The following is a 144179-nucleotide window of genomic DNA, read 5'->3' as shown; positions in this document are numbered from 1 at the left end:
TGAATAAGGATCAATTCAGTGTGATGTGAATAAGGGTAACCACTGTGATTAGTAATGTATGTAAGTTAAAGTGGTACTACTGTGTGATGTAAAGTGAATAAGGGACACTATTGCATGATATAATGTAAATAAAGTTGCACTACTGTGCAGCGTAATTTGAATTAGTGGTACTATTGTGTGGCCATGCCCCTTCCCAAAAGAAATTGTCACTTTTTGGTCTGCGTGCCGAATGTGCACACTGTTCCTACAGTGGGTAGAAGAACCAAAATGAGGACTGCTATGACTGAGGGGTGGTGGTGATGGGAAAGGGGTTCAGGGTCAGAGGCGGAACTAGCTGCGGTACTAGGGAGCACCAGCCATAATCTTGCCTAGGGCATCATATTAATTAGGGCCGGCTCTGATTATATGTAACCTCAATTACCACTACACCTTAAAGATATTTTGAGCATACTATAATGATTTGTGTGTTTTGTATGTCCTTTTTAATGTTGTAAGTTGTTAGGATTTAGAAAATAAATGTTATGTTTTAAATAAATTGTACTTTGATAATTTACACAAAAGAGTGCTCCACAAAGGGATTTTCTTCTACTTAGGAACCTTCACTGTATTTGAATATCTAATTTTTATTAAAGAAATCTATCATAAATATAAAGTCATATGACATTTCAATGATTCTTTGGCTGTAAGCAATATGAAAAGATTTTTGTCTCTCATGCTCATTAATATAATTTTGGTGTTATTTTGATTGTTTGGTTAGTCTTTTTTAAAACAGTATTTGTTGTTTGTGTTTTTGTCCAGTCTCTACCATATATTCCGTCAGTCAGGCACCGACACTTATGTATGAGGACCCGGATTTTCCCAGTATGAATACATCAGCAAATGCACCTGGCAAGAATGTGATCCTTCCACCCCCTGCATACACTGTGTCTCCTGCTACACAGGTGTGGAACGGACCTCCTGCTGGACCCCACGCTATACCTGTTACTGTGGAGCCTGAAAATATAAATTCATCACCCGCTTTTTACAGAACATTTCTGAAATCCAACCCAAGTTGCCTGGGGGTAAGTGTCTGCAATGCTTTATTTTTCATTACAGATTCATCCAGTTTTTTTATGTCAATGTAAAAATGGATCACTAACATCTGCTAACACAGCATTATCATAATGTGCATTATAGGACAGATTATGAGTTGGGAGCCTAGCAAAAAAAAAATATATATTTTCACCCCTTGCCTAGAACATACTGTATTTTCTAACTTTTATAATTCTGAGATCAGTACCTGTGACGCATGTGCGAAAGGCAGCGTGGCCTCGTGTGTGACAGGCTGTATCCCCTACATTCTGTTATTTGGGAGCATGACTGTGTGTCACACCCCCTTTTGTTGCCATGGTGGTCTATCTTTTAGGGTATATATCGAACATGGGCGCCATCTTGGAATCGGCCATCTTGAAACTAAGTCAGTTTTTTCAAATGGAAAGGGGGTCATGTAACATGTCAACCAACATCAGAATTTGCTGAAAAATGTATTGCTGCAAACAGATTTGAATAGCAGTTATGGTTCAAAAGTTTACAACACTTTTTTTGTTGCAGATAACTGAAAATGGCTTTGACAAAAGAGGAAATAACTTTTCAGCAAATTACGATGTTGTTTGACATGTTACACGACCCCCTTTCCATTTGAAAAAATTGACTTAGATTCAAGATGGCCGATTTCAAGATGGCGCTTAAGTTCGGTACATACCCTAAATGATAGCCCACCTCACCCATACCTCACTGGAGTATCCAGTTTTCCCATTTCCCCGCACAGTTTTTGAAACAAAAGGGTGTACTGCAACTTTTGAATCACCCTGTACATACCTCCCAACATTTCTGAATGGGTGAGTGGGACAACTGTCTATGGCCTATGTAAAAAGAGGCGTGGCTTCGCGGTAGTGCCACGATCGCAAGCCATGCCCCCCATTTTTCGTCACTAAGGGGGCATGCCCAGTCCTCTGTGAGGGGCTGGCACGCCCTCTCTTCCTCTTTCTCCCGCGAATTGACACTGTGCGCATGAACAGAGCAGTGAGTGACAGGAGCCTCCCAATTGTGTCAGCCTGACCTAAACATCCTATATAATAAAAGGCTAACGCTGCTCCTCACCTCTATGGGACATTCAAGTTTTGTGCACCGGTTGCCACTAGATGGCGCTCGACAGAGCAATTCAAGTGTTGCTTCACTCAGGTGCACACAGCCGCCACTGCTGACATTACTGTTACGTTGTTCCATCATTTTGACAGGCTGGTAACTAGTACAAACATAATGGGTCTGATTCCAAGTCATACACAAAGTGATTGGCAGCTTTAGCTACAGTACATTCCTAACTCCAGACACATCTTGCGTGCTGCCGCACAGTTTCAGACAGTTTTACACAAGGCAAGATCTGGCAGAAATCTATCTGACTCTGAATTGTTGGTATGCGAAATCACATAGCCTTGCTTCTGTGCATGTATTCTGTGACATACTTTGCTATTCCCCCAATACAGACTCTCACCACTACATTTTAAAGCAGCTGCGATACTGATCTTCCTCGCTAAACATTCATTGCCTGCTGATCCACTCTGCCAGTCCCTCCATTGGTTACCGGTATTCTACCAAATTCAATATAAAATACTTTTACTTACACATAAGGCTATTAACCAAACTGCACCAACATACATTTCTTTCTTATCTCAAAGTGTCTCCCGTCCTGACCTCTTTGCTGTGCACAAGTTCTGCATCTCTCATCCACACGCAATACTAGCTCCCATTCATGGCTACTGGTGAAATATGTGTGTATTTTTTTGTGACGGTATGATAGAGAAATAGTACACACAAGCGGATCCCTCAAAGTCACAAAACAGCCCAGTACTTGACACAAACTCTCAGCACAGAGCAGAGCATATAGACCACTGGCTGGTGGCTGTATGAAGGCAGCGGTGCAGGATACAAGTGGTGATTGAGGTGTGTAATGCAGTATAATGCAAGGTCTAACTGAGCTGAGTGCAACATGTCTGTGTCCCACTGTAGTGCACTTACACAGTGACAAGATGGCACTGTGCATGCACAGAACACCAAAAGGTGGCCATCTTGGTAAAGGATTGATGCTTCTCAGAAGGAGCATCATCGGGTCTGGCTCCAACTCTACTAGCACCCTGAGCGACAAACTGGAAAAGTGGGACATTAGCAGCCTTACACACAATGCCCACAGTAGTGCTCTTTACATATAATGTCCCTAGTATAGTGTCAGATACACATAACAGTCCAGTGTAGTGTCAGTTATACATAATGTCCCAGTATAGTGTCAGATACACATAACGTCCCAGTATATTGTCAGATACACATATGCCCCCAGCATAGTGCCAGTTACTCAAAACGTCCCCAGTATAGTGCCAGTTACACATAATGTCCCCATTATAGTGCCAGATACACATAATATCTCCCAGTATAGTAACAGATAAACATAATGCCCCAGTATAGTGCCAGTTACACATAATGTCCTCAGTGTAGTGCCAGATACATATATACCAACTGTATAGGGCCAGAAAAACATAATGACCCCAGTATTGTGCCATATACACATATGCCCCCAGTATAGTGCCAGATACACATATGCCCCCAGAATAGTGCCAGATACACATATGCCCCAAGAATAGTGCCAGATACACATAATGTCCCAGTATAGTGCCAGATACACACAGTGGTTCCAGAAGATGCCAGTTACACATAATGTTCCAGTATAATGCCAGATACACATAATACCCCCAGTATAGTGGCAGATACACATATGCCCCAGAGTGCCAGATACACATATGCCCCCACAATGCCAGATACACATATGCCCCCACAGTGCCAGATACACATATTCTCCCTGTGCCAGATACACATATGCCCCCACAGTGCCAGATACACATATGCCCCCATAGGGCCAGATATACATATACCCCCACAGTGCCAGATACACAAATGCACCCAGTGCCAGATACACATATCCCCCAATAGTGCCAGATACACATATGCCCCCAACAGAGCCAGATACACATATGCCCCCAGAGTGCCAGAAACACAGATATGCCCCCACTGCCAGATACACAATTGCCCTCACTGCCAGATACACATATGCCCCCAACAGTGCCAGATACACATATGCCCTCACAGTGCCAGATACACATATGCCCCCACAGTGCCAGAAACACATATGCCCCCACAGTGCCAGATATACATATGCCCCCACAGTGCCAGATACACATATGCCCCCACAGTGCCAGATATACATATGCCCCCACAGTGCCAGATATACATATTGCCCCCACAGTCCCAGATACACATATGCCCCCACAGTGGCAGATACACATATGCCCTCACTGCCAGATACACATATGCCCTCACTGCCAGATACACATATGCAACCAGTGCCAGATACCCATACGTGCCCACTGCCAGATACACATATGCCCCCAGTGCCAGATACACATATGCCCCCAGTAGCGCTGATCACTGCCACCAGGCTCCTCCGCTGCTGTCACCACCGCTGGGATCTGCTGGCTGCTGCTGGGCTCCTCTTTTTCTGTCACTGCTGCTAGGTTCTTCTGCTGCTGGCTACCGCCAGGCTCCTCTACCGCTGGCTGCCGCTGGGCTCCTCTACTGCTGCCGATGTGGCTGAGAGGAGGAGACTGCAGCGTGCGCGTCTCCTACCCCTCAGTCTAGTCTCCAGCATCGACCATATCAAATATAGTGCCAGCTCATGAGCCAATAAAAGTTTGCAGTCCAGGCAGCCAATCAGAAGCCGCAGTTGCCGGTCTGCGAGCTCTGATTGGCTGACGAACCGGCGCCTGATTTGAGTTGTCTGATGGGCTGGCTGATGGCAACCCTTAGGAGTCTAGCGCCCCATGTGGCCGCTCTTAATGAACATGACTCGAGCATCATGCACGGCTTGAGGTAGCACTCTCCAATTTCAACAGTTACAGGACTGTTTTCCACTGCACACACCCGCACAATAAGACTTTCCTCTAGTCTTCAAACCTTCACACATTCCCTGAAAACTCACTTCATTAGGCAGCTTATCAAATTCCAGAGATACACACGTACCCTCCATAAGATATCCTACCAGATTACATTCCCTCTATACAGTCCACACATAGCTTTACATATTTTGTCTGTCTTCACTCACAGATCCCGCTGGCCCCAGGAAACATTGCTGTGTGACTGGTTCATACAGCCCACCAAGATCCTCTGCAATCTGGCTGGACCAATATATAACATACAGATGGAGCCTGCGTCATTTCACCTGGCCAAGGCACAGGCGTGCACTCCTTGCGTAACTAGGCGATTCATCTGGCTAGTCACGCCGGGAGTGCACAGAGGCGCTCCCACTCAGAGCGTCTATGTCCGGGCGCGCAGACAGCGACGCTCTCCATTCAAGTGAATGGGGCGCATCTCCGTCTGGGCGCGTGCGCCCGTCCAGACGGAGATGCTCACAGTGACTAGGTGCGCCCTCACACACGGAGCAAGAATAACGGAGGCTCCATCTGTAAAGCACTATCCTTGCGTATCATGCCTGCGTCCATATAGATTGTACGCTTGCAGGCAGGGCCCTCCTACCTCTTTGCCTGACTGTTATTAAACAGTTTTGTTTTATTATTGGTTGTCCCCAATTGTAAAGCGCTATATACTGTAAGTAACTGTTAATAAATAATAATAAATATTTGGATCCGTAAGAGAAGATAAGTCCGACTCATAATCAGGACCAATGCAGTATGTGGTATTTATGATTAGTTAGGTTGCAGTTTTTTGTGTGTAGTTTAAAAAAAAAAAAAATCTAACTTTTGTTTAATTTTCCCACAGCTTATAATGATGATGGTGGCTGGCGTGCAGATTTCTTTCGGTGCTTTGCTGATTTCTACCTATCTTACTGCTTCTCTAGTCAGTGGTATGCCTTTTTGGGGGGCACTTTGTGTAAGTAGTGTCCTGAAGCCATTGCTGTGTCTGCATGTGTAACATCTCTGAATCAATATATTTCCTTTGTATTTTGCTTACCATAGCTGGGAGTTGTGTTTTTTAATTGCAGATATTAATTTGTTTCAATACTGGAAAAATATTTGTCTCCTGCAGCGTCATATCAATCTTCTGAAATATCTAGAACTTGACTCAGAGGTGAATATATCATATGCCCAACCTCAACTGTATAAACATAAGGTCACAGGGCTTTTCCACGGCCAATCTCAAAAGGGGGCATGGCGTATGGAAAGGGGGCATGGCTTCATGGGAGTGCCACGATCAGCGAAAAAATGGGACTGTCCTGCAAAAATCGGGACAGCTGGAAGGTATGCCTAAATGTGGGGAGTTATACAGTATGTTCTCCTCGTACTTGTGTGGTTTCCTACCACACTCCCAAAACATACCGGTGGGTTAATTGGCTCTTGACAAAAATTAACATCTATGTGCACATGTGGTAGGTAATAGGGACTCTAGGTAATTAGATAACAAGGAATATAGATTGTAAGCTCCACTGGGCAAGAGACTACTGTGAATGATCAAATATTCACTGTAAAGAGCTGTGGAATATGTATGTGCAGGCAGATAATGCTGATGTAATGCTGATATAGATGTAGGATGTCTGAATCTGTATAAGAAAGAAAGACAAAGGTATGCAAAGACTAATGAGGTGTATCACTCTCAAAGTAATTAGTAAAAAACATGATCTGACGGACTTTGAATGTAGAATGATTGTTGGCTCTCACAGCAGTGGTGCCAGTATTAGCAAAATGTTGGCCCTGGTGAATTGTTTGTGAGAGTCAGTTATTACAGTGCATACAGAGTGGACCAGCAAACATGAAATTGTGTCTGAGCACAAGGCCTGTGGCCTTAAACATCTATTGGATGCTCGAGCGGAGTGGAGAGTGGGCAGACTTGTACAGTCCGATTGGGCAACTGTGCATCAAATTATATATAATCGGAATCATGGATCAATTCAGATGGCCTCACAATGAACAGTACGCCACACTTTACATCACATGGACTGCAGAAGCAGAAGCCTGCCCGTACACCATTGCTATCTGCTGCAAACATAGTGAAATGCCTCCAATTTGCTCAGGAATTGGACCATAAATGATTGGAAAAGGGTCATGTGGTCTGACGAATCACATTTCATGTTTTTAATTTCACCATGCCGAGTGAGTGAGGATATAGAGACAACAGCACGAAAGCATGGATATTGCATAGTCAAGACTCAGTCTGGCAGAGGCAAAGTTATGGTATAGGGCATCCATGCCTAGAAGAATTAAAGCCATATTAAGGGCAAAAGGTGGCCCCACAAAGAACTAACCCTGTGGTCCTAATCTGGTGCATAGTAAGGGTGGAGTTTATTATCCAAATGCTTGCCATGGCAAGGGTGAAGTCTGCCTCTTCTTACTGCTGTGCCAGCCAGCAGCTGCCGGACACAGCAGCTCTCCACAGAGGTGAGACCTCCGATATAAATAGTGAATAAAGACAAACAACACTGTCTGCTTAGGGGGGATCAAATACTTCAGAGGTTCCCCATTGCAGAGATAGCACCATATTTAAAGTAGAGATGTGTGCCGACCCCTGTGTTTTGGTTTTCGATCCGTATTACTGTAACTTTGTGTTTTGGTTTTGTCAAAAGCACTGTCAAGGGTTTTGGTTTTGGATCTGTATTTTTTTTTAAATGATACAAACTGCTAAAAATCACATAATTTGGACCTTTTTTTTTGTTCTTGCAGAACAATAAGAGCTCCATTGGTTTATTCCTAAAACACCATTAAAGCCTTATAACCTGAATCTATCATTAACCTACTAAACCGGATATATACTTATACAGAACCTCTCGTCATTAAACCCCCTTTAAAATCAGGTACTTCAGATAAAACTTAACACTATAAATAATGACACTGACACAATAACTGAGACAGACACATAAACGGCTTGGCTTAAAGGTCACAGCTATTAATTCCAATTGTGATTAACCTGATGAGGTAAAGGTGACCAGGAGATGCTGCAATCTCAGTACCTGCCTTAATTAGTGTATTATGCCCTAGGGGATGACTAAGACATCCCGCCCTTGTAAATACGCACTAGCGTCATGAGGACTCACCATGCCTCCTGGGCCAAGACTGAGCGCTCCCGCATGAAGAACGCCCAAGTCCCCAGCACAAAGCAGGACAAACTCGCCAAGTAATCAGAGGGTAGGTGCCCCACAATGACATTTTGAGCCACAGAAGGCCACGAGACTGCAGCATTCTCCCGCCACAGCCAAGCGCCAAAGGCCTTGGCCCTCCACCAAACTGAACACTCAATCCAAAAATGATTTCAAGTCCTTAACAAACAAACTAATTCCCAAAGCATTAAGTTGCACACCATCTGGCCGGAAAAAAATGAACAGGATCAGGCCCAAAAAAACTATGCCGAACCACTAACCCTCCTATGGATACAACAAACTGAGAAACCGCAACATTAACCTTGTGATGTGCCCTCTCCAAAGCCTTAGGCTTACGGGCGCCCCTTCATACTAACCTCGGAACAATCTCTGACCACACAATCCGCAAAGCCAGCCAACTAACCCTGACGTCTGACAAGAGCTCACGCAAACGGACAATCAACTCCAAACCTTTCAATTGTCCCAAATCATTGCGGCCAATATGCAAAACTAACCACTCCAGAACACCCCACTGCTCAACCGAGGACAGCAACAAAGCCAGCAGGGCCTCACAACGAAGAATGGTCAACCAGCCAAACCTGCCCAAGGGAATCCTCTTCAGCTGAAAAAAAAACAAACAAACCTGACAGATGAGTCACTGCACCACCCAAATGAACAATGCACAACAAAACTGAAACAACATGCAATATAACAAACATAGCCAGGGAAAGGGAAAACAGGTAACCCAAGTGAAGGGACAAAACAAAATGACCTCCCATGAACCAATGGGGTCAAATCATGATCCCTGGGAGGAAAAACAAAAAGCGCCCCTCACACCCCCATTTTCCGAATGCTAACCATTCCGCAAATGGGTGGTAAACAAAGTTTTCGGGTTGTCGTAGGAATGACACGACAGGCAAAATTCAGGGAACCCAACAAAGACTGGACCTCATGCAGGCATACCTTCCGCACCTCCAAGCAACCCTCAATCTGGCCCAACAGCTTTAGGACCTTATCAGCAGGCAAGTGACAACAGCCGGCCAACGTATTGACCTCAATACCCAAATACAATAAGCAGTTGTGACCTTCCGTCTTGTCACTCGCCACCAGCACACCTAAGACCCTGAACAAAGCCCGAGCCGAAAAAAGGACATCCGCACAGACATCCCTCCCACCCGGCCCTACAAAAAGAAAATCATCCAAATAGTGTGCAATGCCAACATGACCAGTACCCACGGCAACACACCAATGCAAAAACAAACTAAACTTTTCAAAGTAGGCACAAGACACGGCACAGCCCATGTGCAAACACTTATCCACATAGAACCCACCGCCGATCTGGAAACCCACATAATGAAAGGAATCAGGATGCGATGGCAACAAACGAAATGCAGACTCAATGTCCAACTTAGACAGCAGGGCACAGCTCCCAAAACTATGAATAAGGACAAGTGCCTCATCAAACGGCTGGTATGCAATACGACAAGCAAAGCCGGAATGGCATCATTGACGGAGGCGCCCTGGGGAAATGATAAATGCTGAATAAGCCGGTATTTCCCCGGGGCCTTCTTAGGGATGACCCCAAGAGGGTGAAACGCACAAATCAGGCAAAGGTTCAACAGAAAAAGGGCCAGCCATCCTGCCCAACCAGACCTGAGCATCCACCTTAGCCGCAGCCACCTCCGGCAACTCCAAAGCAGACCTCAAATTATGGTGAGCCTGAACCGAAATTGGCCCCTCGATTGGCTAACAAAAACCCACCTGAGAAACCACAACGCAAGAACTCAGCATCCGCAACCAGCGGATAATGATCCAACCACCACACCAACTGCGCAACACAAACAGAGGAGGGGGCCTTAACTAGGGTCGGCACGAGTGTCCCCCTTATCTGCAGTGGCGGCTCCCTGCGCATGGCGGCAGTCCATAGCAGAATCTTCTCCTCCACAAATGCGGCAGGAGTGGCGAAAATGACATGCAGACCCCCTGGTACAACGGGAATCATTGTAAGCAAAGCACATTTCCCCTTCGCCACCCCTGACACAACCGCGTGAGAAACAGAGGGAGTCTTATGGGACTGGGAAACCTCCACCGGGGGCTTACGCTGCTGGGAAACCTCCAGCCAAATCTCCACATCCTTGGCACCAAAAGGCATAACCACCGAACCATCATGTTTCATCCGAAACTGTACATCATACTCTTAAGCCGCAAAAACAGATTCTGAACCAAAAAAAACATATTTCAGCACATTCAAATTTTCCACCGGACGCATCTCAGTGTAACAAGCATCAAAAACCAACATGCTCTTCAACCACAACTAGAAGCTACAATACACCTCCTCACCAACACCACCCTTCTTATCCTTGTCAACACCCTTCTTCATCTCCTGAGTAAGGGTGAAGAAATCCACAAACTCACTCCTACAAATCTTATCACGCATGCTCTTATGCAGACCGCGCAGCATTGTGCGGTGTTAGCGCAATGCACTGCATCTGTACCCCCCTCAGAACTAGCAGGCACAGCCAGCCCCGCCAGAGCCGGCAAGACCGGAACAGCCGCAGCAGCAGCCATCTTAACAAGCCTGCACTCAATCAACCTAGCCAGCTTACGCAGACGTGGGCACCACCCAGATGAATGAGAACCCAAGCTAGAAGAAGAACTAGATACAGAACCAACCCCCAATGCACCAAACAAATCAAACTCACCGATCCCAGATGCCAACAGAACTCCGGACACCGAAACAGTGGGAGGGCCCGCACCCCCATCCGGAGGAGCCACCTCACCGGGCACAGTCAATGCGGCCGAAGATGTCCCAGGAACCACAGGAGCACCCGCCAAGGAAACAGGAGCTGTAACTGAAGAAGGAGCATCAGCGGGCAATGAAAGAGCAGAAGCAGGACCAGGAGCTGGGGTGGGGGGGGGGGGGGGGGGGGCAGGGGGCAGCATGGCAAGAAGGGGGGAGAAGGTGGGGCAACAGGATTGGGTGGGACAGGGGTGGGGGGGACACCCACCAGACCTGGGGACAGGACCGACGTGCCAACACATGGGGGGTGGGTGACCACGCAAGGGCCCCAGCATAAGGTGGGGTCCAATAAGGGACTGCAGAAGGAGCAGTATAGGGCAGGGCAAGGAACAAGGAGGGCACCACCGAAGCAGTACCCAGAGCTCCAGGCCAACTAGGGCAAGGCCATCGCAGGCACGGCAGGAGCAAAACTAATGGATGGCCCGTTGACCACCCCCTTCCCCCCACTCCTCCCCATAAAAGCCAGAGCCGGCGGTGTGGAAAAAGGAGTGGGGACCCCAGCTGAGGCACCTGACACACGAGGGGGTAAAATTGGGACCCTACAGTGAAGGTGGGGCCCGCAGCAGGAAACCAAGGGGCAGCACCTTGCCCCAGACTCCAAGGAGCCGCAACAACTAGAGATGAGCGGGTTCGGTTCCTCGGAATCCGAACCCCCCCGAACTTCAGCCTTTTTACACGGGTCCGAGGCAGACTCGGATCTTCCCGCCTTGCTCGGTTAACCCGAGTGCGCCCGAACGTCATCATCCCGCTGTCGGATTCACGCGAGGCTCGTATTCTATCGCGAGACTCGGATTCTATATAAGGAGCCGCGCATCGCCGCCATTTTCACACGTGCATTGAGATTGATAGGGAGAGGACGTGGCTGGCATCCTCTCCGTTTAGATAGAGAGTGAGACACTTGATTTACTAGTAATTTAATTTTAGTAATTTTGGGGAGCATTAGGACTGGAGTACTCAGAGAGTGCAGAGTTTTGCTGATAGTTATACTAGTGACCACCAGTTTTATTTATTATTTAAAATCCGTTCTCTGCCTGAAAAAAAACGATACACAGCATGGTTACCTACTTTGCTGCCTCCTCCTCCGGGAGGAGGCAGCGTTGTAGGTGTATGGGGGGCGTGGCCGGCACAGGATAGGCGTTCCGGGGGCGTGGCCGGCAGCAGGATGGGCGGTCGGGGGGCGTAACATCAGGGTCGCGTCTTCGTGACTCCACCCCCCACTGTGCTGTGCCGAGAAACGAGCCGCTGCATAGCGGGGGGCGGAGCTACGATGACGCGATTCAGCGCGAATCGCGTCATCGGACCCCCTCGGGCCGCCCGCTTGTTCTCTGCTGCGGGCGGCTGAGGGGGAAAGCGGGAGGCTTGCTCACCTTTCCGGGGGGCCGGGAGGGTCACCCGATTTTCGGGAGCCTCCCGGCCATTCCGGGAGGGTAGGCAAGTATGATACACAGTCACATACCATATCTGTGCTCAGCCTCAGTGTGCTGCATGATAATATCATCTATGTATATCTGACTGTGCTGAGTGCTCACTGCTCACACAGCTTAATTGTGCGGGAGACTGGGGAGCAGTTATAGCAGGAGTACATAACAGTGCACACTTTTGCTGCCAGTATGACTGACCAGTGACCACCAGTATATTGTCTGCCTGAAAAAGTTAAACACTCGTGTGGTGTTTTTTTTTTTTATTCTATAAACGCATTCTGCTGACAGACAGTGTCCAGCAGGTCCGTCATTCATTATATTATAATATATACCTGCAGTAGTGATATATATATATTTTTTATATCATTATCATCCAGTCTATACTAGCAGACGCAGTACGGTAGTCCACGGCTGTAGCTACCTCTGTGTCGGCAGTCGCTCGTCCATAATTGTATACCTACCTGTGGTGGTTTTTATTTTTCTATCTTCTTCATACTAGTAGTTTAGGAGTCTGCTGACAGTGTCCAGCTGGTCCGTCATTATATAATATATACCTGTCCTGCAGTAGTGATATATATATATTTTTTATATCATTATCATCCAGTCTATACTAGCAGACGCAGTACGGTAGTCCACGGCTGTAGCTACCTCTGTGTCGGCAGTGCTCGTCCATAATTGTATACCTACCTGTGGTGGGTTTTTTTTTTCTATCTTCTTCATACTAGTAGTTTAGGAGTCTGCTGACAGTGTCCAGCAGGTCCGTCATTATATAATATATACCTGTCCTGCAGTAGTGATATATATATATTTTTTATATCATTATCATCCAGTCTATACTAGCAGACGCAGTACGGTAGTCCACGGCTGTAGCTACCTCTGTGTCGGCAGTCACTCGTCATCCATAAGTATACTAGTATCCATCCATCTCCATTGTTTACCTGAGGTGCCTTTTAGTTGTGCCTATTAAAATATGGAGAACAAAAATGTTGAGGTTCCAAAAATAGGGAAAGATCAAGATCGACTTCCACCTCGTGCTGAAGCTGCTGCCACTAGTCATGGCCGAGACGATGAAATGCCATCAACGTCGTCTGCCAAGGCCGATGCCCAATGTCATAGTACAGAGCATGTAAAATCCAAAACACCAAATATCAGTAAAAAAAAGGACTCAAAAATCTAAAATAAAATCGTCGGAGGAGAAGCATAAACTTGCCAATATGCCATTTACCACACGGAGTGGCAAGGAACGGCTGAGGCCCTGGCCTATGTTCATGGCTAGTGGTTCAGCTTCACATGAGGATGGAAGCACTCAGCCTCTCGCTAGAAAAATGAAAAGACTTAAGCTGGCAAAAGCACAGCAAAGAACTGTGCGTTCTTCGAAATCACAAATCCACAAGGAGAGTCCAATTGTGTCGGTTGCGATGCCTGACCTTCCCAACACTGGACGTGAAGAGCATGCGCCTTCCACCATTTGCACGCCCCCTGCAAGTGCTGGAAGGAGCACCCGCAGTCCAGTTCCTGATAGTCAGATTGAAGATGTCAGTGTTGAAGTACACCAGGATGAGGAGGATATGGGTGTTGCTGGCGCTGGGGAGGAAATTGACCAGGAGGATTCTGATGGTGAGGTGGTTTGTTTAAGTCAGGCACCCGGGGAGACACCTGTTAGAATATGGCCATTGACATGCCTGGTGAAAATACCAAAAAAATCAGCTCTTCGGTGTGGAAGTATTTCAACAGAAATGCGGACAACATTTGTCAAGCCGTGTGTTGCCTTTGTCAAGCTGTAATAAGTAGGGGGTAAGGACGTTAACCACCTCGGAACATCCTCCCTTATACGTCACCTGCAGCGCATTCATCATAAGTCAGTGACAAGTTCAAAAACTTTGGGCGACAGCGGAAGCAGTCCACTGACCAGTAAATCCCTTCCTCTTGTAACCAAGCTCACGCAAACCACCCCACCAACTCCCTCAGTGTCAATTTCCTCCTTCCCCAGGAATGCCAATAGTCCTGCAGGCCATGTCACTGGCAAATTCTGACGAGTCCTCTCCTGCCTGGGATTCCTCCGATGCATCCTTGCGTGTAACGCCTACTGCTGCTGGCACTGCTGTTGTTGCTGCTGGGAGTCGATGGTCATCCCAGAGGGGAAGTCGTAAGACCACTTTTACTACTTCCACCAAGCAATTGACTGTCCAACAGTCCTTTGCGATGAAGATGAAATATCACAGCAGTCATCCTGCTGCAAAGCGGATAACTGAGGCCTTGGCATCCTGGGCGGTGAGAAACGTGGTTCCGGTATCCATCATTACTGCAGAGCCAACTATAGACTTGTTTGAGGTACTGTGTCCCCGGTACCAAATACCATCTAGGTTCCATTTCTCTAGGCAGGCGATACCGAAAATGTACACAGACCTCAGAAAAAGACTCACCAGTGTCCTAAAAAATGCAGTTGTACCCAATGTCCACTTAACCACGGACATGTGGACAAGTGGAGCAGGGCAGACTCAGGACTATATGACTGTGACAGCCCACTGGGTAGATGTATTGCCTCCCGCAGCAAGAACAGTAGCGGCGGCACCAGTAGCAGCATCTCGCAAACGCCAACTCTTTCCTAGGCAGGCTACGCTTTGTATCACCGCTTTCCAGAATACGCACACAGCTGAAAACCTCTTACGGCAACTGAGGAAGATCATCGCAGAATGGCTTACCCCAGTTGGACTCTCCTGTGGATTTGTGGCATCGGACAACGCCAGCAATATTGTGTGTGCATTAAATATGGGCAAATTCCAGCACGTCCCATGTTTTGCACATACCTTGAATTTGGTGGTGCAGAATTATTTAAAAAACGAGAGGGGCGTGCAAGAGATGCTGTCGGTGGCCAGAAGAATTGCGGCACACTTTCGGCGTACAGGCACCACGTACAGAAGACTGGAGCACCACCAAAAACGCCTGAACCTGCACTGCCATCATCTGAAGCAAGAAGTGGTAACGAGGTGGAATTCAACCCTCTATATGCTTCAGAGGTTGGAGGAGCAGCAAAAGGCCATTCAAGCCTATACAACTGAGCACGATATAGGAGGTGGAATGCACCTGTCTCAAGCGCAGTGGAGAATGATTTCAACGTTGTGCAAGGTTCTGCAACCTTTTGAACTTGCCACACGTGAAGTCAGTTCAGACACTGCCAGCCTGAGTCAGGTCATTCCCCTCATCAGGCTTTTGCAGAAGAAGCTGGAGACATTGAAGGAGGAGCTAACACAGAGCGATTCCGCTAGGCATGTGGGACTTGTGGATGGAGCCCTTAATTCGCTTAACAAGGATTCACGGGTGGTCAATCTGTTGAAATCAGAGCACTACATTTTGGCCACCGTGCTCGATCCTAGATTTAAAACCTACCTTGGATCTCTCTTTCCGGCAGACACAAGTCTGCAGGGGTTCAAAGAACTGCTGGTGAGAAAATTGTCAAGTCAAGCGGAACGCGACCTGTCAACATCTCCTCCTTCACATTCTCCCGCAACTGGGGGTGCGAGGAAAAGGCTCAGAATTCCGAGCCCACCCGCTGGCGGTGATGCAGGGCAGTCTGGAGCGACTGCTGATGCTGACATCTGGTCCGGACTGAAGGACCTGCCAACGATTACGGACATGTCGTCTACTGTCACTGCATATGATTCTCTCCCCATTGAAAGAATGGTGGAGGATTATATGAGTGACCGCATCCAAGTAGGCACATCACACAGTCCGTACTTATACTGGCAGGAAAAAGAGGCAATTTGGAGGCCCTTGCACAAACTGGCTTTATTCAACCTAAGTTGCCCTCCCACAAGTGTGTACTCCGAAAGAGTGTTTAATGCCGCCGCTCACCTTGTCAGCAATCGGCGTACGAGGTTACATCCAGAAAATGTGGAGAAGATGATGTTCATTAAAATGAATTATAATCAATTCCTCCGTGGAGACATTCACCAGCAGCAATTGCCTCCACAAAGTACACAGGGAGCTGAGATGGTGGATTCCAGTGGGGACGAATTGATAATCTGTGAGGAGGGGGATGTACACGGTGATATATCGGAGGATGATGATGAGGTGGACATCTTGCCTCTGTAGAGCCAGTTTGTGCAAGGAGAGATTAATTGCTTCTTTTTTGGTGGGGGTCCAAACCAACCCGTCATTTCAGTCACAGTCGTGTGGCAGACCCTGTCACTGAAATGATGGGTTGGTTAAAGTGTGCATGTCCTGTTTATACAACATAAGGGTGGGTGGGAGGGCCCAAGGACAATTCCATCTTGCACCTCTTTTTTCTTTCATTTTTCTTTGCGTCATGTGCTGTTTGGGGAGTGTTTTTTGGAAGGGCCAGCCTGCGTGACACTGCAGTGCCACTCCTAGATGGGCCAGGTGTTTGTGTCGGCCACTAGGGTCGCTTAGCTTCCTCACACAGCTACCTCATTGCGCCTCTTTTTTTCTTTGCGTCATGTGCTGTTTGGGGAGTATTTTTTGGAAGGGCCATCCTGCCTGACACTGCAGTGCCACTCCTAGATGGGCCAGGTGTTTGTGTCGGCCACTTGGGTCGCTGAGCTTAGTCACACAGCTACCTCATTGCGCCTCTTTTTTTCTTTGTGTCATGTGCTGTTTGGGGAGTGTTTTTTTGAAGGGCCATCCTGCGTGACACTGCAGTGCCACTCCTAGATGGGCCAGGTGTTTGTGTCGGCCACTTGGGTCGCTGAGCTTAGTCACACAGCTACCTCATTGCGCCTCTTTTTTTTCTTCTTTGCGTCATGTGCTGTTTGGGGAGTATTTTTTGGAAGGGCCATCCTGCCTGACACTGCAGTGCCACTCCTAGATGGGCCAGGTGTTTGTGTCGGCCACTTGGGTCGCTGAGCTTAGTCACACAGCTACCTCATTGCGCCTCTTTTTTTCTTTGCGTCATGTGCTGTTTGGGGAGTGTTTTTTGGAAGGGCCATCCTGCGTGACACTGCAGTGCCACTCCTAGATGGGCCAGGTGTTTGTGTCGGCCACTTGGGTCGCTGAGCTTAGTCATCCAGCGACCTCGGTGCAAATTTTAGGACTAAAAATAATATTGTGAGGTGTGAGGTGTTCAGAATAGACTGAAAATGAGTGGAAATTATGGTTATTGAGGTTAATAATACTTTGGGATCAAAATGACCCCCAAATTCTATAATTTAAGCTGTTTTTTAGGGTTTTTTGAAAAAAACACCCGAATCCAAAACACACCCGAATCCGACAAAAAAAATTCCGTGAGGTTTTGCCAAAACGCGTTCGAACCCAAAACACGGCCGCGGAACCGAACCCAAAACCAAAACACAAAACCCAAAAAATTTCCGGTGCACATCTCTAGCAACAACCTGTGTCTAAAATGGCCCCGCGCCCGCTGCACTAACGGGAATGAGATACATATTAAAATACTCCCCAAGAGACCCCAGACCAGACCCCTGCTGCTGGGGAGAGCCACCCACCAACCGCACTACAGGCAGCGCGGCGGGTGGCTAGGGAGCAATGGCCACGGGAGCCACAGCCACATGGCTCCCCACCGGAGAGTGCAGCCGGGGAGAAGCCGGGCGGCGCAGAAGCAACGGCTGAGCTCCCACCACTCGGGACTGCCGCAGGAGGAGGTGGGCTAGTCATGTGGGTGGCCATCGGACCCTGAGCAGGACAGTAAGGTGGCCCTGGATGCCAGGCTGCTGCGGGGGGGCTGCCAGCGCTGGTGTGGAGAAATCAGTAAAGCAACAGGGGAGGGAAGTGGAGTGGCAGGGAGCTGCAGGGAGGGGAGGGGGAATCTGGGGACACACAGGGAAATGGGCAAACAAGAGTGGGGAAAGAAAAGAAGGACAGGAAAAAATAAAAAATAAAGTTGAAAGCTAGACTAAAGGTGAAGTGACAGAAAGGGAAAGTGAAAGAGAAAGAGAACAATGGAAAAAAAAAACACTTATCAGCCAGGCAGGTGCAGTGTACTCCGAATGCAGGAAAAAAGAGTCTGTCCTAAGGAGGCACTCCCTTTAAATAACCCTACATAGATACACCTCCCTTTAAAACCTAATAGGCTGTCAACTTTTGATTAACAGTCAACACCAGACTCTAATTCTGCCCAGCAACAAGGCTGTCACACTCAACCAATATTAAAAAACCTAGGATTCTTAGACAGCCTCATTCCTATGCAGAATTTGTCTGCTTTTAACCTCAATAGCAATATTTTCAGTAATTTCCACTAAATTTTAAACACCTTACAGCTTACAATATTGTTTTCACCCAGTATAGGCCAAAAAGTTCCACCTAGCTAGCTGCTTGACTTAGCTATGCGTCAGCAGAGGGTGGCACAAACATCATACTTGCCTACCCTCCCGGAATGGGCGGCAGGCTCACGAAATTCGGGTGACCCTCCCAGCCCCCCGGAAGAGCAGGCAAGTCTCCTGATTTCAGGGGTCACCCCCTGCTCTGCCGCCCGCCCACTTAGCGAGTAAAGTGGGCGGTCCAGGCAGGCGATGACGAGATTCTTGTTGAATCGCGTCATCATAGCCACGCTCCCTGCTGTATAATGCCGGTAATAGCGGCATTACACAGTGGGGGTCGTGGCTTACATGACGCGTCCAGCAGCCACGCCCCCGTTCCTCCTCTGGCCTGCCCCCGTTCCGCCTCTGGCCTGCCCTCCTCAGCACGTCACCACACTGCCCGCCTGCCCTGCTGAGCAGACCGGTTGCTCTCTCCCAGAGAGAGCAGCCCAAAAGTCGGTAAGTATGACAAACGTGATACAGTAGTTCAGCTTCAAACATAGCATATCAAGGAAACAGAATGGCACTGCAATGGCAGATAGGATGGCAGTTTAATAAACTGACATGGGAAGGGAGGGAAGGAAGGAAAGGGAGGAAGGAAAGGAAGGCAGAAAGGGAAGGAAGGGAAGGGTTAAACCAGGAGGGCACTGGGGAGGGTAAAGATCTTCTCTCATGGCCTTTTCTCTTCTGCGTTGCTGTAAACGATACTAAGAAGGATTAGCTTAGAATTTGATGACAGATGAGAATCACTTGGCCTACCTAATGCACATACACACTTTTCTGTTATATTTGTGAACAACCAAGATACCAGTATGTTTTTGGATTGTGGGATGAAATGAAACTGGAAAACCCAGAAGAAACCTATGCAAGCGCTAGGAAAATCCACATAGCTAGGGCCAGGGTGGGAATTGAACCCATGACCTCAGAGCAGTGAGGCCACAATGCTAACCACAGTACACCATCCATACTGCTCTAGTTGCTGTAAAAGAAAGAAAGAAAGAAATGAAGAAAGAAGGTTTGATTACTTAGCATACCAGTGTCAATCTGTAAGAAAAACTCAGGGAAGTCATCGCAAGATGGTTTATCCCGCTAAGACTCTCCTCAGGATTTATCATTTCCAATAATACTCTCTGCTTTATGCAAGCTACTGAAAAGAAAAAAAAAAACATTTGAAATAGCAACTAAGAAAATGTGGAAAAACTCATGTTCATAAAAGTGAACTACAAATTATATGAGGAAGACCTTTGCCTCCCAATGCAACCAAGTATAAAGACTTCTGAAATGGTGGATTTCAGTGTTTATTAGAGGTGGTGTATTTTCCCCCAATGCAAAATAGACCACCCCAAGGCACGCCAAAAAATACATCCCATTATAAAAAGGAAAGTGGTGCAAGATGGATTTGTACTTGGGCCATTCCATCCACTTTTATGTTGGATATTAAAAACTGGGACATGTACAGTTTAAATAAATAAGCACTTCAGCGACAGGGTCTGCCACTTTTGTGGATGAAGTACTTGGTTTGTTTGGGCCCCTAGAATTTTTTTGGGAAGCACTACTTCTGATTATTAACAAGGAGGTTGATAATGAGGGATTTAATTACATTATAATCTTGTAAAATAAATTTCATGAAATCACCACAAATGACTTAACATGAAGGAGGTGCCTAGATGGTTAACATCCCTACGTCTACTAACTTTGGCCTCACAAATGGAGCTGATGCTTTCACAAACATTGTCAAGATCTGGGTAAAAATAATCCCACACCAAAGAGGTGGTTTTTTTGGTCTTATGCCCAGGCATCACAATCATTTTCTTTTTATTACAGGCAAGAACTGCTGCCACTGGTGGCTGACTTACACAAAAACATCATCAGCATTCTCGTCCACAGTGTCAGATAGTAGTAGTACACATATACCCCTATTATCCTGTGTCACTTCCCCACAAGCATCCTCAATTTTTATTATGTCCTCATCACCATCTTTAAATGTACTGCTCATCACATGTGCAGATGGTGCAGAAATGGTGGAAGGAGGTGAAAAAGGACAATGTGGACACCCCTAGACTCTCCTCAGGGATTTCTGACTCTCAACACACAGTTTGAGCATTAATGTTCTTTTTTTTGGGCACTGATGTCGCTTTTTAAGGTGACACCTCTACCCTTTTTTTTTAGCATTGTGAAAGATTTTGATTTCATCTGCCCTTTCCTAAAATTTCTGCCCCATGGACCACCATTTTCAAATGTTATACTATCATAGCTGGCAGCAGCTGCAGCGCTAGTACTGGATTATCCTCCTGCTCTTCTCTCAACTGATCATCGTGATCCATATCGATAACACACACACACAAGCTGTAAAAATCAAATATAGTTTAATAGTATTATTTGTAGAGATGAGGAGGTTAGTTTCTCAGAGATCCGAACCCTTCCCACCAGACTTGGATCCCAGAACGAGGCAAAATGTCATCATCCCACTGTCGGATTGTCGTGGGTTTTGGATTCCATATAAAGAGCCGCACGTCATTGCCATTTTCACTTCAGACTTGGAGAGTGAGGGAGACAGACCTATGTCTCTCTCTGTGGGTGGTGGCATCAGTGTGTGCTCTCTAGGGGTGCTGTTCTGTCACTGTGGTGTCCCTGTGATGTTAGGGATGCTGTCCTGGCTGTCACTGGTGCTTCATTTGCTGTTAGGGGTGCTGCAGCTGTACATGGGTGTTGCTGTCCTAACTGTTACTGTGCTGTACAGGAGCACTGTCCTCCTGTATGCTGTGAAAATACAGGGGTGCTGGCCCTGTCTTGTATGCTGTAAAAATTCAGGGGTGCAGTGAAAATAAATGTAAACTGGCCCTGTCTTGTATGCTTTCAAAATTCAGGGGTGCTGTGAAAATAAATGTCCACTGGTCCTGTCTTGTGTGCTGTAAAAATTCAGGGGTGCAGTTAAAATAAATGTACACTGGCCCTGTCTTGTATACTGTAAAAATTCAGGGGTGCAGTGAAAATAAATGTACACTGGCCCTGTCTTGTATGCTGTAAAAATTCAGGGATGCAGTGAAAATTAATGTACACTGGTCTTGTCATGTACAGTATGCTGTAAAAATTCAGGGGTGCAGTGAAAATAAATGTACACTGGCCCTGTCTTGTATGCTGTCAAAATTCAGGGGTGCTGTGAAAATAAATGTACACTGGCCCTGTCCTGTATGCTGTAAAAATACAGGGGTGCTGTTGTTAAAATAAAATTACACTGACCCTGTCTTGTACACTTTAAAATTACAGGGGTGGTGTACACATACAGGGGTGCTGGACCTGTCCTGTATGCTGTAAAAATACAGGGGTGCTATTGTTAAAATAAAAGTACACTTGCCCTATCCTGTATGCTGTAAACATACAGGGGTGCTGTTGTTAAAATAAAAGTACATTGGTCCTGTCTTGTAAAGGGGTGCTGTCCTGTGAAATGGAGGACAAAAATTTGGAGGAAAAAAATAGTGAAAGATCAGGAACCACTTCCAGTTCCTAGTACTAGTGCTGAAGCTGCTGCTGCCACCAGTCATGACATTGACGATGCAATTTCATCAATGTCGTCTGCTAAGGCCGATGCCCAATGTCATAGAGGCCATGTAAAATCAAAGAAGCAAAAATTAATAACCAGAATAATAAAAAAATTATCTGATGAGAAACGTAAAATTATCAACATTCAGTACACGAAGTGGCAAGGAAAGGCTAAGGACTTGGCCTATGTTTATGATTGGTGGTTCAGCTTCTCATGTGGATGGAAGCCCTACTCCCTCTTGAAAAATGAAAAAACTTAAGCTTGTTAAAGCACAGGAAAAAAAAGCTGTGTGTTCAGAGATATCACAAATCCCCAAGGAGAGTTTAAGTGTGTCCGCGGTTGCGATATCTAGGACTGACCTTCCTAAGACTGTATGGAAAGAGGAGGCTCCTACTACTATTTGCAGGCCCCCTGCAAGTGCTGGGAGGAGCACCTCCAGCCAAGTTGCTGATATTTAGATTGAGGATGTCACTGTACAAGTACACCAGGATGTGGAGGATATTGGTGTAGCTGTCGCTGAGGAGGAAGTTGACGATGAGGATTCTGATGGTGATGTGGTTTGTTTGAATAAGGCACCAGTGGAGACAGTTGTTGGCCATAGGATGAAAAATCCCATTGTTATGCCTGGGCAAAATACCAAAAAAGCCACCTCTTCGGTGTGGAATTATTTCTCCACAAATCCGGACAACAGATGTCAAGCCATGTGTTGCCTTTATCAATCCATAATACAGATGGGTCCATGTTTATCGTGCCCTTTAATAGGATTAACTGAGACTGGGCAGTTGGACTTAATCCCCTGCTGTATTGTTCTCTGTATTGTATTGCAGCTGAGAACAACAGATGAAGGGTTTATATTAATAAACCATGTTGTGCCTAGGCGCAGCAAACTAGCCAAGATAACCGTGGACCCATCTGTAAGTAGGGGTAAGGATGTTAACCACCTAGGAACATCCTCCCTTATACAACACCGCATTCATCATAAATCATTGTCAAGTTCAGAAACTTTGGGTAATAGTGTAAGCAGTCCACTGACACCTAAATCCCTTCTTCCTCTTGTACCCAAACTCCTGCAATCCATACCACCAACTCCCTCAACGTCAATTTCCTCCTCAGTCAGGAACGTAAGTGGTCCTGCAGGCCATGTCACTGGCATGACTGACGAGTCCTCTCCTACCCGTGGTTCCTCCGGAGGATCCTTGAGTGGTACGCCTACTGCTGCTGCCGCTGCTATTGTTGTTGCTGCTGAGAGTCGATCATCATCCCAGAGAGGAAGTCGGAAGACCACTTGTACTTCTTCAACTAAACAATTGACTGTCCAACAGTCCATTGCGAGGAAGATGAAATATAACAGCAGTCACCCTGTTGGAAAGCGGATTACTGAGGCCATAACAACTATGCTGGTGTTAAACGTGTGTCCGGTATCTGCCTTTAGTGCAGGGGGATTTAGACAGTTGATGGATGTACCTTGTCCCTGGTACCAAATCCCATCTAGATTCCACTTCACAAGGCAAGCAATTCCCGGACTGTACAGGTTCATTAAGAAAAGTGTCCTCAGTGTCCTAAAAAATACAGTTGTACCCACTCTCCACTTAACCACGGACATGTGGATAAGTAGAGCATGGCAAACTAAGGACTACATGACTGTGACAGCCCACTGGGTAGACATATTGCCTTCCGCTACAACAACAGCAGCAGCAGCATTTTACAAACTCCAACTCGTTTCTAGGCAGGCTATGCTGTGTATCACCGGTTTATGTAAGAGGCACACCACTGACAACCTCTTACGGAAACTGAGGGACATCATTGCACAATGGCTTACCCCACTTAGACTCTCCTAGGGATTTGTGATATCTGACAAAGCCACTAATATTGTGGGTGCATTACATCTGGGCAAATTCTAGCATGTCCCATGTTTTGAAAAATGACAGGGGCGTGCAGGAGATGCTGTCAGTTGCCTAAATAATTGCGGGCCACTTTCGACATTTAGCGACTGCGTGATGAATACTGGAGCACCAGCAAACACTCCTGAACCAGCCCTGCCATCACCTGATGCAAGAGGTAGTAACAATGTGGAATTCAACCCTCTATATGCTTCAGAGGATGGAGGAGCAGCAAAAGGCCATTCAAGCCTATACATCCACCTATGATATAGGCAAAGGAGGGGTAAAACACCTGATTCAAGTGCAGTGAAGAATGATTTCCATGTTGTGAAATGTTCTCCAACCCTTCAAAATTGCCACACGTGAAATCAGTTCAGACACTGCCAGGTTGAGTCACGTCATTCCCCTTATCAGGCTTTTGCAGAAGCAGCTGGAGAAATTGAAGGAGGAGCTAATACGGAGTGATTCCGCTAAGTATGTGGGACTTGTGGATGGAGCCCTTCATTTGCTTTGCCAAGATTCAAGGGAGGTCAATCTGTTGAAATCAGAGCACTAGATTTTGGCCACTGTGCTCAATCCTAGGTTTAAAGCCTACGTTGTAAAATTGTCTGGGGTATCATGAAGGGCAGCTGTAGTGCGTTCTAGTTTATATGTGAACCATATAGCATTGATAGTGGTGGGTAAGGTAGGAGGACTAACAGATTTCCAATGTGCTGCAATTTGGCATTTAGCAGTATTCAAGATGTGTTTAATTAGTTTAAGTTGTTGGTGCGAAGTGTCGGGAATATGACGGGAGAGTAAGGAATATAGGGGTGAATTGGGGACAACTACATCAGTAATATCCAAAATAAGTTTATGAATCTGGCGCCAGTATTGGCGGATGGGTGTGCAAGACCACCAAACATGCAGCAGGGTTCCCCGTTGCCCACAAAGTCTCCAGCATCTATCAGATCTAGTAAGGTAAATAGTTTGCAGTCTGGATGGCACTAAATAGCAACGGTAATATACTTTATAAGAGTTTTCTTTGATACGAACTGACATAGAACTCAACAATTTCCTGTCTAATGTCAGACCATTCTTCGATCACAGTACTTAAATGTTATGTGAACACAGTGGGGTATGCCCTGTAGAGTAACAGTACTTACAGATGTAGCCATGCTCATTGTGGCTTCGCCACGGCAATATGCGCATGCCATGGACACCTAGTCGCACCCGTGCCCAGCCACACCTAGCTGCAGCAATTGGCACTCAATACATTCTCAATTGAGCTGGCATGACTAAGAAGCATGTTCACGCTGGGCATGCATGCGGTCGTGGCAAATGAGGCGCATTCGCACCTAGATGTAGCCACGATGAGCGTGGTTACATCTGTATATATTATGTGAATGCTGTGGGGTACAGTACCTACACCACACTCCAGTTGTAGCAAAAAAAAAAAAATTATATTATTAATTTAAAAAAAATTTGCAAATGCCAACCCACACTGCAGACTGAAGCTGGTTCTATTTATGTGAACACAGTGTTGTACAAAAAAAATATTTAAAACTTTTTATAACTTTTTTAAACTTTTTTGGATGGATACTGAACAGATATGTCAGCAGCACTGGAGTGTATGGACACTGGACAGATACGTCCACAGCACTGGAGTGTATGGACACTGGATAGATAGATTTAAAAAGTAGGCCCCAAACAGCACATGATGCAAAGAAGAAAAAGAGGTGCAATGAGGTAGCTGGATGGCTTAGCTAAGCGACAAAAGAGAGAGGCACAAACACCTGGTCCATCTAGGAGTGACACTGCAATGGCAGACAGGATGGTACTTAAAAAAACTAGGCCCCAAACAGCACATCATGAAAAGAAGAAAAAGAGGTGCAATGAGGTAGCTGTATGACTAAGCTAAGTGACACAAGTGTGCGGCAAAAACACCAGGCCCATCTAGGATTGACACTGCAGTTGCAGACAGGATGGCACTTCAAAAAACTAGGCCCCAAACAGCACATGATGCAAAGAAGAAAAAGAGGTGCAATGAGGTAGCTGCGTGACTAAGCTAAGCGACCCAAGTGGCCGACACAAACACCTGACCCATCTAGGAGTGGCACTGCAGTGTCAGACAGGATGGCACTTCAAAAAATAGTCCCCAAACAGCACATGATGCAAAGAAGAAAAAGAGGTGCAATGAGGTAGCTGGATGACTAAGCTAAGCGACACAAGTGTGCGGCACAAACAACATGGGACGTGCTGTAATTTGCCCAAATGTAATACACGCATGATATTGGTGGCACAGGAGAGTGTACCCCTAAAGCACACACTCATACGGCAAAGACTGTAAATTAATTTGGATAATAATAACACTTTTATTTGGAACTATTATAATAATGGGGGTCATTCCAAGTTGATCAAATTTTGCAGGGCTACGATCATGTCCATAGACGTGCGGGGGGGACGCCCAGCACAAGGCTATCGCGCCCCACATGTCAGTGCCCCCCCCCCGCAGAAGTGCAAAAGCATCGCACAGCGGCGATGCTTTTGCACTTTAGGAGTAGCTCCTGGCCAGCGCAGCTTTAGCGTGCTGACTGGGAGCTACTCGTCGCTCCCCGGCCCGCAGCAGCTGCGTGTGACATCACGCAGCTGCTGCGGCCCACCCCCTGCATGGTCCGGCCACATCTGCGTTGGCCACACCGCGCCCATGAAACGTCGGCCAAATGCCGCCATTCCGCCCCCCCCCCCCCGCTCAGTGACTGCCTTTGCCGTCGCCCATGCGCCGGCACACTGTGGCCCTGGTGCATGCGCAGATCTGACCCAATCGCGCCACTGCTGTAAACTGCAGCATGCGATCGGGTCAGAATGACCCCCAATATGCAGTACAGGTGAGCGTACCCATGCACCACACAGGGCAAACCCTGTAAAAATTATTTGGATAATAATATAAGTACTGTATATAACCTTTTTATTTGGAGTAAATAATATACAGCACAGGACACCACCATGGGACTTATCACAGCACAAGACACCACCACTGGACTGATGCAGCACAAGACAGCACCACTGGACTGGACTTATACGGCAGTAGCCATGGACTTAGACGGCAGTAGCCCTGGAGTTGTACGGCAGTGTCAGACAGGATGGCACTTTAAAAAACTAGTCCCCAAACAGCACATGATGCAAAGAAGAAAAAGAGTTGCAAGATGGAATTGTCCTTGGGCCCTCCCACCCACCCGTATGTTGTATAAACAGGATGTCAGGAATCGGCGCTCTGCTACATCTCACTTACCAGCGCGCTGGTGTGCGGGCCTCCGGAGGTCTTGTCCCCAGTTGCGGCTGCATGGGTGTAGTAACCGCGAGCGTTCTATTTCACATTGCTGAGTACTCCTGAGTCTGGTCCTGTGTGGGTTTTGCGGCGTGCCGATGTCCAGCCTGTGTGGACGTTACCATGACACCTGCACGCAGCTGATTCTGATGTTCAATCCAGCTTGTATCTCCGCCTGCAGTTTGTGTCCAATCACTGCTGGGCAGGAGGTATAACTTCCAGCTTGTGGCTCTCTCACATTGCCTCGGACAACAAGTCACACACCGTGTGCGTTAGTTCTTCTGGTTCCTGTTTCCAGCGATCCCCGTGGTTACTTCCGTTTGTTCCAGTCTTCATTCTCACAGCTCTCCTGTTAAACTCCGGACTCCAATTCCATCCAGCCACAATCACCAGCAGCAGAGACTCTCCTCAGGTGTTCGTATTACCATCTCACTTGTACACTGGCTATCTGTATTCCATCTGTGCATTTCAGCAGTATTACTATTGATGGCTTAGAGACTGTTTCCTGCTTGAGCCTAGTAAAGCTATCTGAACTTGTGTGCTTTATAGAGACTGAGTGTTTCTTATACATACCGGAGTTCTGCCTTTCAAGTTACTTTATCTTACGTTATACTGAGACTGTGTGCTATCAAGTACTATTGGACTTTAGTTATATCATCTGCCTTCAGTTTTGTTGTTTCACATTTCATTTGCAAGAGACCTCAGCTATTTAAATCCAGTTATCAACCATTGTCATTCCATTACCGGTTTTCTGTTTATACTGTGTTATCCGATCTGCTCAGTAACAATAAAACATCAGCGCCTATGCGCAGGACTATTATATTGCCTCCACGTTTTATCCATCAGACCAACACTGACCCACTAGCGCCCCCACCGGGGACAGACAAACCTAGAGACCTGACACAGGACATGCACACTTTAACAAACCCATCATTTCAGCGACAGGGTCTGCCACACAACTGTGACTGAAATGACGGGTTGGTTTGGACCCCCACCAAAAAAGAAGCAATCAATCTCTCCTTGCACAAACTGGCTCTACAGAGGCAAGATGTCTACCTCCTCCTCATCGTCCGATTCCTCACCCCTTTCACTGTGTACATCCCCCTCCTCACAGATTATTAATTCGTCCCCACTGGAATCCACCATCTCAGGTCCCTGTGTACTTTCTGGAGGCAATTGCTGGTGAATGTCTCCACGGAGGAATTGATTATAATTCATTTTGATGAACATCATCTTCTCCACATTTTCTGGAAGTAACCTTGTACGCCGATTGCTGACAAGGTGAGCGGCTGCACTAAACACTCTTTCGGAGTACACACTGGAGGGTGGGCAACTTAGGTAAAATAAAGCCAGTTTCTGCAAGGGCCTCCAAATTGCCTCTTTTTCCTGCCAGTATACGTACGGACTGCTTGACGTGCCTACTTGGATGCGGTCACTCATATAATCCTCCACCATTCTTTCAATGGTGAGAGAATCATATGCAGTGACAGTAGACGACATGCCAGTAATCGTTGGCAGGTCATTCAGTCCGGACCAGATGTCAGCACTCGCTCCAGACTGCCCTGCATCACCGCCAGCGGGTGGGCTCGGAATTCTGAGCCTTTTCCTCGCACCCCCAGTTGCGGGAGAATGTGAAGGAGGAGCTGTTGATGGGTCACGTTCCGCTTGACTTGACAATTTTCTCACCAGCAGGTCTTTGAACCTTTGCAGACTTGTGTCTGCCGAAAAGAGAGATCCAACGTAGGTTTTAAATCTAGGATCGAGCACGGTGGCCAAAATGTAGTGCTCTGATTTCAACAGATTGACCACCCGTGAATCCTGGTTAAGCGAATTAAGGGCTCCATCCACAAGTCCCACATGCCTAGCGGAATCGCTCTGTTTTAGCTCCTCCTTCAATGTCTCCAGCTTCTTCTGCAAAAGCCTGAAGAGGGGAATGACCTGACTCAGGCTGGCAGTGTCTGAACTGACTTCACGTGTGGCAAGTTCAAAGGGTTGCAGAACCTTGCACAACGTTGAAATCATTTTCCACTGCGCTTGAGTCAGGTGCATTCCCCCTCCTTTGCCTATATCGTAGGCAGATGTATAGGCTTGAATGGCCTATTGCTGCTCCTCCATCCTCTGAAGCATATGGAGGGTTGAATTCCACCTCGTTACCACCTCTTGCTTCAGATGATGGCAGGGCAGGTTCAGGACTGTTTGCTGGTGCTCCAGTCTTCGGCACGCGGTGGCTGAATGCCGAAAGTGGCCCGCAATTCTTCTGGCCACCGACAGCATCTCTTGCACGCCCCTCTCGTTTTTTAAATAATTCTGCACCACCAAATTCAAGGTATGTGCAAAACATGGGACGTGCTGGAATTTGCCCATATTTAATGCACACACAATATTGCTGGCGTTGTCCGATGCCACAAATCCACAGGAGAGTCCAACTGGGGTAAGCCATTCTGCGATGATCTTCCTCAGTTGCCGTAAGAGGTTTTCAGCTGTGTGCGTATTCTGGAAAGCGGTGATACAAAGCGTAGCCTGCCTAGGAAAGAGTTGGCGTTTGCGAGATGCTGCTACTGGTGCCGCCGCTACTGTTCTTGCTGCGGGAGGCAATACATCTACCCAGTGGGCTGTCACAGTCATATAGTCCTGAGTCTGCCCTGCTCCACTTGTCCACATGTCCGTGGTTAAGTGGACATTGGGTACAACTGCATTTTTTAGGACACTGGTGACTCTTTTTCTGAGGTCTGTGTACATTTTCGGTATCGCCTGCCTAGAGAAATGGAACCTAGATGGTATTTGGTACCGGGGACACGACAGTACCTCAATCAAGTCTGTAGTTGCCTGTGAATTAACGGTGGATAACGGAAACACGTTTCTCACCGCCCAGGCTGCCAAGGCCTGAGTTATCTGCTTTGCAGCAGGATGACTGCTGTGATATTTCATCTTCCTCGCAAAGGACTGTTGGACAGTCAATTGCTTACTGGAAGTAGTACAAGTGGTCTTCCGACTTCCCCTCTGGGATGACGATCGACTCCCAGCAGCAACAACAGCAGCGCCAGCAGCAGTAGGCGTTACACTCAAGGATGCATCGGAGGAATCCCAGGCAGGAGAGGACTCGTCAGACTTGACAGTGACATGGCCTGCAGGAATATTGGCTTTCCTGTGTAAGGAGGAAATTGACACTGAGGGAGTTGGTGGTGTGGTTTGCAGGAGCTTGGTTACAAGAGTAAGGGATTTAGTGGTCAGTGGACTGCTTCCGCTGTCATCCAAAGTTTTTGAACTTGTCACTGACTTATGATGAATGCGCTGCAGGTGACGTATAAGGGAGGATGTTCCGAGGTGGTTAACGTCCTTACCCCTACTTATTACAACTTGACAAAGGCAACACACGGCTTGACACCTGTTGGCCACATTTGTGTTAAAATAATTCCACACCGAAGAGGTGATTTTTTTTGTAATTTGACCAGGCATGTCAATGGCCATATTCGTCCCACGGACAACAGGTGTCTCCCCGGGTGCCTGACTTAAACAAACCACCTCACCATCATTATCCTCCTTGTCAATTTCCTCCTCAGCGCCAGCAACACCCATATCCTCATCCTGGTGTACTTCAACAGTGACATCTTCAATTTGACTATCAGGAACTGGACTGCGGGTGTTCCTTCCAGCACTTGCAGGGGGCGTGCAAATGGTGGAAGGTGCCACCTCTTCCCGTCCAGTGTTGGGAAGGTCAGGCATCGCAGCCGACACAATTGGACTCTCCTTGGGGATTTGTGATTTAGAAGAACGCACAGTTCTTTGCTGTGCTTTTGCCAGCTTAAGTCTTTTCATTTTTCTAGCGAGAGGATGAGTGCTTCCATCCTCATGTGAAGCTGAACCACTAGCCATGAACATAGGCCAGGGCCTCAGCCGTTCCTTGCCACTCCGTGTCGTAAATGGCATATTGGCAAGTTTACGCTTCTCCTCAGACGCTTTTAATTTTGATTTTTGGGTCATTTTACTGAACTTTTGTGTTTTGGATTTTACATGCTCTCTACTATGACATTGGGCATCGGCCTTGGCAGACGACGTTGATGGCATTTTATCGTCTCGGCCATGACTAGTGGCAGCAGCTTCAGCACGAGGTGGAAGTGGATCTTGATCTTTCCCTATTTTACCCTCCACATTTTTGTTCTCCATTTTTTAATGTGTGGAATTATATGCCAGTATCAATAGCATAAGCCAACTACTATATATACTGCGCACAACTGAAATGCACCACAGGTATGGATGGATCGTATACTTGACGACACAGAGGTAGGTAGAGCAGTGGCCTACTGTACCGTACTGCTATATATTATATACTGGTGGTCAGCAAACTGTGCAAAACTGAAATGCACCACAGGAATGGATGGATAGTATACTTGACGACACAGAGGTGGGTAGAGCAGTGGCCTACTGTACCGTACTGCTATATATTATATACTGGTGGTCAGCAAACTGTGCAAAACTGAAATGCACCACAGGTATGGATGGATAGTATACTTGACGACACAGAGGTAGGTAGGGCAGTGGCCTACTGTACCGTACTGCTATATATTATATACTGGTGGTCAGCAAACTGTGCAAAACTGAAATGCACCACAGGTATGGATGGATAGTATACTTGACGACACAGAGGTAGGTAGGGCAGTGGCCTACTGTACCGTACTGCTATATATTATATACTGGTGGTCAGCAAACTGTGCAAAACTGAAATGCACCACAGGTATGGATGGATAGTATACTTGACGACACAGAGGTAGGTAAAGCAGTGGCCTTCTGTGCCGTACTCATATATATATTATATACTGGTGGTCAGCAAAATTATGCACTGTACTCCTGCTATATACTACAATGCAGCACAGATATGGAGCGTTTTTCAGGCAGAGAACGTATAATACTGGTGGTCACTGGTCAGCAAAACTCTGCACTGTACTCCTCCTATATAATACTGTTGGTCCCCAGTCCCCACAATAAAGCAGTGTGAGCACAGATATATGCAGCACACTGAGCACAGATATGGAGCATTTTTCAGGCAGAGAACGTATAATACTGGTGGTCACTGGTCAGCAAAACTCTGCACTGTACTCCTCCTATATAATACTGCTGGTCCCCAGTCCCCACAATAAAGCAGTGTGAGCACAGATATATGCAGCACACTGAGCACAGATATGGAGCGTTTTTCAGGCAGAGAACGTATTATACTGGTGGTCACTGGTCAGCAAAACTCTGCACTGTACTCCTCCTATAATACTGCTGGTCCCCAGAATAAAGATATTTGCAGCCCCCTGAAAGTTCTGAAACAAAGTGAGAGGACGCCAGCCACGTCCTCTCACTATCATTTCCAATGCACGAGTGAAAAATGGCGGCGACGCGCGGCTCCTTATATAGAATCCGAATCTCGCGAGAATCCGACAGCGGGATGATGACGTTCGGGCGCGCTCGGGTTAACCGAGCAATACTGGAGTATCCGAGTATGCCTCGGACCCGTGTAAAATGGGTGAAGTTCGGGGGGGTTCGGATTCCGAGGAACCAAACCCGCTCATCACTAGTATGAATGTGTGCATGTGTGTGATTGTATGTGAATAGGTGTGTGACTACATATGTATGGGTGTGGTATGCGTGACCGGGCATACCGACGCTGGTATCCCGGGAGCGGAATGCCATCGGGGGGAAGGGGGGGTGGCGAGCGCAGCAAGCCCCTTTGCGGGCTCGCTGCGCTCGCCACACCTGGGTGGGAGTGGTCCCTGTTGGTCGGCATGCCGACCGTCGGGATTGTGAGGGGGCGGGATATAGGGGGATGTACTGTGACCGGCGGTCACTTAACTACATCCCATCTGTATGTGTGCTTGTGTGTCACTGTATACATATGTGTCAGTATACATGTGTGCACAGGTGTGTGATTATATATATGTATGTATGTATGTATGTATGTGAGTGAATGTATGTGTACGTGACAGTATGTATTTTGTATTGGTGTGTGGTTTTATGTATGTATTAATATATGGGTTATTATTTTCCTTTCCTCCTTCATCCGTAGCCCAAAATAATAAAAAATGAAAATAAAAAGTATGAAAATGCCTAGCTATCCCCTTTGCCCTTATGAAGTTGATATATATAATTGCAATACACAGAGGCACTCCCGGACTTCCAACTTGGTGAAACAAATGCGGTGATTTAATTCAACGTTTCGGGGGAACTGCCCCCCGTCATCAGGGGACACACACATCAATCAGTGTACAAAATACAGTGCTAAAATACACACTTACAGGTCTCCAGCCTCCCAGCGCGTGTTCCCGGCGTCTGCGTCTCACTTCCGGTCCCGAGTGTGACGTCGCCCTGGAAGTGACGTCCACCGGGCCACCGCACCAGGGCTAATCAGGTTGTCATGGTAATACAGCCGACGCTGCTGCCTCCCCATGTGCCCGGATACCAAGTTCCCAGCTAGTACTCACGGCGTTCATGTCCCCCTTCCGGTCCCGAGTATGACATCGCCCCGGAAGTGACTGTAAAAAACAAATAGAAAACTGGCGCTGGATGTTTCCCCAATAATAAATACTATGGATAGAATCTGATAAAATGACATAGATTTATTAATTAATTTAGCTAGACATAATTATCTAAAAGTTGGAATTATTCCAATAAAAACATGAAATGAAAGGCATTGATGGAGCTCAGAAATGGTTGGAAATAGCTGCTAACAAGTGTCCACAGTGGATCCCGGACTGAAAGTGTGCAAAGTTCCCTGGGAAAAATAATTAGAAACAGCTGGTGTTACCCTTTAGCGATGGAGACTTCCAGAGGAATGTAATTGCCAGCCGGCAAGCTGTGCTGTTTTGTGTGAGCACTGGGTCTCTCCAATCGGTGCTGTTTGGTTGAAAATCCCACAGGGAAAGTTCCAAAGTATTTGGTTCAAAAGTCCATATCTGGATCCGTTTGAAATGCAGGACACTGATATGAAGGCAGCATGAATCCTTAACGCGTTTCCCTAGGCTCGGTCACCTAGCTTCATCAGAAGTGGAGCTCAGTCTGAATATAGGATCTATTTAAACCCCATTTGATGACCTGATGCCCAACAGGTGTAATACACATATCTTTCAATTATCCACAGTCTAAATAAAACCTGAGAATTAGTATAATTCATCTATTTATAATATATAAAGGAGTGAATAGGAGGCAAACCCACAAAGATATTAATGATAATTACATGAAAAATGATCAACCAAAACTTTCCGGATTGGAGGGGTCAAAGGCCAATATGGTCACATGACTCGCCCCCAGTCAACAGATCCATCAGCTGGAATTGGATTATATATATTTAAATCAATGGATGACATTATATTAACCCCTCCCTCCGAGTGCGGGGAATAACTAGCCCTATAACCCGACTCAATCATACAGTTACCCGCAATCTTAAGGGCAGAGATGGATCCGTAAGGGTGACTCCATGGAGCCCTGGACGTTCCTTCCGGGTCACGTGTCAGGTGAGGGCCAATCACGCATTCACAAGCCGAGGCGCCCTGGCTGCTAGGCAACCTCGGTGCGTGTCAATGCGGTGCGTGATGACGTCATTCCGCCGTCACATGACCGGGAACCCGGAGTCACCGTAGTCACATAAGAGTGATATGTTTATTCCCACTTATGGGAAAATACATAGACATGAAAACTAGACATATTATGTTATAGACTACGGTAGATTCGAAATTAGAGTCACACTGAGACAGTAAGGTAATGAAAATCACATCGTTAACAATTCTTGTCAAAGGTGTCTCTAGGACAAAGATTAATATGTTACCAGTCTTAATGGAAATTCAAACTAGGACCCTCCCACACAAGACCTTCACATGCATCCCTGGATCCCAGGGAAGATTTTTTTGCAATAAAAAAATTTTATTTTATTTTTTTTATTTTATATATTTATATACTTGTAGTCATTCATGAATCAAGCTCAACATGCTAAAAATCGCCTGACCTTAATTCCAACCCCAAGAAGGAGGGTGGCAGCGCAGCCGAGGAGGGACTCCAGGAAGCAGGAGTTACCCAAACACTCGGATGAAATCCGGGTGACCGATCGCCTAAGACGTGCTGACAGGGATATCCACTGTTCCGTCACAGGTGAACGTGGAAGCCTCCAAGGCCACGCATGCCACACACAGGTGACACAGAGTTGTCGCCTGTACCATCCAGTTGTGTGGAGAAGGGCAATGTTAAACCACAGATAAAATGAAATCAGAGTGAATCAGTCAAACAAACAGAAAAATTTAACTAAACCCCTTATTGGTGTCTTTATATCCCTGAGAAAAGTTGCCTTTTCTGGAATGACTTCCAATATTCTGTTATTATACCACTACATTCAATTCCATTGTCTCATTAAGACCCGTGGGATGTACTGAATTGAATTGGAGCATCCAGTAGATCTCTTTCTTACATAGTAGCGTGAATCTATCCCCCCCCCCCCTTATGGTTGGGGCCACATGTTCTAGAGCCAAAACCGAAAGGCACCCCGGATCCTTTTGATGTTTGAGGAAAAAATGACGGGACACACTATGTTGTAGAAAACCTTTGGTGATATTCCTTTTATGTTCCATAAACCTGGTGCGTAATTTTCTGGTAGTGCGACCCACATAATACAGATGACAACTGCACCAAAGGAGGTAGATGACATATGAGGAGTCGCAATTCATAAATGATTTAATGGAATGGACACCCGATTTATTTGGTAACTCTATTGACACTGTTTTCCTCTGTGTATGTATGCAGACTTGGCAATTGTTTTTGCCACAATGAAAGAAACCCAGTGGCTTTTTGGTCAGCCACTCAGATCCCGATTTTTCTTTACTATCAGTGTCTTTATTTTCTACTTTTTTCAGATGACTGGGAGCTAGGAGAGTTTTTAAAGACTTATTTTTCCTATAAATAATTTGTGGGGCATGTGGAAGTGTTTCCACCAAGATACGATCTTGTTTCAAGATTTTAAAATTTCTATTTAGTATATTACGGATCTGACCCGCACAACTATTGAATTTACAGACAAAAGCAGAGCTCCTATCCTTATTCTCCGAAAATTTATCTTTTTTAGGATGATAATGTAAAAGACTATCTCTGTCGGACTCGGAGACCTCCAGCAGAGCCCTTTGTAAAATATTTTCGGGGTACCCACATTCCCTAAAGGAGGTGATGAGGGTATCTGCCTGTTCCTTGAAAGTGGTGAAGCTAGAGCAGTTTCTCCTGAGACGAATAAGTTGTCCCTTAGGGATGTTTTGCTTCCACGGTTTAAAATGTGAACTGGTGAAGTGTAAATAGGAATTAGTGTTGGTCTCTTTAGTAAATGTGGACGTAACTATTTTGTTATTTACTATTTCCAAGTTGACATCCAAAAAACTGATTTTAGTGGTATGAAAGGTTGAAGTGAAAGTGAGGTTGTACTCATTATCTGCTAATGATTGAACAAATTGTGTTGCAGAGTGAAAATCCCCATCCCAAATAATAAATAGATCATCAATGTATCGGCCATAGAGGACCAGATTCGCCGCCCAGTCGTCACCCCACACATGGGTTTGTTCAAACTCCCCCATGTAGAGGTTGGCATAACTGGGCGCGAATCTGGTCCCCATGGCCGTACCCATCACCTGTAAGTAGAAATCACCGAGAAATAAAAAATAATTGTGTGTCAAAATAAAAGAAATGGAGGTGATGAGAAAAGATTTTTGTTCCTCACTAAGGTCATTGTCAATATCAAGTCTCCTTTTGATCACTTCACAGCCCAAAGAATGTGGGATATGTGTGTATAAAGCGGATACATCTAGGGTCAGAAAAGCATATGATTCTTTCCACGTGACTGAGTTAATTAGATTAAGAAAATGTGTAGTGTCCTTTATATGAGACCTCAGTGAGGACACTCTAGATTGAAGGAAAGAGTCTACATAAAAAGAAAGATTGGAAGTCAAAGAATCAATACCTGAAATAATAGGTCTCCCAGGAGGTGCAGTGATGGATTTATGAATTTTAGGGAGATAATAAAAAACCGGAATGTGAGGATGTGTAGGGTAGAGAAAATGAAATATATCTTTAGAAATGGTGCCTATGTCAAGTGCCCCTTCAAGTAAACTTTTTAGATCAGACTGAAATTTTAGTGTCGGATCACCTTTTAATAAACAGTAATGATCCTGATTATTTAATTGTCTCCGAGATTCCGCTATATAATCATTACGGTTGAGGATTACTCGCACTACCAGAAAATTACGCACCAGGTTTATGGAACATAAAAGGAATATCACCAAAGGTTTTCTACAACATAGTGTGTCCCGTCATTTTTTCCTCAAACATCAAAAGGATCCGGGGTGCCTTTCGGTTTTGGCTCTAGAACATGTGGCCCCAACCATAAGGGGGGGGGATAGATTCACGCTACTATGTAAGAAAGAGATCTACTGGATGCTCCAATTCAATTCAGTACATCCCACGGGTCTTAATGAGACAATGGAATTGAATGTAGTGGTATAATAACAGAATATTGGAAGTCATTCCAGAAAAGGCAACTTTTCTCAGGGATATAAAGACACCAATAAGCGGTTTAGTTACATTTTTCTGTTTTATTTGACTGATTCACTCTGATTTCATTTTATCTGTGGTTTAACATTGCCCTTCTCCACACAACTGGATGGTACAGGCGACAACTCTGTGTCACCTGTGTGTGGCATGCGTGGCCTTGGAGGCTTCCACGTTCACCTGTGACGGGACAGTGGATATCCCTGTCAGCACGTCTTAGGCGATCGGTCACCCGGATTTCATCCGAGTGTTTGGGTAACTCCTGCTTCCTGGAGTCCCTCCTCGGCTGCGCTGCCACCCTCCTTCTTGGGGTTGGAATTAAGGTCAGGCGATTTTTAGCATGTTGAGCTTGATTCATGAATGACTACAAGTATATAAATATATAAAATAAAAAAAATAAAATAAAAAATTTTTATTGCAAAAAAATCTTCCCTGGGATCCAGGGATGCATGTGAAGGTCTTGTGTGGGAGGGTCCTAGTTTGAATTTCCATTAAGACTGGTAACATATTAATCTTTGTCCTAGAGACACCTTTGACAAGAATTGTTAACTATGTGATTTTCATTACCTTACTGTCTCAGTGTGACTCTAATTTCGAATCTACCGTAGTCTATAACATAATATGTCTAGTTTTCATGTCTATGTATTTTCCCATGAGTGGGAATAAACATATCACTCTTATGTGACTACGGTGACTCCGGGTTCCCGGTCATGTGACGGCGGAATGACGTCATCACGCACCGCATTGACACGCACCGAGGTTGCCTAGCAGCCAGGGCGCCTCGGCTTGTGAATGCGTGATTGGCCCTCACCTGACACGTGACCCGGAAGGAACGTCCAGGGCTCCATGGAATCACCCTTACGGATCCATCTCTGCCCTTAAGATTGCGGGTAACTGTATGATTGAGTCGGGTTATAGGGCTAGTTATTCCCCGCACTCGGAGGGAGGGGTAAATATAATGTCATCCATTGATTTAAATATATATAATCCAATTCCAGCTGATGGATCTGTTGACTGGGGGCGAGTCATGTGACCATATTGGCCTTTGACCCCTCCAATCCGGAAAGTTTTGGTTGATCATTTTTCATGTAATTATCATTAATATCTTTGTGGGTTTGCCTCCTATTCACTCCTTTATATATTATAAATAGATGAATTATACTAATTCTCAGGTTTTATTTAGACTGTGGATAATTGAAAGATATGTGTATTACACCTGTTGGGCATCAGGTCATCAAATGGGGTTTAAATAGATCCTATATTCAGACTGAGCTCCACTTCTGATGAAGCTAGGTGACCGAGCCTAGGGAAACGCGTTAAGGATTCATGCTGCCTTCATACCAGTGTCCTGCATTTCAAACGGATCCAGATATGGACTTTTGAACCAAATACTTTGGAACTTTCCCTGTGGGATTTTCAACCAAACAGCACCGATTGGAGAGACCCAGTGCTCACACAAAACAGCACAGCTTGCCGGCTGGCAATTACATTCCTCTGGAAGTCTCCATCGCTAAAGGGTAACACCAGCTGTTTCTAATTATTTTTCCCAGGGAACTTTGCACACTTTCAGTCCGGGATCCACTGTGGACACTTGTTAGCAGCTATTTCCAACCATTTCTGAGCTCCATCAATGCCTTTCATTTCATGTTTTTATTGGAATAATTCCTACTTTTAGATAATTATGTCTAGCTAAATTAATTAATAAATCTATGTCATTTTATCAGATTCTATCCATAGTATTTATTATTGGGGAAACATCCAGCGCCAGTTTTCTATTTGTTTTTACAGTTTTTCTTGGGATTGACAATCCCTACTGGCAGCTGTGACAGCGCGTCTGGGTGTGTGCTACTTGTTTTGGATTTCTCTTGTCATTTCCCAGACGCTGCAGCCATGAGTTGTTTCTCCAATTTTAAAGAGAGGAGTGATAGGAGGCAAACCTATATGACCAATTGGGGTGATACATTGGTAGACCAATCAGGGTCTGAATTGCATGATATGAATAAGGATTTTTATGCTTTAGAGGATCTCCTTAAGAGTGAATCGAGGAACTGGCTAGATAGTACTAATTTACAGAACTATCTAGACAAGGGTATGGTTCCAAGAGGTCTCAGATTATTTAAGAATTCTATTCTCTCTGATTACCCTGAATTTCAAAAGGAATGGGACAATACACTGGATAATTGTTCACTGGCACTTATGAAAATTATCATAAAATTTAGATTATTTAAAGTTCAACAAATAGAGAAAGAAATTGATTCTTTAAAAAAATCCATGGATAAATATATGTCTCTACCTGAATTTAAGGAGAAAGATAGACGTATTAACGAGAGGGTCATTAATTATGAAAAGAACTTGATGGATAATAAATATAGGAAGTTCAAAAGAGATTCTTTTGACTATAAGAACGATCAGATTAGATCTTATAGGAACAATCCAAAACAGGCCCATAAAACCGGCACCCCCAGAAATAATCAAGGGAGGGAAAGGGAGTATACACGCCAGACACAGGCGTTCAGACGGGGGACACTTGACTATAACACTAGATCCGAAATCCACGGCCACTCAGATAATCTGAAGAGGTCACCAAAACAACTGGGAGCTAGAAGAAAGGAATCCACCCACCCTGTGGGACATTACCCTGACCAGCCAGAGAATTCCATAACAGCCTCCTATAGAGGAAGAATTAGGAGTAGAGAGGATCATTTTTTAGACAGGGAATTCAGACACAACAGATGGGAATCACCACCGAAGAGACAGAGAGCAGATTTCAGAAACAAAAGGGGCAGAAATCCAAGCGTAGAGGCACTAGAGGAGGACGTTTGAGATCGAGACATCCTTCTAGGAGTAGATTAAATTATAAGACAAATAGGGGTGGGAATTCTAAAAAAGTATTTAATCTATCTCTGAAACAACTGACCGAACCAGAAAAGGCACTCCTTGAAAAGGGACTTAAATTCGCCCCCACAAGTGGTCCGAATTTATTTGATCTCTATGTGGATTTGAATAAATTCGTCCGCACACTTTGCCGTAAACAGTATTTTGCAAATAAACAATTGAAAGAATTACAGGACACCTCTATCCCTATAGTTTTGGACAGTACAGATACTGCTCTTTTGAATACTCTGGAAAGTCTTTGGCAGGAAGGGAATACAGAACAAGAAGATCCCACCAGTACTGAAATTAAAATTTATGACATCAAGAATACTGATAGATTTAAGAAGAAATCAGAATTTTTTCCAATCAGTGCCAAAAGCAGCCCCATCGAAACTTTTTACCGCATTACCTTGGAAGATTTCAAGGATATGTGTCAAAAATATTACTGCAAAAAGCAACCATCCAATTTAACTAGGAAGGAGAAAGAAGCCCTTAAATCATTGATAGAGGATCCAAATATCGTAATAAAAGAAGCAGATAAGGGGGGGGGGGATTAGTCATCCTCAACCGTAATGATTATATAGCGGAATCTCGGAGACAATTAAATAATCAGGATCATTACTGTTTATTAAAAGGTGATCCGACACTAAAATTTCAGTCTGATCTAAAAAGTTTACTTGAAGGGGCACTTGACATAGGCACCATTTCTAAAGATATATATCATTTTCTCTACCCTACACATCCTCACATTCCGGTTTTTTATTATCTCCCTAAAATTCATAAATCCATCACTGCACCTCCTGGGAGACCTATTATTTCAGGTATTGATTCTTTGACTTCCAATCTTTCTTTTTATGTAGACTCTTTCCTTCAATCTAGAGTGTCCTCACTGAGGTCTCATATAAAGGACACTACACATTTTCTTAATCTAATTAACTCAGTCACGTGGAAAGAATCATATGCTTTTCTGACCCTAGATGTATCCGCTTTATACACACATATCCCACATTCTTTGGGCTGTGAAGTGATTAAAAGGAGACTTGATATTGACAATGACCTTAGTGAGGAACAAAAATCTTTTCTCATCACTTCCATTTCTTTTATTTTGACACACAATTATTTTTTATTTCTCGGTGATTTCTACTTACAGGTGGTGGGTACGGCCATGGGGACCAGATTCGCGCCCAGTTATGCCAACCTCTACATGGGGGAGTTTGAACAAACCCATGTGTGGGGTGACGACTGGGCGGCGAATCTGGTCCTCTATGGCCGATACATTGATGATCTATTTATTATTTGGGATGGGGATTTTCACTCTGCAACACAATTTGTTCAATCATTAGCAGATAATGAGTACAACCTCACTTTCACAATTTGTTCAATCATTAGCAGATAATGAGTACAACCTCACTTTCACTTCAACCTTTCATACCACTAAAATCAGTTTTTTGGATGTCAACTTGGAAATAGTAAATAGCAAAATAGTTATGTCCACATTTACTAAAGAGACCAACACTAATTCCTATTTACACTTCACCAGTTCACATTTTAAACCGTGGAAGCAAAACATCCCTAAGGGACAACTTATTCGTCTCAGGAGAAACTGCTCTAGCTTCACCACTTTCAAGGAACAGGCAGATACCCTCATCACCTCCTTTAGGGAATGTGGGTACCCCGAAAATATTTTACAAAGGGCTCTGCTGGAGGTCTCCGAGTCCGACAGAGATAGTCTTTTACATTATCATCCTAAAAAAGATAAATTTTCGGAGAATAAGGATAGGAGCTCTGCTTTTGTCTGTAAATTCAATAGTTGTGCGGGTCAGATCCGTAATATACTAAATAGAAATTTTAAAATCTTGAAACAAGATCGTATCTTGGTGGAAACACTTCCACATGCCCCACAAATTATTTATAGGAAAAATAAGTCTTTAAAAACTCTCCTAGCTCCCAGTCATCTGAAAAAAGTAGAAAATAAAGACACTGATAGTAAAGAAAAATCGGGATCTGAGTGGCTGACCAAAAAGCCACTGGGTTTCTTTCATTGTGGCAAAAACAATTGCCAAGTCTGCGTACATACACAGAGGAAAACAGTGTCAATAGAGTTACCAAATAAATCGGGTGTCCATTCCATTAAATCATTTATGAATTGCGACTCCTCATATGTCATCTACCTCCTTTGGTGCAGTTGTCATCTGTATTATGTGGGTCGCACTACCAGAAAATTACGCACCAGGTTTATGGAACATAAAAGGAATATCACCAAAGGTTTTCTACAACATAGTGTGTCCCGTCATTTTTTCCTCAAACATCAAAAGGATCCGGGGTGCCTTTCGGTTTTGGCTCTAGAACATGTGGCCCCAACCATAAGGGGGGGGATAGATTCACGCTACTATGTAAGAAAGAGATCTACTGGATGCTCCAATTCAATTCAGTACATCCCACGGGTCTTAATGAGACAATGGAATTGAATGTAGTGGTATAATAACAGAATATTGGAAGTCATTCCAGAAAAGGCAACTTTTCTCAGGGATATAAAGACACCAATAAGCGGTTTAGTTACATTTTTCTGTTTGTTTGACTGATTCACTCTGATTTCATTTTATCTGTGGTTTAACATTGCCCTTCTCCACACAACTGGATAGTACAGGCGACAACTCTGTGTCACCTGTGTGTGGCATGCGTGGCCTTGGAGGCTTCCACGTTCACCTGTGACGGGACAGTGGATATCCCTGTCAGCACGTCTTAGGCAATCGGTCACCCGGATTTCATCCGAGTGTTTGGGTAACTCCTGCTTCCTGGAGTCCCTCCTCGGCTGCGCTGCCACCCTCCTTCTTGGGGTTGGAATTAAGGTCAGGCGATTTTTAGCATGTTGAGCTTGATTCATGAATGACTACAAGTATATAAATATATAAAATAAAAAAAATAAAATAAAATTTTTTTATTGCAAAAAAATCTTCCCTGGGATCCAGGGATGCATGTGAAGGTCTTGTGTGGGAGGGTCCTAGTTTGAATTTCCATTAAGACTGGTAACATATTAATCTTTGTCCTAGAGACACCTTTGACAAGAATTGTTAACTATGTGATTTTCATTACCTTACTGTCTCAGTGTGACTCTAATTTCGAATCTACCGTAGTCTATAACATAATATGTCTAGTTTTCATGTCTATGTATTTTCCCATGAGTGGGAATAAACATATCACTCTTATGTGACTACGGTGACTCCGGGTTCCCGGTCATGTGACGGCGGAATGACGTCATCACGCACCGCATTGACACGCACCGAGGTTGCCTAGCAGCCAGGGCGCCTCGGCTTGTGAATGCGTGATTGGCCCTCACCTGACACGTGACCCGGAAGGAACGTCCAGGGCTCCATGGAGTCACCCTTACGGATCCATCTCTGCCCTTAAGATTGCGGGTAACTGTATGATTGAGTCGGGTTATAGGGCTAGTTATTCCCCGCACTCGGAGGGAGGGGTTAATATAATGTCATCCATTGATTTAAATATATATAATCCAATTCCAGCTGATGGATCTGTTGACTGGGGGCGAGTCATGTGACCATATTGGCCTTTGACCCCTCCAATCCGGAAAGTTTTGGTTGATCATTTTTCATGTAATTATCATTAATATCTTTGTGGGTTTGCCTCCTATTCACTCCTTTATATATAATAAATAGATGAATTATACTAATTCTCAGGTTTTATTTAGACTGTGGATAATTGAAAGATATGTGTATTACACCTGTTGGGCATCAGGTCATCAAATGGGGTTTAAATAGATCCTATATTCAGACTGAGCTCCACTTCTGATGAAGCTAGGTGACCGAGCCTAGGGAAACGCGTTAAGGATTCATGCTGCCTTCATACCAGTGTCCTGCATTTCAAACGGATCCAGATATGGACTTTTGAACCAAATACTTTGGAACTTTCCCTGTGGGATTTTCAACCAAACAGCACCGATTGGAGAGACCCAGTGCTCACACAAAACAGCACAGCTTGCCGGCTGGCAATTACATTCCTCTGGAAGTCTCCATCGCTAAAGGGTAACACCAGCTGTTTCTAATTATTTTTCCCAGGGAACTTTGCACACTTTCAGTCCGGGATCCACTGTGGACACTTGTTAGCAGCTATTTCCAACCATTTCTGAGCTCCATCAATGCCTTTCATTTCATGTTTTTATTGGAATAATTCCTACTTTTAGATAATTATGTCTAGCTAAATTAATTAATAAATCTATGTCATTTTATCAGATTCTATCCATAGTATTTATTATTGGGGAAACATCCAGCGCCAGTTTTCTATTTGTTTTTTACAGTTTTTCTTGGGATTGACAATCCCTACTGGCAGCTGTGACAGCGCGTCTGGGTGTGTGCTACTTGCCCCGGAAGTGACGTCCGCCGGGTACTTCACCAAGGACTTGTCCCTGTTGCCATGGTGATCCCACTGCAGCCTCCGCTGTCTCCATATGACCTGCCGATACATAATACACATTCAATGATAACAGTGCAAATCATAATACAGTGCAACCATCAGCTAATGATCATAAAATACATATTCACTAAAACACATGTGCAAATACCTATAGTACAAGATCATACCTAATTCATTAACACATCCTAAATTAAAAATGTCATATGGAGACAGCGGAGGCTGCAGTGGGATCACCATGGCAATGGGGACAAGTCCTTGGGGAAGTACCCGGCGGACGTCACTTCCGGGGCGACGTCATACTCGGGACCGGAAGGGGGACATGAACGCCGTGAGTACTAGCTGGGAACTTGGTATCCGGACACATGGGGAGGCAGCGTCGGCTGTATTACCATGACAACCTGATTAGCCCTGGTGCGGTGGCCCGGCGGACGTCACTTCCGGGGCGACGTCACACTCGGGACCGGAAGTGAGACGCAGACGCCGGGAACACGCGCTGGGAGGCTGGAGACCTGTAAGTGTGTATTTAAGCACTGTATTTTGTACACTGATTAATGTGTGTGTGTCCTGATGACGGGGGAAAGTCAGTTCCCCAAAGCGTTGAATTAAATCACTGCATTTGTTTCACCAAGTTGGAAGTCCGGGAGTGCCTCTGTGTATTGCAATTTGTATCCAGGGATCTTTTGACCCAAAGGAGAGCACCCTGGCAAGGTATCAGTAGCTATCCATGGAGTGCCGGCTGATGGAAAGTGTTACATATATATATATATATATATATATATATATATACACATTGTGTAACCATAAGTCCGGCACTCCCAGTGCAGTATGAATTACTACTACGCTGGTTCCCTCACAGGTGTAAGTAGATACAGAAGCAAAAGATGGTGCACTGAAGCTGATTCTCTGTAATTAAGAGACACACACGGTCCTGCGTTTCAAATGCCGCACCTTCAGTGCCGCACCTTTTGCTACTATGTATATGTATATATATATATATATATATACACACACACACACACACACACACACACACTTGAACGCGAAGGGGGGCGCTAAGTTAATGGCTTGCCCCGGGTGCCAAAACTCCTAGTTTCGGCCCTACCATGGCCTGCAGGACCACTGATGTTCCTGACTGAGGAGGAAGTTGACGTTGAGGGAGTTGGTGGTGTGGCTTGCAGGAGCTTAGGTACAAGAGGCAGAAGGGATTTAGGTGTCAGTGGACTGCTTACGCTCTTACCCAAAGTTTCACAACTTGACACTGACTTCTGATGAATGCGCAGCAGGTAACGTATAAGGGAGGATGTTCCTAGTTGGTTAATGTCCTTAGCCCTACTTATTACAGATTGACAGAGGCAACACATGCCTTGAAACCTGTTGTCCGGATTTGTGGAGAAAAAATTCAACACCAAAGAGGTGGGTTTTTTGTATTTTGCCCAGGCTTATTCATCCCAGGGACAACAGGTGTCTCCCCTGGTGCCTGATTTAAACAAACCACATCACCATTAGAATCCTAATCGTCAACTTACTTCTCAGCGCCAGCAACACCCATATCCTCATCCTGGTGTACTTCAACAGTGACATCTTCAATTTGAATATCAGAAACTGGACTGTGGGTGCTACTTCCAGCACTTGCAGATGGCGTGCAAATGGTGGAAGGAGCCACCTCTTCCCATCCTGTGTTGGGAAGGTCAGTCATCGCAACCGCCGACACACTTGGGCTCCCCTTGGGGATTTGTGATACCATCTTAGAACGCACAGTTCTTTTCTGCATTTTTCTAGCAGGAGGATGAGGGCTTCCATCGTCATGTGAAGCTGTACCACTAGTCATGAACATAGGACAGGGCCTTAGCTCTCTGCACATGTTATATCTGCCTCCCCTGCAGTGCACACGGTTTTGCCCAACTGCTAACAAAGTTCCTGCTGCGATCAACTCAGAATTACCCCCAATGCGCGGTACAGGAGAGCGTTTCTCTACACCACACAGGGCAAACCCAGTGAAAAATATTTGGATTAAATTTTAATAACCCCTTTATTTGGAGTAAATAATATACAGCACAGGACAGCACCACTAAACTTATATGTCAGCACCACTGGACTGGACTTGTATGGCAGTACCACTGGAATTATACGGCAATATCACTGGAATTATACGGCAGTATCACTGGAATTATATGACAGTACCACTGGACTTTGTCAAAGTCGAAAAATATCATGATGCATAAGCCTTGTACTAACCCCTCATGCACACGCGTGCTGCTCGTGCACTCAGTCCCCCGTGCGTACACATCCCCGCAGATTGCGTAAGCGACGCACCAGCGTCTCGTGCGCATAAGATGTGTATTTACTGCGGAGTTTGTGAGCATCTAGCGTGCGACTCGATCGTAGCATAATTAACCCATATAGTGCATTTTGTAGTTAATATTCCCCTAGACTATGTCAGCGAGTATGATTAGTTTAAACTGTTCCTGGACAAGGGGATTCCTCTTTGCATGATAGGAAGGGTCAGATAAAGTTTAAAAGGTGGTGTCTAGTATCCAGCTGTAGGGTATTTTAAGGGTAACATTCCGATGTTAGTTAGGAAAGGATCGCTCGCTCCTGCGTATAGTTATGTACAAAAGTAGTTTATGAACATTAACTGTATTTGCTGTAAATTACACATGCGGCGGGAATCCTGAGTATACCTCCCACCAGAGCAGTTGGGGAAAGACACAGCCCACCTGTTCAAATCCACCTATGACCTTTGCTGTAATGTAGAGACACATTCCTGTGTCCAATGAACAATGAGATTACAAGGTACCATTGTATTGCGAATGTATGTTGTGTTTATAAAGACCACCGGTGCCTGGTCAGTTCAATCACTCTCTGAAGGCTTTCTCCCTGAATGCTGAGGACTGGACTCCAGGTCGCGCTTGCGAAAGATTCCCCACGTATGTATTATTCTCTGTAGCCATTTTGTTCTCATTTGTTTGCTCTTGTTTGCGATTGTTTGCCATTGTTCATATTATTCTCTGTTATTCTGTTTAGATTTCCCTGTTAGTTTGTAGTGTATAACTTGTATTGTTTTTCCCTTTTTCTCTAAAAACCATCCACGGCGGTGTTAGAGCTGCTGTGATTTTTAAATCCAAATACGGTGTTGTGTCTTCAGTTTACTGCAAAGGGCTCTCTTAGCGTCTTAATCGCTCAAACAGCATACACATTGTTGAAGGTTTTAAGCGTTACATCGTTACAGTATTTGATTATTAAGGTTTAGAGTATAAGCATATTCTTACTGTGTTTAGTTAAACAAGGTTTACTGTATATCATTCTGTGAGCGTCTGCACCGCTCGTGTTTTCATTCTCACGGCGCAGCGTCTGCTACGCTGATAGCGTAGCAGTACGGTACTCGGTACGCCAATAGCGTGCTTGGTACTAAGTGTGAATCCGTGAGCGTACGTGTCGCTCGTGCGTCGCGCCCACGGCCTAGTGTCTGATACGCTAAGTGTGTACCCCTACGGTACTCAGTGCGCAAATAGCGTACGTGGTCCGTAATAGTATATAGCTTTATGTTTAAAGGTAATATTTGACATTATCAATTGGGGGACTCGTCCGGTTCTCCTCATATCCGCAGCCTAGCAGGACAAGGCAGACTTTTATCTATCAGCAAAGGGCGGGAAGGTAGTATCCCCTGTTAGCCGTTTGGTGGTCGGGGATACATTAGTGCTGATTAGATAAGCGTCTGCTCCGCTTGGTTTGTAGGGATGCTGGTGGAATCCGGATCCGGAAGGTAAGAACGTAAAGCTATTGTTTTTAAATCTGTTTAATTTCTGTTTGGTGCCAACTGCGCACGCAACACACGTAACACACGCACACATCGGTATTTCATTTGTGTATTTTCACATATCTACCCTTTTGTTTGCCATTAGCATTGATCACGTGCTGAGAAATTCGTTGCTATTTCGTTAAAAGTAAAAGTAATATTTAAGGGAGTAATTGTAAAACACACACGCAGCCTGACCCAGTTATAAAGGTTTATACAGGAGATACTGTGTGGTGCTTGGTAAGCGATTATAGTTAAATATCGTTTACATTTATAGAAGCATGTTATTTGTGTTACTGCGGGCGTATCCGGCCTGTGTACACGTGTCTCGTACCACGTGCGAGACTGCGTACGCAACGCAAAGGCCTATACACGTGGCGTATATTACGCAACGTGAGTACAGATACGCCCACTGAATACAAATCACACAATAGCATTGTTTTAGTTTAAGTGATACGGTAGTCACGCGATAATAGCACAAATTTGTTCAGTTTCCAAAATTTAGTTTAAAGATCCTTCTCCTATTGCATTATATCTGGGATTAGCCTGCTTCACCTGAATGAAAATAAATTTTCTGTACAGAAAAAATCAAAGTGCATATGAGTGAGCAAGAGTGAGTGTGCAAATAAAGGTTTTGTGAACCCATAATTCGGGATCCCGTCGGAGACCACATCAGGTGAGTGGACACTTGGTGGCGTGGGAGTGTCTTTCTCACGTTAACATTGTATAAGGTATAAAGGAGCAAGGTAACAATTACAGCAGACCAAAGGTCGGTGAAGTCAGAAATCCGCTTAAGGTACCTAGCTAAGTTCTGAAAACCCTGACTTGAGAAAGGTCAGAGGTAGTGAGCGCAGCCCCGGGGGTTTGCGTAGTACCCATATAGGCCCGTTTTGAGAATACGCTCCGGCTGAGGTTTCGCATCCTAAACAACCGATTCCGTTGGTCGTTCGGCGTATAAGTAATAGCTACTTATACGCAGTGCGACTGGACCGCACGCTACTGTGTACATTAGTTAGTTCACCTTGCTACCCACTAAATTTGCTGCGGGATCATAGACGCTAATTGTACAGGTAAACGTGATTTGTGTAGGTTTTTTTTTATTTTAAGGGAGTTTCGCTGTTCACTCAGGAAATCTCCAACAGCTGATATTTACTGGGAGGGGTAGCATACTCCCACACACTCTCAGTAAATAGAGGTTACAAAAGAACCAGAGATTGGGTACTACCGGCACTGGGCACAGGGCTTGGTGTATTGGCCAATAGGGGCGTGAGTGGGTGAAAGCGCTCTGAGAACTTTCACCGTCGCCTTACCACTGAGTAAGCTCATTGTGAGAGGCTTGCATTCTAAAGTTAGGCTTGGCTTATTAAGTGAGTTTGAAACAGCAACAGGTGAGTTAGAATACAGAAAAAGGTGAGTTTTATGATACACAAAAAGTGACACAAAGATTTGCAATACCATTAACATCTGATACAATGTTTGGTCTTGTGCAGTGCAATGGTTGTAAAGCATTTGTTTGGAAAGAGGCAGTGTGGAGACTCGGCTGCTGTCCAATCTGTGAACAATTTTCTCTGATGAAGGAGAAGATAGCAAAACTGCATGCTGAGATTTGTAGGATGTCTGTGTCTTTGAAGCCTCCACTGCCTCAGAGAGCCACCAGAAGACATTCTGCCTGGACTACTGTGGGCTCTCAAGGGCAGAGATTTCCAGAGGGACACAGACACCTCCCACAAGCGGTGACACTGCAAAACTCATATGCTACTCTTGCAGGGCTGGAAGATACAACTAATAGAGTTACTACAGAACAGGAGGATATGGGGACCTCTACCAACTATAGGAACAGGAAATGGAACAGAAAAATTGCATCCCCAAAAAGGACTGCACTTCTCTTGGGAGATTCCATTATTAGAGGAATACATCTGGGAAATGCAAATGAAGTAGAGAAACAAGTAAGGTGCTTACCTGGAGCCACAGCTACAAGGGATAAAGAGCGCATGCTAAAAATTGTGAAGGCAGTAAGAAAAGATGGGGAGGTGGATGTCATTGTCCACCTAGGTACAAATGACCTGGCAAATGCTGAACTCATGGCCGTAAAAGATGAATTTAGGAAGTTAGGGACTGCTCTGAAGCAGGTGGCAACCACTGTATCTTTTTCAGAAGTATTGCCAGTACACAGAGGGGAAGACAGAACTCATTGCATCAGAAACTTCAATGTTTGGCTAAGGACATGGTGCAATGAGGAGAGATTTGGATTTATAGGCCACAGTCACACCATCTGGCAAGATAGGAGCTTATACAAAAGTGACGGCCTGCACCCATCTTCAAGGGGAACGAGAATACTAACTGAACAGTTTGGATGCTTCATCAAGAACTATTTAAACTAACAGAGGGGGGCAGTGAACCAAACAAGAATAAAGAAATCTGCTCCCCCAACACGGAGGTATTGTTTCTGCAGGCAAAGGGAATAGGTAGCATATCCAAAGCAATAGAAGATAATTCAGATCAAAACCAAATAAAAATAGGCAGAGAGAGGAACATAGCTAGGAACAGGAAAAGCATAAACAAAACTTTAAAAGCTATGTGTGCAAATGCTAGGAGCTTAGGAAATAAAATCCCAGAACTAATTGCAATAATGACAAGGGATGATCTAGACATTGTGGCAATTACAGAGTCATGGTACAATGAAAATCATGACTGGGACATAGCTATACCGGGATATACTTTATTTAGGAAGGACAGAATTGGAAAAATCGGAGGAGGGGTAGCGATGTATGTAAAAAAAAATGCATAAATACTACATTAATACAAAGTATTGAAGAAAAAACTGAGGCCTTTTGGGTGACTATAGAAACAGGGGAAAAGTCGAGTATTCGTATTGGCGTGATATACAGGCCACCAGGTCAGGAAGAGGAACTCGACAAGTACCTATTGCAGGACATAACTAAAATGGCATTAAAAGGAGAGGTAATAATCATGGGAGACTTTAATCTTCCTGATGTAAACTGGGAAGTGTCTGTTGCTAGTTCCACTAGAAGTAGAGACATTTTAAATTCCCTTCAGGGAGCATCCCTCCACCAATTGGTGAGGGAGCCCACTCGGAAAGACGCTATATTAGACTTAATACTTACAAATGGAGACAGAATATCGGACGTAAAAGTGGGTGAAAACCTGGGATCCAGTGATCATCAAGCAGTATGGTTCAGCATAAAGACAGAGACTGACTCATCCCATACAAAAACAAAGGTGTTGGATTTTAGGAAGGCTGATTTTGTAGGGATGGGAAAATGTGTAAGCGATTCTTTGGTAGAGTGGAGGAACTTGGAAGCCGTGCAGGAGAGGTGGGAAACATTAAAATGTGCAATATTAAAGGCAACAGACCTTTGTATCAAAAGTGTTAGGAAAAACACAAGGAAAAGGAAGCCAGTGTGGTTTGCAAAAGAAGTAGCAAATATTGTGAAAGCAAAAAAGATGGCTTTTAGGAAATATAAGCAGACACAAAATAATGAAGACAAAGAGATATATCTTGTTAGACAGAAGGATACTAAGAAGGTAATCAGATGTGCAAAGGCACAAGCTGAGGAGAAAATGGCCCAGTCAGTGGGTAAAGGAGGCAAAACTTTTTTTAGGTATATAAGCGAAAGGAGAAAAACAAAAGGCGGAATAATAAAACTAAAGACAGACACTGGGAGTCTTGTTGAGGGAGACAATTTAATAGCAGATCATCTTAATAATTATTTTTGCTCAGTATTTACTACTGAAAGAGAGGGGAAGGGGCCACAGTTAAGTTTCAGGGATATTCAGAAAAATGACACAAGTACATTTACAGAGGAGAAGGTCCTAACAGAACTCTCAAAGCTGAAAGTGGACAAATCTATGGGGCCAGATGGGATACATCCAAGAATACTAAAAGAACTTAAAGAGGTGCTGGTAGCACCATTGACAGAATTATTCAACCAGTCATTAGCTACAGGAGTAATTCCAGAGGACTGGAAAAGAGCAAACGTAGTCCCACTGCACAAAAGTGGAAGCAAGGAAGAGGCAAACAACTACAGACCAGTGAGTCTTACATCAGTAGTAGGGAAATTGATGGAAACACTCTTAAAAGAAAGAGTTGTAGATTATCTTAAATCCTGCAATTTACAGGATCCCAAACAGCATGGATTCACTGGGGGGAGGTCATGTCAAACAAATCTTATTGACTTTTTTGACTGTGTGACTAAAGTGATGGATAAAGGTGGAGCCATGGATATAGCTTATCTAGACTTTAGTAAGGCTTTTGACACTGTTCCACATCGCAGACTGCTAAATAAACTTGAAAGTTTGGGATTGGATATTAGGATTATTGAATGGATAAGATCTTGGTTGAAGGATAGAAAACAGAGAGTTGTGGTAAATGGAGTGCATTCACAGGAGGGAAATGTTACCAGTTGAGTACCCCAGGGATCTGTACTTGGACCAGTGCTGTTTAATATCTTTATTGGTGACATTGCAAATGGCATTAAAGGGAAAGTATGCCTTTTTGCAGATGACACAAAGGTATGCAACAGGGTAGACACACCAGGTGGGGTAAAACAAATGATTGAGGATCTAGGTAGACTAGAGGAATGGTCAAGAGTGTGGCAATTACAGTTTAATGCCAAAAAATGCAAAATCATGCACTTGGGTCTCAAAAATCCAAAGGCTAAATATAGTATTAATGGCACTATACTGGAAACTACTGAGGAGGAAAGGGATCTAGGAGTCACTATTTCAGATGACTTAAAGGCAAGTAAGCAATGTAACAAAGCAATGAGGAAGGCTAGTCAGATGCTTGGCTGCATTGGGAGAGGAATCAGCAGCAGAAAGAAAGAAGTAATAATGCCACTGTATAGGTCATTGGTACGGCCTCATCTAGAATACTGTGTTCAATTCTGGAGGCCATATCTTCAAAAGGATATTAATACATTAGAAACTGTACAAAGTAGGGCAACTAAAATGGTGCATGGCCTACATCACAAAACATACCCAGAAAGACTAAGAAATCTCAATATGTATAGTTTGGAGCAGAGAAGGGAAAGGGGGGACATGATAGAAACTTTCAAATATATGAAGGGTTTTAACAAAGTCCAGGAGGGAAACATTCTCCAAATGAAGAGAAGCAATAGGACACGAGGACATGCATTGAGACTGGAGGGGGGGAGGTTCAGGGGAAATTTGCGGAAAAATGACTTCACAGAAAGGGTAGTGGACAAGTGGAATAGCCTCCCATCGGAGGTGGTAGAGGCTAAGACAGTAGAGCAATTTAAACATGCATGGGATAGACATAAGGATATCCTTACAAAGAAATAAGGATCAATTAAGGTTAGAGATTAAAAAAAAAAAAAAAAGGGGCAGACTAGATGGGCCAAGTGGTTCTTATCTGCCGACAAATTCTAAGTCGGTTTTTGTAAGGGTTCGCTGAGAAGGCAATACCTGCAAAGAATGGGGGCCAGTTGCTCAAGTAGGGGACGATCAACAAGGGTTCACGTTGATATTTGTCGGCCCAAAGGGTCGGACGAGGTACATAATGTGTGAGAAATATGGATCACACGCAGAGGTCTTATGCAATGAGTGGGAACGTATGACTGTGAACGATAGGGAACTGTTCCCTAGGGTAGGCAGTTTTAGTCCTGAGGTGTTGCAAAATCTAAGGAGAAGGATATGTCTGATAAAATCCGGAAAGCAATGGATTAGACATTATGATTATTTACAGTTATGGCAACAGGAGGGTGAGATACAACGGGGATTAGCTCAAGCAGCTGGTTCCAACCCTAGCAGGAAACTGATAGCAACACCACCACCACCATACATAACAGGAGAGAAAATGGCTACAGAGAATGGCATACTGGTATACGATAAAAGTGCACTTAATAAATGTATTGATGATAAGAGTAAAGTAGATAAGTGTATTGATGCTAATGCTAACCCGTGCAAGTTGTATCCCATCTTAAACTTCCCTCAGGACTGCGACCAGGAAGATGAGCCCACAATGATATCGGCACTCTCTTTAGCAGCCACCATACAAGAGACTACAGTGGGCACGGCCCAACCAGTAAGAGTAGCAGTGAAGGCCCCTAGCGGAGGGATAGGTGAGGTTGTGTCCACGGGTAAGTACGGTACTGTACATTATGCAGAAACCATTACACCTCACATTGTAGAATCAAACCAGAGTGATGTGATTGAACTTAATCCTGTCAGGGTGATCGTGGTCCCAAATGGAAAGACTAACGCACAGGGAGTCACTCCCGTCAGGAACATAGCAATGCATTGTCCCTGGTCCCGGACAGAATTAAGGACAATTATGTCTGAATTTCCTGATCCCAGGAAAGATCTAGCCGCATGCCAAAGGTTCATTAAAGAACTAGGTAACGCCGCCGAACCCACAAACAAAGATTGGCGGACAGTGTTGCGGGCATGTTTGCCCTCTACTATTGACCCTGTAAAATTCATTGCTGATTGTAGGTTGGATATAGAGGTACCCCTCACTGTTGAATACAATCAGGAGAATGTTAAACAGATCAATCTGCAGTTAGGAGTATATTTCCCAACTGTTGTCAAGTGGAACAAAATTTTCTCCATTAGACAAAAGGAAGGGGAAACTGCTTCTGATTATTTCCACCGAGCATTAGAGGAAATGGCTAGATTCACTGGGATTGTAGACATTGAGGATAGTATGCATCACAGGGAGGTGGTGGTGTCCGTATTAATGGACGGTTTAAAGGAAGTATTGAGAACCAGGGTACAGACCACTCAACCTCACTGGAGAGGTATCTCGGTGGCTGCATTGAGAGAGTCTGCTGTCGGGCATGATCGGAACATCGTGAGACACAGGGAGTCACAGGGCGATAAGCTAATGGCAGTAAGTATATAGGCCCTTACAACAAGGCCACCTCAGCCTAAGCCCCAGACCCCTGGTGGTAAGCCGTATGTGGTAAAATGTTATAAATCTCAGAGGGAAGGACATTTTGCATGGAACTGCACCTATAGAGACCCACATAAGATATATCGACCCCCTAGATCGGAACATGACACAAAGTATGGCTCACACAAATGGGATCAGGGACCGCAGAGGAGGAGTTATGAGCCACATACAGGGGAAACAAAAAGGTACCCACCAAAGAGAGACTGGCAGGTCTCTGAAAATTCTCTGTTACCCCCCTCACATATTGTAGCTGCCAACGCGCTGCGGGAGGGTCACAACTTACAATAGGGGTCAGGCCACACCTGTAGTCTGCAGCCAGTGAAATTAATTGCGAGCCTTGGAAGTGAACCCGAGGTCACAATTGATGTAGCTGGTAGATCACTACCTTTCCTTGTAGATACGGGGGCGGCCAAGTCAGTGTTAAATTCAACAGTGGGTATGAAAACCATTGGTAAAACAATTCCAGCAATAAGAGTAACATGAGTAGTACAACACTACCCTTTAAGCAAACCAGCAGAGATTACGATAGGGCCTTTGCAGACCAAGCACTCCTTTTTGCTAGCTGTATCGGCTCCGACTAATCTACTTGGGAGAGATTTACTGTGTAAGATGAGGTGTGTCATATATTGTACTACTGGAGGTGTTTTCTTAGATATACCCGAGAATCACGCTCAGGAAGTGCAGAATATGCTAGACTCCCCTCAAAGGTTAATGTCACACACTGCTGTTACAGACAGGTGTCCATCCAAGGTAGAGGAAATTATTTCCCAGATACCGGAGTCACTTTGGACCAAGGATGGACAAGACACTGGATTGATGGCAAATGTAGCTCCTGTAGTAGTTCAAGTAAAAGATGGTAGGATAGCTCCAAAAATCCCACAGTATCCTCTGAAGCCAGAGGTGGAGTTAGGAGTTTACCCAGTAATAGAGCGCTTGCTACAACAGGGCATTCTGGTTAGGACGTCCAGCACTGCCAATAGTCCCATCTTCCCTGTGAAAAAGAGTGGGGGGAGGGGTTACAGGCTAGTGCAGGATCTAAGGGGGATCAATAAAATAGTTGAGAGCCAATTCCCCGCAGTGCCAAATCCAGCTGTCATCCTTATGCAAATCCCTCCCACTGCAAAATTTTTCACTGTTATTGACCTCTGCTCCGCTTTCTTTTTGGTCCCTCTGCACCCAGACAGCCAATACTTGTTTGCATTCACATACAGAGGAGTACAGTACACCTGGACTCGCTTACCACAAGGTTTCATTGACAGCCCAAGTATTTTCTCACAGGCTTTGCATGACTGTTTACAATCCTTTCAACCTGAGAGCGGATCAGTATTAATACAGTATGTAGATGACTTACTGCTGTGTTCTGATTCACTCGAATCGCCCTTGAGAGACACGAAACAGCTTTTGTTTCATCTTTCTGATACGGGACACAAGGTTTCAAAGGATAAGTTGCAGTTATGCCAGACCAAGGTAAAATATTTGGGACATTGCTTGACACAAGGACTGAGACACCTCACCGCTGATAGAATACAGGCGATTCGCGACATGACTCTGCCCCAGACCCAGCAACAGATTCGCACTTTCCTAGGAATGTGTGGGTACTGCCGCAACTGGATCCCAGGGTTTTCCATACTAGCCTTACCTTTACAAAAGATGGTCTCATCAAACAAACCAGATCGGATTTCGCACACAGATGAGTCCGAACTGGCATTTGAAAGACTCAAACAGTGCCTATCGCAGGCACCAGCATTAGGTATGCCAGATTATGGGAAACCCTTTGAATTGTACGGTACGGAAAGTGCTGGGTGTGCGGCAGGTGTTTTAACCCAGAAACATGGTGATGCCAGCAGGCAGGTAGCCTACTACAGCGCTCAGCTAGACACCGTAGCACGATCCCTCCCCACATGCTTGCGAAGTGTTGCAGCGATAGCATTGCTAGTGAGTAAAAGCGAAGATGTAGTGCTAGGACACAACCTGACCATCCATACACCTCATGCAGTGTCAGCCTTACTGAATTCTGCCCAAACCAGACACGTCTCATCAGCACAGTTTACAAGATGGGAATTAGAACTAATGGCCCCTGTAAACATCACCATAAGGAGATGCAGCGCACTAAATCCTGCAACGTATCTCCCAGGTGTGCCAGGACAGGCACAAAGGGTGGGGGGTGAGAGTAATGGTGAAGGAGGATTTAGTACAAACACTGACACACATGATTGTATGGAATATTTGACCCAAAATTTCACTGCAAGGCCCGACATCAGTGACAACCCACTGGAAGGTGTAGATTTTACTTTTTTACACTGACGGTAGTTGCCACAGACAGACAGACTCGGGAGACTTGTGTACTGGATACTAGGGATGAGCGGGTTCGGTTCCTCTGAATCCGAACCCGCCCGAACTTCAGCTTTTTTCCACGGGTCCGAGCAGGCTCGGATCCTCCCGCCTTGCTCGGTTAACCCGAGCACGCCCGAACGTCATCATCCCGCTGTCGGATTCTCGCGAGACTCGGATTCTATATAAGGAGCCGCGCGTCGCCGCCATTTTCACACGTGCATTGAGAGTCATAGGGAGAGGACGTGGCTGGCGTCCTCTCCGTTTAGAGAAGAGAGAGACACAGTATTTTGGGGAGCATTATTAGGAGGAGTACTACTATACTGTATACTACTATACTACTTGCTGAAGTGATATTTATAGAGTCATAGGGAGAGGACGTGGCTGGCGTCCTCTCCGTTTAGAGAAGAGAGAGACACAGTATACTATTTTGGGGAGCATTATTAGGAGGAGTACTACTATACTGTATACTACTATACTACTTGCTGAAGTGATATTTATAGAGTCATAGGGAGAGGACGTGGCTGGCGTCCTCTCCGTTTAGAGAAGAGAGAGACACAGTATTTTGGGGAGCATTATTAGGAGGAGTACTACTATACTGTATACTACTCAGACACAGTATTTTGGGGAGCATTATTAGGAGGAGTACTACTATACTGTATACTACTCTACTACTTGCTGAAGTGATATTTATAGAGTCATAGGGAGAGGACGTGGCTGGCGTCCTCTCCGTTTAGAGAAGAGAGAGACACAGTATTTTGGGGAGCATTATTAGGAGGAGTACTACTATACTGTATACTACTCAGACACAGTATTTTGGGGAGCATTATTAGGAGGAGTACTACTATACTGTATACTACTCTACTACTTGCTGAAGTGGTATTTATAGAGTCATAGGGAGAGGACGTGGCTGGTGTCCTCTCCGTTTAGAGAAGAGAGAGACACAGTATTTTGGGGAGCATTATTAGGAGGAGTACTACTATACTGTATACTACTCAGACACAGTATTTTGGGGAGCATTATTAGGAGGAGTACTACTATACTGTATACTACTCTACTACTTGCTGAAGTGATATTTATAGAGTCATAGGGAGAGGACGTGGCTGGCGTCCTCTCCGTTTAGAGAAGAGAGAGACACAGTATTTTGGGGAGCATTATTAGGAGGAGTACTACTATACTGTATACTACTCAGACACAGTATTTTGGGGAGCATTATTAGGAGGAGTACTACTATACTGTATACTACTCTACTACTTGCTGAAGTGATATTTATAGAGTCATAGGGAGAGGACGTGGCTGGCGTCCTCTCCGTTTAGAGAAGAGAGAGACACAGTATTTTGGGGAGCATTATTAGGAGGAGTACTACTATACTGTATACTACTCAGACACAGTATTTTGGGGAGCATTATTAGGAGGAGTACTACTATACTGTATACTACTCTACTACTTGCTGAAGTGATATTTATAGAGTCATAGGGAGAGGACGTGGCTGGCGTCCTCTCCGTTTACAGAAGCGAGAGACACAGTATTTTGGGGAGCATTATTAGGAGGAGTACTACTATACTGTATACTACTATACTACTTGCTGAAGTGATATTTATAGAGTCATAGGGAGAGGACGTGGCTGGCGTCCTCTCCGTTTAGAGAAGAGAGAGACACAGTATTTTGGGGAGCATTATTAGGAGGAGTACTACTATACTGTATACTACTCTACTACTTGCTGAAGTGATATTTATAGAGTCATAGGGAGAGGACGTGGCTGGCGTCCTCTCCGTTTAGAGAAGAGAGAGACACAGTATTTTGGGGAGCATTATTAGGAGGAGTACTACTATACTGTATACTACTATACTACTTGCTGAAGTGATATTTATAGATTAGATAGTGTGACTGTAAGTGTATTATCTGACTTGTGGGGGAGACACTGACAGTGGGGAGCAGTTAGAGTCTGAGAGCAGGACTCAGGAGTACATATAACGTACAGTGCACACTTTTGCTGCCAGAGTCAGTGCCACACTGCCATTGTTGTGACCACACTGACCACCAGTATAATAATATATTTTGTGATTGTCTGCTTAGGACTCGGAGTACTAGTTGCAAGTTGCAACGTGACCTGACCACCAGTTTAATAATCAATCACCACCAGTTTAATATATATATAATTGTATATAATATATATATATATAATATTGTATACCACCTACCCGTGTTTTTTTTTTTTTTTCTTTCTTCTTTGTACATACTACTATAGTATAGTAGCTTACTGTAGCAGTCTGCGGTGCTGCTGAGCTGACAGTGTCCAGCAGGTCCGTCATCAGTCATCATTACCAATACCTAATAAATATATTATCTACCTGTCCGGCTGCAGTACTAGTGATATTATATATACATACATATATATATATTGATTTCATCTCATTATCAATCATCCAGTCTATATTAGCAGCAGACACAGTACGGTAGTCCACGGCTGTAGCTACCTCTGTGTCGGCACTCGGCAGTCCATCCATAATTGTATACTAGTATCCATCCATCTCCATTGTTTACCTGAGGTGCCTTTTAGTTGTGCCTATTAAAATATGGAGAACAAAAATGTTGAGGTTCCAAAATTAGGGAAAGATCAAGATCCACTTCCACCTCGTGCTGAAGCTGCTGCCACTAGTCATGGCCGAGACGATGAAATGCCAGCAACGTTGTCTGCCAAGGCCGATGCCCAATGGCATAGTACAGAGCGCGTCATGTGCTGTTTGGGGAGGGTTTTTTGGAAGGGACATCCTGCGTGACACTGCAGTGACACTCCTAGATGGGCCCGGTGTTTGTGTCGGCCACTAGGGTCGCTTATCTTACTCACACAGCTACCTCATTGCGCCTCTTTTTTTCTTTGCGTCATGTGCTGTTTGGGGAGTGTTTTTTGGAAGGGCCATCCTGCGTGACACTGCAGTGACACTCCTAGATGGGCCCGGTGTTTGTGTCGGCCACTAGGGTCGCTTATCTTACTCACACAGCTACCTCATTGCGCCTCTTTTTTTCTTTGCGTCATGTGCTGTTTGGGGAGGGTTTTTTGGAAGGGACATCCTGCGTGACACTGCAGTGACACTCCTAGATGGGCCCGGTGTTTGTGTCGGCCACTAGGGTCGCTTATTTTACTCACACAGCTACCTCATTGCGCCTCTTTTTTTCTTTGCGTCATGTGCTGTTTGGGGAGGGTTTTTTGGAAGGGACATCTGCGTGACACTGCAGTGACACTCCTAGATGGGCCCGGTGTTTGTGTCGGCCACTAGGGTCGCTTATCTTACTCACACAGCTACCTCATTGCGCCTCTTTTTTTCTTTGCGTCATGTGCTGTTTGGGGAGTGTTTTTTGGAAGGGCCATCCTGCGTGACACTGCAGTGACACTCCTAGATGGGCCCGGTGTTTGTGTCGGCCACTAGGGTCGCTTAGCTTAGTCATCCAGCGACCTAGGTGCAAATTTTAGGACTAAAAATAATATTGTGAGGTGTGAGGTATTCAGAATAGACTGAAAATGAGTGTAAATTATGGTTTTTGAGGTTAATAATACTTTGGGATCAAAATGACCCCCAAATTCTATGATTTAAGCTGTTTTTTAGTGTTTTTTGAAAAAAACACCCGAATCCAAAACACACCCGAATCCGACAAAAAAAATTCGGTGAAATTTTGCCAAAACGCGGTCGAACCCAAAACACGGCCGCGGAACCGAACCCAAAATTAAAACACAAAACCCGAAAAATTTCCGGCGCTCATCTCTACTGGATACGCAGTCGTAGATGACAAAGGTACCATAGAAGCGGAACCCCTGGGCCCACCTCACTCAGCACAAGTTGCTGAGCTGGTCGCCCTAACCAGAGCGTGTGAATTGGCTAAAGGTAAGTCAAAAGAAATAGGTATGGTGGACTTTTGCGCACTCGGGGAGAAGAAGCTGCACACTTAGAATGCCAAGGACATACAAACACCATATGTCAAATGTCAACTTTTAAGAGAAAAAAATGGCATCTATGGTGTGCGCTGGTTTTCCCAGGGAAGTGAAAATGATCATTTGGACACAGTCTGATTTATGACAAAAAAGACAAATGTTTTATTCTAAACATCCATGATATTAAAGTGACACAGTGCATATATCATGGCTCAGACATACAGAAACATAAAATTAAAACATGATAAAAAGAAGTATATTGCACAGACCCTTATTTTGTAAACGTTGGTAATGTAAACATTAAAGGACAGTCTTTGTGCAAATTACTTAGCAAGGTGAGACTTCTGACTCATACCGTTCAGGGTGTGTGGTGTGTGCCTTGATGTAAAAAGGGTTCCAGCTGGGCAGCCCAGCACCACACCACACGCTTAGCCCAATCGCAGATGGAAGCAGCGAAGACGGCAGTGAAAGCTGTTTGGCCTTACTTGTATGTTAATATGTTGTTTAATGGATTCTATGCTATTCAGGACTATTTATTGCAGATCCTTCCTCTCCATACTGCTTTACTGGCTCCCCAACCCTCTTAGAATCCAGCTCAAACTTTTCACCATCATATTCAAAGCACTTAATCCCTTAATCCACTTAATTAAGTGCTTTGAATATGATGGTGAAAAGTTTGAGCTGGATTCTAAGAGGGTTGGGGAGCCAGTAAAGCAGTATGGAGAGGAAGGATCTGCAATAAATAGTCCTGAATAGCATAGAATCCATTAAACAACATATTAACATACAAGTAAGGCCAAACAGCTTTCACTGCCGTCTTCGCTGCTTCCATCTGCGATTGGGCTAAGCGTGTGGTGTGGTGCTGGGCTGCCCAGCTGGAACCCTTTTTACATCAAGGCACACACCACACACCCTGAACGGTATGAGTCAGAAGTCTCACCTTGCTAAGTAATTTGCACAAAGACTGTCCTTTAATGTTTACATTACCAACGTTTACAAAATAAGGGTCTGTGCAATATACTTCTTTTTATCATGTTTTAATTTTATGTTTCTGTATGTCTGAGCCATGATATATGCACTGTGTCACTTTAATATCATGGATGTTTAGAATAAAACATTTGTCTTTTCTGTCATAAATCAGACTGTGTCCAAATGATCATTTTCACTTCCCTGGGAAAACCAGCGCACACCATAGATGCCATTTTTTTCTCTCTAAAGGTAAGTCAGCCAATATCTACACAGATTCTAGGTACGCCTTTGGAGTAGTGCATGATTTCGGGGGCCCTATGGCGCCTCAGAAATTTCATGACGGCAGCTGGCACACCCGTGGCGCATGCAACCCACATCAAAAGACTTCTAGCAGCGATACAGGAACCTGACAGAGTGGCTGTTATCAAGTGTAAAGCCCACACGTACAGCCAAGACCCAGTGTCACTTGGTAACAGCCGGGCAGACGAAGCTGCTAAATCAGCAGCCAGTACCCCCATACAGACAGACATCACACAACTGATGGTATTCAATACCGTCAACACACAGAAATTGAGTGAAATGCAAAATTTGTGTTCCCCACAGGAAAAGGCAGTCTGGAGGTCAAAAGGATATGGCCAGGAGTCCTCAGGACTCTGGACAGATGGACAGGGTAAGCCAGTGGCACCCAGAGCATACCTTCCAAGTTTAGCTGAGGCGGCACATGGTCTGACTCATCTAGGCAAAGAAGGTATGTGCAAGTTGGTAAGAGCCTACTGGTGCGCGCCAGGATTCTCTTCTCATGCAGGTAAGAAAGCAATGACATGCCTCACCTGCTTGAGGAAGAATATTGGAAAGGCAATACCAACTGAACCATCCCATATCCCGCCAACGGACGGCCCTTTTCAGGTGATACAAATTGATTTCATACAATTGCCACCTTGTAGAAACTTAAAGTATGTATTGGTTTGTATTGATGTGTTTTTAAATAGGGTAGAAGCGTTCCCCGCTGCCACAAATACTGCTACGTTAACTGCAAAGAAAATTGTGCAGGAATTTGTGTGCAGGTATGGTAGCCCTAGGATAATTGAAAGTGATAGGGGTACCCATTTTACAGGTGAAGTCTTTCAGGTAATGTGCAAATTAATGGGAATTAATAGTAAGCTGCATACTCCGTACCGCCCACAGGCGAGTGCGAAAGTGGAAAGAGTAAACAGCACTATTAAGAACAAGTTGAGCAAAGTGATGGCTGAAACTGGATTGTTGTGGCCAGAAGCTTTGCCACTTGTAGTGTACAGCATCAGAACCACTCCCAGGTCCCCTCTTAATCTGTCACCCTTTGAAATTCTTTTTGGTCGACAACCCCATGTAATGATTGACCCCCAGGATGATTTGAAATGTAACAATGAAGTAACTGTAAAGTATTTGGTTAAGATGAGCAAGCAGTTGCGGAATCAAAATAGCAATCTAAAGCTAGTGATTCCTGATCTGCCAGACAGTAATTGTCATGACATTGAACCTGGGGATTATGTAATGATTCGAAATTTTCTACGCTCAGGTTGCCTGATTGACCGGTGGGAAGGATCGTACCAAGTCTTACTAACCAGCACGACAGCATTGAAGGTTGCCGAAAGAGAGACTTGGGTCTACTCGTCCCACTGTAAGAAGGTCACTGACCCAGAGAAAGCCCGTGACAAAGAGCAGAGTGTGGAGGTAACCATATCACTGGAGTGTCTGTTTCGGGAAGGTTGGGAGGCAGGACTGTTGTCACGGCACCTGAGCACAGAGAACTACAAGATCAGAGGCGGTTGTCGCGCCAGTTTTCTTTCCCTTTAACTATTTTCTTTACCCCCCCATTACCACTTTTTCTTTCTCCTCCTGTAAGATGGACTTAGCCCAAGAGACTGCATTCCGAGTTTTCCTGTTGACCCTGTTGTTGACCAGAGCAGTCTATTTCGGTGAGAGTACCAGAGAGGTCGAGAAAGGATCTGGAATGGGTTCTGATGACAAGGGCGGATTCGTAGAATTCCAAGAGCAACACAATCACCGAGCAAAGGCGAGTATCAGAAAACGATCTGGTAGTCATGACACTAGGAGACATTGTGAAGGATTGTTAGCTGAAGAGAACTGTATCTGTAGGAATTATGACAATATAGTTGAGGACGGGTGCATCCAGAGATGTCAGTTCAGCCTTAATATCAACATGGACCGACATCCATTGAGTGACTATCACTCATTAGTGGGTAAGGTTTTAAACCAAACGGAATGCTGGGTGTGCTCACAAGTACCTCAAGGTCATAGAAAGTCAGGACTAGTGCCATACCATTTAACAATAGATGAGGTACTTGAATTAAGGGGTGGGAGACCGGTGGACCAGAAATTTAATATTTCTAGGCCTCCTAGTTTGACGCTCCACCAATATCATGTGGATAGGTCCTTAGTATGTTTTAACATTTCCAATCCCCGAAAGCCGGGAAATTGGGAAGTGACATGGAACAACCAAACCATGGCATTTTCACACAGAGCCGATAGAATGCCCGTAGACTCAGAGCTTATACGCCAAATAGCCAACGGTGGGAGATATTTTCAGTATAGGTATACTCTAGGAAGTAGGATCATGCGGGTTGGAGAAGTATCACCAGGATACTGTGCGCATATCATACAGCCTGATAAGTGTACTGAACAGATGAGAGAGTTAGGGATAGGATTTTTCACCTGGAAGGTTTGTAATATGGTGATGTCATATTCTGTCCCATATGTCCTCCCCGATGATGCATATTTCATATGTGGGAGGAAGGCGTATAAGTAGCTTGCCCCAAACTCAGAGGGATTGTGTTACATTGGAAGAGTGTTGCCGGAAGTAATGACCATTACCCATGAAAAGATGAAAGACGTTCACCGCAATGCTCAAGCTCCTTACACTCACACTCACTACGAACACATTGTTAAGAGACACCTTATAGATAGGACAGAGCACGCAGCCTCTGATTTGATCCACGAATCCACCGGGATTCAACTCCTACTCGCGCTAGATATCACCCATACTGCCAGAGGAGTTATAAATTTTAGGTATATTACTGCGCTAGCGAACCTGATAGACAATATCACCGAGATGTATGATGACACCTTCAGGTATACCGGGAGGGAATTGCAAGCTTACAAAACGGAACTGATCCAGCACAGGATGGTTCTCAATTACATCACAGCAGTGACAGGCGGGTATTGTGTCACCCTAGCAACTCAGTATGGTGTGAAGTGCTGCACGTATATTACAAACAGCACTGATGACCCAACTGAGGTCATAGAACAAAAGGTGGACGATATCTTGCAATTGAAATGGGAGTTCCGAAGGAGGCACAACCTTACCCTTACTGTTGTGAGTGATGAACTGACCGGCTGGGTATCATGGTTGAACCCACGCAATTGGTTCTCAGGTTTAGGAGAATGGGCTCAAAATGTTATCATTAATGTAGGGAAATTTCTCTTGTGTATCCTAGGAGTTGTCATAATGATTGGTTTGATATTTAGATGTGTTCGAATTTTAATGCATTGCAAGCGCAGTACTAAATTGATGAGTTTGAGGAGCGAGGGCATTGTTACAACAACTGGTTTAATGTATGACCCATCAATCGAGACAATGTTGTGATAAGACGTGATTCCACGGTCCGTTTCTTTCACCCGTTTCTCCTTTGTTTTTCTCCAAGGTAAAAAGACATCCACTCGGAGGCAGATTTTGATGCACACTTCTACAAACCGTTGATGAACATTTTCTACAGACATATGATGAACTTTTAGAGACTTTAACTTTCTATGGACACTTGAAAAACTTTGCTTACCATTTACAGCAAAGATACAGCAATCCGGACAAGACTTTAACAAGACGCCCAAGGACAATCACACACATTACCATATGAATGTATTTATAACTCATGTTTCTTATCTTCATCTCTGCGATCTTCAGGTAGTGACACACATAGTTGACAGGTGATATAGGTACATATATTAGCACTCACATATTCTCCCCCCCTCCATGTATCATCAACTAATGTGCACACCATTTGTTGGAACAAAGAAGCCAAAAAGAGCTCGGTAGTGTTTGTTAGCTCACTTACAGACCCTTAATACGGGATAAGAAGGATTCAATGTATACTTCGCAATACCTCGAAGCTTTTTTAGAACATGTACGGCACAATGATACATGGCCCCTCAGACATGAATTTCATACACACATGCTTTTACTATCTCATTAGGTCATACATTTCCCACCTTTTCCTCCCTACTCCCAATCATATATAGGTATTTCATTGTATTATATATTTTTCTGCTTAATTGTTTAGATAGTGGCAGTTATTGTTGACTGCCAAAGGGTGGACTGTCAAAGTCGAAAAATATCATGATGCATATGCCTTGTGCTAACCCCTCATGCACACGCGCGCTGCTCGTGCACTCAGTCCCCCGTGCGTACACATCCCCGCAGATTGCGTAAGCGACACACCAGCGTCTCATGCGCATAAGATGTGTATTTACGGCGGAGTTTGTGAGCGTCTAGCGTGTGACTCGATCGTAGCATATTTAACCCATATAGTGCATTTTGTAGTTAATATTCCCCTAGACTATGTCAGTGAGTATGATTAGTTTAAACTGTTCCTGGACAAGGGGATTCCTCTTTGCATGATAGGAAGGGTCAGATAAAGGTTGAAAGGTGGTGTCTAGTATCCAGCTGTAGGGTATTTTAAGGGTAACATTCCGATGTTAGTTAGGAAAGGATCGCTCACTCCTGCGTATAGTTATGTACAAAAGTAGTTTATGAACATTAACTGTATTTGCTGTAAATTACACATGCGGCGGGAATCCTGAGGATACCTCCCACCAGAGCAGTTGGGGAAAGACACAGCCCACCTGTTCAAATCCACCTATGACTTTTGCTGTAATGTAGAGACACATTCCTGTGTCCAATGAACAATGAGATTACAAGGTACCATTGTATTGCGAATGTATGTTGTGTATATAAAGACCACCGGTGCCTGGTCAGTTCAATCACTCTCTGAAGGCTTTCTCCCTGAATGCTGAGGACTGGACTCCAGGTCGTGCTTGCGAAAGATTCCCCACATATGTATTATTCTCTGTAGCCATTTTGTTCTCATTTGTTTGCTCTTGTTTGCGATTGTTGATATTATTCTCTGTTATTCTGTTTAGATTTCCCTGTTAGTTTGTAGTGTATAACTTGTATTGTTTTTCCCTTTTTCTCTAAAAACCATCCACGGCGGTGTTAGAGCTGCTGTGGTTTTTAAATCCAAATACGGTGTTGTGTCTTCAGTTTACTGCAAAGGGCTCTCTTAGCCTCTTAATCGCTCAAACAGCATACACATTGTTGAAGGTTTTAAGCGTTACATCATTACAGTATTTGATTATTAAGGTTTAGAGTATAAGCATATTCTTACTGTGTTTAGTTAAACAAGGTTTACTGTATATCATTCTGTGAGCATCTGCACCGCTCGTGTTTTCATTCTCACGGCGCAGCGTCTGCTACGCTGATAGCGTAGCAGTACGGTACTCGGTACACCAATAGCGTGCTTGGTACTAAGTGTGAATCCGTGAGCGTACGTGTCGCTCGTGCGTCGTGCCCACGTCCTAGCGTCTGATACGCTAAGTGCGTACCCCTACGGTACTCAGTGAGCAAATAGCGTACGTGGTCCGTAATAGTATATAGCTTTATGATTAAAGGTAATATTTGACATTATCAACTTATATGGCAGCACCACTAGACTGGATTTATCCAGCAGTATCACTGGACTTATACGCCAGTACCACTGGAATTATACGCCAGTATCACTGGAATTATATGGCAGTATCACTGGAAATATACGGTAGTAACACTGGATTTATACAGCAGTACCACTGGACTGGATTTATATGGCAGTATCACTGGACTTATACGCTAGTACCACTGGAATTATACGGCAGTATCACTGGAATTATATGGCAGTACCACTGGACTTATATGGCAGTACCACTGGGCTGAATTTATACGGCAGTATCACTGGATTTATACTCCAGTCTCACTGGAATTATACGGCAGTATCACTGGAATTATACGACAGTACAACTGGACATATACAGCAGTATCACTGGACTGGATTTATACGCCAGTACCATTGTATTTATATGGCAGAACCACTGGACATATACGGCAGTATCACAGGATTTATACGGCAGTACCACTGGACATATACGGCAGTATCACTGGACTGGATTTATATGCCAGTTCCACTGTATTTATACGGCAGTACCAGTGGACATATACAGCAGTATCACTGGACATACATGGCAGTATCGCTGGATTTATACGGCAGTACCGCTGGACAGGACCGTAACTACGTGTGTGCCAGGTGTGCCTGGCACACAGTTCAGTTGCTCTGAGGGCGCAACGGCCAGCGGCATGTAATGAGTCAAATTAACTCATTACTAGAGATGAGCGCCTGACATTTTTCGGGTTTTGTGTTTTGATTTTGGGTTCGGTTCCGCGGCCGTGTTTTGGGTTCGAACGCGTTTTGGCAAAACCTCACCGAATTTTTTTTGTCGGATTCGGGTGTGTTTTGGATTCGGGTGTTTTTTTCAAAAAACACTAAAAAACAGCTTAAATCATAGAATTTGGGGGTCATTTTGATCCCAAAGTATTATTAACCTCAAAAACCATAATTTACACTCATTTTCAGTCTATTCTGAATACCTCACAATATTATTTTTAGTCCTAAAATTTGCACCGAGGTCGCTGTGTGAGTAAGATAAGCGACCCTAGTGGCCGACACAAACACCGGGCCCATCTAGGAGTGGCACTGCAGTGTCACGCAGGATGTCCCTTCCAAAAAACCCTCCCCAAACAGCACATGACGCAAAGAAAAAAAGAGGCGCAATGAGGTAGCTGTGTGAGTAAGATTAGCGACCCTAGTGGCCGACACAAACACCGGGCCCATCTAGGAGTGGCACTGCAGTGTCACGCAGGATGGCCCTTCCAAAAAACCCTCCCCAAACAGCACATGACGCAAAGAAAAAAAGAGGCGCAATGAGGTAGCTGTGTGAGTAAGATTAGCGACCCTAGTGGCCGACACAAACACCGGGCCCATCTAGGAGTGGCACTGCAGTGTCACGCAGGATGTCCCTTCCAAAAAACCCTCCCCAAACAGCACATGACGCAAAGAAAAAAAGAGGCGCAATGAGGTAGCTGTGTGAGTAAGATTAGCGACCCTAGTGGCCGACACAAACACCGGGCCCATCTAGGAGTGGCACTGCAGTGTCACGCAGGATGTCCCTTCCAAAAAACCCTCCCCAAACAGCACATGACGCAAAGAAAAAAAGAGGCGCAATGAGGTAGCTGACTGTGTGAGTAAGATTAGCGACCCTAGTGGTCGACACAAACACCGGGCCCATCTAGGAGTGGCACTGCAGTGTCACGCAGGATGTCCCTTCCAAAAAACCCTCCCCAATCAGCACATGATGCAAAGAAAAAGAAAAGAAAAAAGAGGTGCAAGATGGAATTGTCCTTGGGCCCTCCCACCCACCCTTATGTTGTATAAACAAAACAGGACATGCACACTTTAACCAACCCATCATTTCAGTGACAGGGTCTGCCACACGACTGTGACTGATATGACGGGTTGGTTTGGACCCCCCCCAAAAAAGAAGCAATTAATCTCTCCTTGCACAAACTGGCTCTACAGAGGCAAGATGTCCACCTCATCTTCACCCTCCGATATATCACCGTGTACATCCCCCTCCTCACAGATTATCAATTCGTCCCCACTGGAATCCACCATCTCAGCTCCCTGTGTACTTTGTGGAGGCAATTGCTGCTGGTCAATGTCTCCGCGGAGGAATTGATTATAATTCATTTTAATGAACATCATCTTCTCCACATTTTCTGGATGTAACCTCGTACGCCGATTGCTGACAAGGTGAGCGGCGGCACTAAACACTCTTTCGGAGTACACACTTGTGGGAGGGCAACTTAGGTAGAATAAAGCCAGTTTGTGCAAGGGCCTCCAAATTGCCTCTTTTTCCTGCCAGTATAAGTACGGACTGTGTGACGTGCCTACTTGGATGCGTTCACTCATATAATCCTCCACCATTCTATCAATGTTGAGAGAATCATATGCAGTGACAGTAGACGACATGTCCGTAATCGTTGTCAGGTCCTTCAGTCCGGACCAGATGTCAGCATCAGCAGTCGCTCCAGACTGCCCTGCATCACCGCCAGCGGGTGGGCTCGGAATTCTGAGCCTTTTCCTCGCACCCCCAGTTGCGGGAGAATGTGAAGGAGGAGATGTTGACAGGTCGCGTTCCGCTTGACTTGACAATTTTGTCACCAGCAGGTCTTTCAACCCCAGCAGACTTGTGTCTGCCGGAAAGAGAGATCCAAGGTAGGCTTTAAATCTAGGATCGAGCACGGTGGCCAAAATGTAGTGCTCTGATTTCAACAGATTGACCACCCGTGAATCCTTGTTAAGCGAATTAAGGGCTGCATCCACAAGTCCCACATGCCTAGCGGAATCGCTCCCTTTTAGCTCCTTCTTCAATGCCTCCAGCTTCTTCTGCAAAAGCCTGATGAGGTGAATGACCTGACTCAGGCTGGCAGTGTCTGAACTGACTTCACGTGTGGCAAGTTCAAAGGGCATCAGAACCTTGCACAACGTTGAAATCATTCTCCACTGCACTTGAGACAGGTGCATTCCACCTCCTATATCGTGCTCAATTGTATAGGCTTGAATGGCCTTTTGCTGCTCCTCCAACCTCTGAAGCATATAGAGGGTTGAATTCCACCTCGTTACCACTTCTTGCTTCAGATGATGGCAGGGCAGGTTCAGTAGTTTTTGGTGGTGCTCCAGTCTTCTGTACGTGGTGCCTGTACGCCGAAAGTGTCCCGCAATTCTTCTGGCCACCGACAGCATCTCTTGCACGCCCCTGTCGTTTTTTAAAAAATTCTGCACCACCAAATTCAAGGTATGTGCAAAACATGGGACGTGCTGGAATTTGCCCATATTTAATGCACACACAATATTGCTGGCGTTGTCCGATGCCACAAATCCACAGGAGAGTCCAATTGGGGTAAGCCATTCCGCGATGATCTTCCTCAGTTGCCGTAAGAGGTTTTCAGCTGTGTGCGTATTCTGGAAAGCGGTGATACAAAGCGTAGCCTGCCTAGGAAAGAGTTGGCGTTTGCGAGATGCTGCTACTGGTGCCGCCGCTGCTGTTCTTGCGGCGGGAGTCCATACATCTACCCAGTGGGCTGTCACAGTCATATAGTCCTGACCCTGCCCTGCTCCACTTGTCCACATGTCCGTGGTTAAGTGGACATTGGGTACAACTGCATTTTTTAGGACACTGGTGAGTCTTTTTCTGACGTCCGTGTACATTCTCGGTATCGCCTGCCTAGAGAAGTGGAACCTAGATGGTATTTGGTAACGGGGGCACACTGCCTCAATAAATTGTCTAGTTCCCTGTGAACTAACGGCGGATACCGGACGCACGTCTAACACCAACATAGTTGTCAAGGCCTCAGTTATCCGCTTTGCAGTAGGATGACTGCTGTGATATTTCATCTTCCTCGCAAAGGACTGTTGAACAGTCAATTGCTTACTGGAAGTAGTACAAGTGGGCTTACGACTTCCCCTCTGGGATGACCATCGACTCCCAGCGGCAACAACAGCAGCGCCAGCAGCAGTAGGCGTTACACGCAAGGATGCATCGGACGAATCCCAGGCAGGAGAGGACTCGTCAGAATTGCCAGTGACATGGCCTGCAGGACTATTGGCATTCCTGGGGAAGGAGGAAATTGACACTGAGGGAGTTGGTGGGGTGGTTTGCGTGAGCTTGGTTACAAGAGGAAGGGATTTACTGGTCAGTGGACTGCTTCCGCTGTCACCCAAAGTTTTTGAACTTGTCACTGACTTATTATGAATGCGCTGCAGGTGACGTATAAGGGAGGATGTTCCGAGGTGGTTAACGTCCTTACCCCTACTTATTACAGCTTGACAAAGGGAACACACGGCTTGACACCTGTTGTCCGCATTTCTGGTGAAATACCTCCACACCGAAGAGCTGATTTTTTTTGGTATTTTCACCTGGCATGTCAACGGCCATATTCCTCCCACGGACAACAGGTGTCTCCCCGGGTGCCTGACTTAAACAAACCACCTCACCATCAGAATCCTCCTGGTCAATTTCCTCCCCAGCGCCAGCAACACCCATATCCTCCTCATCCTGGTGTACTTCAACACTGACATCTTCAATCTGACTATCAGGAACTGGACTGCGGGTGCTCCTTCCAGCACTTGCAGGGGGCGTGCAAATGGTGGAAGGCGCATGCTCTTCACGTCCAGTGTTGGGAAGGTCAGGCATCGCAACCGACACAATTGGACTCTCCTTGTGGATTTGGGATTTCGAAGAATGCACAGTTCTTTGCTGTGCTGCTTTTGCCAGCTTGAGTCTTTTCATTTTTCTAGCGAGAGGCTGAGTGCTTCCATCCTCATGTGAAGCTGAACCACTAGCCATGAACATAGGCCAGGGCCTCAGCCGTTCCTTGCCACTCCGTGTGGTCAATGGCATATTGGCAAGTTTACGCTTCTCCTCCGACAATTTTATTTTAGGTTTTGGAGTCCTTTTTTTTCTGATATTTGGTGTTTTGGATTTGACATGCTCTGTACTATGACATTGGGCATCGGCCTTGGCAGACGACGTTGCTGGCATTTCATCATCTCGGCCATGACTAGTGGCAGCAGCTTCAGCACGAGGTGGAAGTGGATCTTGATCTTTCCCTAATTTTGGAACCTCAACATTTTTGTTCTCCATATTTTAATAGGCACAACTAAAAGGCACCTCAGGTAAACAATGGAGATGGATACTAGTATACAATTATGGACTGCCTGCCGACTGCAGACACAGAGGTAGCCACAGCCGTGAACTACCGTACTGTACTGTGTCTGCAGCTAATATAGACTGGTTGATAAAGAGAAGATGTCTATGTAACTATGTATGTATAAAGAAGACTGAAAAAAATCCACGGTTAGGTGGTATACAATTATGGACGGACTGCCTGCCGAGTGCAGACACAGAGGTAGCCACAGCCGTGAACTACCGTACTGTACTGTGTCTGCAGCTAATATAGACTGGTTGATAAAGAGAAGATGTCTATGTAACTATGTATGTATAAAGAAGAATGAAAAAAAACCACGGTTAGGTGGTATACAATTATGGACGGACTGCCTGCCGAGTGCAGACACAGAGGTAGCCACAGCCGTGAACTACCGTACTGTACTGTGTCTGCAGCTAATATAGACTGGTTGATAAAGAGAAGATGTCTATGTAACTATGTATGTATAAAGAAGAATGAAAAAAATCCACGGTTAGGTGGTATTACAATTATGGACGGACTGCCTGCCGAGTGCAGAGACACAGAGGTAGCCACAGCCGTGAACTACCGTACTGTGTCTGCTGCGACTGGATGATAAATGATATAAAAAATATATATATATCACTACTGCAGCCGGACAGGTATATATTATATATTATATAATGACGGACCTGCTGGACACTGTCTGTCAGCAGAATGAGTTTTATTTTTATAGAATAAAAAAAAAAAAAACACACAAGTGAAGTCACACGACGAGTGTTTAACTTTTTCAGGCAATCACAATATAAGTATACTACTAACTATACTGGTGGTCAGTGTGGTCAGGTCACTGGTCAGTCACACTGGCAGTGGCACTCCTGCAGCAAAAGTGTGCACTGTTTAATTTTAATATAATATGTACTCCTGGCTCCTGCTATAACCTATAACTGGCACTGCAGTAGTGCTCCCCAGTCTCCCCCACAATTATAAGCTGTGTGAGCTGAGCAGTCAGACAGATATATAATATATATAGATGATGCAGCACACTGGCCTGAGCCTGAGCAGTGCACACAGATATGGTATGTGACTGACTGAGTCACTGTGTGTATCGCTTTTTTCAGGCAGAGAACGGATATATTAAATAAACTGCACTGTGTGTCTGGTGGTCACTCACTATATAATATATTATGTACTCCTGGCTCCTGCTATAACCTATAACTGGCACTGCAGTAGTGCTCCCCAGTCTCCCCCACAATTATAAGCTGTGTGAGCTGAGCAGTCAGACAGATATATATAATATTATATATAGATAATAGATGATGCAGCACACTGGCCTGAGCCTGAGCAGTGCACACAGATATGGTATGTGACTGACTGAGTCACTGTGTGTATCGCTTTTTTCAGGCAGAGAACGGATATATTAAATAAACTGCACTGTGTGTCTGGTGGTCACTCACTATATAATATATTATGTACTCCTGGCTCCTGCTATAACCTATAACTGGCACTGCAGTAGTGCTCCCCAGTCTCCCCCACAATTATAAGCTGTGTGAGCTGAGCAGTCAGACAGATATATATAATATTATCTATAGATAATAGATGATGCAGCACACTGGCCTGAGCCTGAGCAGTGCACACAGACATGGTATGTGACTGACTGAGTCACTGTGTGTATCGCTTTTTTCAGGCAGAGAACGGATATATTAAATAAACTGCACTGTGTGTCTGGTGGTCACTCACTATATAATATATTATGTACTCCTGGCTCCTGCTATAACCTATAACTGGCACTGCAGTAGTGCTCCCCAGTCTCCCCCACAATTATAAGCTGTGTGAGCTGAGCAGTCAGACAGATATATATAATATTATATATAGATAATAGATGATGCAGCACACTGGCCTGAGCCTGAGCAGTGCACACAGATATGGTATGTGACTGAGTCACTGTGTGCTGTGTATCGCTTTTTTCAGGCAGAGAACGGATTATAAAGTAAACTGCACTGTCCTCACTAGTAAACTCTCTCCACTCAGTCTCTACACTTCTACAGTAACAGTACTCCTCCTAGTCAGCTCCAGTAAATCTCTCTCAGTCTCTTATAATCTAAATGGAGAGGACGCCAGCCACGTCCTCTCCCTATCAATCTCAATGCACGTGTGAAAATGGCGGCGACGCGCGGCTCCTTATATAGAATCCGAGTCTCGCGATAGAATCCGAGCCTCGCGAGAATCCGACAGCGTCATGATGACGTTCGGGCGCGCTCGGGTTAACCGAGCAAGGCGGGAAGATCCGAGTCGCTCGGACCCGTGAAAAAAAACATGAAGTTCTGGCGGGTTCGGATTCAGAGAAACCGAACCCGCTCATCTCTACTCATTACATGCCGCCTCTGCTGTGCGCTGCGCTGGAGAGGAGAGAGTAGCGCTGGGCAGCTGTGAAGGAGGAGGAGGGAGGGGGACTGGAGCTGCAGCAGCGCTATGTAATTGGTAGTAGCGCCACTGCAGCAGCCCCCTCTCCTTCCGTATATAGGCTGCCGGTGCTGCTGTGAATGCTGTGATGCACTTCCTTCATCCCAGCATTCACAGCAGCGCCGGGCAGCCTATACGGAAGGAGAGGGGGCTGCTGCAGCGGCGCTACTACCAAGTACATAGCGCTGCTGCGGCTCCAGTCCCCCTCCCTCCTCCTTCTTCTCCGCTGTCTGGACCGAGGGAGCTGCCAGCACGAGGAGCCTGACTGTCAGCGGGGAGATGGTAAGTATCTCTCTCTCTTTCTCTATCTGCCGCAATGTGTAAAAAGGGGGACACCATCTGCCATAATGTGTAAAAAGGGGGACTGGCTGCCGCAATGTGTAAAAAGGGGGACACCGTCTGCCGCAATGTGTAAAACGGGGGACTGACTGCCACAATGTGTAAAAAGGGGGACTGGCTGCTGCAATGTGTAAAAAGGGGGACACCGTCTGCCGTAATGTGTAAAAAGGGGGACTGGCTGCCGCAATGTGTAAAAAGGGGGACGCTGTCAGCCGTAATGTGTAAAAAGGTGGAGGCTGCCTGCCGTAATGTGTAAAAAGGGAACTTTGTCTGCTGTAATGTGTAAAAAAGGGGAACGCTGTCTGCCGTAATGTGTAAAAAGGGGGATGGCTGCCACAATGTGTAAAAAGGAGGACGCTGTCTGCCGTAATGTGTAAAAAGGGGGACGCTGTCTGCTGTAATATGTAAAAAGGGGACGCTGTGTGCCGTAATGTGTAAAAAGGGACACTGTCTGCCGTGCTGTGTAAAAAAGGGGACGCTGTCTGGCGTAATGTGTAAAATGGGGACGCTGTCTGCCGTAATGTGTAAAAAAGGGGACACTGTCTGCCGTAATGTGTAAAAAAAAGGGATGCTGTCTGCCGTAATGTGTAAAAAGGGGGCACTGTCTGCTGTGTTGTGTAAAAAGGGGTACTGTCTGCTGTAATGTGTAAAAGGGGCTCTACCTGGTGTAGTGGCGCTACTGTGCAGCGTAATTTGAATAATGGAGACTACTGTGCACCGTAGTATGAATTGGTATTATTTTGTGGTCACACCCCTTCCCCATGAAGCCACGCCCCTATATATTTTCACACACTGTCCCTATCTTGAATGTGGGGGGGCGCCAATGCCGTTTCTTGCACACAACGCTAAAATGCCTAGTTACGGCACTGCCGCTGGACATATACTGCAGTATCACTGGACATATACGGCAGTATCACTGGACTGGATTTATACGCCAGTACCACAGGACATATACGGCAGTACCACTGGACATATACGGCAGTATCACTGGAATCATATGGCAGTACCACTGGGCATATACGGCAGTATCACTGGACAGGATTTATATGCCAGTACCACTAGACTTATACACCAGTACCACTGGAATTAAACGGCTGTATCACTGGAATTGTATGGCAGTACCACTGGACATATACGGCAATATCACTGGACTGGAATTATACGACAGTACCACTGGATTTATACGCAGTACCACTGGACATATATGGCAGTATCACCGGATTTATACGGCAGTACCACTGTATAAATAAGGCAGTATCACTGGACTGGATTTATACACCAATACCACTGGATTTATATGGCATGACCACTGGACATATACGGCAGTATCACTGGAATTATATGGCAGTACCACTGGACATACATGGCAGTATCACTGGACTGGATTTATATGCCAGTACCGCTGGAATAATACGCCAGTACCACTGAAATTATACAGCAGTATCACTGGAATTATACGGTAGTACCACTGGAATTATATGGCAGTCCCACTGGACATATACGACAGTATCTCTGGACTGGATTTATATGCCAGTACTGCTGGTATTATATGCCAGTACCACTGGAATTATACGGCAGTATCACTGGAATTATACGGCAGTACCACTGGAATTATATGGCAGAACCACTGGACATATACGGCAGTATCACTGGACATATACAGCAGTGTCACTGGACTGGATTTATATGTCAGTACCACTGGAATTATATGGCAGCACCACTGGACATATATGGTAGTATCACTGAATTTATACGGCAGTACCGCTGGACATATACGGCAGTACCACTGGACATATACAGCAGCACAGGGACACCACCACTGGACTGATGCAGGATAACACAGCACCACTACAATGGACTGGACTTATACAGCAGCACTGGACACATGGCAACAGAGAACACCACCACTGTGACTAGACTGATGCAGCACAAGACACTACCACTGGACTGATGCAGGACAACAAAACACCACTGCAATGGACTGAATTTATACAGCAGCACTGGAAATATGGCAGCAGAGGACACCACCACTGTGACTGGACTGATGCAGTACAAGACACTACCACTGTACTGATGTAGGACAACACAGCACCACTGCAATGGACTGGACTTATACAGCAGCACTGGACATGTGGCAGCAGAGGACACCACCACTGTGATTGGACTGATGCAGCACAAGACACCACCACTGGACTGATGCAGGACAACACAGCACCACTGGACTGGACTTATACAGCAGCACTGGACATATGGCAGCAGACGACACTACCACTGTGACTGGACTGATGCAGCACAAGACACTACCACTGAACTGATGCAGGACACTGAGGACGGAGACACGTCCTCTCTCTACACTCTCCAATGTGAAAATGGCGGCGACGCACGGCTTCTTATATGGAGTCCAAACCCCGTGAGAAACCGACAGCGGGATGATGACATTTTGCCTCATTCTGGTTTCCGAGTCAGGCGGGAAAACCCGAGCCTGACTTGGATCCGGGCTCGGTAAGTGAAGTTCGGGGGGGAAGGGGGGTTCGGTTCTCAGGGAACCGAACCCGCTCATCTCTAGTTATTACCTTCCACTTTATCACTTCTTCAGGCTTAATACTGTACATCTGCCCCCAGTGAGGCTATATCAGAGCAAAAATGCCTTGTAGTTGATTGCCCCTTTAAAAAAATGTCCAAGATAGTCCGGCATCCCACACCTCCTGCGATCTAGGACTCCATTACATACGGCTGAATGTGTTATATACTGTACCTGTATAGTTAATGTATTTGTGATATTAATATGTATTTATCATTGCAGTACATAAATGCAGGAGCCCTGATAATTGGAGCACATTGTAATCCCAACATCTGCATGGTGAGTTTTTTTTAAGAATTAACCTAGTATCTCTATATACTGTACACACACATATTTGTGTAAAACAGATAAGCCTGGTCCTAATGCAGCAGGGGTGAAGGTATGCCCAGTTGCAGAGCATATAGATATGTCCTCATACATCTTTGCTGCAGTCACACCAAATAGACCCTCTTGGCACGCCAAGTTGTGTGAGAACTTCTAGCGTCAGGCATCTTGTTTGCTTCATTATTGCTGACAATGTTGGTCGCAACAAAATGCAACTAGGATGCATGAAGAGACTGTGCTGATTAATTTTATATATGACACTTGTATATCTGTGTGCGACTGAGTCTCTGAATTAGAGATGTGCATCGGACACTTTTCGGGTTTTGTGTTTTGGTTTTGGATCTGGATCTCCTTTTGTGTTTTGGATTTGGATTGGTTTTGTCAAAACCACCCTTTTGGGGTTTGGTTTTGGTTTTTAAATACAAACAAACATCTGAAAAACAGCTAAACTCACAGAATTTTTTTTTTTTTGGGGGGGGGGGTGTTCCTACAGTATTATTGACATCAATATAATTTATTTCCACTCATTTCCAGTAATTATGAACACCTCACACCTCACAATATTGTTTTTAGGCCAAAAGGTTGCACCTAGGTAGCTGGATGACTAAGCTAAGCGACACAAGTGTGCAGCACAAACACCTGGCCCATCTAGGAGTGGCACTGCAGTGGCAGACTAGATGGCACTTTTAAAAAGTAGGCCCCAAAGAGCACATAATGCAAAGAAAAAAAAGGGTGCAAGATGGAATTGTCCTCAGGCACTCCCACCCACCCTTATGTTGTTTAAACAGGACATGCACAGTTTAATAAACCCATCATTTCAGCGACAGGTGATCACCCTGGAAAAAGCTTGCCAAGTCCTCCGAATCATAGCTAGCTGAAAACATACCACCTCCGTATTTGATGACTTTTCACATTATGTGAAGAGGAAGAGGACAGTGTGAAGAAGGTGATTAAAAATTAGAGAGGCACAGACAATCAGGAGCAATACACAGGCTTTCACCTCCACTCCTATATTGGACTTTAACCAAGCAAATATATATAATACCACGTTACTGGACAAACTGAAAAACGCCTTTTTCAGGGATTACGATAATCTTGAATTTAATGCTGGGATGCAAATAAACTGGTTTATACCACAGGATCAAGATTGGATAATTTCCATCCATAGAGTCTGGAGATCTATATTGTGAAAATCTCATGGGTTCCTAATTTTCCATTTTTTTTATTGCATTTTTATTTACATATTTTGTTTCAGGTGTCTTATTTTAATTTTTCACAGCTCCCAGTTACACGCATGTGAGCATACCTGTGTGTCCCAGTTACACGCATGTGAGAATACCTGTGTGTCTTGTTTATTTTATTCATATTTTATTTTTAAATAAAGCAGCCCCTTAGATGCTTTAGAAGCCCCTCCTGAGCCCCCACAGCAGCCCAGGATCGGGCAAGTTGAGTTCGGGTGGGTTCGGTACAGTACTAAGCAGGACTGTGCAGTGAATCTTTGGTTATTGAGCCCCTGCCCTAGTGTAGCTTATCACTGTAGTCGAAACTCATTTCATATTACAAGTAGGACTGTGGGAGGAAGCAATGCTTACCTCTGTGCCACCAGCATGCCTCAACCTATCAAGCCAGACAGCTTCCTGGCTGTAAACCACCATGAAACTCCATACTGGGCCCTTATTCAGTAACTGTTTGTGCCTCACAGGAGCTCCTGGCCCATCTAGTGCAATGGAAAGCTGATGCAATGCAAGATCACTGAAACTTCTAACACCGCAAGGTCTTGTGATAACCCTAACGCATTCCTTACATTATACAATTATTAAGGAGAAAACATTTACAAAATAAAGGAAAAGAACCCTGTACAACACATGCACATCTTGTAAATAATCCCAAAATGTTGAACATTAATAAATCAAAATTAAGATTTACTAATTGATATATCTACTAGAGATGGGCGGGTTCAGACAGGGCAGCCACGGAATTCTATGGCAGACACATAGACATAGGTGTGTTTGGAAAATCTAGTTTTCTCCAGCAGTTGACAAAGAAAATGAAGAAGGAGATGTTCCCATGTCATGTTCCGCTGGATTATGATTCTGTCTCTTCTGCGTATGACTTACTTTGGCCACAAATGTGGTCTCTCCCCACTTTATTGGAAAACACTTTGTCAAACTTGGAATTTCCATTTCCACCATTGTGGCTATATGTTTTCACAAATCTGGTGGTGATGTTGAAACTTGTTTCATATTCTGCTCCAGGCTTTAGTTTAAACCTAGCATCAAGTACAGCAGCACCCCTGGAATTATATGGCATAGGCAGCACCCCTGGAGAATTACACAACACAGCAGACAGGCAACAGCACCCCTGGACTTAAACGGCAGTTGGGCAGCACCCCTGGACTGATAGGGTGAGGGGCAGCACCCCATATAGGGCAGCACCCCTGGAATGATGTGGCAGACAAAGAAAAGACGTGCAAGATGGAATTGTCCGTGGGCCCTCCCACCCACCCTTATGTTGTATAAACAGGACATGCACACTTTAACAAACCAATAATTCCAGCAACAGGGTCTGCCACACGACTGTGGCTGAAATGATTGGTTTGTTTGGGCCCCCACCAAAAAAGAAGCAATTAATCTCGCCTTGCACAAACTACATCTACAGAGGCAAGATGTCGTCCTCATCGTCCGAATCCTCACCCCCTTCTGTGTTTACATCCTCATCCTCACAGAGAAATAATTCCACACGAAGAGGTGGATATTTTGGTATTTTGCCCAGGGATGACAATGGGTTTTTTCATCCCATGGTCAACAACTGTCTCCACTGGTGCCTTATTCAAACAAACCACATCACCATCAAAATTCTCATCGGCATCTTCCTCCTATATATATACACCAATATCCTCCTTATCCTGGTCTACTTCTACAGTGACATTCTCAATCTCAATGTCAGCAACAGGACTGGCGGTGCTGCTCCCAGCACTTGCAGAGGGCAAGAAAATGGTGGTAGGAGTCTCCTCTTCCAATTAAGTCTTGGGAAGGTGAGGCCTAGACATCGCAACCGCAGACAAACTTGGACTCTCCTTGGGGATTTGTGATATCTCTGAATGCACAGTTGTTTTTTCCTGTGCTTTAACAATCTTTATTTTTTTTATTTTTTGAGAGGGAGGAGGGCTTCCATTTTCATGAGAAGCTGAACCACCAGTTAGGAACATAGGCCAAGTGCTTAACATTTCCTTGCCACTTCATGACGTGAATGGCATATTGTAAATTATACGTTGCTCATCAGATAATTTCTTCTTCTGTTTTGCTTTTTAATTTTTTCTTCTTGGATTTTACATGCCCTCTATGACATTGGGAATCGGTTTTAGCAGATGATGTTGATGGAATTGCATCGTCAATGTAATGACTGGTGGCAGCAGCTTCAGCACTAGCACTAGGAAGTGGTTCCCGATCGTTCACTATTTTTTCCTCCTAATTTTTGTTCTCCATTTCACATGACAGTGCCCCATTATTATTACAGCACACAGAACAGTACCCCTTTATTTTCACAGCACCCCTGCATTTTTACAGCATACAGGACAGGGTCCCTTTACAGCACACAGAACAGTGCCCCTTTATTTTTACAGCACACAGAACAGTGCCCCTTTATTTTTACAGCACACAGAACAGTGCCCCTTTATTTTTACAGCACCCCTGTATTCTTACAGCATACAGGACAGGGCCACAGCGTTCCTTTATTTTTACAGCACCCCTGTATTTTTACAGCATACAGGACAGGGCTAAAGCATTCTTTTAATTTTACAGCACCCCTGTATTTTTACAGCATACAGGACAGGGCCAAAGCGTTCTTTTAATTTTACAGCACCCAACAGGGCCACAGTGTTGCTTTATTTTTACAGCACCCCTGTATTTTTACAGCATACAGGACAGGGCCACAGCATTCATTTATTTTTACAGCACCCGACAGGGCCACAGCGTTCCTTTATTTTTACAACATCCGACAGGGCCACAGCGTTCCTTTATTTTTACAGCACCAGACTTATATGGAATGTAAAACCCACAAAATCCGACAGCAGGATGATGACATTTTGCTTCGTTCTGGGACTTGAGTCTGGCGGGAAGTCCTGAGCTGGACTCGGATCCAGGCTCGGATCCTGAAGTCTGGGGGGAGGGGGGTCGGATCTCGGAGATCCGAACCCGCTCATTCCTACTCTGAATCTGTACATGAAGTGCTACAATGTAGCAGCCACAGCTTTTTCCCAATGCAAGTTCTGTTCTGCTACATATACAGATTCAGTCACACACATTATACGAGTGTTGTATATCACATTCTTACAGTCTCCTCATGCGTCCTAGTTGCAGTGCTTTGCGACTAAGAAGCATTTTCAGCCACTAAAGACTCCCGACATTAGCAGAGATGCACAGAACCTGGCAACTCACTCACACCAAGCAACTCGCGTTGCATGGTGTATTGAGGCTAGATATATGAGGACACATCTGTAAATTTTTATATCCCGCATGTGTCAGAAACAAGAGTATGGATTTCAGTTACACATCTCCACTTGAGAATGATGGGAAGAAAACTGAGCTGTAATGGGGATTCCTCACAGAGGTGATGTTAATTGAGGGTGTTTAAACATTGAGGGCTATTGAGCTTTCATTTCCAGAGAGTAGGTAGCAAGGTATGAAACTAACTGATTGGAGTTTATATAACAAGTATATAATTTTCAGGCCCTGAAATGAGTGGTTTTTCTAAGCTGCTGTATAAATAGGAGAAAGTCACTCTCCTGGATAGAGAAAACAAACAATAGAAATTAATACTGCGCTATACCAGTGATGCTAAAAAATGATGAATTTAATGACTATAAAAACATTTAAAAACCAGAGCAATAAACGAGAGAAGATGATAATACTATGTCACTCAGTTAACCAAAGACCAGTTGTTGGACATACAATGTACTCCTTAAGGCAATTTGAAGGTAAAAGATCCATGTGATGGATAGGACATGAGGACTAAGTCAATATTCAGGACTGGTGTAACACTTTACCCAACCTGTGTTCCAATGCAGGGATCCAAAAATCAGAGGTCCTTGAAAAGTTGAAATGGGTGAAGCGGATTCTGGTTCACAGTTTGTGAGGATGACACTTGGTTGTCTTGCACACTGTGCGGGTCATTCCTAGTTGTTCGCTCGCTAGTAGATTTTAGCAGCATTGCACACGCTAGGCCGCCACCCTCTGGGAGTGTATCTTAGCTTAGCAGAATTGCGAATAGAAATTTCTTAGCAGTTTCTGAGTAGCTCGAGACTTACTCCTACACTGCGATCAGCTCAGCCCGTTTCGTTCCTGGTTTGATGTCACAAACACACCCTACATTCGGCCAGCCACTCCCCCGTTTCTCCAGACACTCCCGCGTTTTCTCCTGGCACGCCTGCGTTTTTCCGCACACTCCCAGAAAACGTCCAGTTTCCGCCCAGAAACACCCACTTCCTGTCAATCACACTCCGATCACTTCAACGATGAAAAATCTTCGTTCAGACGTGAGTAAATCTACTAAGTTTTGTGCTAAAATACTAACCGCATGCGCACTGCGTACCATGCGCATGCGCATTTTTGCCTTAATCGCTCTATTGCGAAAATCGGCAACGAGCGAACATCTCGGAAGGACCCCCTGTGTTCCAATGGTGATAATCCTAATATACGGTGTCCCGTATGGAGGATCCTGTTTCACTTTATGCAAATCGGATGTGTCATCCTGAAATTAAGTCCAGCAATGTAGATGCCTTAGGAGGAGTCCAATGGTCTGGAGCAAAGTTCTCTGACGCGTTTTGCTGCTCCTGGCAGCTTTATCAAAGGGTCTCATGTCCTATCCATCACATGGACCTTTTACCTTCAAATTGCCTTAAGGAGTACATTGTATGTCCAACAACTGGTCTTTGGTTAACTGAGTGAGATAGTATTATCATCTTCTCTCGTTTATTGCTCTGGTTTTTAAATGTTTTTATAGTCATTAAATTCATCATTTTTTAGCATCACTGGTATAAGATACTAACTAATGGTTGGGGCATGATGATCTGCTTCAAGTCATCCCGAAGGAAGGGCAATATCACCTCCAAACCACTTCAACTAATTTGTGATTACCAGACAAAGTAGGTAATTGTGCCATAGAGCAGCGATGGGCAACAGGTATCTCTGAGGCTACATGCTGCCCTCCAAACCTTATCTTGCAGCCAGGAATGGATCTAGGCATGAACAAGCAGGACAGGTGCCTGGGGCACTGTGACCCGCAGGTGCAGGCGCAGTCACCCCATAGGCACCCACTGCCCACCCGCATCCTGCATCCCGCTCCCCAGCTGCAGCAGGCGCCGTGGGCTGTGTGGGCGCCCGTTGCAGCTGGCACCATTGACAGACGCTAGAGGTCATAAATGACCTCCAGTGTCTGTGCGGTGCTGCTATGGGAGAGACGTCATGACGTCTCTCCCATAGAGAGGAACGGGCGGCCCGAGACGGAGCAGCAGCAGCGGTCAGGAAGCAGGAGTGGGGCTGGTGAGTATTGTTTTTTTGTTGTGTGTGTAAGCGGTGCTACTGGGAGCATAGCTACTGGGGGCATAGCTACTGGGGGCTAACCAGTGTTGGGTTTCTCACTCTCCATCCAGCATCTGGTCTCTCCCTCAATGTCCAGTGTTTGGTCTCACCCTCTCCATCCAGCATCTGGTCTCTTCCTCTCTGACCAGCATTGGGTCTCTCCATCTCAGTATAGCATCAGTTCTGTCCCACTCCATCCAGCATCTGGTCTCTCTTTTTCCATCCAGTGTTGGGTCTCTCCCTCTCCATACAGCATCTGGTCTCTCCCTATCCATCCAGCATCTGGTCTCTCCTACAACATCCAGAATCAGATCTCTCCCTTTCCAATCAATGTTTGGTCTCTGTCCATCCAGCATCTGGTTACCTCCTCTGAGGCTACATGCTGTCCTCCAAACCTTATCTTGCAGCCAGGAACGGATCTAAGCATGGACAAGCGGGGCGGGCGTCCGGGGCACTGTGACCCGCAGGTGCGGCCGCAGTCACCCCGCAGGCACCCGCCGCCCACCCGCACCTCGCATCCTGCATCCCGCTCCCCGGCTGCAGCCGGCGCCGTGGGCTGTGTGGTCACCCGCTTTAGCTGGCGCCATTGACAGACGCTAGAGGTCATAAATTACCTCCAGTGTCTGTGCAGTGCTGCTATGGGAGAGACGTCATGACGTCTCTCCCATAGAGAGGAACGGGCGGCCAGAGACGGAGCAGCAGCAGCGGTCGGGAAGCAGGAGCAGGGCTGGTAAGTATTTTTTTGTGTGTGTGTGTAAGCGGTGCTACAGGGGGCATAGCTACTGGGGGCATAGCTACAGGGGGCACAACTACTGGGGGCACAACTACTGGGGGCACAACTACAGGGGGCGAGTCTACTGGGGGCACAGCTACAGGGGGCACTACTACTGGGGGAACAGCTACTGGTGGCACAATTACTGGGGGCACAATTACTGGGGGGCACAGCTACAGCGGGCACAGCTATAGGGGGCATAACTACCCTTGACAAATATACTTGGGGCATAGCTACAGGGACACAGCTACTGGGGGCACAGCTACAGGGGGCACAGCTTCAGTTCTCTCCCCCTCCATCCAGAACCTGGTCTCTCCCTCTCCATCCAGCATCAGGTCTGTTCCTCTCGATCTATCATCTGGTCTCTCCCTCGCTAATCAGTGTTGGGTTTCTCCCTCTCCATCCAGCATCTGGTCTCTCCCTCAATGTCCAGTGTTTGGTCTCTCCCTCTCCATCCAGCATCTGGTCTCTTCCTCTCTAACCAGCATCTGGTCTCTTCCTCTCTGTCCAGCATTGGGTCTCTCCCTCTTAGTATAGCATCATGTCTCTCTCACTCCATCCACCATCTGGTCTCTCTTTTTCCATCCAGTGTTGGGTCTCTCCCTCTCCATGCAGCATTTGGTCTCTCCCTATCCATCCAGCATCTGGTCTCTCCTACAACATCCAGAATCAGATCTCTCCCTTTCCAATCAATGTTTGGTCTCTCTCCATCCAGCATCTGGTCACCTTTCAGCATCAGGTCTCTCCCTCTCTATCCAGCATGTAGTCTATCCTTCTCTATCCATTGTCGGGTACCTCCCTATCCATCCAGCATCTGGTCTCTCCCACTCCATCCAGTGTCGAATCTCTCCCTCTCCATCTGGCGTCTGGTCTCTCCCTCTCTATCCAGTATCCAGTGTCTGGTCTATCCTTCTCCGTCAAGCATCGGATCTATCCCTCTCTGTCCAGTCCAGCATTGATTCTCTCCCTATCCATTCAGCTTCTGGTCTCTCCCTATCCATTCAGCTTCTGGTCTCTCCCTATCCATCTGACGTTGGGTCTCTCCCTCTCTGTCCTGCATCAGGTCTATCCCGCTCCATCCAGCATTTTGTCTCTCCCTCTCTGTACAGTGTTGAGTCTCTCCCTTTCCATTCAGTGTCTGGTTTCTCCCACTCCATCCAGTGTCAAGTCTATACCTCTCCATCCAGCATCTTGTCTCTTCCTTTCTTTCCAGTGTCAGGTCTTTCCCTATCCACCCAGCTTCTGGTCTCTCCCTATATATGTGATGTCTGGTCTCTCCCTCTCCATCCAGCATCAGTTTTCTCTCTCTCCATCCAGCATCTGGTCTTTCCCTCTCTGTCCAGTGTCGGGTCTCTCCCTTTCCATTCAGTGTCTAGTTTCTCCCACTCCATCCAGTGTCAAGTCTATACCTCTCCATCCAGCATCTTGTCTCTTCCTTTCTGTCCAATGTCAGGTCTTTCCCTATCCATCCAGCTTCTGGTCTCTCCCTATATATGCGATGTCTGGTTTCTCACTCTCCATCCAGCATCAGTTGTCTCTCTCTCCATCCAGCATCTGGTCTTTCCCTCTCTGTCCAGTGTCGGGTCTCTCCCTCTCTATGCAGAATCTGGCCTCTTCCTCTCCATCCAGAGTTAATTCTCTCCCTTTCCATCCAGTATCTGGTCTCTCCCACTCCATCCAGCGTCGGGTCTCTCCCTTTCCTTATAGCATTGAGTCTCTCCCTCCCCATCCAGAATCTTGTCTTCTCCTCTCTGTCCAGCATCAGGTCTCTCCATCTAGCATCTAGTCTCTCCCTCCCCATCCAGCATCAGGTCTCTCCCTCAACATCCAGCATCTGGTCTCTCCCACTCCATCCAGCATTGGGTCTCTCCCTTTCCATCCAGCATCAGGTCTCTCCCTCTCCATCCAGCACCTGGTCTCTCCCACTCCATCCAGTGTTGGGTCTCTCCCTCTCCATCCATCATCTGACATCTTCCTCTTCATCCAGTGCTGGGTCTTTCCCTCTACATCCAGCATCTGACATTTTCCTCTGCATCCAGCATTGGGTCTCTCCATCAAGCATCTGGTCTCTCCCTCTCCATCCAGCATTTGGTCTCTCACTCTCCATAGAGCATCTGATCTCTCCCTGAATGTCCAGCATCTGTTCTCTCCCAATGCATCCAGGGTTGGGTGTCTCCCTTTCCGTCCAGCATCGGATCTCTCCCTCTCTGTCCAGCAATGGGTCTCTCCCTATCCGTCCAGCTTCTGGTCTCTCCCTCTCCATCTGATGGCTGTTCTATCCCTCTCCATACAGCATAATTTGTCTCACTCTCCATTTAGCATTTGCTCACTTCCTCTCTATTATACATAAATGACAAGTTGGTCACAGTCACTAGAACCCTGTCAAAGAAGATTTGGTCACCTTGTATAAGAGCGATTTCATGATCTAAAGAATAGTATGGTCACAGGAATGCACCTGCGTAGGTTTTTTAATTTTGCTTTTGTAACCTATAGAAAAGCAACCTAAGTAATGTATATACTCCAGGGGGTCTCAAACTCAGTCCTCAAGGCATCAGAATGGTTTATGTTTTAGGCAGTGACATGCGGTGGGGTGAGGCAGGTGAGGCAGAGCCTTTCCTGTCATACTAACGTTTGTGACAGTTTTGACTGTATAAAGTATATGAAAAATACTCAAAATATGTTTGAAATATCTTAATTGCATTATTCTAATAATTTTTATAGCCAACACTGTGGAGTAAAAGGTCTATGGCAGGTGAGGCGCTTATCTTTTCTGCACATCTCTGATCAAAACTCCCCAAATGTCCAGGAGTTTATACTGCTGCACCTGGGTATAATACCCTGATGTACGCTTTGGCTCATATATTGCATGTAAATCTGGCTCTTGTACTAACCAGTGCCTCCTGAGCCATTTAGCTCACCGCATGCCCTGGTTTTAGGTATATCCATGGCTCAGCACAGTTGGTTAAATCAAACTGAATGAGGTGCTGATTAAGTCACCTGTGGCCAAGCATGGATAAACTTAAAACCTGGACCATTGGGGTGCCTTGAGGACTGCGTTTGAAAACCTCTGCTATACTCCTATAACCAAGCGGGTCACAAATTATATGGAGCTATTGTTATAAGAAATTATCTTGAGCTAAATTTGGCCTATCTAATTTATATATATAAAACAATGTAGTCCTGTTCAGTATACATGTAAATTTGCCCCTGTATAACATGTGCCAGTGTCATTGCATGTCCCTGATGTGCCACAGGCACATTTCCATAATCCAGATGGCATCTGGTTATAATCAGAAAATGCATTTCTCCACCTAACAGGATTCTCAGAGGCTTCCTCATGCAGAAGGAAGCAGCTGACTGAGGAATTCAATGAGAATCCTTGTAGGCGGAGAAATGCATTTTCTGATCATAACCAGATGCCAGCTGGATTATGGAAATGTGCCTGTGAATCTCTGCAATCTCTACAATATCCTGGGATCCTCTGGATTTGGCTGCTCTCACTTAACAGCCGAGAGTGTACCAGTGAGCGGAGTGGTAAATACAGAGGAAGGACATGGTAAATTTTAAAACTAATATTATGGCCATGATAATCTGCTTATAAATCGAGGCATATATTTCACTTACTGATCTAACCACCTTTACTAAGAGACTTGTGCTGGCTGCTATCTTTATGCATGTTCTTTAACCAGTCTGATAAGAAGGTGTCTGTGGCTTCAGTAAACACTATTGTGGAAATAAGACTGCTACTAAATTACTAATAAGGAAAGAGCTATTTTCACTGTTCTATGCTAGACTACAAAGAGAGACCTACATATGAATAGTAAAGATGAGCAGGTTCGGTTTAAGCCACATTATCTGGCTAGGACTCAGTTCCACAAAAGAACTAGCCAGATAATGCGGCTTAAATAATCATTGAAGGGACAACAAGTGGCAAACCTGCATATGCTATCAAATATTTTATAGTTTATTCTTTTAATAGATTGAGGGGTATAAGACCTAATTTTTATGAATGTGTAATAAATTGTATATTTTTATTTGATATCGGTGAATCTGTCCCTTTTATTTGGATTAACAGCTGGCACCAGTATCTCTTTTTATACTGTGCACTACACGTAAATGGCGCTGAGTCCCGCTCGTGTCGCCTTTTAAGGTTACCAAGTCCCGCGAGAATCCAACGCCAGGAGGATGTAGGTCTCTCTTTGTAGTCTAGAATAGACCAGTGAAAAGAGCTCTTTCCTTATTAGTAACAGTCTTATTTCCACAATAGTGTTTACTGAAGCCACAGTCACCTTCTTATCAGACTGGTTAAAGAACAAACATAAAGATAGCAGCCAGCACAAGTCTCTTAGTAAAAGGTGGTTAGTACAGTAAGTGCAATATATGCCTCGATTTATAAGCAGATTATCATGGCCATAATATTAGTTTTAAAGTTTACCATGTCCTTCCTCTGTATTTACCACTCCACTCACTGGTATACTCCCGGCTGTTAAGTAAGAGCAGCCAAATCCAGGGGATCCCAGGATATTGTAGAGATTGCAGAGATTCACAGGCACGTGCTGTACTACTGTGCTCCTGGGGCATACGGTTACTGGGGCATACTGTACTACTGTGCTGTGTCCAACTTCAGATTCACAAGCCATAGCTCATAGCTGTGCACTTATTACTGGGATTATTATTTTTCTGTGACACTGCCGGTCAGACCGCAGTGTATAATCATGCATGTATTGTGACACTGTAGGTGTTCCATGCTTTGTTGTATGTAAAGGGGTCCTCTGCCAATCTAGGGGTGCTCTACACCATTTTTAAAAGCTAAATATATTATTTAAAATATATATTCTTGTTTTAGTGCTAAACCCCAGTGTACTATACTATTATATTCCTGTGACACTGGCGGTCAGACCGCAGTGTATAGCTCATTCATGTATTGTTCGACCCTATTGGTGAAATTAAACCGCAGTGTTTGATTACTATTTCTAACTCATACACGTATTGTATGACACTGTAGGTGAAAGTAAACCATAATATTAGATTATAATCCCTGACTCATACACATATTGTGACACTGTAGGTAGTACATTTTTTGTACAAATTGTGGTGTGCTGTACCCCATTTGGTACGTTTTTGTTGATAGATATGGAGGACTAACAATTGAAAGGAGAGCAGGAAGCATATACTAGTACTGCAAGTGCTGCCACCAGTCATGATGAAACAAGTCCATCAACGTCATCTACTAAGACTGATGCCCAGGGGCATAGATGGCGTAAGTCAGGACATGTAAAATCAAAGAAAAAGTAAAAGTTGGATTAGTAAAAGTCGGATTAGTGCAATTACCAATAAAAATTGTTGTCTATGCAATAAAGACCATCACCAATGCCCCCATTAATTTACAATTTTACAATCAAACAAATAAAATTAAATCACTGATCAATCTGTCCTTCTACTACATACATACTCTACCTCCCTTGGGCCCCTGATCTAGTTTATTACTTAATACAAATATTAGTTGGGTATATTAGTCAAAAACATACATATTTACAACGTGGTACATACTGTGTGTAAAGCTGGCTGAGGCAACCTGAGGCACTGCACCCGTTGTTGACAAACAACTTCCACCAGTCCCGGCAAACAGCATGGATCCTTGGAGTTATAGTTCAGCTGGAGAGCCACAGGCTGCTTTTCTCTTTTATAGAACAGCAAATCTTGGTCCCATTATCCCCAACATCCTGAGCATGAAATAACCAACTGTTTAAAGTGTGTACTATTAGCACCTCCACGAACAAGGCCACCACCTTTCTATTAGATGTACAAAAAATATATAGCATAGCTGTCACTCATTCACAGTAGGAGCAGCCATTTATGGTCTGCTCCCTATGGTTATCAATATTCATGAGGTTGTGGCACAAAAATGGCTGCACACTAGGGGGGTCATTCCGAGTTGATCGTAGCTGTGCTAAGTTTAGCACAGCTACGATCATAAACTCATACATGCGGGGGGACGCCCAGCACAGGGTTAGCCCACCCCGCATGTTAGTGCCGCCCCCCCGCACAAATACAAAAGCATCGCACAGCAGCGATGCCTTTGTATTTGAGGAGTAACTCCCAGCCAGCGCATCTCCTGCAGCTGGCCGGGAGTTACTCCTCGCTCCTGCTGGCCGCAGCGGCTGCGTGACACGTCACGCAGCCACCGCGGCCCGCCCCTCCCAATGGTCCGGCCACGCCTGCTGGGACCTGTAGGTCACCTGTAAAGAACAATATTAACATACAATGAATCACGGGTGCGGGGCATAACACTACTGGTTGTTGCTCGGGAGGGGAAACCCCATTTTTATTCTTTGGGGTCCTCACTTTCCGAGGAATTCCAGCCCTGGGCTAACTGGCTTGGGGGGGTGATTAATGCTATGGCAGGGGGACCCCACGCTGAGTGTCTCCCCTACTTTGGCATTACCCCCCCCTGTCTGGTTCTGCCTGGCGCTGGTTTTAGTGATGTGTGGGGAACTACACTTTTTTTTCCCCCTCTATGGAAAGGGGGGGTTAGCTGCTAGTGTCTCCCCAGCCAGTGACCTCACCGCACGTCACTGCAAAAGAGCTTAGTCAGCTAGCTTGGTGCAACCTTTTGGCTTAAACTGTATAAAATGAATATTGTCAGCTGTGAATTGGAACTAACTGGAAATTAATGTTGTTGAGGCTTATTATACTGTAGGAACAAAAATAGACCACAAATCTGTGATTTTAGCTGCTTTAATGTTTTAAGAAAAAAAATAAAGATCCAAAACCAAAACCCACAAGGGCGGATCTGGCAAAACCAAATACGGATCCAAAACACGAAGGAGAAACAGATCCAAACCCAAAGCCAGTGATTTGGGCCGGCACACATCCCTAATGAATATAAGTGGTAATTCCGACCCGTTCGCATGCAGCAGTTCTTCGCTGCGGTGCAAACAGGTCAGAAATGCGCATGCACGACGGATGCATTGCGCATGCACGTTGTTGCCTGGCGACGATCATCACCGGGCAACGACGCCACCAGCGAAAAATGTGATCGCAGCGGTGATCGCAAGAACATGGACAGGTGGGAGGCATTACGGGGCGGATACTCACCGATTTCCAGATGTGGTGATTCCAACGCAGGCGTGTCAAGGCGTTTGGTGGGTGGATGTCTGACGTCAGGACCGAGACCTTCATCACTGGAGCCGTCGCACAGGGTAAGTAACTCTTACCCTGGTCTTGTTTTGCAGGAAACTTTTTAGCACAGTAGGGCTGCACAAGCGTTCGCAGCCCTGCTATGCTAAAATATACTCCCCATAGGCGGAAATTAGTTGATCGCACCAGCCACAAAAAGTTGCTACGCGCGATCAACTTGGAATGAGGGCCATACTGTATAAGGCGGCACAACATATACTAATGCATAATAAAGCTTTTTACTAACAAATAGAGGAAAGTACTGTAGGAGCTGTTTACAGTGGACGTTACTCGCTTTAACAAATAATCCACTTCTGCTACACTTTGGGCCAACAGATCGTTTTCTAACAGGTGTTACGCTGTTTCACTAATTGTGGTTGTCTTAGTGCTGTAGATTCTGTGCTATTGCTGTACAGATTGACTAAAGTCTCTAGGACCTAAAGCAGATTATTATAAGGCAGTTTTTATATAATTAAAAAATTGTCACCAGCACTTTCTCCTTTTTTTGTTTGTTGAGTAATAAAGCAGCTTTAATCAGCACAGAAGGATAGTGAAAATTGAGATACAATTATTGGAGTATCCACAAATATTAGATAACTCCACAGACAGTAGCAAGCTCTATACTATATTACTCTGTGTGTACTGTGCCTTTTAATTATTGCTTTTCAAACTTTCTTTGCATAGGTGAAAGGAACACTCGCTTTGAACATCATTAGCTCAGTTTTCAGCGTTGTCGCTCTCATCCTAATCTGTGTTGATCTAGCATTACTTCCGAGTTATGAATACAAATATAACAATGGCCACGACACAGAAAACTATCAGGAAAATGTAAGTTTATTTGAAATGTTCAGGTGCTACAAGTTAAACACTGAAGTAGTGATATTCTAGTGGATGAATGTTTTATTATTGAAAACATAGCCACTCAGTTATTACATTCCAGTCTGTACGTGTGCATGTGTGGTGCGTGTATCTGTATGTATGTATGTATATATATATATATATATATATATATATATATATAAGACTGTTTTAGAACCGTCACTCCGTGCTGCAATAGGTGACTCCTCGGTGCCTTCAGTGTAGATAATGGATAGTGAACATGGAGACTGCGGCACTCGGTTTTCAAAAGTAGAAAAGTTTTTACTGAAGCATGTTTAAGAAATTACAAGATGCCTTAACAAGGCCGACGTTTCGGTGCTACAAGCACCGTCTTCAAGGCAGGCATGAACAGTGCTGAAAGTGCAGAAACTAGCAAGACAAACATACATAGATTTCTTACCTAAATAGGCCCGCAGACATCGAGCCGCTGGAGAGCCGGGACCGGCGTCCGCTTCCGCCTGCCGCAGCTGCGTCTGCGTCACTTCCGGTGACGTCAGTCGACTACCTCCTACGTTACCATGGAGACGCGTCCCGTAGTCATGGTGACGCGTCAATCTCCCTGGCCGCCTCTATGGAGCCGCTGACTGATCTCCCCGGCCCTCCAAGCGGCGATCTGCCAAGTAACACAAGGGGACACATTAATAAATGCACTGCTGGGCAATATAGCACATGAATAGGCATGCAGGCATGGATAGACACATGAAGCACCGGGTGGTGCAATAAGCATGAGAAACATTAGTTATATCAAGGATGAAGGAAGAAGATAAGAGAGACAAAGTAGGAAAACAACACACTAAGTGACCAAAATTGGTCAGACCTCACAATTCTGCTAAGTAAAGCAAATGTGGTAGTTAATTAGTGTCCTCCAAAGATGTTCCAATTCAGTCGTTCATTCATGCCGTTGGGGGATACTGTGTTAAGGACATGGATCCACTTGCTTTCACATCTTAATAACTGGCCATCACGGTCGCCCCCGCGTAGTGAAGTGGGGACGTGGTCAATCAAAATGTGTTTAAACTGAGCCAGTGTATGTCCCTCGGAAAGAAAGTGGCGAGCCACTGGTTGGTCGGCTACCTTAGATTTCAAAGCCTTATTTATGGATGAACGGTGTAAGGCCATTCGTTCCCGGACAGTACGGCTAGTTTTGCCCACATAGTACATTTGGCAGGGGCATATGATGATGTACACAACATGCGTGGATTGACAGGATAATGTGTGTCTAATTTTGAAAATCCGGTCCTCGTGTGGATGTTTAAAGGATTTGCCAGTGATCATGTGGGTGCAGGTAGTGCATCTAGGGCCCTAGATGCACTACCTGCACCCACATGATCACTGGCAACTCCTTTAAACATCCACACGAGGACCGGAGTTTCAAAATTAAACACACATTATCCTGTCAATCCACGCATGTTGTGTACATCATCATATGCCCCTGCCAAATGTACTATGTGGGCAAAACTAGCCGTACTGTCCGGGAACGAATGGCCTTACACCGTTCATCCATAAATAAGGCTTTGAAATCTAAGGTAGCCGACCAACCAGTGGCTCGCCACTTTCTTTCCGAGGGACATACACTGGCTCAGTTTAAACACATTTTGATTGACCACGTCCCCACTTCACTACGCGGGGGCGACCGTGATGGCCAGTTATTAAGATGTGAAAGCAAGTGGATCCATGTCCTTAACACAGTATCCCCCAACGGCATGAATGAACGACTGAATTGGAACATCTTTGGAGGACACTAATTAACTACCACATTTGCTTTACTTAGCAGAATTGTGAGGTCTGACCAATTTTGGTCACTTAGTGTGTTGTTTTCCTACTTTGTCTCTCTTATCTTCTTCCTTCATCCTTGATATAACTAATGTTTCTCATGCTTATTGCACCACCCGGTGCTTCATGTGTCTATCCATGCCTGCATGCCTATTCATGTGCTATATTGCCCAGCAGTGCATTTATTAATGTGTCCCCTTGTGTTACTTGGCAGATCGCCGCTTGGAGGGCCGGGGAGATCAGTCAGCGGCTCCATAGAGGCGGCCAGGGAGATTGACGCGTCACCATGACTACGGGACGCGTCTCCATGGTAACGTAGGAGGTAGTCGACTGACGTCACCGGAAGTGACGCAGACGCAGCTGCGGCAGGCGGAAGCGGACGCCGGTCCCGGCTCTCCAGCGGCTCGATGTCTGCGGGCCTATTTAGGTAAGAAATCTATGTATGTTTGTCTTGCTAGTTTCTGCACTTTCAGCACTGTTCATGCCTGCCTTGAAGACGGTGCTTGTAGCACCGAAACGTCGGCCTTGTTAAGGCATCTTGTAATTTCTTAAACATGCTTCAGTAAAAACTTTTCTACTTTTGAAAACCGAGTGCCGCAGTCTCCATGTTCACTATATATATATATATATATAATTATACATATATATATATATACAATTCACAGATAGACGTCAAAGGTGCACAGCAAAAAAATAGGGGTGTGGCTTCATGGGGAAGGGGCGTGACCACAAAATAGTACCAATTCACATTACACCACACAGTAGTGTCTGTCAGTCACATTACACCACACCACTCCCTTATACATATTACGCCATGTAGAGCCCCTTATACATCACAGGTAAAACAAAAACACAGGGGGGAAAAAACTGATTCATGCCCTTTACATTGTCATTTTTCCTCCTTATAGTAATGCCCCTTACACATTATGCCTCACACCGTAATGCCCATTCCACATTATTGCACACACTGTAATGCCCATTCCACATTATGCCACACACCATAACGTACATTACACATTATGCCACACACTGTAATGCCCATTACATGTTATGCCACACACCATAATTACCATTACACATTATGCCACATACAGTTATGCCCCTGACACCATTTTATGCTCAAACACAATAATGTCCCTTACAAATTATGCCCCACAGTAAGGCTTCTAATTATTTAAAAATGACCTGCTAATTGCCAGGGGTGTAATGCTCGCTGCCAGGGGTCGCATGCTTGTTGCCAAGGGCATACTGTACCCCGGGCCCCCAGTCAGAGCACACTGACATCACTAGCTCTCCTTTTTGTGCAGCAGCAGAAACAGGCAGTGAGAACATGAGCAGGACATTATGCAGTACAGACAGAGACACAGGAATGTCAGTTTTCATGAGATACAGACAGAGCTTCCTGACCAGAGGAGAGATAGGAAACTAGAGAGAGTTGCAAGCAATCCAGATATACCAGCTTCTCCTCATTTCTGCCTGGGTGTCTGGGTCCTGAGTAAACTGTTATCTAATAAGAACATTCGGCTGTAGAGAGACACACACACACACACACACACACACACACACACACACACACACACACACACACACACACAGTCCTCCTGAGTCCTGTCTTAGTGTGTAAGTAGTACAGAGGTTGTTGCTATTGCATTTTTGCAAGATAAATTATAGATTTTAGTTTTTATGTGTATTTTAAGGTTAAGTTGTCTTTGTTCCACTACAAGAAAACGTAAAAAAATAGTTGTCTCTCAATTAGGTGGGGCTATAAACAGTACTTAGGCATTATTACTATTAGTTTAAATCTACTATACACAATTGGCTTAAATTTAATATACACAATCCATACCTCCCAACATGACCCATTCCAGGAGAGATAAAATGCTATCTACCTGCATTTCCCTCTTAATTTATGATTGCAATCATCTCTGTTGAAATACCTTTCTTATCAATTAAGTAGTTCAACACAGGTATTGCAGGTAATAATGGATACACAGTAGTGTTTATTGAGCATTACAGTAATTTAATATACAGTACAGTATGTTGGTGTTTGTTCAAAACAAAGAGTGGTGTTGTTGTTAAAAAGGTTGCAAGTTTCACAGTTTCTTCTCTACTAAAAATGAAAACAGATTCTCCAGTTACAGTATCTTTCAATAAGAAATTCTTTATAATTACTATCTGATGAACAAATGCATGTGCACATAAAAGTACATATACATTAAAGTAAATGGCAACATTACAACATGGCTCCCACGGTACAGTCCAGTACCACATCCTGGGTCTGATAATACCATACAATGAGGTATTACAGCATCTACAGATGCTCAAAAGGGGCATCTCAGTTCTAGCACATTCACATGGATGGACACCAGGAAAGAGATTTATAACAGCATTTGCATAAAGTCACAGATGGGCAACTGCCAAAAGGCATACACTTGGCTGCCTCAGAATAATATCCCCTATGTTTAAAGATTTTAGAATAGAAAGTGAAATAGCGCTGTGTGCTACAGTAAATCATAAATATAAAAGTGTAACCCCCTTTATAACCCCCTCCTACAGTGCCACTTCAATGGTGCTGTGCCTCCACCCAAGCTGTACTCTATAGATAATATACTTCTGGCTGCTGGGGAGGGCCTATATTATTGTATTGTGTGATAGCACATGGATTTGTAACACCACAGAATAAAACACCTGCATATTAAACAGTATATAACTATTATATTACCCAACATTAATCCATATATATATATCTATATCTATATATATGCAATCCTTCTTTTGTTATTTTGCAGAATCTCTCCACTGTAAGAGTATTCACCCGGAATCCTCCACAGATGACCACGAATTCTATGATGGTAATTAAGGTTTATTTTATAAGAGAAGTTAGATATCACCTGTGCACCGTGGTGTATCTAAGTGGTGCGGGGAGTGCTGCTAATATTAAGCATGATTTCCCACCTCGCTGAGCTGAACAGTTGAATAAATATATACTAGATATAGCGCTCATCGCCTGTCGGTATTATACCATTGGTGTGGTCATGTGCTGCGGTGTTCATAAAGATAATGCAATATGGTGCTTTGAGCAACGTGATCTTTACTTTGTTTTCTGCAAATGGCACAACACAATTAGCGAGCAAACAGAATACATATAAACAATGCAGGTTATTTACACTGTAGTACAATATAATGGGTGTTAGAGTACTAAGCAGCGATAAAAGTGGAGAAGTTTAAGTTTATGTGCACCTTTAGTTGTGGCCAGTGTTGTTCTGGTGATACCAGATGTTCCACTTCTGGTGGAGGGATTCAGTTTGGGCCATTCAGGTTACACTAGGGACTGTCCCTAACTGCTGCAGTATGGCAGCCTATTATGCATCCCGCTGGGGGCATCCACTGGCGCTGTTTACCGCTGCAGGTGGGTTGTTGTCTCGGGGGTGGGATACTTCTGATGGAGCCAGTTGCCGTGTTCCTCCCCCTTACAGAGACTCACCTGGATCCTCAGTGCCTCTGTGTTCCATCCTGCTCCACCGGTGTTCACCGCCCATGGATGCGGTGCTCGCAGGTACTTCCGGTCACGTGACGCAGCTTGTCCTGTGTGTCAATGCCAGGGTCCTGGTCACGACTTACCGGTGCGCAGAATGTAAGGCGCTGGCATGCCCCTTTTTAATTGTGTTTGATATAAATTTGATATAAATTTGAAATCAAATGATAATTGTTTTGATATTAAGAAGCGATTAACCCTTAGACAGTACAGCACATTGAAAAGACCATTTGTTTAATGTTTTCAAGCACAGTGTAAGAGGCAACATTGATGTCAGAAGATATATAATGTAAGAATAAAAGCACAAAACTTTTTTGCCGCAATAGTCATACAAAAGTCCCAGAATGTTACACTGCATGACTAATCGAAAAAAGCAGATGAAAAATAATGCATTATATGATATTAAATCCCGGCAGCTATTAAGGTTTTGATAAATATTATAAGGCGTATAAAGAGGAGTTTACAAGGGCTGATGTTAAAAAATGGGGCAAGAGCAAGATGCCTTTTACATTACATAACCTATAAAAGAAACATGATCTGTGTATTGGATATAAATCCACAATGGCAATGCAATATGGTCTCACGCATAGATCTTGCAAAGTACAACAATGATTTGAAATATATATTAACCATTACTGATATATTCAGTAAGAGAGCATGGGCTGTAAGTCTAATAACTAAGAATGCTACAACAGTCACCCTGGTTTGTGAAAAAATATTCTAACAGGACTGCGTGCCAAATAAGTTGCAAACCGATCGCGGTAGAGAGTTTCTAAACAAAGTGTTAGAAAGATACAGTATGCATTTCACAACCAATAACCATGTGAATGCGGCTGTTATAGAACGCTTCAATAGGACTTTAAAAACACGTATGTGACGCTATTTCACAGCACATAATACTTACAGATATATACATTTTTACAGAATTTCCAATACAGCTATAATAACACTTACCATAGAACGATTAAGTGTATTCCATGCAACATGAACCCCTCTAACGCTTTGAGAATTTTCAAGATGACGATTACTTTAGAACTAAGAAAATCCCGCTTCATTTAGCCGTTGGTGAACATGTAGGCATTTCCAAATATAAGGATGTATTTCGGAAAGGCTATGAACAGAATTTTTCTGGGGAAATATTTGTAACACAGGGGTAAATTTACTAAAGCTTCTAAAAGTGAAAAGTGGTGATGTTGCCCATAGCTACCAATCAGATTCTGTCTATCATTTTTTAGGATGCAATAGACAAATGATAGACAGAATCTGATTGGTTGCTATGGGCAACATCACCTCTATTCACTTTTAGAAGCTTTAGTAAATTTACCCGTAAGGGTCTAAGGGGCCTATTTATCACCATCCGTATACAAGGATGCAGATGGCATGTGATAAAATTGCCCATATTCGGACTGCGATAATTGATTACATTGCACAGATGTATCAATTATTGCAAGCAGGGACAGAGCTTGCTCTATCCCTGCGATGACACTCCACAGCATCATTGGGGTTTTTTTCGGGAAAAATAGCCCGATGTCCTGGTGCGCATGTGCCATCACAGCCGACATAACCGCTACCACTAGGTTTACCCCGCCCCGTCGTGACTACCCCCTGCGCTGCGGACTCCCCCCTTCTTTCCACCCCGCACAGTGAATATACTTAACAGTCCAGGGGGCAGAGAAAGCTGGGCAAAAATTCCTCTGATGAAACCGCTTGCCCTAACGGCGGAGAAACGCGTAAGTAGGGCATTTTGGCTGGGATTCTACTGCCCATACTCCAACCATCTTCCTTGTGACTGCACCGCGGGACGACGAGCCGTTCTGATTGGGGACACAGCTGAAGCGGTGCCTGGCTAAGGAGGTCCGCTCCCCTTGCAAGAGAAGCTAAAGCCGTGACAGCCGTGAACAACCGTGACAGCCATGAGTAACAAGCTCTCCATATTACGGCTGCAAAAACTAGGGGTCGTAGCATACCGCTGTGGTTATTCAGGCAGCCACAGCGCTCTCCCCCGTGCTTGGATACAAATTTAAGTGGTACCACAGAGACTGTAAAAAACTGTTACTTAAAGGGATTTGGTGTCCATTGGAGCACTGAGAAAACGTCTGTTACAAACAGTCAGTTGGACTGGTACATATATAGCCTTTTGAGATGGCTTTTTAAGGAGATATGGACATGGGCTTGAATCAAATTGCACAATTTTAAAGTATTTTTATTTTGTCTTATGAATGTATTTAAATAAAACTACTATTAAGTAATTGAATGACATTTTTTCAGCGCTCCTATAAATTCTTTTTTGTAATTCTGTTTTGTAGTGGGTGGAACAGCACCGCCAGTAGGAGCTGCAGAGATTTGTTATTTATTGAAGTGGTATATGTGTATAGATTTTTTGGTGGATTAATAAGCGCTGTGATTTTATTTTTATTAATTCTTTCCAAAGCTGGGCAAAGCCTGCAGATCGCAGTGCTGCCCTGTGATTTTGCCAGCCTGAGCTGGCGAAATTATCACAGGACACACTGCAGTGTTTTTTTACTTTTTTTTTTGTAAATTTGGCCATATTGCATTTCCCATTATAAGTATGGGGAATGCGATGTGGGTTACCCCCAAAAAATTTACAACTAAAGGGTTTGGAGCAGTTTTTCATGAAAATTGCTCCAAATGCCCTTTAATACATTTGAGTGATACTAAAATAATGTGAAAAGGGTCTGAAAACACCCCTTTTCACATTATTTTAGTAAAATAATGTTAATAAATAGGCCTATAAGCCTGCTTTATATGCTGGTGGATCAGTACGGTAAAGCTACAGCCGGCAGTTTATACCCCTATGAGCTTCAAGCATAACAAACAACTATAGTAAAATTTACAAAGTAGAAAAGATTTGAAAAAATAAGATCAGATGTTGAAATTACGCGTTAGTCAAATGGCGCGGGTACCCCGCAAAATTTAACAGTTGGGTCGCTGCATCAGAGATAAAAGGTGAGCAATGGATGACAAATGGTTCTACATAACCTTGAGGAGAAAATTTGCCGGTTTTAAAACTATAGCTAACTTAAGGCACAGCAAGCTCTATTTATTATGATGCCTCAAAACAGGCAGTACTTTTACATTCTTAATATTCACGATCAAATGTTAAGCTGTACTTGTTTCATCTTAAAATGCAACAAAAAGTTATACAAAACTAGTGATGTGCACCGGACATTTTTCGGGTTTTGTGTTTTGGTTTTGGATTCGGTTCCGCAGCCGTGTTTTGGATTCGGACGCGTTTTGGCAAAACCTCACCGAAAAAATGTTGTCGGATTCGGGTGTGTTTTGGATTTGGGTGTTTTTTTCAAAAAACCCTAAAAAACAGCTTAAATCATAGAATTTGGGGGTCATTTTGATCCCACAGTATTATTAACCTCAATAACCATAATTTCCACTCATTTCCAGTCTATTCTGAACACCTCACACCTCACAATATTATTTTTAGTCCTAAAATTTGCACCGAGGTAGCTGGATGGCTAAGCTAAGCGACACAAGTGGCCGACACAAACACCTGGCCCATCTAGGAGTGGCACTGCAGTGTCAGACAGGATGGCACTTCAAAAAATAGTCCCCAAACAGCACATGATGCAAAGAAAAAAAGAGGTGCACCAAGGTCGCTGTGTGACTAAGCTAAGCGACACAAGTGGCCGACACAAACACCTGGCCCATCTAGGAGTGGCACTGCAGTGTCAGGCAGGATGGCACTACAAAAAAATTGTCCCCAAACAGCACATGATGCAAAGAAAAATGAAAGAAAAAAGAGGTGCAAGATGGAATTGTCCTTGGGCCCTCCCACCCACCCTTATGTTGTATAAACAGGACATGCACACTTTAACGAACCCATCATTTCAGCGACAGGGTCTGCCACACGACTGTGACTGAAATGACTGGTTGGTTTGGGCCCCCACCAAAAAAAGAAGCAATCAATCTCTCCTTGCACAAACTGGCTCTACAGAGGCAAGATGTCCACCTCATCATCATCCTCCGATTCCTCACCCCTTTCACTGTGTACATCCCCCTCCTCACAGATTATTAATTCGTCCCCACTGGAATCCACCATCTCAGATCCCTGTGTACTTTCTGGAGGCAATTGCTGCTGGTGAATGTCTCCATGGAGGAATTGATTATAATTAATTTTGATGAACATCATCTTCTCCACATTTTCTGGAAGTAACCTCGTACGCCGATTGCTGACAAGGTGAGCGGCTGCACTAAACACTCTTTCGGAGTACACACTGGAGGGAGGGCAACTTAGGTAGAATAAAGCCAGTTTGTGCAAGGGCCTCCAAATTGCCTCTTTTTCCTGCCAGTATACGTACGGACTGTCTGACGTGCCTACTTGGATGCGGTCACTCATATAATCCTCCACCATTCTTTCAATGGTGAGAGAATCATATGCAGTGACAGTAGACGACATGTCAGTAATCGTTGGCAGGTCCTTCAGTCCGGACCAGATGTCAGCACTCGCTCCAGACTGCCCTGCATCACCGCCAGCGGGTGGGCTCGGAATTCTTAGCCTTTTCCTCGCACCCCCAGTTGCGGGAGAATGTGAAGGAGGAGATGTTGACGGGTCACGTTCCGCTTGACTTGACAATTTTCTCACCAGCAGGTCTTTGAACCTCTGCAGACTTGTGTCTGCCGGAAAGAGAGATACAACGTAGGTTTTAAATCTAAGATCGAGCACGGTGGCTAAAATGTAGTGCTCTGATTTCAACAGATTGACCACCCGTGAATCCTGGTTAAGCGAATTAAGGGCTCCATCCACAAGTCCCACATGCCTAGCGGAATCGCTCTGTTTTAGCTCCTCCTTCAAATGTCTCCAGCTTCTTCTGCAAAAGCCTGATGAGGGGAATGACCTGACTCAGGCTGGCAGTGTCTGAACTGACTTCACGTGTGGCAAGATCAAAGGGTTGCAGAACCTTGCACAACGTTGAAATCATTCTCCACTGCGCTTGAATCAGGTGCATTCCCCCTCCTTTGCCTATATCGTGGGCAGATGTATAGGCTTGAATGGCCTTTTGCTGCTCCTCCATTCTCTGAAGCATATAGAGGGTTGAATTTCACCTCGTTACCACCTCTTGCTTCAGATGATGGCAGGGCAGGTTCAGGAATGTTTGGTGGTGCTCCAGTCTTCGGCACGCGGTGGCTGAATGCCGAAAGTGGCCCGCAATTCTTCGGGCCACCGACAGCATCTCTTGCACTCCCCTGTCGTTTTTTAATAATTCTGCACCACCAAATTCAATGTATGTGCAAAACATGGGACGTGCTGGAATTTGCCCAGATGTAATGCACGCACAATATTGGTGGCATTGTCCGATGTCACAAATCCCCAGGAGAGTGCAATTGGGGTAAGCCATTCTGCGATGATGTTCCTCAGTTTCCGTAAGAGGTTGTCAGGTGTGTGCCTCTTCTGGAAAGCGGTGATACAAAGCATAGCCTGCCTAGGAACGAGTTGGCGTTTGCTAGATGCTGCTACTGGTGCCGCCGCTGCTGTTCTTGCTGCGGGAGGCAATACATCTACCCAGTGGGCTGACACAGTCATATAGTCCTGAGTCTGCCCTGCTCCACTTGTCCACATGTCCGTGGTTAAGTGGACATTGGGTACAACTGCATTTTTTAGGACACTGGTGAGTCTTTTTCAGAGGTCTGTGTACATTTTCGGTATCGCCTGCCTAGAGAAATGGAACCTAGATGGTATTTGGTACCGGGGACACAGTACCTCAATCAAGTCTCTAGTTGCCTCTGAATTAACGGTGGATACCGGAACCACGTTTCTCACCGCCCAGGCTGCCAAGGCCTGAGTTATCTGCTTTGCAGCAGGATGACTGCTGTGATATTTCATCTTCCTCGCAAAGGACTGTTGGACAGTCAATTGCTTACTGGAAGTAGTACAAGTGGTCTTCCGACTTCCCCTCTGGGATGATGATCGACTCCAAGCAGCAACAACAGCAGCGCCAGCAGCAGTAGGCGTTACACTCAAGGATTCATCGGAGGAATCCCAGGCAGGAGAGGACTCATCAGACTTGCCAGTGACATGGCCTGCAGGACTTTTGGCTTTCCTGTGTAAGGAGGAAATTGACACTGAGGCAGTTGGTGGTGTGGTTTGCAGGAGCTTGGTTACAAGAGGAAGGGGTTTAGTGGTCAGTGGACTCTTTCCGCTGTCACCAAAGTTTTTGAACTTGTCACTGACTTCTGATGAATGCGGTCCAGGTGACGTATAAGGGAGGATGTTCCTAGGTGGCTAACATCCTTACCCCTACTTATTACAGCTTGACAAAGGCAACACACGGCTTGACACCTGTTGTCCGCATTTGTGTTGAAATAATTCCACACCGAAGAGCTGATTTTTTTTGTATTTTGACCAGGCATGTAAATGGCCATATTCGTCCCATGGACAACAGGTGTCTCCCCGGGTGCCTGACTTAAACAAACCACCTCACCATCAGAATCCTCCTTGTCAATTTCCTCCCCAGCGCCAGCAACACCCATATCCTCATCCTGGTGTACTGCAACACTGACATCTTCGATTTGACTATCAGGAACTGGACTGCGGGTGCTCCTTCCAGCACTTGCAGGGTGTGTGCAAATGGTGGAAGGCACAAGCTCTTCCCGTCCAGTGTTGGTAAGGTCAGGCATCGCAACCGACACAATTGGACTCTCCTTGGGGATTTGTGATTTAGAAGAACGCACAGTTCTTTGCTGTGCTTTTGCCAGCTTAAGTCTTTTAATTTTTCTAGCGAGAGGATGAGTGCTTCCATCCTCATGTGAATCTGAACCACTAGCCATGAACATAGGCCAGGGCCTCAGCCGTGTCGTAAATGGCATATTGGCAAGTTTACGCTTCTCCTCAGACGCTTTTAATTTTGATTTTTGGGTCATTTTACTGAACTTTTGTTTTTTGGATTTTACATGCTCTCTACTATGACATTGGGCATCGGCCTTGGCAGACGACGTTGATGGCATTTCATCGTCTCGGCCATGACTAGTGGCAGCAGCTTCAGCACAAGGTGGAAGCGGATCTTGATCTTTCCCTATTTTATCCTCCACATTTTTGTTCTCCATTTTTTAATGTGTGGAATTATATGCCAGTAACTATCAAAAGCAATGGCCTACTACTATATATACTGCGCACAACTGAAATGCACCACAGGTATAGAATGTAGATGGATAGTATACTTGACGACACAGAGGTAGGTACAGCAGTGGCCTTCCGTACCGTACTGCTATATATACTGGTGGTCACTGTCAGCAAACTGCAAAACTAAAAAGCACCACAGGTATAGAATGTAGATGGATAGTATACTTGACGACACAGAGGTAGGTACAGCAGTGGCCTTCCATACCGTACTGGTATATATACTGGTGGTAACTGTGTCAGCAAACTGCACAACTGAAATGCACCACAGGTATAGAATGTAGATGGATAGTATACTTGACGACACAGAGGTAGGTACAGCAGTGGCCTTCCGTACCGTACTGCTATATATACTGGTGGTCACTGTGTCAGCAAGCTGCAAAACTAAAATGCACCACAGGTATAGAATGTAGATGAATAGTATACTTGACAACACAGATGTAGGTACAGCAGTGGCCTTCCGTACCGTACTGCTATATATACTGGTGGTCACTGTCAGCAAACTGCAAAACTAAAATGCACCACAGGTATAGAATGTAGATGGATAGTATACTTGACGACACAGAGGTAGGTACAGCAGTGGCCTTCCGTACCGTACTGCTATATATACTGGTGGTCACTGTGTCAGCAAACTGCACAACTGAAATGCACCTCAGGTATAGAATCTAGATGGATAGTATACTTGACGACACAGAGGTAGGTACAGCAGTGGCCTTCCGTACCGTACTGCTACATGTACTGGTGGTCACTGTCAGCAAACTGCAAAACTAAAATGCACCACAGGTATAGAATGTAGCTGGATAGTATACTTGACGACACAGAGGTAGGTACAGCAGTGGCTTTCCGTACCGTACTGCTATATATACTGGTGGTCACTGTGTCAGCAAACTGCACAACTGAAATGTACCACGGGTATAGAATGTAGATGGATAGTATACTTGACGACACAGAGGTAGGTACAGCAGTGGCCTTCCGTACCGTACTGCTATATATACTGGTGGTCACTGTCAGCAAACTGCAAAACTAAAAAGCACCACAGGTATAGAATGTAGATGGATAGTATACTTGACGACACAGAGGTAGGTACAGCAGTGGCCTTCCGTACCGTACTGCTATATATACTGGTGGTCACTGTGTCAGCAAATTGCACAACTGAAATGCACCACAGGTATAGAATGTATATGGATAGTATACTTGACGACACAGAGGTAGGTACAGCAGTGGCCTTCCGTACCGTACTGCTATATATACTGGTGGTCACTGTGTCAGCAAACTGCAAAACTAAAATGCACCACAGGTATAGAATGTAGATGGATAGTATACTTGACGACACAGAGGTAGGTACAGCAGTGGCCTTCCGTACCGTACTGCTATATATACTGGTGGTCACTGTGTCAGCAAACTGCACAACTGAAATGCACCACAGGTATAGAATGTAGATGGATAGTATACTTGACGACACAGAGGTAGGTACAGCAGTGGCCTTCCGTACCGTACTGCTATATATACTGGTGGTCACAGTGTCAGCAAACTGCAAAACTAAAATGCACCACAGGTATAGAATGTAGATGGATAGTATACTTGACGACACAGAGGTAGGTACAGCAGCGGCCTTCCGTACCGTACTGCTATATATACTGGTGGTCACTGTGTCAGCAAACTGCACAACTGAAATGCACCACAGCTATAGAATCTAGATGGATAGTATACTTGACGACACAGAGGTAGGTACAGCAGTGGCCTACCGTACCGTACTGCTATATATACTGGTGGTCACTGTCAGCAAACTGCAAAACTAAAATGCACCATAGGTATAGAATCTAGATGGATAGTATACTTGACGACACAGAGGTAGGTACAGCAGTGTCATTCCGTACCGTACTGCTATATATACTGGTGGTCACTGTGTCAGCAAACTGCACAACTGAAATGCACCACAGGTATAGAATCTAGATGGATAGTATACTTGACGACACAGAGGTAGGTACAGCAGTGGCCTACTGTACCGTAATGCTATATATTATATACTGGTGGTCAGCAAACTGTGCAAAACTGAAATGCACCACAGGTATGGATGGATAGTATACTTGACGACACAGAGGTAGGTACAGCAGTGGCCTACTGTACCGTAATGCTATATATTATATACTGGTGGTCAGCAAACTGTGCAAAACATAAATGCACCACAGGTATGGATGGATAGTATACTTGACGACACCGAGGTAGGTACAGCAGTGGCGCTCTGTACCGTACTCCTATATATTATATACTGGTGGTCAGCAAAATTATGCACTGTACTACTATATACTACACAATGCAGCACAGATATGGAGTGTATTTCAGGCAGACAACGTTTACTGGTGGTCACTGGTCAGCAAAACTCTGCAATGTACTCCTACTATATAATATTATACTGGTAGTCCCCAGTCCCCACAATAAAGCAGTGTGAGCACAGATATATGCAGCACACTGAGCACAGATATGGAGCGTTTTTCAGGCAGAGAACGTATAATACTGGTGGTCACTGGTCAGCAAAACTCTGCACTGTACTCCTCCTATATAATACAGCTGCTCCCCAGTCCCCACAATAAAGCAGTGTGAGCACAGATATATGCAGCACACTGAGCACAGATATGGAGTGTTTTTCAGGCAGACAACGTATACTGGAGGTCACTGTCAGCAAAACTCTGCACTGTACTCCTCCTATATAATACAGCTGCTCCCCAGTCCCCACAATTAAGCAGTGTGAGCACAGATATATGCAGCACACTGAGCACAAATAAGGAGCGTTTTTTTCAGGCAGAGAACGTATAATACTGGTGGTCACTGATCAGCAAAACTCTGCACTGTACTCCTCCTATATTAATATAAAGCTGCTCCCCAGTCCCCACAATGATATAAGCAAGCACAAATATTTGCATCAACTCAACAATGAATAAACGGAGAGGACGCCAGCCACGTCCTCTCCCTAACATTTCCAATGCACGAGTGAAAATGGCGGCGACGCGCGGCTGCTTATATAGAATCCGAATCTCGCGAGAATCCGACAGCGGGATGATGATGTTCGGGCGCGCTCGGGTTAACCGAGCCATACGGGAGAATCCGAGTATGCCTCGGACCCGTGTAAAATGGGTGAAGTTCGGGGGGGTTCGGTTTCCGAGGAACCGAACCCGCTCATCACTATACAAAACACACAAAAAAAAACCCAAGACCACACTAGCAAATTCTAATTATCACACACAAACTTGTTGCTGGTTACACTTTAAAGTATGTGTAAACCACGTGCTGTAGATGACTGGATATTGAATGCACATGGCCTAGCAGATAAAACAAATGCTTACAACAGCGCTCCTGCTGAAGCACACATAAACAGCTTACTTAGTTAATATTAATATACAGTATATATATGAGCCAAAGGGTACATGTGGGCATTATACACACGTGCAGCAGTATAGACTGCTGGAAATTTGGTGATTTTTCATCAGAGATGTGCTGAAAAGGTAGGCAGGGGAAGCACTGCCTCACCTGCCATAGACATTTTACTCCAGAGTTTTGACTACAAAAATGATTAGAATAATACAAAGAAGATATACTTTATATAGTCAAAACTCTGGTGTATACTAAAGTATGACAGGAAAGGCTCTGCCTCACCTGCCTCCCCTCACCTCACATCACTCATATACATATAAAGCACAAATCCACGCCATTCACCGTCCCTAGATTTAGGGTGCAGCATGGTATGTCACCATATTGTTTAAATAGAAATCACAGGGGCTCTGCACTCACTACAGTAACTAACAATAATAGACAGTGGAGTTTTAGTTCATGTATTGATAAATGCATTTAAGCCTGCAGCCCCCAACAAGGGACCCCTAAAACTGCAAGTCCTACTCTATTGCTCAAAATAATTGCCATAAAAATAGCTATCACATTAGTGTTAAACTTTAGGTATGCTACCTAGTCTAAAGCTCAGAGCAACTTTGCTTTTAAAGGTGACGCGGTATGACCGTATTGTTTAAATAGAAATTACAGAGGCTCTGCGCTCACTATATAAACTTAATATGAAGTGGGGTCCCTTGTTGGGCCCGCAGGCTTAAATGCATGATGATATGGCCCCACAGAGCCCAGATCTCAGCATCATCGAGTCTGTCTGGGATTTCATGAAGAGGCAGAAAGATTTGAGCAAGTCTACATCCACAGAAGATCTGTGGTTAGTTCACCAAGATGTACTGAACAACCTCCCTGCCGAGTTCCTTCAAAAACTGTGTGCAAGTGTACCTGTGTGCAAGTAAAGAATTGATGCTGAAAAAATTGGGTGGTAGAGAAAGTATTCCCTCAGGCGCTCATCATCAATATACAGATAAAAATGAAAAGGAGTAATACATCCCTTATTCAGTAGAGGAGATGCAGAAAACACAATGATTCTTCTTCACTTTTCAATATCTCACAAATACAGGAGAATATGTAAAAAAGAAATCATAACATGTGTAGTACAATCACAATTTAATGATAAAACACTAACACACATTAGACATAAACACAATTCACAGTAGAAAACTATCCAAAGGTTCCGCTGCAGGCGGGAAGCCAGAATAATTACCAGCAAATAGTGAGAACTGGTTTTTGTCAGCTCTCAAAATAGCAATTTGTAATACAGTCACCAAGCGTCTCTCCGGAAAAGGCCACTGGAACTGGTGTTTTGGCAATCAATTCAGCTTTCCTGGTCCTTTAGCAACAGCAGCTTTGGAATCCGGTCTGTCCCTTAGATACCAACGCGTTTCCACCCGCGATGCTGCCTGTCTTTTTCAAGGTGAAGTAAGGGACAGTGTTCTAATCCATGTATTTATTCAAACATCCACCAATAGAAATCCTAATCCTTCATTACATTCAGCTGTATTTTCACAGGTGAAAAATTACCATGGAGATGCAATCCTCCTATCCTGAACATTACTCTCCGATATGTCACTTCCGGGGGTGTGGTTTTCCAACCACTATTTACATAGTTGTCAACCACTGACCTAATATCCTCTACCCCCGCTTGTTACTTCCGGAAATATAACCCAAATCCCGACAGTGCTTTAAATAGCCTATTACTGTCCTTCCTAATGTGTATATCAGTGGTTGCGGAGACCTCCGTCAGCCACTCCTGTTCGGATAGCGGGGCCTTTCCGCCAACCAAACGCGTCACGCGGCGGGACTTCCGCCAACCATCCATACAGGGCAAATGTCGGTGGAGGCTTCCGCCAACCACTCGACATCCGCTTTGACAGCCAGCTCCGTCATATCCTGTGACGCGGGCTCTCTCCCAACCTTGTCACTTCCGGTAAAATCGGACTTCGGGCAGCTGTTTTTTTTTCATAGAATTGCACTAATTCCTTAGGACATCCGGGAATGGGAACTTCCGCCAACCCTTAGATTACTACATTGCCATCCATAAGGGCCGGAAGTGATCACACTGATCCGATTGCATCCCCATAGTAAATACAATAAAATATCACTATTAACAATTAAACATTAATAAATTAAAAAACGGTCCTTCAGAAGATTTCATACCTAGAGATAGAAATAATTTAATTAGGGCACTTATAAAATCCTTGAATCATACAGATACATAAAAATGATAAAAACCATTTGAGTTCAAAATCGTTATTCAACCCAAATGGATGCAGTGTATTAAAATCATAGATAGACTGCATTTCGCTTTTTGCTAAAACCGACATAGTATCTTTTTGTCTATTTGTAGGTTTAATTAATTTAAAACCAGCAAATCTAACTATATCTTTTACAGAGCTATTATGGTGAGTCTTAAAATGATTGGACAACGCATGGGTAGTTAAACCCTTTTTAATATTTCTGCAATGTTCACTTATGCGTATTTTTAACGATCTTGTAGTACTCCCAATGTAAAATAAATGACATGAACACTCTATAAAATATATAACGTTTTTGACATTGCAGGTAATAAAATCCTGTATCTTAAAAGTCTTCCCATTAATACATACTAGATCCAATTTCTTTGTCCCATCAGTTTTTATTTCCTTACATCCGATGCAATCCCCACAACGATGAAAACCCTTTGTTAAAAATCTACCCTCTTTTTTTGGGGGGGGGGGGGAGATAACTTTTTACTAACAAATTTTTAAGATTGGGTGCTCTTCTATATATAAAGACCGGTTGCTCTGGAATTTCCTTTCCAACAACTGGATCTCTTTTCAGAATATTTCAATTCTTTTTAAAAGATCTTTCAAGGGTTCTATGTTGTGCATTAAAACTTGTAATAAAAGCCCATTCAAATTTTTTTCTTTTACTGTTCTTTTTAAGCTGTTCCTGCGGCTTCTCACATAGCGAATCTGTTCTATCTATTGAACTCGCTTCCTGTATGGCTTTGTCTATCCTTTTGGAAGAAATAGGGAATATGGAATTAGTAGAACAAACACCTTTTAAGCCTAAATCCGTTTTTTTATCTGACACATGTAAAAGGCAATTTTATGGAAACCTTTTGTCAGTTAGTACAGGAAGATCTCAGAGAAATTAGACCAACAGGATTCAAGCATAATTTGACGAAAAAAGAAAGAGCAGCTTTGAAAGATTAGCAGTCAAATAAGGAACTTGTTATCAAATCGGCGGACAAAGGGGGAGGTATAGTGTTAATGGACAGAGAGTGGTATACAAGGGAGGTTGAAAATCATCTGGGGGACCGACAAACCTATCAAAAATTGAGGTCAGATCCAACTGAAAGGATAAAAACTAGTTTCTCGGAACTTATTGAGAAATATAGTAATTTAGGGGTTCTAGAGGAAAAAGAGGTAAAATTCCTTATAAATGAGAAACCGATTGTCCCCACTCTGTATTTATTGCCTAAAGTACATCAAAATCCTGTCCACCCCACAGGAAGACCTATAGTCTCTGGGATAGACTCTGTGACCGCCAATTTGTCAGAATATATCGACTACTTTTTACAGCCTTTAGTGTTGAAAAATGTTTCTCATCTCAAAGACACAAAAGACCTTTTAAATTCAATTTCCATGGTCCCATGGGAAGAAAATGTAATAATGGTCACAGCAGTAGTAAAATCACTATATTCTATCATTGAACACGAGGCCGGGATAAGAGCTGTCACTTCCGTACTTTGCAATAGCACTTTAGAGGGCGAGATGCAAAATTTCATTTTAGAGGGGATACATTTTATTTTAAATAATAATTATTTTACGATTGAAAGGGATTTTTATATTCAGAAGGTCGGTACAGCCATGGGCACCAGGTTTGCTCCAAGCTACGCCAACATTTTTATGGGGCAATGGGAATCAGATTATATTTGGAATAACAACCCATTTGGAGCAGACCTGGTGTCCTGGAGGAGGTATATCGATGATATTTTATTCATATGGAGAGGAAGTAGGGAAGCACTTGATGGTTTTTGCACCTATTTAAATAATAACGATCTTAATATTCAATTGACTTTTAATGTTGATACACGGCAAGTGGACTTCCTATACATCACTATCTCTCAGGAAGAGGGTAAATTCTGTACCAAGACCTTCATTAAAGAAACCGATTCTCAGGCATTTATCGATATTACTAGTTGCCATCATCATAGCTGGTTAGATTCGATTCCACAAGGGCAATTGAAAAGTTTTAAAAGAAATTGCACCAGTTATGAGGTTTTCAAACAGCAGGCCAACCAACTGAAGGATAGGTTTGAAAAAAGTGGATATAATATGGAAAGGATAGACAAAGCCATACAGGAAGTGAGTTCAATAGATAGAACAGATTTTCTATGTGAGAAGCCGCAGAAACAGTTTAAAAAGAACAGTAAAAGAAAAATTTTTGAATGGGCTTTTATTACGAGTTTTAATGCACAACATAGAACCCTTGAAAGATCTTTTAAAAAGAATTGGAATATTCTGAAAAGAGATCCAGTTGTTGGAAAGGAAATTCTAGAGCAACCGGTCTTTATATATAGAAGAGCACCTAATCTTAAAAATTAGTTAGCAAAAAGTTATCTCCCCCCCAAAAAAAGAGAGGGTAGAGTTTTAACAAAGGGTTTTCATCGTTGTGGGGAAGGAAATAAAAAGTGATGGGACAAAGAAATTGGATCTAGTATATATTAATGGGAAGACTTTTAAGATACAGGATTTTATTACCTGCAATGTCAAAAACAGTTATATATTTTATAGAGTGTTCATGTCATTTATTTTACATTGGGCGTACTACAAGATCGTTAAAAATACGCATAAGTGAACATTGCAGAAATATTAAAAAGGGTTTAACTACCCATGCGTTGTCCAATCATTTTAAGACTCACCATAATAGCTCTGTAAAAGATATAGTTAGATTTGCTGGTTTTAAATTAATTAAACCTACAAATAGACAAAAAGATACTATGTCGGTTTTAGCAAAAAGCGAAATGCAGTCTATCTATGATTTTAATACACTACATCCATTTCGGTTGAATAACAATTTTGAACTCAAATGTTTTTTATAATTTTTATGTATCTGTATGATTCAAGGATTTTATAAGTGCCCTAATTACATTATTTCTATCTCTAGGTATGAAATCTTCTGAAGGACCTTTTTTTAATTTTTTAATGTTTAATTGTTAATAGTGATATTTTATTGTATTTACTATGGGGATGCAATCGGATCAGTGTGATCACTTCCGGCCCTTATGGATGGCAATGTAGTAATCTAAGGGTTGGCGGAAGTTCCCATTCCCGGATGTCCTAAGGAATTAGTGCAATTCTATGAAAAAAAAACAGCTGCCCGAAGTCCGATTTTACCGGAAGTGACAAGGTTGGGAGAGAGCCCGCGTCACAGGATATGACGGAGCTGGCTGTCAAAGCGGATGTCGAGTGGTTGGCGGAAGCCTCCACCGACATTTGCCCTGTATGGATGGTTGGCGGAAGTCCCGCCGCGTGACGCGTTTTGTTGGCGGAAGGCCCCGCTATCCGAACAGGAGTGGCTGACGGAGGTCTCCGCAACCACTGATATACACATTAGGAAGGACAGTAATAGGCTATTTAAAGCACTGTCGGGATTTGGGTTATATTTCCAGAAGTAACAAGCGGGGGTAGAGGATATTAGGTCAGTGGTTGGCAACTATGTAAATAGTGGTTGGAAAACCACACCCCCGGAAGTGACATATCGGAGAGTAATGTTCAGGATAGGAGGATTGCATCTCCATGGTAATTTTTCACCTGTGAAAATACAGCTGAATGTAATGAAGGATTAGGATTTCTATTGGTGGAAGTTTGAATAAATACATGGATTAGAACACTGTCCCTTACTTCACCTTGAAAAAGACAGGCAGCATCGCGGGTGGAAACGCGTTGGTATCTAAGGGACAGACCGGATTCCAAAGCTGCTGTTGCTAAAGGACCAGGAAAGCTGAATTGATTGCCAAAACACCAGTTCCAGTGGCCTTTTCCGGAGAGACGCTTGGTGACTGTATTACAAACTGCTATTTTGAGAGCTGACAAAAACCAGTTCTCATTATTTGCTGGTAATTATTCTGGCTTCCCGCCTGCAGCGGAACCTTTGGATAGTTTTCTACTGTGAATTGTGTTTATGTCTAATGTGTGTTAGTGTTTTATCATTAAATTGTGATTGTACTACACGTGTTATGATTTCTTTTTTACATATTCTCCTGTATTTGTGAGATATTGAAAAGTGAAGAAGAATCCCTAGTGTTTTCTGGATCTCCTCTACTGAATAAGGGATGTATTACTCCTTTTCATTTTTATCTGTATATTGATGATGAGCGCCTGAGGGAATACTTTCTCTACCACCCAATTTTTTCTATATTAGACTTCAGGTACTTTGGAGGGGTACCTTGGAGATTGTATATACCTAGTAGGCTGCCTTGTGATTTTTGCCCAATTTAGAGGTCCCGAAGGAGTATTTTCTATATTCGAAAGAATTGATGCTATTTTGAAGGCAAAGGGTGGTCACACCAAATATTGTATTGATTTGATTTAGATTTCTCTTCTGTTCATTCACTTTGCATCTTGTTATTTGCTAAAAATAAACTATTACCAGTTCTATTTTTTAAAGCATTCTTTCTTTGCAGCATTTTTTCCACACATGCCTAAAGCTTTTGCACACGTGTGTGTGTGTGTGTGTGTGTGTGTGTGTGTAATTTTTTCAAATTTTTTTTTTTAGCTGTGTACTCTTATATCCTTGCTGCAGTAATGCTAAAAAGCCCTTTAAGTCATGCCATGATGTGGCGCTACTTGGTAGCGCCGAGTGTCTTTTATAAATAAAATTTTCCATGAAAATGTGTCTTAAATGCAATGTAATGCAATAGGACGCACACGCAGCTTCTGCTGATTAAAATTATATGCGGTATGCCTATATTCTGTGTGTAATTGCGGCTATATCTATATTCGAAATGCCACGTTACAGCTGCAATTACACACAGAAGCTGCTAATGTGTCTTATTCAGTGATTAAAGTGGTGCTAGTGAAGTGGTGGAACTCCCCCCCCCCTCCCCCCACGGAATAGGTGCATGCCCCCAAAAAGGGCGTGGTCTCAAAATGAAAGGGGCGTGGTCACACAATAGTAATAATGCCCACAGTAGTAGCACTCCTAATACACATAATGCCCACAGTAGTAGCACCCCGTAATACACAATGCCCACAGCAGTAGCGCCACTTTTACAATGGCCACAGTAGTAGTGCTCCTTATGCAATGTTCACTGTACTGGTAGTGCCCCTTATATAGAGCCCATTGTAGTGGTGTCCCTTATGCAATGCCCCCCAGTAGTAGTGCCCCTTATGTCCCCAGGAGTAATGCCCCTTATGAAGTGCCCATTTTACAATGCCCTCATTAGTAATGCCCCCATCAGTAATGCCCTTAATGGTAATGCCCCTGTGTAGTATTGCTCCCAGTAGTAATGTTGCCTGTAGTAATGCCCGCAGTCATTTAGCCCCCTGCAGTTTAGCCCCAGTAGTTATGCCCCCAGTAGTTTAGCCCCCAGTAGTAATGCCCCTGCAGTTATGACCCCAGTAGTTTACCCCCCACTTTAGTTTAGCCTCCCAGTGGTAATGCACCCAGTAGTTTAGCCCCCAGTGGTAATGCCCCCGTAGTTTAGCCCCTGCAGTTATGCCCCCAGTAGTTTAGCCCCCCAGTAGTAATGCCCCCGTTAGTTTAGCCCCATGTAGTTTGACCCAAGTAGAAATGCCCCCAGTAGTTTAGCCCCTGTAGTTATGCCCCCTGTAGTTTGCCCTCTTAAAATTATCCCCCTGTAGTTATGCCCCCAGTAGTAATGTGCCCCTGTAGCTATGCCCCCCGGTAGTAATGTGCCCTTGTAGTTTGCCCCCAGTAGTTTACCCCCTTCTAGTTTGCCACCAGTAGTTAGCACCATGTAGCTTGCCCCAAGTAGTAATGCCCCCAGTAGTTTAGCCCCCAGTCAGGGGTGTATTTAGGTGTCCAAGCGCCCCTAGCAAAGTAAAGGACTGGTGCCCCCCCTCCCCCATATTTGAAATAGGGAAGGCACGTGTGCCTAAAAAAGGGGCGCGTCCACTCAATAATACCCCAATTCAAATTACACCACAGTAGTGTGCATGGGCGTAGCTACCATAGGTTCAGGGGATGCGACTGCTATGGGGCCCTAATTGTCTCTGGGGCCCAAGCCTTCCCCTGCACCTACTGTAGTTACTGAGTGAGCCCCGACGCTGGCATCTTTTACCTTTAGGTGTGCTGCTGCACTGCAGCCACACCTGCTCACCAGGCTGCCAGCTCCGCCTCTCCTGAGTATTATTGCTGGGAAGAGGTGTGGCTGAGTCTGCAGGGACATCCCTAGACCACGGCCACGCCTCCTCCCAGCGTCTGTGAGGAGACATGAGGTGGAGCCGGGGCCGGCCGGGAGTGTGGATGAGGCGGCAGTGCAGCCCTAATGGTGAGTGCTGTGGGGAAGGGGTTTCTATGAAGTAATTCACGGGATGGGTGTGTGTGCGTGCGGTGGCAGCGGGGGCAGGCCTGTTACGCGGCATGAAAGTATGCTATGGGGCATCGTCTGGCAAAGCTACGCCCCTGGTAGTGTGCCTTACTCACATTACAGAGCACAGTAATTTACATTATTCACATTATGCTACATAGTAGTACCGCTTACACACATTATGCCATACGGTAGTGCCTATATATATATATATATATATATATACTGCAGACGACCCGGCACTCCTCACGCTCCCCAGCGTCACGCTTGTGCTCCCGTGCCCTCACCTCCTGGGTCCTGGATCCCATAAATGGCAATGCAAATAAGTGCGGCACTGGGAGACTTGTAACTGAAGGTGAAAAAATCGTGTCCTTTATTGTGTCAACGTTTCGGGGACGCAGCCCCTTCGTCAGGATAACCAAATAGTGCAAAATACTGTGTTTAAATACCATACAGTGTAGGAGGTACTCACCGCTGCCACCCGCCACGCTGCCCGGATCCCGGTCTGGCGTCGCTCCGCTCAACCGGAAGTGACGCGGCTCCGGTCCGTGCGGCTAGCACATTGGGGCTAGGGAAAGAGTAACCATAGTAACCGGTTACACAAACGACATATCACAACATCTCTGCATAAAGTGCTTTGTGCATCACATACATAGAAATAACAACATAGATCAGGACTGGGGTATTGCAGACTCGCCGCAACACCTCAGTAAAAATGAAAAATATGAAAAATGAGTGCAAAACATCAAACAATAAATGTGAATATAAATATGAAAATAAAATAACTACACAACACTGTCCAGCAATGCAGCGCCCATGGTGGAGACATATAGGCAACTTAATGAGCCTGTGTGAGTACTGTAGTGCAAATGCACTCTCAGATGTCACTAACTAATGAGGGCACAATATTAACAATTTGCATAGGCCATGCTGTTCCTAGGGCTTCTTCATGTTGAATGCCTGACTGGGACTAGTCATTACAAAACAATGCCACATATCTACCCTGCACAAACCTAGCATAGACACTTGTAACAATAGAAATGGGTTATAGTATGACAGTGGGGGAAGGGCCTGTCAATGCTACAACACCCTGTTCTCGATTAATCATAGAAAACATCTGTAACTAAGAGCCTCATTTAAACCCATAGGGGATTGGGTATTGAGGACATAAATCCATTTGGATTCAACCTGAAGCAGCCTCTTTGATTGGTCACCGCCCCGCAATGTTGGCGGGACTTGGTCAATTATTTTATAACGGAGGGTGGCCATTCCATGTTTCGCTTGTGCAAAGTGGCGTGCCACAGGCTGGTCACTACCACCCGATTTGATGGCCTCACGTATGGCGTACCTATGCTGTGCCATTCTAGTCTTGAAGGCACAGTCGGTTTTGCCGACGTAGGCTAACCCACATGGGCAGGTTAGTAAGTAGATGACGAACTTTGAGTCACATGATAGAGGGTATCGGATGCTGTATTTTTTCCCTGTGTGTGGATGCAGGAAACTATCTCCCTGTACCATATACCCACAGGTTGTACATCCACTACATTTAAAGCAGCCGTTTCTACGTTTAAGGAAATTTCTAGGGTTACTTTTGTTGAACGAGGATATGTCAGTCTTGACGACAAAATCCCTAATGCTGCACCCCCTAGAAATCTTGGTAAGAGGGAAGACATCATCATACGTCAGGCTGATAAGGGAGGGGGTATTGTGGTTTTGGACACATTTAAATATAAAGCTGAGTGTTTGCGGTTACTAGCAGATAATGCCACTTATGCCAAACTGTCTAGGGACCCTACAGGCCCGTTTAAGAAAGAACTGGATGATTTGTTGAAGTCGGCAGTAGAAGCCGCAATTATTACCCCTGACGTAGCTAAGGCATTATGTATTGAATTCCCTGTGGTTCCCATTTTTTATGTGATCCCCAAAATCCACAAAGATGCAGTGAATCCCCCTGGCAGGCCTATTATTTCTGCCAGGGGCTCTTTGTGTGAGGCAATCTCCATTTACTGTGATTGCTACTTGCAACCATGCATACAGGCTACGACTACTCACTTGAAGGATACGTCCACACTTTTGCGTACCCTTGAGGGATTAGGCGTCCTACCTATCAATACCATCTTGGCATCTATTGATGTAACAAGTTTATATACTTGCATTCCTCATGGGGCTGGTTTATCAGCAGTAGAACACCTACTCACAAACAACCCTAGATATACAGGGCCAGATATTAAGTTCTATCTGTCCCTACTAGAATTTACGCTGACCCACAACTACTTCTTGTTTGACAACCACTTCTACATACAGCGCACTGGCTGTGCCATGGGGAGTGCTGTGGCCCCGGCATTCGCCAATGCGTTTATGTGGGAAGTGGAAAGGGAACTGTTTTTACAAGATGTGGCTATTGCTTCAAGGTTATGCCTCTACCAACGCTATATAGACGACGTACTCATCTTTTGGATGGGTGCTGAAAATCTTTTAGTTGATATTATTGAGCAACACAACGCCACATCCAGTCCCATCAAATTTACTATGGTGTGTAGTGAGAAGCAGATCAACTTTCTGGATGTGTGTATTACAGTGACGAATGGTGTAATTAATACAGAACTTTATACAAAAGCCACAGATAGAAACAATTTGTTAAGGTTTGATAGCTTCCACCCCAGATCCACCATTACAGGCCTCCCGTATTCGCAATTTCTACGGGTGTGTAGGATCAACAGTCAGCAATCAACAAGAGATAAACAATTGAATGAGATGTTATACAAATTTGTAGAGAGAGGATATCCAGTAGGATTGTTAGAACAAGCCAAACAAAAAGCATTGAAAGCTACACGCCAGCAGTTATTGAGACCTAGCGTACCTAAACAACTTAAAGGAAGGTTTCCCTGGGTAACCAAGTTTAATACTAGCAGCCAGGGACGTGCAGTCAGGGGAGGCAGGGGAGGCAGTGCCTCCCCTGTCATGATTAAAATAATATAAAGAAGATGCAAATATCACATTCTACTTTGTATTATTTTAATCATTTAATCATTTTTACCTGACACTGCAGCTAAATCTGTATGGGAGGCAGCGCTCTCGCTGCCTCCCAGTGACAATGATAAAGTGTCTGAAGAGGGGGGTGGGCAGGGGGCGGAGCCAAGTCACGGGCTGGAAAAGCCCATTGAAAAATGACGGGACAGCGGCACCAGCACAGTTGCCTCATTGACAGGGGCTGTGCCTTCAGGCTACATGAAGGCACACCCCTGGCAATCATTGGACAGCGGCAGGGGGTGGGCTGGGACGGACGTGCAGGGAGCCAGTTGCCTCCATTCCGTTTGGCCGCATGTCCCCGCTGCTCACAGCCGCTTCTCGCTTAGCAGGATCCGACAAGCGGGAGCTTCTGTGTGCTGTGCTCCCGCGCCCCCCCCCCCCCCCCCCCTGCCGCTCCTGTTTTCTCAGCCCCGGCCCTCTGTCTTGGTCCCCCCTGTGCTGGACAGTCTGACTTCCCTCCTGGCTGGCCCCCGTGCTGATCTCCAGCGCCCCCCCCCCCCTCCTCTTGGCCTGCAGTCACAGAGTCACAGTGTACAGACATGGAGCACCGGGTCAGGAGCCTGCAGCAGCGGCGGAAGATGAAATCATGTAAGTGGCTGCACTAAATTACACTACAAAACAGTACACTATACTACACTACATTACACTACAGTACACTATACTACACTACATTACACTACAGTACACTATACTACACTACATTACACTACATTACAGTACACTATACTACAGTACATTACACTACAGTACACTATGCTACACTACATTACACTACAGTACACTATGCTACACTACATTACACTACATTACAGTACACTATACTACACTACATTACACTACAGTACACTATACTACACTACATTACACTACAGTACACTATGCTACACTACATTACACTACATTACAGTACACTATACTACACTACATTACACTACAGTACACTATACTACACTACATTACACTACATTACAGTACACTATACTACACTACATTACACTACAGTACACTATGCTACACTACATTACACTACAGTACACTATGCTACACTACATTACACTACATTACAGTACACTATACTACACTACATTACACTACAGTACACTATGCTACACTACATTACACTACAGTACACTATGCTACACTACATTACACTACATTACAGTACACTATACTACACTACATTACACTACAGTACACTATGCTACACTACATTACACTACAGTACACTATGCTACACTACATTACACTACATTACAGTACACTATACTACACTACATTACACTACAGTACACTATACTACACTACATTACACTACAGTACACTATGCTACACTACATTACACTACATTACAGTACACTATACTACACTACATTACACTACAGTACACTATACTACACTACATTACACTACATTACAGTACACTATACTACACTACATTACACTACAGTACACTATGCTACACTACATTACACTACAGTACACTATGCTACACTACATTACACTACATTACAGTACACTATACTACACTACATTACACTACAGTACACTATGCTACACTACATTACACTACACTACAGTACACTATACTACACTACATTACACTACAGTACACTATGCTACACTACATTACACTACATTACAGTACACTATACTACACTACATTACACTACAGTACACTATACTACACTACAGTACACTATGCTACACTACATTACAGTACACTATACTACAGTACATTACACTACAGTACACTATGCTACACTACATTACACTACAGTACACTATGCTACACTACATTACACTACATTACAGTACACTATACTACACTACATTACACTACAGTACACTATACTACACTACATTACACTACAGTACACTATGCTACACTACATTACACTACATTACAGTACACTATACTACACTACATTACACTACAGTACACTATACTACACTACATTACACTACATTACAGTACACTATACTACACTACATTACACTACAGTACACTATGCTACACTACATTACACTACAGTACACTATGCTACACTACATTACACTACATTACAGTACACTATACTACACTACATTACACTACAGTACACTATGCTACACTACATTACACTACAGTACACTATGCTACACTACATTACACTACATTACAGTACACTATACTACACTACATTACACTACAGTACACTATGCTACACTACATTACACTACAGTACACTATGCTACACTACATTACACTACATTACAGTACACTATACTACACTACATTACACTACAGTACACTATACTACACTACATTACACTACAGTACACTATGCTACACTACATTACACTACATTACAGTACACTATACTACACTACATTACACTACAGTACACTATACTACACTACATTACACTACAGTACACTATGCTACACTACATTACACTACATTACAGTACACTATACTACAGTACATTACACTACAGTACACTATGCTACACTACATTACACTACAGTACACTATGCTACACTACATTACACTACATTACAGTACACTATACTATACTACATTACACTACAGTACACTATACTACACTACATTACACTACAGTACACTATGCTACACTACATTACACTACATTACAGTACACTATACTACACTACATTACACTACAGTACACTATACTACACTACATTACAGTACACTATACTACACTACATTACACTACAGTACACTATGCTACACTACATTACACTACAGTACACTATGCTACACTACATTACACTACATTACAGTACACTATACTACACTACATTACACTACAGTACACTATGCTACACTACATTACACTACAGTACACTATGCTACACTACATTACACTACATTACAGTACACTATACTACACTACATTACACTACAGTACACTATGCTACACTACATTACACTACAGTACACTATGCTACACTACATTACACTACATTACAGTACACTATACTACACTACATTACACTACAGTACACTATACTACACTACATTACACTACAGTACACTATGCTACACTACATTACACTACATTACAGTACACTATACTACACTACATTACACTACAGTACACTATACTACACTACATTACACTACATTACAGTACACTATACTACAGTACACTATGCTACACTACATTACACTACAGTACACTATGCTACACTACATTGCACTACATTACAGTACACTATACTACACTACATTACACTACAGTACACTATGCTACACTACATTACACTACACTACAGTACACTATACTACACTACATTACACTACAGTACACTATGCTACACTACATTACAGTACACTATACTACACTACATTACACTACAGTACACTATACTACACTACATTACACTACAGTACACTATGCTACACTACATTACACTACATTACAGTACACTATACTACAGTACATTACACTACAGTACACTATGCTACACTACATTACACTACAGTACACTATGCTACACTACATTACACTACATTACAGTACACTATACTACACTACATTACACTACAGTACACTATACTACACTACATTACACTACAGTACACTATGCTACACTACATTACACTACATTACAGTACACTATACTACACTACATTACACTACAGTACACTATACTACACTACATTACAGTACACTATACTACACTACATTACACTACAGTACACTATGCTACACTACATTACACTACAGTACACTATGCTACACTACATTACACTACATTACAGTACACTATACTACACTACATTACACTACAGTACACTATGCTACACTACATTACACTACAGTACACTATGCTACACTACATTACACTACATTACAGTACACTATACTACACTACATTACACTACAGTACACTATGCTACACTACATTACACTACAGTACACTATGCTACACTACATTACACTACATTACAGTACACTATACTACACTACATTACACTACAGTATACTATACTACACTACATTACACTACAGTACACTATGCTACACTACATTACACTACATTACAGTACACTATACTACACTACATTACACTACAGTACACTATACTACACTACATTACACTACAGTACACTATGCTACACTACATTACACTACATTACAGTACACTATACTACAGTACATTACACTACAGTACACTATGCTACACTACATTACACTACAGTACACTATGCTACACTACATTACACTACATTACAGTACACTATACTACACTACATTACACTACAGTACACTATACTACACTACATTACACTACAGTACACTATGCTACACTACATTACACTACATTACAGTACACTATACTACACTACATTACACTACAGTACACTATACTACACTACATTACAGTACACTATACTACACTACATTACACTACAGTACACTATGCTACACTACATTACACTACAGTACACTATGCTACACTACATTACACTACATTACAGTACACTATACTACACTACATTACACTACAGTACACTATGCTACACTACATTACACTACAGTACACTATGCTACACTACATTACACTACATTACAGTACACTATACTACACTACATTACACTACAGTACACTATGCTACACTACATTACACTACAGTACACTATGCTACACTACATTACACTACATTACAGTACACTATACTACACTACATTACACTACAGTACACTATACTACACTACATTACACTACAGTACACTATGCTACACTACATTACACTACATTACAGTACACTATACTACACTACATTACACTACAGTACACTATGCTACACTACATTACACTACATTACACTATGCTACACTACATTACACTACATTACACCCTAAGGGTAGAGGGGGGATGTAAAGTACTCTACCTGCCGTAATGTGTAAAAAGGGGAAATCTGTCCGCCGTAGTGTGTAAAAAGGGGACGCTGTCTTCCGTAATGTGTAAAAAGGGGACGCTGTCTGCCGTAATGTGTAAAAAGGGGGACGCTGTCTGTCATAATGTGTAAAAAAGGGGACGCTGTCTGCCGTAATGTGTAAAAAGGGGGGCGCTGTCTGTCATAATGTGTAAAAAAGGGGACGCTGTCTGCCGTAATGTGTAAAAAGGGGGGCGCTGTCTGTCATAATGTGTAAAAAAGGGGACACTGTGTTCCGTAATGTGCAAAATGGGGACGCTGTCTGCCGTAATGTGTAAAAAGGGGACGCTGTCTGTCATAATGTGTAAAAAAGGGGACACTGTGTTCCGTAATGTGCAAAATGGGGACGCTGTCTGCCGTAATATGTAAAAAGGGGACGCTGTCTGCCGTGGAGTGTAAAAAGGGTATGCTGTCCGCCATTATATTTAAAAAAGGGGTCGCTGCCTGCCGTAATGTGTAAAAAAGGGGAATCTGTCCGCCGTAATGTGTAATAAGGGGGTCGCTGTCTGCCGCAATGTGTAAAAAGGGGGATGCTGTCTGCCGTAATGTTTAAAAAGGGATCTCTACTTGCTGTAATGTGTAATAGGAGGCTGTACCTGCCGTAATGTGTAAAAGGGAGCTCTGCCTGGCGTAATTTGTCTAAGTGGCGCTACTGTGCAGCGTAATTTGACTAATGGAAGCCCTGGACAACAAAATTGCATTCATGTCCTCCTCCCACTCCCAGTCCCAAACATTTATTATTATATTTTTTTCTATAAAAATGTACAATATATCCCAAGTATGATGAGCAGGCAGGCAGCGGGCATTGGCGGTAGTGGCGGCATCGGACTGAGATGCAAATTAGTGGCGGAGGACTGGGTCAGTTGATGGTGGGCGAGTTTGTAAGCCATTGGCGGTGGTAGCAGGCATCGGCGCAGGGGCAGTAGCGGGCATTGGCTCAGCGGCGGTAGGGGTCATCGTCAGGATTCGGTGGACATTATTGCTGTAGTGCCTCACCAGCCACTGACCTCACCGCACGCCACTGCTAGCAGCCCCCAGTTAGCTAAGCGTACCAGGCAATTGTGGCCCATTATCTCGTCTGATCGTGATTTGGGCGAAGCCTACCAGTCAAGACTACTGCCCAGCTATTCTAGGGGGCGCAGCATTAGGGATTTTGTCGTCAAGACTGACATATCCTCGTTCAACAAAAGTAACCCTAGAAATTTCCTTAAACGTAGAAACGGCTGCTTTAAATGTAGTGGATGTACAACCTGTGGGTATATGGTACAGGGAGATAGTTTCCTGCATCCACACACAGGGAAAAAATACAGCATCCGATACCCTCTATCATGTGACTCAAAGTTCGTCATCTACTTACTAACCTGCCCATGTGGGTTAGCCTACGTCGGCAAAACCGACTGTGCCTTCAAGACTAGAATGGCACAGCATAGGTACGCCATACGTGAGGCCATCAAATCGGGTGGTAGTGACCAGCCTGTGGCACGCCACTTTGCACAAGCGAAACATGGAATGGCCACCCTCCATTATAAAATAATTGACCAAGTCCCGCCAACATTGCGGGGCGGTGACCAATCAAAGAGGCTGCTTCAGGTTGAATCCAAATGGATTTATGTCCTCAATACCCAATCCCCTATGGGTTTAAATGAGGCTCTTAGTTACAGATGTTTTCTATGATTAATCGAGAACAGGGTGTTGTAGCATTGACAGGCCCTTCCCCCACTGTCATACTATAACCCATTTCTATTGTTACAAGTGTCTATGCTAGGTTTGTGCAGGGTAGATATGTGGCATTGTTTTGTAATGACTAGTCCCAGTCAGGCATTCAACATGAAGAAGCCCTAGGAACAGCATGGCCTATGCAAATTGTTAATATTGTGCCCTCATTAGTTAGTGACATCTGAGAGTGCATTTGCACTACAGTACTCACACAGGCTCATTAAGTTGCCTATATGTCTCCACCATGGGCGCTGCATTGCTGGACAGTGTTGTGTAGTTATTTTATTTTCATATTTATATTCACATTTATTGTTTGATGTTTTGCACTCATTTTTCATATTTTTCATTTTTACTGAGGTGTTGCGGCGAGTCTGCAATACCCCAGTCCTGATCTATGTTGTTATTTCTATGTATGTGATGCACAAAGCACTTTATGCAGAGATGTTGTGATATGTCGTTTGTGTAACCGGTTACTATGGTTACTCTTTCCCTAGCCCCAATGTGCTAGCCGCACGGACCGGAGCCGCGTCACTTCCGGTTGAGCGGAGCGACGCCAGACCGGGATCCGGGCAGCGTGGCGGGTGGCAGCGGTGAGTACCTCCTACACTGTATGGTATTTAAACACAGTATTTTGCACTATGTGGTTATCCTGACGAAGGGGCTGCGTCCCCGAAACGTTGACACAATAAAGGACACGATTTTTTCACCTTCAGTTACAAGTCTCCCAGTGCCGCACTTATTTGCATTGCTATATATATATATATACACAACACACAAAAACAAAGGCGGCACTCACGAGACTTCCAAGCGGAGAATAAATCAGACGGACAGCGTCACGATGTTCAACGTGTCAGTCTATTTGTCAGACTTTTTTCAAGAACAAGTGTAAAACAACAGTGAACATACCTTAAATAGGGTGAAGGCGTGCATGCTCCTGGGAATGTGGGTGTGGCCTCACAATTTTATATTTTAATATCAAACTATAAATATGTAAATCACACCCCCGACACATGCACACCCACAATTAGCAGCCTTACACACAATACACACAGTAGTTCTCCTTACACATAATGTCCCCAGTATTATGTCAGATGCACATAATGTCCCCCAGTATAGTGCCAGTTACACATAATGACCCCAGTAGTGCAGTGCCAGATACACATAATGCCTCCGAGTATAGTGCCTCACACACATATGCCCCCACAGTGCCAGATACACATATGCCCCCTCAGTGCAAGACACTCGTATGCCCCTACAGTGCCAGACACTCAAATGCCCCTACAGTGCCAGACACACGTATGCCCACACAGTGCCAGACACATGTATGCCCCCACAGTGCCAGATACACGTATGCCCCCCAGTGCCTGATACACGTATGCCCCTACAGTGCCCCCATGTTGATTTTACTATTGAAGGCAGCCCTTTTAGGTAGATTCACTTTTAGAGGCGGCAGCTATCCCCCCAACCCCGTGCAGTTCCTCAACATCAGGGATGCCCATTAATGATCAAAGAGTGCAGCAGCAGCAGCCACTGTAATTGGCGCCGGGGTCCAGCACCGCACCACAATACAGACAAGAAACTCTACATAAACTACAACTCCCAGCAGCCGCTGCTGCATGCTGTGATCATTACTGGGCATCCCTGCTGGTGAGGAACTACACGGGGTGGGGGGATAGCTGCTGCCTCTAAAAGTGAATCTACCTACTGCCTCTGGAAGGCGCCCCTCCTCGGCTGGCGCCCCTGGCGAGTGCCATCCTGGCCAATAGGAAGATACACCCCTGCCCCCAGTAGTAATGCCCCCTTGTAGTTTAGCCTTCAGTAGTAATGTGCCCCTGTAGTTATGCCCCCCAGTAGTAATGCACTCCCGTAGTTAGCCTCCAGTAGCTTGCCCCCAGTAGTTAGCCCCATGTAACTTGCCTCAAGTAGTAATGTCCCCAGTAGTAATGCCCTCTGTAGTTTGCCCCCTTGTAGTTTAGCCCCCCTGTAGTAATGCCCCTTGAAGTTTAGCCCCCCTCTAGTTTAGTCCCCAAATAGTAATGCCCCCAGTAGTTTAGCCCCTGTAGCTATGCCCCCAGTAGTGTGCCCCAAGTAGTAATGCCCCAGTAGTGTGCCCCCAGTAGTAATGCACCCCTTTAGTTTGCCCCCAGTAGTTTACCCCTTGTAGCTTGCCCCCTGTAGCTTGCCCCCAGTAGACGTGCCTTAAAAAAAAAAAAAACACCATACTTACCAAGCACCACTCCCGCTTCCGACCGCTGTGATCTCCTGGCGTCCGGCTCCCTGCACTATGAGAGAGACGTCATGACGTCTCTCTCATAGCGCACACTAGAGCCGGGAGCCGGAAGCAGGAGCTCAGTAGTGAACTCCTGCCACCGGGCTTCCACTGTGCGGGGAGAGCTGGGCACCGCTGGTAACAGCGGGTGCCTGGAATCTCCCTGAGGCACCGGCACATATCGGGTGACGTGAACCGGAGGAGGCGGAACTGCGTTCCGTCTCCAAGTGGAACTGACAGAACTTAATTCCGGCTCACTTTAACCCCTGGTCTTATTGCATTATAAAACACAAAAAAAAGATGCTTGATGCTACCGAGTCAAACACTCACATGCAGAGGGTACAAATTCCTTGGGCCCTGGTCAGATGGATGGGCCCAGTGGGCTGCAGTGTGGCCAGGGATGTGCTTATAAAATGAAATAAAAAAAGTCAGTATTGCATGGCCACACCTCCTGTGATAAGGCCACACCCCAGACTCTCTACTGCCCTGCTCATGTGATATGTGTAATGTGACTCATAGCACACACAGCAAAGATATGAGGACACATCTGTATATATATATATATATATATATATATATATATATAGTGATAGAAGCACTGTTAAAGTGAAAAACGAGAGATATATTTGTCCCAGGTTTCTGGCTTATGTATTTAAACCCCAAGGAAATATCTGTTCTGCTAAACAGACTTGTTTAGAGTTTAGGCTTTTACTAAAAGCCACATAATAATAAGTGCTTGCACCAGTAAGAGTCTGATATTAGATGTGTCAGGGCTTGGCTCAGGGGCTTACTACCTGGGAAAACAGGCTTGTCATGAGACACTGTGATTTATTGACTGCAGGTACTGTGCATATGCCTGTGTTTGTTGTAGGGGCATTAGGCCCTACCACTTTGAGAGAGGAAATCTATGATGTTTAGTTAGTGCCCAGACGGGCTAGGATTTATTTTCATGTTTTGCTTTTGTACTGCGCAATATATATATATATATATATATATATATATATATAACACGTATGTTCCTACACTCACATCAGTACAATACACAACAGTAGGGTGCTCCCTAGTGGTGATCTCCCTAAACAGGGTAGACCCACAATATTTAACCAGAAGTCCAACAATGTGGAGGTGCACTCGTCAAGTTCAAACAGTCAACGATTTCACTTTGTTCACAACAGCTTTATTTCAGTTTATATTCGGCTCATTAGGTCGACGTTTCGATCCTCATTCGCGGATCTTTCTCAAGACAAGCTTCAATTTTTATACAATTTTTGAAAGCATCATATATTGATTACTACAAAGAAACAAAAGAAAGTAAATAAATCTCTTGAAGGAACAAACACAAAACACATATATATAGACTGCCACACTCCAACAGTGTTAGGATGCAAGAATTTCTTAACACCCAATGTGGTTCAAATGTAATATCACACCTATGTCTATGTTTGCCAAGTGTGTACACCAGCCCCATGTCCTCGTAAATTTAACACCAGTGTAGACTTTAGTATTCTCATAAACGTATAACGGCTGTGATAGAGGTAGTGTTAGAGATAACATCCACTTACTCAGAGAATCAATATCTCATGTTCAGACAATAAACGTGCTGTATGGTTTAGTCAGGCTTATTTCTAACAGGATTCTGCAAGAGTGAATAGGGTAAAGGATATATATATATATATATACATGTACACATGCATACATATATGTATGCATAAATATACACACATACATACACGACAGCATGTACATAGCCACAAATACAATTGGATTCAATAAATCCCCTTATTCCATGTACCACCAGTGAGACAACTTAGACTGCAATACTTACTGGTGTGCTTACTTAGACACACAACCACGAGGCAGCTCAGACAACATAGGAAATCACTGTAAGAATAGTACACAGAGTTCATCCTTCAATAGCCAAAGATATGTAAGTCTACCAACAACTCCTTCTGATGTAATTACAGTACTCACCCACATAATGGGAGATGCTGACACCCTCTACAGCCACAACTTGGACTGGCAGACAGACCGGACCGGTGTAGCGGGTATATAGGTCCGGTCTGTCTGCCAGTCCAAGTTGTGTCTGAGCTGCCTCGTGGTTGTGTGTCTAAGTAAGCACACCAGTAAGTATTGCAGTCTAAGTTGTCTCACTGGTGGTACATGGAATAAGGGGATTTATTGAATCCAATTGTATTTGTGGCTATGTACATGCTGTCGTGTATGTATGTGTGTATATTTATGCATACATATATGTATGCATGTGTACATGTATATATATATATCCTTTACCCTATTCACTCTTGCAGAATCCTGTTAGAAATAAGCCTGACTAAACCATACAGCACGTTTATTGTCTGAACATGAGATATTGATTCTCTGAGTAAGTGGATGTTATCTCTAACACTACCTCTATCACAGCCGTTATACGTTTATGAGAATACTAAAGTCTACACTGGTGTTAAATTTACGAGGACATGGGGCTGGTGTACACACTTGGCAAACATAGACATAGGTGTGATATTACATTTGAACCACATTGGGTGTTAAGAAATTCTTGCATCCTAACACTGTTGGAGTGTGGCAGTCTATATATATGTGTTTTGTGTTTGTTCCTTCAAGAGATTTATTTACTTTCTTTTGTTTCTTTGTAGTAATCAATATATGATGCTTTCAAAAATTGTATAAAAATTGAAGCTTGTCTTGAGAAAGATCCGCGAATGAGGATCGAAACGTCGACCTAATGAGCCGAATATAAACTGAAATAAAGCTGTTGTGAACAAAGTGAAATCGTTGACTGTTTGAACTTGACGAGTGCACCTCCACATTGTTGGACTTCTGGTTATATATAATATATATATATATATATAAAACCAATAAGTATCTCCATTATATACACATTCATATCATTTTTCTTTTGATTTTGTGTTTGCAGAGCGGTGGATATTGTTATTTGTCCATTCTATTTGTAACAAATTTGCTGATATTCAGTGTTTCCATTTCTGTCTCCATTTTTGCGTGTCGTTCCTTAGCACATGAAGTACGAAGTGCTCCTCAGGTAAGAGAAAGATGGATGTTAGCGCAGATAATTACTCTAAGTATTGTACATGCTGTGTAGAGTTTGTATTGAAAAAATAGCTTAGTTTGCTTATTGAATATATGAGCAAAAGGAATGTCATGGCTAATTACCCAATTATGTGTTTTCCTTCCATTTCATTGTTATATTTAATCAACTTTGTCTTATTTGTATGAGACACTTTTAGAGTATTTTATTCTTTATATTTGGGATGCGGACAATTTGCCTACAATCAAAATTCTGACGGTCAAGATACCGACAACCATTGACCGACGGTCAGGGCCGGATTATGCCTTGGGGGGCCCAGAGTACTTAAGACAGTGGAAGGTGGGGGATGCATGTTAGATTGTGCATACCTCCCAACATGTCCCATTCCAGGAGGGACAGAATGCTCTCTACCTGGACTTCCCACTTAATATGTGATTAATGTCACCTGTGTTGAACTATTTAATTGATAAGAAAAGTATTTCACCACAGGTGATTGCAATCATAAATTAATAAGGAAGTCCAGGTAGAGAGCATTTTGTCCCTCCTGGAATGGGTCATGGTGGGAGGTATACAGTAGATTGTGTACATTACATTTAAACCACTGGTGTATATTAGTTTTAAACTAATAGTTTAATAATACCTGGGTACTGTTTATACAGTAGCTCCACCTAATTGAAAGACAACTATTTAATAAAATGTTCTTGTAGTGTAACAAAGACAACTTAAATAACCTTACAATCACTGGCGTATTAATAATGGGTGCAGTGTGTGCAGTTCACATGGGCCCCACACTGCACACCCTGCACCCATTCATTGAAATACTTACCCTCTGGAGTCCTGCAGCGCAGCAGCAGCGCTGCCGCCATTTTCCAAGTGATTCACACATGTGCAATAGGAAACTTACTTGGAAAATGGCCGCAGTGCCATTTTCCTGGAGATCTGCGCATGTGCTGTAGACTCTGGGACAGCGCATGCGCAGATCTCCCAGAGTCTACACAGAGTTTACACAGTGCTGCCGGGTATAGAGGAGGAGGCCCAGACAGAGACTGCACATGGGCCTCCTCCTCTCTAGAAACACCCCTGCTTAAAATACACTTAGAAAAATAAAATCATTTATCTTGTCACATGCAAGATTAGCATCAGCTTCTGTACCTACACACTGGGATAGGACTCAGGACTCTCTAGACCCAAATGGTTTAGTTGTATAAAGTTTACTCAGGACTCAGGCACCAAAGCAGGGAGGAGGAGAAGCTGGTATCCCTGTGTAACTTACAGCTCTCTCCACCCTCCTATCTTTCCTCTGGTCAGAAAGCTCCGTCGGTACATTCCTGTGTCTCTGCCTACTCGCATTCTGGCTCTCGCATTAAGAGGGAAAGCTAGTGAGATCAGTGTGCTTTGGCCTGGAGGTCCCTGACAAAGGGGGGCCCGGGGTACAGTATGCCCTGCATATTAATCTGGCTATGCCGACGGTCAAAATCCTGACAAGGTCAAAATCTCAACAAAGTCAAAGTACCGACATTTAAAATACCGACAGGCAAAATACTGACATTTAAAATGTTGGCAGGTCAAAAAGTCGATATGAGTTTTTCATAATTTTTTCATTGAAACAGACTTGTTCATAATTTACCATCCCAGTGGACCTGGAGGGGGAATAAAATAGTGTGCTGAGCGCAGCAAGCATGGTGAGCATGGTGAGCGCAGCGAGCCATGCTATAGGACGCAGTACACTTACACGGTGTCCGTGTCAACTTATATCGACATACACACACACACACCAAAAAAAAATGAAAACTTGTGTCCACTTTTTGACCTGTCGACATTTTGATTGTCGGTATTGTGACCTTGTTGGTATTTTAAATGTCGGGATTTTGACAGTCGGTCAGTTGTTGTGAGTATTTTGACCATCAGGATTTTGATTGTAGGTATTTCATACTAAACTCTTATATTTTCAAGCTGAAATAGTGCAGGTTGATACTCCTTTTTGTTTAGCTTTAAGAAAATTTCCCCGTATGATTATGTCAACCAGCTGCTATAGTGTGGACACTGCGCCAGGGATATTTTTTGTTTGTGCATTATTAGAGGAATCTGGTCAGTTTGGAGTGCCAGGGTTGGTTTTTAGTTAGCAAGAGTTTAACTAAGTTGGTGGTGGTGGATTTGTCCAAGCCAAAGACAAGATAATGGCTGTACAGGGTAATACTTCACAAATAAAAGGTGGAAATGGGAAAAATGGAGGGTCCGTTGCACAGGAAATAATTTTTATCTCTATAATAGAGAATACATTTCTTAGTTTAATAGAATCCCTGATTGTAATGAGATATAATAATATATCAAGATGTGGTGGTGCTACCACAGATCATGACATTATAGAAGAGACAAAAAAGAAGAAGAGGAAAGAAAAGGATCTGTTTAGGGTGCACTAATTGGTTTAAAATATAACAGTTATTGAGTTAATTAAAAGTGGATTATATTACCACATGAAAACCAAACATTTATGCGAAATATGTTAAAAACACACATTAAAGTGGTGAAAAGATTTAGAGACAATGGGGTCATTCCAACCCGTTCGCACGCTGCTTTTTTTCGCAGCCGTGTGAACGGGTCCGGAATGCGCATGCGCAACAGCCGCAATGCGCAGGCGCGACGCTGCCCGGCGACGGGGGAACACCGGGCAGCGACTGAATTAAAGAAGAAAACGATCTCTGCTGCAATCACAAAGTGATTGACAGGAGGAGGGCGTTCCGGGGTGGCAACTGACCATTTTCAGGGAGTGGAGATCCGAACGCAGGCGTGTCCAGGCGTTTGCAGGGCGGGTGTCTGACCTAAATTCTGGGACCTGAGACGCTGAAGTCATTGCAGTGGGTAAGTAAGTCCAGACCCACTCCTCATCTGCACAAAATGTTTTTGCATAGCTCGGCTGCACAAGCGATCGCAGCATTGCTATGCATAAATACACTCCCCCATAGGTGGCCTCTAGTTGATCGCATGGGCTGCAAAAAGTTGCAGTGTGCGATCAACTCGGAATGAGGGCCAATGTGACTACTTAAGAGAGAAAATGAATAAAGATTTTCAAAGACTGAGCTTCCTTCTTGTGTCTACTTTCTTATGTCTGTGTAAGTAGTAACTGTTTTAATCTTGTTTCAATATTTGTTGTTGTTACTATAATACACAGCAACCATTGTTGTTATATTGCTCATGAAGGAGTCTTGGCAGGTTGCCCATTAAACCCTTTGCTCCTATGTTATTTAAATAACAGATTACAGTATTAGATATTGAGGAATCTATCGCATCCAATTACTGCGTGGTGTATGAAACAGGTACCTGAAAAAACACATGCAATGTTATCAAACCTGAGAGACTGCTGTTCATATGACTGCAATCTCTCACTTTTACTTGTCTGACTTCCAGTAAATTTCCCAGAGGAGGAATATTTGTTGTGTCCCACGCAGCACCAATAACTTACTGCACTGGACAAAAATAATGATTTTATTTGTATGTGTGTCTTGTGCTAGTCAATGTTATTGAACATACAGTACCAGAATTAGGATATTATAGATCTCCTGCTAATTGGGATATATACTATTGGTACCCTCTCGGGTCAACTGTTCAATTACAGGGGCAGGATTCAGGTAGTACAATAATTTCAAATTCCTCAAGAATAATAAGCCTCAATCACCGTATAAAGGGATAATCACTGTATTCAGACCTGATCGCTCGCATGCAGTTTTTTGGAGCGCTGGGATCAGATAGTCGCCGCCTACAGGGGAGTGTATGTTAGCTGTGCAAGTGTGCGATAGCATGTGCAGCCGAGCGGTACAATTAAACTTTGTGCATTTTCTGAGTTGCCCAGAACTTACTCAGCCGCTGCGATCACTTCAGCCTGTCCGGGGCCGGAATTGACGTCTGACACCCGCCCTGCAAACGCTTGGACATGCCTGCGTTTTTAAAACCACTCCCAGAAAATGGTCAGTTGCCACCCATAAACGACTTCTTCCTGTCAATCTCCTTGCGATTGGCTGTGCGAATGGATTATTCGTAAAACACATAGCACAGCAACGATCCGCTTTGTACCTGTGCGACGCGCCTGCGTATTGCAGTGCATACACATGCGCAGTTCTGATCTGATCGCAGCGCTGCAAAAAATGCTAGCGAGTGATCAGGTCTGAATTACCCCCATAAGGACAAACGGTAAGTTGTTATATGGGTATATAGGAACGTTAGGTAATTATGTTCGTTATAGTTGTGTTGATTCATCTAATAATGACCCTGAAATGTGTTCCTATATTTATTAGATTATTCTTAATATATATACTGGTTTAAAGATACAGTACACAGTGTAAGACAATATGTTGTGATGGCAGTTATCACCAATGGGTTACGATTAACACCCCACCAAGGATTGAAAGTGGCTTTTTATATTAGTAAACTTACATATGAATTTGCTGCTGTAATATTGACTATAAGAGCTACTCTTTGTTATGGTTTACGCTCAGTATTTATTTTCTCTCAAGAATTCACATTGGCTCTGAATCTTTACAGCACTTTAATTTGTGTTTTTAACATATTTCACATACACGTTTGTTTTTCATGTGGTAATATGATCCACTTTTAATTGATTCAATAAATGTTATATTTGAAACCAATTAGTGCACCCTAAACAGATCCTTTTCTTTCCTCTTCTTTTTTGTCTCTTGTACGGGGTAATAGCCTGGTGACAAAAAGCCATGTCATTGATAGGGGACAAGAATGATTCAAGTGAGGAGGAGAAGGAATCTTGGTCAAGGATGTTTAGATTTCACTTGATGAAGGATATTTTGGAAGTTGGGGATTGAGATGAAGAAAGAGTGAAGGTGAGAAGATAGTGGTATGACAGCAGGAAAGGAGAGTTAGAGAAATCAGAACAAGTGCAAAAGTGGGTGAAGAGGAGGTCAATGGAGTGACCAAGGTTGTGGGTAGGGGAGGATGACCATTGGGACAAGCCAAAGGAGGATGTAAGGGAGAGATATTTGAGGGCAGCAGTGTCAGAGGGGTTGTCAGTGGGGAGGATGAAGTCACTGAGGATAAAGGAGAGAAGATCAAGGTGTGGGAAACCAGGCAGCAAAGTTATCGAGGAAATGGGAAGAGGGACCTTGGAGGTGGTAGGTGACCATAATATGAAGGTATAAAAGGCACATGGCGTGGACCACAAAGAGCAGAAAGAGAGGCAAGGCTTGGGTGGTATGACACAGAAGGTGCAGCTGGAGGTCAAGTGCTCCAAACCCAAGAATACCCTGTTTAGAAATACATTGCCTTGTCTCTCAGGCAGCACCTTCATTGCCATGAAGTATTAGAATATTCTACACTTTTCACACTAATTTAGCCCACAGTGTGACTATACTGTACCTGTTGGGAGCAGTGCTTGGAACCTCTTTCCCTTCATATCCTTCCCATTTTACAGTATTGAATTTTATTAAAATGTTGTACGTCATCTCAAATACATGTCATGCTTATTATGTATGTATTGCTTTACTATGTTATCTCTGCTTGCAGGTGTTCATGATCCAGAATGAAATTGTGGTTTCCATGAACCCTTCCACAGTTTCAGCATTTAATCACTCAGAACCACCTCCTCAATATGCAGCCCAACCAGTCGAAACATACGTTTAACATAATTGCATTATATATTCTAAACTGCACAGTAAACAGGAGTGGAAAGTATTCTGTGACCTGATATAGGGCCTGAATCTGAGTTGGGTGCAGACGTGTGCGTGTTACTGTATGCTAATTCAGCAGCCAATTTTCCAAATACTTAGATGCCCAATTACATTGTATTTCAGCTGTATAAATCCATCTCATTGGACGTTCCATTAGACTCACGTGCATTAGCCCTATAGTAGGTGCAGTCTCCCTGTTTGAGCATGGCCTCCTATGTAAGAGAAGATCAGAGTAGAGGAAGTGGGAGAACCAGGCTGTAGAGTTGTGCATCTTTCGATGCAGAAGTGTCAGCCATACGCCTGTGACAGGCCTGCTTCTGCCTACTGTAGCTATCTCCCTGTTACTTCCCAGGAGCGCATACTAAAATCGACACTTCCTGTATTCGTTCTGCTCCTCGATGCAATATCTAACGGAAAGCATGTGCAGTGTGGCTCAGATGCATGCGCAGTACAGTACTTAAAACATTGCCCAACTGCGAGAAGTGTCACAGTATATACAGTAGATTATAGTTTACTAGATTACAGTGAATTTGTATTATGCATTCTCTTTACTATTATAATGGGAACAATGCTTCTACAATGGAATGACATGTAGACAGCAGATAATGTCTCCGTATCAACAGTCATTCACTCTTCAAACACGTTAATAAATGGTTACATAAATTACACACTTGTGATGTTAAATAATAAATATGTCCCCCCAGTTATATTATACTCAGGCATAGCTCAGCTTTAAATATGGATGTAACTAGTGCTAAAGTTAGTATGTGCTGGACAGGTGTACCGTACAAGAACGCAGTGTCACAAATTTTGACTTACACAGACAATGTTGAGTTGCAAATGCACTGTGGTTGGGTACTAAATACCGGCTGTCAGGATGTCGATGGTCAGGAGACCGACATCGGTATCCCGACAGTCGAAATCCCAACAAGGGGTGTTAAGGAGTCTAACCCTACCGTTACGCTAAGCTTCCCTCTTATGTGCCTAACCCTAATCCACCCACTACCTGCAGCCTAACCCCCCCGGGTTGGGCCTAAACCTAGCCCCCCTCATCACACCCTAAACCTAACCGTCTTCCCCCAAAGCCTAGCCCTAACCCCACCCTAGTGGTGCCTAACCCTACTACCCCAATTACCCCCCCTTCCTTTGTGGACCCTAAACCTAACTCTCCCCCCAACCCCACACCCTAAACATAAGTCCCCTGGGGGTCTGCTAAAGCTAACCTCCTATCTCTGGCATAGTACTCCCCCGGGCCACTGTGTAACGATTGAGATTCTGACAGTTGGGTTTCCTGCATCGTTGTTCTGCACCCTTTCGGGATTCCGGCATTGGTATTCTGTTATGTGTTGGGATTCCTGCATCGGGATCTCGTGCGCTGGGATCCTGACCATCAGGTTGGTAACTGCATCACCTATTAGCTCTGTACACATGGCATTTTTCCCCACAAAAACTTTCCACGGCTTTTGCACAAAAAAGTGGCAAACACCGCTTTTCGCCAAAGTGAGTGCACCTGTTTTCGCATTTTCCTATTGCAAAATTGTGAAAACGAGATTCACATGAGAATTCTTGCCATCAAAACAAGCGAAAAATTTAGCTGAAAAGGGGGTAATCAGCCTGTACCCCAAAAAATTACAAACTAACGTAGAAGCAGTAGCGGTTCTTGCCAAGGGCAAGCAAACTTTTTGCCCACGGCACCGCTGTCCCCAGGGTGCCGCCGCCACCGTGGCCCATGGGCTGTGTGGGCGCCCGCTGCAGCCAGCTGTACTGACAGACACTAGAGGTCATAATTGAGTGCGGCGCTGCTATGGGAGAGACGTCATGACATCTCTCCCATAGAGAGGAGCCGGCAGCCGGAGACGGAGGGCAGCACAGCAGCAGTCCGGAAGCAGGAGCGGGCTGGGAAGTATTACGTAGTTGTTTTTTTTATTTTATTGTGTGTGTGTTTGTAAGCGGCGCTACTGGCGCACAGCTACTGGGAGCAGAACTGCAGGGTGCACAACTACAGGGGGCACAGCTACAGGGGGCAGAACTACTGGGGGCACTACTATTGGAGGCACTACTACAGGGGCACAGCTACAGGGGCACAACTACTGGGGCACAGCTACAGGGAACACAACTACTGGGGGCACAGCTAGGAGGCACTGCTACAGGGGGCACAGCTACTGGGGTCACAACTACATGGGGCACAGCTACAGGGGGCACCGGTACAGGGGGCACAGCTACAGGGGGGGCACAAGTACAGGGGGATAACTGTGGTGGCCATGCCCCTATTTTTGGTGCGCACAGCTACATTTTACCGGGGGGGGGGGGGGGTCACAAGAAACTTTTGCCACGGGCGCCACAAAGATTTGGGGGACTTAAATTTGGTGAAATTGCTGGGAAATTTATTATTTCTTTTCCATATGGAAAAAATGCTCAAAGGCAAGCTTTTTGTGAAAAATAAATGCTCTCATTAAATTAAGGTACATGTAAATGGATAAAAGTATAAGTAAACAGTATATTTGTGTCATTTAAAGGCACATTTAAAAAAGTCACCACCCAAAAAATTACTCCCACAAGCAAACCTAAAAACACTTGTCCCACTCATGAAGCACCCCAATATACATGTCCCACACCTTGTACCCCAATTGCCATCACTTTGCATTTTTTTCACCCCAAAAGTGACATATCATTATTGGCTAATTTATTTATGGTAGACTTACCATAGTTGAATCTCTTTCTGCGAGGTACACAGGGTTCCACAGGGAATACATTGGGGTGTAGAGTTGGATCTTGAACCAGAGATACCAACAGGCTAAGCTTTGACTGTTCCTAGGATGCATTGCATGGCCTCATCTATAACCCCGCCTCCGGACACTGGAGCTCAGGTCCAATGCAGAAGCAGCTAAAGAGAAGGTAGATGTTAGTCACATTGAACCACATTCTCACAACAGGAGAAGATACCAGCGGCTAATGCCATACAAACCCAAAGAAGCTAAGTGCGTCAGGGTGGGCGCCCTGTGGAATCCAGTGTACCTCGCAGAAAGAGATTTAACTATGGTAAATCTTCCATAAATCTCCTTTTCTGCAGCAGGGTACACTTTGTTACACAGGGAATACATCGGGGATGTCCTAAAGCAGTTCCTCATGGGAGGGGCGCGCACCATAGCGGGCACAAGGACTCAGCGTGCAAAGGAAGCATCCTGGGAGGCGGAGGTATCAAAGGCACAAAACCTAATGAACGTGTTCACGGAGGACAACGTAGCCCTCTTGCACAATTGTTCAGCGGACACGCCTCCGCAGGTCGCCGAAGAAGGTCCAACAGATCCAGTAGAATGGGCTTTGATAGCAGCAGGAGCTGGAAGACCAGCCTGTGCATAAGCTTGTGCAATCACTGTTCTAATCCATTCTAATCTGGCCAAGGTTTGCTTTTCCGCAGGCCAGTCACATTTGTGAAAACCAAAAAGTACAAAAAGGGTATCGGACATCCTGAGGGAGGCAGTCCTCTCCATGTAAATACGGAGAGCCTGTACCACATCCAAAGACCACTCTTTGGAGGACAAACCAGAAGAAATAAAAGCCGGAACTACAATCTCTTGGTTAAGATGGAAAGATGACACCACCTTAGGTAGATAACCGGGATGAGTTCTAAGAACTGCCCAGTCACGGTGAAAAAGCAGAAAGGGTGGACGACAGGACAAAGCGCCTAAGTCCGACACCCTCCAGAGGCAATAGCCAGCAGAAAAACGACCTTAAGCGTAAGATATTTAAGGTCCACAGACTCAAGAGGTTCAAATGGAGACTCTTGTAGGGCATTCAAAACAATAAACAGATCCCATGGAGCCACAGGAGGGACATAGGGAGGCTGAATCCATAAAACGCCTTGAG

Source organism: Pseudophryne corroboree, chromosome 3, assembly GCF_028390025.1.
Source record: "Pseudophryne corroboree isolate aPseCor3 chromosome 3, aPseCor3.hap2, whole genome shotgun sequence".
Classification (NCBI taxonomy): domain Eukaryota; kingdom Metazoa; phylum Chordata; class Amphibia; order Anura; family Myobatrachidae; genus Pseudophryne; species Pseudophryne corroboree.
This window is presented reverse-complemented; position numbering follows the sequence as displayed.